We start from the raw sequence: 135678 nt of genomic DNA on the forward strand, positions 1-135678 counted from the left end.
GTACTGGTCTTTGAGAGGAAGCTTGCATGACCACCCATTCAGCAGACCTGTAAACATCCTCAACTTGTAGCTGACGTATGATCAGAAGTCCTAGAAGGGCAGACGGACACAAAGGACGCTTGTAATTAGTACTTATTATGATAAAAATGGCTCCGCAGGATAGGTTTTTCCCTCAGCTTAATTCATGCAAGCTCACAAAGGTAATGATAGTCATGGTTCCAAAGAAGATCGGCTTCAAAGCCATCTTTCTGTCAAACTCTGCTGTCTCTGTGGCCTACGAAGGATTTTCCTTCCATCATGTACCTGAGTGCCTACTCTGCCCACTAATGAATTAGTTATGAAAGGGAATTATCCTATTCCTGACCTCGAGGACATTATGTAAATTAAAAAGAACTTAAGAAAAAAAACTCCAGGCAAGAAAACTAATAACCACTAAACCAGCCTCAAGGGACTTCTTTAAGCTGAAAAGAATGGGTGCTATTAAGTAATAAGAAGACATATGAAAGTATGAATCTCACTAGTAAAGGTAAATATACAATAAAAAGTAATGGGCTAATCATGTGTAAAGTTAGTATGAAGGATAGAAGATAAAGAGTAAAAATAACTATAACCAATAATTACTTAGGGCATACCAAACACATCAAAGGGGGAGTAAAAATGTAGAGGTCTAGCACATGTTCTAACTTGTTGTCACCAACCTAGACTGTTAAAGTTATAAGTTGTTATATGTAAGCCTCAAGGTAATCACAAAGCAAAAACCTACAAGATATCCACAAAAGATAAAGGACTCGAAACATACCCCACCACAAAAAGTCATCAGACCACAGGGGAAGAGCGCAAGAGAAGAAAGGAATAGAGAGGTACTAGAAGACAGCCAGAAAACAATGAACAAAACGGCAATAAGATGTACCTATCAATAATTACTTCAATGGACTGAATTCTCCAATTGAAAGAGTGGCTGAATGGATTAAAAAAAAAAAAAAGACCCATCTATATGATTGCTTCCTGTAAGAGACTCACTTCAGATGTAAGGACACTTACAGACTGAAAGTGAAGGGATAGAAAAAGATATTCCATGCAAACAAGACAAAGAAAGCTATACTTAGACAGACTTTAAAATAAAGACACTGCGGCCCATGGACTGAAGGGTCTCGGGTTCTGTTCTGATCAAGGGCACATATGTTGGCTGCAGGCTTATCTCAGGCCCCGATTGGGACCTGTGTGGAGGCAACCAATCGATGTGTCTCTTACACATCAACGTTTCTCTATCCCTACTCCTCCCTTCCACTCTCTCAAAAAATCAGTGGGAAAAAAAATCCTCAGGTGTGGATTAACAACAACAAAAAAAGACTAATCAGAGAAAAAGGGCATTACATAATGACAAAGAGATCAATCTAACGAGGACATAACATGCATAAATACTTATGCACCCAACAGAGGAATGCCTCAATTTATAAAGCAAGTATTAACAGATTGAAAAAAAAAAAAAGGAGAGAATTTGTCCCAGATATCACTATTTACAGGGCAACTACAGTTTCAGACTAAGAAGGGGAGGCAGGTGCCATTACCATTCAAATGGCTTCTTGTTCCACTTCATGGCCTGGTTGTTGCAAGAGAAATCGAAACAGAATTCTCTTCACACCTCATTTAAGTGCTTCCAGCATGGCTGTGGGAACCCAGTGTCCAAGGTGGCTCCTGGGGATCCAGTGCATCAGCGTGGGTCCGCGCCACCAATAGGACAGTGTGTGGTGGTGTGACTTCTGAGGTTAGATCAGCCGTGGGCAAACTACGGCCCGTGGGCCGGATCCAGCCCGTTTGAAATGAATAAAACTAAAAAAAGAAAAGACCGTACCCTTTTATGTAATGATGTTTACTTTGAATTTATATTAGTTCACACAAACACTCCATCCATGCTTTTGTTCCGGCCCTCCGGTCCAGTTTAAGAACCCATTGTGGCCCTCAAGTCAAAAAGTTTGCCCACCCCTGGGTTAGATCATAAAAGACATGGCCACGCGCGCCTTGTTCTCTCTTGGATACTCTGGGGGGAACCTGCCACCACATGAAGACACCCACACTTCAGCCCTCAGGTGAAGTCTGTGTGGTGCAGATGTGAGAACTACTGCCAATGACCAGCCCCACCATGACACCGTGTGAGGCATCTCAGAAGCAGATGAAGAGTGAAGAGTTCATAGGACAGCGTGCAGCCCCAGCCATCATCTTAACTCGTGAGAGACCGACCACCAAGCCAGAACCACCAGATAACCTGCTCCAGACTACTGACCCACAAAAAGTAAATGATAAAGTATTTTAGGCTGCTGGTTTTGGAGTAATTTGTTACGCAGCACTACATGACTAATATAATGACCAAAGCTAGTTTACCAAGAAAAACTGGAGCAAGCCTTTTGTCAAAACCTATCCAATTGTAGGTACCTGGGCTAGGGAAAGCTGTCTAGTGGTAAAGGCTCAACTTATCCCCAAAGGGGAGGAAGAGTCATGTACATTACATGCTTGAGGAATGTAAACAAACACTGGTTCCCAGCTATTGTTGCTCACACCAAGTAGAGGCTTCCTGGTTGAAACTGTTGTTAAAATGTTCTCGGCACATGTCAGAAGATAGATTTTTTAAAATATATTTTATTGATTTTTTACAGAGAGGAAGGGAGAGGGATAGAGAGTTAGAAACATCAATGAGAGAGAAACATTAATCAGCTGCCTCCTGCACACCTCCTACTGGGGATGTGCCCGCAACCAAGGTACGTGCCCTTGACCGGAATTGAACCTGGCACCCTTCAGTCCGCAGACCGATGCTCTATCCGCTGAGCCAAACCGGTTAGGGCCGGAAGATATTTTAATGGACTCTCTCCCAGGCTCCAGGGGTCCCCATAACTCAGAGACGCCAGTGCGGGGGAGCAGAGCACAGGCCAGAGCAGCCCTTAGCAGCTGCAGCACGTCAGGGTTCGGGCTGGGTTTCTGAGGCACCTGTTGTCCAAATCAAGGTCATCAGTCACTAATCCCTTGCCTTGTCCCAATGCTGGGAAAGTAGCTCAGAAGCACAACAGCTTCTGTTCCTGCTCACATCCCTAAGAAAGAGCCTGCTTTGTGCACTTCTCTTCCCCTGGCCTCCGATCACCCAGAGTAGGAGGGCAGCAACTTTATTAGGTCTGAGATCAACCTGGCGACCTGCATTCCTTTAGCGGCCTGGAAGGAGTGACTACTGACGGAGTCTAACGGGTAGCCTTCAGCCTTGGGCTCTGCTTTTACGGACATGTCCCCAGACAATGAAGCCCAGGGCCAACGGGTGCTCTGCCCAGCAGGGCAGATAAGAACTGGGGCCTCGGTCCTCCTGCCCCTTGCTTCTCCCTGCAGTGCCATGGAGGGCCCCATTAAGAGTTCAGCCAGGCGTGAACACTGACTTCAGGAGCCCTTTCCTGTCTCCAAGGGCCACACAGATGTGCCCTGCAGCTGGGAGAGAGACAAAGTGAGCTGGAAATATGGTCCAGAGATCTGGGGGAGAAGGCACATACATACCTAACAGCACTGAGCAGGCACACGGGAGAAGGCCCCCAGACTGCACCTGCGCACGGCCCTCGGTCCTGGATGTTCCAGCATCGCTCTCCTCACGGCGAAATGACAGCACGGGCATCCCTCAGTCCCAGCTGCTCTGAGCACCTGGCTCTCACTTGTCAGAGAAGAAAGACCACATTCTGCCGCTGTATTTATGGGAGCACAAGGGAAGGTGCTGAATATTCAGTCATCCTAGAATCTTGAGTGTTCTGCTTAGAAAATGTCCCTCTTCGAAACTGCACCCTAAGTGATGCTTCCCGATGAATGTCAGTGTCAGCACCTTGGTCCAAGGGGAGAGCAGCCGTTAACACCACAGCAGGAACAGAAGCTTGGAAGATAAGACCGCCTTGCACTGATCAGGCTTCCGGGGTACACAGTACCTTCACATTCACCATCTTATTGGTCCTCACATCAGCCCTGGGAGGTAAGCAAACACTTTACAGGAAAAAAAGTTGGATTTCACCCACAGCAACTGCTACTGTAAGTTTTAACTCTGCTCTTGCCAAAAACAAACTCATGACCTAGGGAGAATTATTTAGCCCCAGTCAAAGTTCTTTTCTCATAATGGAGCAAAGCAGCAGGTGACGCTCACATAATGTGCTGCCCAAAGACCTCAGAATCCAGCTTCATCGTGTAGGAAATTGCATACAAGCTATGAATTCTGCTTGGTAGTCCGTCTCATCCTTAAGATCGCAGCTCTACATCACTTCTGGGAAGCCGTCTCCAGCCTCCTACACGCTCCTAAGCCTCTTGACTTGATCTTCATGACACTCTCCAGTCTGCGTTACTCATGCACCCTGGTTCCCATGAGGACACGGGTCATGATGTCCTTTCTCAGAGATCTACCCAGCACCTAACATCCTCAGGGTGATTTATAAAGATTCGTCAAATGAAAGAAATGAAAACACTTGGTGTTCTACTCAAGTTTCTTCTTGTGCAATGAACAGAACAAACTAATATAAAGTGAAAGGTTAAAAAAAATAGTTATAAGAATACAGATTTAACAGTAAACCAGATACACCCATTTCTCAAATATGATTATAATTAGTTCCAAGCTTGATGGCTGGGGAAAGGAAAATAAAAAAGAGTAAGGAGAGGGAGGGAGGGGAAGAGTGAGGGAGAAACCATAATAATAAATCTCATTTTAATAAGCATAAACCCTACTACATCTCTAATAATATGAAAGCAACTGAACAATGTTAGAATATTACGGATCCTATGCATTAAAGCTTTATACTGCAGGTAGCTAACCTGTGCGCTCGGGGGAACCAAGGAGTTGGCAGCAGCATGTGTCACCTGGCAAGCTTTTCAGAAGCCAGGCCAAATGAGGACTATACAGGACTCACCTCTCTCGCATAAATTAACAACTTTTTTTAAGGAAATGATTCAACGCAAGGACCTCATTTGGTCTTGCAATCTCTTTCAACAGATCCTAAACACTGCTCTTTCGCGACTACCAGCTTCATAACAAACAACTTTCCCCAAGAGCTACTGGATCAACCACTTTACTTGCAAAAGGACAAAACTCTAAAAAGCAAACTGGAAGAGGGGAGCACGAGGGACAGAAATCGTCCATGGCCTTATCCACACCCCGAAATGCCAGCCAGCTATCTTCCCCGGCACACGCCAACTCCCCTAGAAAGTTTATTTGGAAAAAAGGCACTGAACTTGGACTTTGCAGAAGGCTCGATTTCCACAGCTGCCCTTGTACCATTACTGAAGATCAAAAGGATGTGTCCTCGACCCTGCTATTCTCACTTTGTAGAAAATTTCCCCCAAAAAAACAAAACAAAATGAAACCAAAACTACTAAGAAACAAAACCAAACCAAAAATTCTGCAGTTTTAATCACTGCCCACTTCCCTCTTCCTGTCCCATCCCCCCAATCCTTCCTTACACGAAGCTTTCGTGCACACTTAACACGTTGCAGACGGATCACGAGAATTCTCGCTTCATGTTACACAGTGTTTTACAAAGTATCATACTTTAAAAAGATAGTAGCTTGTAAGAACATGTAATAAATAACTTCAAAATGTAGTGGGTATTTAATTTTAAAGCGGGCCTGTAACATTTATGTAAAACGTTTTTTGTGCTCGTTCAATAGGACCTTATCTGGCCAGTGGGTAAAGCTAGCAATAAAACTACTGCTCCACAACGTGTTAATTAAGCAAGTAGTGATTCACACGAGACAAGGATACACTTTCGGTGCCTAGTTTCCCATGCTCCTTTGAAGAGGAGCATCCTTGATGGGGAGTAAAACTCCAGCTTTGCAAGTGTTTGGGGGATCCTCCGGAACTCGACTCTGAAGCGTTCTCCTGGTGGGTCCAGGAGGCTTTCTGGCTGGTTGCAGTAAGAACACTGGGCTCTGTTACCTGCCCTGCCGGGTTCTCCCCTGCAACAGCACCTGCAGAGGAAAACACAGCAGGTGTTTCACCCTGTCACTTAGTACAATCACTTACACGGATGCTAAAGGAGCACAGAGGGACAAGAAAGCACCGATACCAAGGCTGTGCTTTCACCTCTCAGAATCCCCGGAAGTGCGGTCAGATACTCTGCCCATGAGCGGCCACCAAGAAGGCTTCGAGCAAGTGGCGTAATGGAACAACTGGAATGTGCTCACAGGAAGAGGATGGAGAGGCCGAGCAGCTCGGCTGCCAGGACACGGCCCTGCCTCTCACTGGGGGCCACAGGCAAGCTGCTGGACCTCGACGCACCTGTTTCCTCACCTGCAAAATGGGAATGAGTTAATACGCATTAAGCTTTTTGGAATAGTGCCTGGCACACGTTCAGCACTTTGTTTATCCTACAGAGAATTTCCCTCCTCTTTCAAAAACACAGAACCCCTAATTGGGATCATCTGACAGAGTCCCAAACGCAGCATGTAATTCTTGAGAACTGATTTTGTAACCAGTGACACATTCGGAAGAGAAGCCTCGGGCAGGAGGCTAACTCCCTTTAAGGAATAAAAATCTCAAAACATCTCCCTGCACCTTGGATAATAACCAAGGCTGAAATCCCAAATTAGATTCCTAAGGATAGTTCAGTGAAAAAGAAACCCTGTGTGGAGCCATCATTTTCTATTATATTCTCACTTGTGAAGCAGCTCTAGCTCTTGAAATGTTACCCCCTCAACCAGTGTAGCCTTGCTATGTCATCAGTGCCACTAGGGGGCAGTGCAGTAGGAAGAACACTGATCTGCAGCCAGCTTGGAGGTCTAAGATCAGGAGACAGTGGTACACCAGGTGGGGAGTGGGTGGGGGTTAAAACCAGCCAGTCACCACTGCTGACCACCAATCACTCCCCACCCATGTGAGACAGTCATGTTGACCAAAATTCAAATGTTTTTATGTTGAAAGTGGTCTGTTTCAAGGATGGGAGGCCTCAGGGGTAAGAATGGGGGGCGTGGGGGAGGGAGAAGATATCTAAAGAACCTACAATGTTCTATGTTGGTAGTAGCCACAGGGTGTCCCACTTTATAATAATTCTCTAAACTGTTCCCATGCTTTATACACTTTGCATGCATGCCTATCTCACAATTAAAATAACTGCTTTAGTAATCTTATCTAATAAAAGAGAAACATGCAAATTGACCATACCTCCACTACACTCACAAGCTATGCCCACCAGCCAATCAGGATCAAGTATGCAAATAAACCCAACCAAGATGGCGGTGGCCACGGAGCTGGAGCAAGCAGAAGGCTCGGGTTGCCCCTGGTGATGGGGGAAGCCAAGCTTCCCGCCTGCCCTGGCCTGCTGTGGGCTCCGCTCAAGGTTACAAAGTTTCAATTATAGAAGACAAATAAATCCCAGATACCTGCTTTCAGCTGCTGTGGCCTCCGCTCAAGGAGGGGCTGGGAGCCTGGGTTGCCCAGGGCCGTGGCCAGCCTGCAAACAGCCATCAGCCCCTCACCCAGGCTGGCTAGGCACCCCAGCGGGGACTCCCACCCTGAAGGGGGTGTGGCCAGCCTGCAAACAGCCATCAGCCCCTCACCCAGGATGGCCACATCCTCATGGGGTGAGGGTCCCCGCTGGGGGGCTTAGCCAGCCTGCAGCCATAAGCCCCTCACCAAGGCTGGCCAGGCACCCCAGCGGGACCCCCCATCCTGAAGGGGGTGTGGCCAGCCTGAAAACAGCCTTCAGCCCCTCACCCAGGCTGGCCAGGCACCCCAGTAGGGATCCCCACCCGGAAGGGGTTGTGACCAGCCTGCAAACAGCTATCAGCCCCTCACCCAGGATGGCCAGTGGGGACCCCCCACCCTGAAGGGGGTGTGGCCAGCCTGCAGACAGCCATCAGCCCCTCACCAAGGCTGGCCAGGCACCCCAGTGGGACCCCCCATCCTGAAGGGAGTGTGGCCAGTTTGAAAACAGCCCTCAGCCCCTCACCTAGGCTGGCCACACCCTCATGGGGTGAAGGTCCCTGCTAGGGGGCTTGACCAGCCTGCAAACAGCCATCAGCCCTTCACCCAGGCTGGCCAGGCACCCCAGCAGGGATCCCCACTCTGAAGGGGGTGTGGACAGCTTGAAAACAGCCCTCAGCCCCTCACCCAGGCTGGCCACACCCCCCCACCGGGGACTCTCACCCCATGGGGGCGTGGCCAGCCTGCAAACCACCACAGGCCCCTCGCCCAGGCCACCCCATGCCCCAAGGGAACCTCCACCCTGATCCAGGACACCCTTCAGGGCAAACCAACCAGCCCCCACCCGTGCACCAGGCCTCTATCTATACTAATAAAAGGGTAATATGCTAATTACACTGGGAGACCTTCCAGATGTTCTTCTGGACAAAGCCATGGTGGCGGGGCCGAGGTAGAGGCGGTTAGAGGCCAAGAGGGGAGGGAAGTTGTGGGTGATCAGGCTGGTGGGGGGCAGGGCCGTTGGGGGTAAGCAGACCAGCAGGGGGGCCAGTTGGGGGTAAGCAGGCCATCAGTGGGGGTCAGTTGGAGGTGATCAGGACAGCGGAGGAGGGCAGTTTGGAGTGAGCAGGCCAACAGGGGGACAGTTGGGGGCGAGCAGGCCAGCAGGGGGGGCAGTTTGGGGTGATCAGGCTGGCGGGGGGGGGGGTATTTGGGGGCAAGCAGGCCAGCAGGCAGAGTGGTTAGGGGCAATCAGGCAGGCAGGCAAGTGAGCGGTTAGGAGCCAGCAGTCCCAGATTGTGAGAGGGATGTCTGACTGCCAGTTTAGGCCCGATCTCTGTAAACTGGCAGGACATCCTTCGAGGGGTCCCAGATTGGAGAGGGTGCAGGCTGGGCTGAGGAACACCCCCTCCCCCGTGCATGAATTTTGTGCACCGGGCCACTAGTGTATTATAAGGGCAGACACTCAGCTAGGGTTATTTTCCCCAATAAGACAAAGGAAAAATGACACTTGAGAGAACAGATATGCCCCACTCAAACCTAGTAAAAACTGTCACCCTCTAGCATGTGTCCCCATGTATATGCAAAAGACGTTTCTCCCACTCCTGTGACCTTCTTGTACCTGGTGCAGTACCATAAATAAAAACACACAAACGTCAACTGACAACATCAACTTTTAATAATGGAAACAAATTGCCATTCCAAAAACAATTTAGGGAAGAAAAATGTTCCCTATAAAAATAAACTTACACTCCTCAAAATTATAAATATTATAACTTTTTACGTCTGCAATTTAAAATGCTCCCCTGAAATATTTCCCCCCTTCATTTGACATCATTCCTGTACCATCACATAGTGAAGAGAAAACAGTATTACAGCAAAGCTTAGATAATTTAACGTAAGAATTTGCACAATGATTTTTAAAAATCAGTGGCCTTACTGGCCCTTCTTTTACACATTAACCTCGCTGCAGTAACCAGTGTCTTGGAGAGAGCATCGATCTTCAAGGACAGTAAGAATTTTCCTAATTGCAACTTGTAGTGCACACGACAATAAACAGGGTCTGGATGATACAGGTGAGGGTGCCTATTTTAGACAATCTACTTCAAGTAAAAAAAAAAAAAAAATTCACAGATACCCATCAGCTACTACATTAGGTTCTAACAGTGTCTTAATCTGAGAAACAAATGCTTCACAAAATATAAGCTTACTGGGATGGGTAGAGAAAAGAGCAGGTGGTTGATAACACTATACTCAAACCCAAGCCACAGTCTGAATAGTAAAACCAGTATAAAAACCGTGAAGGCATTCCCTGAACAATAAAGTGTTGGGTGACAATGACACTAAAACCTCATCAATGCTCTAAAAAGAAGTCACATGCAAAATTAAACAAGATGTGCCATACATATTTTATAGCTAGCTCTACTTTTTTTTTCCATCTTTCCTCGAAAAGCTTAGGAAGATACGATTGTCTCAGTAACGTGTGGCACAGCATCGCCAGCACTTCATCTGCCTCCAAGAGGGAGCTCTCTGACAGTCAAAAGAGCCCCCGGGAGGGAAACAAATGAATTAAAAGGCACAGTTCAAGGAGAAGGCAAAGAACTGAAGCACCCTGGAATTTCACAAAGAATCCAGTAGGTGTCACCAAAGCGTTAACAATTCCTTGGGAATTTATAAAAACAAAAAATATCTAGACAAAAAAAATAGACTGTAAATCCCTCTCTAGAACCACAGTACACCTTTCCCATTGTTTTCAGATTAATTGCTGCATAAAATGAGGTTATTTAACTTGCTTTAAGGAAGGCTTCTATTGCACATGCATTTCTTTGGTCGGAAGGAACATGCACTTTTGTTAAAATGTTTCCATAAATTGCCCCTCTGTGGTGCCAGGGGAGGGCCCTTCCCCTTCTTGCTGTCGTCCTCCTCAGTGAAGGCCTCCTCGGAACCGAGGTTCTGGTAGTATTGGGTCTTTCATCCATAGCCCTGTTCTCCACTACACAGAGCGGACTTCCATTGGTAAGAGGAAGGGAGAAGGGAAAGGGAAGGAGGGAAAAGATGGGGAGGGGAAGGGAAAGGGAAACGGAGGAGTGATTGTCACACAGTGTGCAGTGAGCTCTTTCCTGAACAAATCTCCCAGCCAACCATCGGGAGAAACAGGGGCCCTACCCAGACTCCTTTTCAGCTTTGAAAACAACCTCAGGGAAAAGCAATAACTTAGCAGGAGTTACACACAGTCCCTGCTCCACCTGCCCAGGGAAGCTGCACCTTCCACTTGAAAAGGCAGAATCTGGGAAGGCAGGACCGGGAAGGCAGGCTCCCCTCCCGGCTCTGGACCACCACCTGCCGGCTTGCAACAATGTTCCGGTCGGCCTCAGTCACCACCCCCTCTTTGGTCTAGTCTAGCTCCTACTTTCTTTGGTGCTGTTTCCGTATTTTATTCACTAAGAAACCAAGCAGTGCTACAGTGGATCTAACACCTCAAAACTGAATGCTTTTAACTCCTTGACAAACAAATACACCCTTTCTCTCTCCTCCATCAACTCATCACCCAAACCACCCTCACTCAGAGCTCCTCCAACTCCACTCAAGCCTTCTTCCCAACTTGCTCTTTACTTTCCTGAAATGTCAAGCTCCTCCAAAGTCCCTCCCAAATTCCTCAGAGTTCCCAGCTTCCTGTGCCTTTCATTCACATGGATGTTCCCTCTGATATTGAAAAACAAAACAAAACAAAAAAACAGGTAGTTTCAACATAGGACAAGTATTCAGATAAGATTCCTTGTTAAGCTTTTAAAAATCATTTGCACATCCTTAAGCTTAACATCATCATCAAATAATTAAAATAACAAAGACGAGAAAACAAAACCCAGGGTCCATGCTTCCGAGCATCACGTGGCCCAGCTCACCGGAGGGACACGCAGCTGTAACAGACAAGCTCGCGGGATCCCGGACAGAGGTCGCCAGGCGCAGGGGCTGCGGCCCGGGTTTGCAGAGCTAGCTCTAGAGATAAAAGGGGGAAGACCCTCGCATCACAGGGCCAGGAAACAGCCCTCCGAGAAGAGACTCGCTGCTGGTTTGTCCGCAGTCCCTGTGCGCCCTGAGCCTCCGGGAGCCGGCCTTTAACCGGGTTTCCACACCTCGCTGAGGGCTGCCTCCAGCTTCTGTCTGTAGGCTGTGTAGCGCCTCTTCAGGTTATACAGCTGCTCATCCTCTTCCTTGTCCAAGATACGCAAGAAATTCTGCAGTTCTGGAAGGCTGAAGGCTTCCCACTGTGAGAGAAGCAAAAACGAAAAATGCCAGGTGTTTCATCTGTCAGGACCAAGGATGCCGTCCATGAGCGCCCCAAGGTGTGGCGGGCCTCCCGCCTGGGCACTCACAGCCCTGTGCCTCCAGTGCCTCGGTTCCCAAGAGCCTCACTCATGACCAGGCCTGCCAGCCCACCCCACCCTGGCTGCTCCGATGGCCCACATGGTCTCCCCTAAGGCCGGGACCTGCACGGCCCCACATCCATTAGACACGTTCCCTCCTGGCCTGATCCCCGGAGCATAGCAACAACTCCACACGCCCTCCATCCTGCCCTCTCCTTGGAGCCATCGCTGCCACTGTCTTCTTTCTCTCCCCCCACAGTCAATGTGATCACTTCCCAAACAGTCCTCCCATCTGCGTGCTTTCTCCATCTCAACCGCCCCTTGTGCCGGCCACCGTCATCTCCTTCCCTGGCCTCCTCACTCCACTCCTCGCTCGCCAACCTGCTCCCCAAATAGCCAGCCTGAACGCAGAGGTCCCGCCCCTATCCGCGATGCCTGTCCATGGCCTCAGTTACCCCAGTCAACCATGGTCCACAAACATTCGATGGAAATCATTCCCTCCTGGGAATCATTCAATGGCTTCCCTTGGTTGCTTCCGCTCAGTGTGAAAGACCCTAACCTCTCTCACACTGTCCCCCTCACTTACTACCCCAAGTGGCTTGGCACATGTTTTCCCTTCCTCCACTTTGCCTGGGGAACTCCTACTCAACCATCGAGTCTCGGCTTAAATGCCACTTTCTCTAAGAAGCCTTCCATGATTTCCTCCCTCCCTTGATCAAAAAAGATATAAAAATTATTATAATCATTTGCTGAGTATTCCTCTCACCTACACCAAGCTGTCATGCTTCTCACTATTTGGGCTTTGTCTCTTGCCCTCGAGGCTCTGCGTTCTGCTTCCCTAAAAGCACTGGGTACTTAGAAGGCACAAAATAAGTGTTTGTGGGGCTGTTTTTTATTTTTTCAGTAGAACAGTAAATATCAAGAAGGGTATCTGGCATCACCTGGGAGGACTTTTCAAACCGGACATCCTCCCCTCCCAAAAGGGGGCCCTGGGTCCTGGCTGCGATCTCTGCCACAGCCAGGAACAACTCCGATGAGAACTCCCAGGGGTATGGGGCAGGGAAAAGCCTGGAGAGAATCCAATACAGTGAACAGAGGGGGACAAAGTGAAACCACCCAGCAGCTCCATGGCAGAAGGTCCAGGAGATGGAGATTATTATTAAAGAAAATGAGAAGCATGGAACAGGAGAGTAAAACTTTCTACACTAGAATATTCTGTTAAGTTTTAAAAATTAACATTTTACTTTTCCCGCATGTTCTCCAAAATAAAATAAGCTCCTCCCTCTTCCTGACAGCTATGGATTTCTTCCCTCAGTTTAGCTAACCTTAAAACACTGAAATAAGAACACTATTCCGAAGTCTAATAAAGCAATTCAGAGCGTTAAAACAATGTAAATTTCAAAACCATAACTCCCTCCCCGCCAATAAATGTGGCTCTAATTGCACCACTATGTGCAGTATGTCAAGGCCAATAGTCAGGAAAATAAGATACCAGCAAGACGAGGCTGACATGTCCGCTCACAGAGGACACGCTGCCACGTGTCAAACCAAAGCCACACCCAGTTTTCTCCCCAGAATGACAGCGAAGTTTAAAACTTCAGAACATCAGAATCAAAAGAAACTTCAAAAGTGCAAAATAAGTTCCAATTCACATGGACATAAACATACTATTTACAAAGCATATTTACATACGTTTCTAATTTGCAACTTAAAACCACCTTTTAAAGTCCTTAGTCCCACTCCTCAGATGTTAAAACTGAGAACTGAAAAGATCAGACTTATCCAAGGCTGTGCTCCTAATCTAGCAGAGGTAGAGTCCTGGTTCCCTAACTTTTTAACCCAGAAACCCCATTCTCACTGCATTACTAATTGGACAGTTCATACCATTTCCTGTTGCAGACAAAAGACCGGGACCCAGAGCCTGAGGTCCCTGAGAGACTTGCTCAAGTGTCCTTTTAAAGGTGACACTTGATCTAGAAGGACAGTTCAAAGTGCTTTCTCCTTCAACTGACTGGCCTAAATACAATCCTCCCTGGAGAGAAAATGGCAAATGATGGTACATACATAAACATAATTTCTTCATCATCTGGGCCAAGGGGAAAAAAAGATTCTACAAAGTTAAATGTCTTTCCTGGTAAAGAGACTGAATTCCCTTTGGAGTGAATTAGCCTGGAGACTTTGTTAGTAGCGAACATATGGAGAGTGTCAACTTTCAAAGTTGAGCTGGATTAGAGGAATTCAGAGGTGGAGGGGGCGAGAACGACTCTTCGGGTGGGGATCAAGTTAAAACTTTATTTCCTCCACCTCTGAAAACTACAGGCCAATATAACGAGTGTTGTAAAGAAGTATAGTGTAGACTAACTTTGGGTTCATTTCTAACGATTCAAAAACACACAGGAAGCTGCCCTCCGCAGGACACCCCTCCCTCTTCCAATGGTAAACCCACTAGACTAGAGCAATAAAACAGGACCAGCTGGTGTGTACCGTTTAAAGCAGTAATGTACTTACCTCTCCAATTTCATGTTCACGGAGAACAAAACTAAGTGTGTCTGTTCTGGGCCCTGCTGCCAAGCGCAGGTACAGTGGATGCTCCCGGTCTGAGAGTTTGCAGGCGTAGACTGGGTGAGGAAACAGGAGCAAGTCACAACTGAGCACTGCATCATCCCCTGGGCCACACACACCCTCCCCAGCCCTCCCCCAGGTCAGGCAACAGCCCCAAGTCACATCCTCCTCATCCTATTACCAATAGCCCACAGTGGGATGAAAGCTACACTATTTTCTTTGTAGCTGCACAATATAAACTGTGCCTTGATCAAAAAGGAAATAATTTTCAAGAATGAATTTAAATGGGTAATCCTCCCCCAAATGGGCCAATAATTAATTCTGCTCCTCCCTTTAGAAAGCAAGATAAGAAACTTCTTTAAAAAGGATCTGCAACCCCTTTAAAAACAATAAACATATACCATCCAAAGAACATAAAGTCAGAGCTCCAGAAAATCTCTCTGCAGATTAATTTAATCTGCAACCACAAACAGTCGGAATATGAGCTCGGGTGACTTTAAGCACAGCTAGATGCCCTCTCCCTCTCCCTCTCTCTCTCTCTCTCTCTCTCTCTCTCTCTCTCTCTCTCTCTCTCTCACACACACACACACATACACACACACACACACACACACACACACACACAACACACACAGTACTGGCATTGCCTGTAATGTTAAAAGATTTGCAGCCATGAAGGTAATATCTCAACAGGACTGCACAGCTGAAGTCCAGGTGAGCCAGCAAATAAGCTGGCAAGGTAAAAATGCCATCTGAGCTTATCTACATTCCTCTGGCTCTTCGGGTACAACTGCACTGTAGGTGCTCATTTCCCTACAGAAGTGAACTTGCCCCCTCACTGAGCCTGTGGCCTCGAGGATGGGAACCTCAGTCCATTCATACCTGTATTCTGCAGGCCCAGCCCAGACATGGCATGTATTCCAAAAATGTGCACACACTCAGCAGCTAGCCGGGTTCCATCCTCATCCAACTGAGGGCATTCCTATCGTGTTAGTATTATCTTTTTCTAGAGCTGCTTTAGGCTTTTCCCCAGAAAAACTAGAGAACATAAATAGTTGAGTTCTGCCTGACTGGCATGGCTCAGTGGCTGAGCAGTGACCTATGAACCAGGAGGTCACGGTTCGATTCCCAGTCAGGGCACATGCCCGGGTTGTGGGCCCAATCCCCAGTGTGGGGTGTGTAGGAGGCAGGTGATCGATGATTCTCTCTCATCAGTGATGTTTCTATCTCTCTCTCTTCCTCTCCCTTCCTCTCTGAAATCAATAAAAATATATATTAAAAGTCTTCTAAATAAAAATGAATAAGTAGCTGAGTTCTCAGACACCATTTTCAAATTAATTACTTAAGTCAATCACTCAATCACTGTTGTCCACGACTGGTATCAATTTCTGCCCGAGAACCTGACCTGGAATATCTTGTTCCATTTCACACAGAAATTTAATATTCTCCTTCTATCCACTGAATGTGGGTATTAAGTTCAGATTGTAAGTGCCTCTGGGGGACTGGGTGCCAAAATGCCCCAGTGTAATGTCTAGAGAGGCAAGCCAGGGAGAGAAGAGCTCGGCTGGCCATGCACGAGTCTGGATGTGCCGTCAGACACACGGGCCTCCCCAGCCTCAGGGTCTCAGAACACAAGTCCACCAGGCCACTCCCCGTTCAGCTGCGCATCTCACGTGGGATGTGCTATGCAGACTTCAAGCACGGGGCATGCTTTTTGTCCTAAAGAGCATTAAAATCAAAGTTACCAAAGAAAATCAAAGCCATCTCCCTGCACATGAATGCTCATCACACGTGATGCCTGAGCTCTTGAGGTGCACACTGTCCAGCTCAAAACTACGGCCAGCCAGCAAGCATAAGCCCAGGCCGTGACCACCGTCCCCCAGAACCTGCCTGGCTCTGACACAACTGACAGCCGCACCCACTAGCCCTCCTTCTGCCAATCAGCACAGGAGACATAAATAAAAGCAGAGACCACGTTCATCCTACGCGTGGCCATGTACCTTGATCTTCCCGGTAACAACGCTTATAAAGTGCAAACTTGGCAGGGCTCTCGGTCACGAGGAACTTTTTGAGCAGGGCCTCGATCACTTCCCCCACGGTGTTGGTGCTGCTGATGTGAAGAGTGTTCATGCAGCCGCCGTTGCCGGGAGCGGGCCTTCCGGCGCTCGGAGACGCCTGCGGGGGCTTGCAGAGCTCCATCTGCACCTTGATGAAGCCAGTGTAAGTCCCATTCGGATTCTGAAGCGGGAAGAAAAGCGCACTCTTAGCTGCGCGGATGGCGGCACTTGAGGGAAGGGTCGGATCCAAACGAAACAAGGAAGGCGCAACACTCCTGCCCTTGTTCTTGCCCCGTACAGCTCTGTGGCCAGACTTCACTACAGATCACTCCTGTGTGCATGACCCCTGGGGGGGGGCACAACGCCAGCTAAGTGCTTCCAGAGGCAAGGTCTGCAGGGCAGATGTGGCGACAGGAGACGCCTCCTGACACAGCGCCGACTGAAGCCCAGACCCGCGCCTCTGAAGCTGCACGGGGCCCCCCGGCGAGGGTACAGCCCCTGGAGCGGATGCTGGCCAAACCACAGGGCTCCGTAAGGCCCGGGGCACAGGTCTAGGGGCTAACGCACGAAGGAGCGACATCTGTAACCGATGACCAGCTATTACACAGAAAAGGAAGGTCACAAGCAGGGCTTTGAAACACCTAAGTCGACAAGGAGCAGGCAGTAAGGAAACAAGCTCTTCTCCATCCTCCGGGCTGTTAGACATGTACTAGGTTAGCAATTTCACTGAAACTCTTACACAAGTACATCCCGTGGAGCACAGGGTATGCGATGGGCTTCAGGCACCTCAAGCAACAGTATTTTTAAAATAAATCCAAGCTATAGTGTGAACTACAGATATAATATAAGCACTTGTCTTTTTTTTTATTTAACATGGTATTTATGTATCCTTCTATATATACATATATTTTTACTAGCTTTAGTGAGGTTATAACTTTTATACAAAAAAAACCTGCATATGTTTAATATACATAATTTGATAGGAGTTTTAGCACCTATCTTAACTTATGGTAGAATTACTATTTTTTAATTGCCAAAAATGGTAATAACGGTCTTGTTTTCACTTTCTATTTTACATTCAGCATATTTAAAAAAAAAACTTATTGTAATGTTTTATTTAAATAAATTATCAGGTGTTACGTATAAATGACACAGTTAAAGTAGGACATTAAAAAACTCCTTTTTGGCCCACTGGAGGTCTGGTGCACGACATTCATGCACTTGGGGGTGGGGGGGGGGGGGGGGGAGAGGAAGGTTCCCTCAGCCTGGCCTGCAGTGGAGGTGGGAGAGGCTCCTGCCACAGCCACTGCACTCACCAGCCATGAGCCCAGTGTGCTTGTGGGAGCACACTGACCACCAGGGGGCAGCTCCTGTGTTGAGCGTCTGTCCCCTTGTGGTCAGTGTGCATCATAGCAACTAGTCGTTCCACCATTTGGTCGATTTGCATATTAGGGTTTTATTATATAGGATTATTTTCCTTCCTTTCCACAGGATCACTTTACAATACTAATTCACTTGTTCAGTCTTATGGAAAGTAGTATACAACACTCAAAATTTTCATCTTGAAACATGGAAATTTGCATGTTTTAATTAAACTCCACAGAAGGTGGGGGTGGAATTTCTCTACTTGGATGAAAACTGTTTGAAAAAGGAGAACATCACTGTGGGAGTGATGAAGAGTAGCCTTGAGTCCATCTGCCCCTCTCTCCTTTTTGGCAGAGTCCCACTAGGAAGGGATCTTTTATCACAAGGGTTTATATTTAAAAGCTCCTCCCCTGGGGTCACAGAACTCAGCAGGGCCTGTTCTAAACAGGTCACCCTGTCCTTTGCTGAACTCTTGTCAGCTCAGCCAGTAGACTGAGAGGCAGGGGTCCAAGGGCCCTGGAAACTAGCACCAAGGGGTGGCAGGTGCCGCGAGAAAAGTCCCCAAGTGGGGCAGGGGGAGGGGGGAGGAGATAGATGCCAGTCCAAGTTAAAGGAGCAGGAATACTCCAGCTTGGTAGTCAGCGCTCTTTCCTCTCCAGGCCCTGTGCTCCCCTGTGCTCCCCTCCGAGCTCCACAGAGTGAGGGCACACTGTTGCAGAAGCTTGAATCGACAACACACAGGGAGCAGATACTACATACCTCATCTTACTCTTGACAACCAGCTGTGAAAAGTCTGAGCTCAATTAGATTCCAGTCCATTGGCACAAACCCTTTTCCTGAAACTTCCAAATTTATTTACACAAGATAAACGTATGTAGGGCCTCATTAGAACCTGAGTTACCGCCTCTATGTTAAACAGGCAAAGATTACACTCACTGCTATAAGTCCTTTGGAGGGCACAAAATCTTTTAAAATAAAATTTAACTTCATTTAACTGATTTTGAGATAAAGCTACTTCAAAATAATTTGAAAGATGCGGAACATTTTCCTGTTCTACACACCTGGACCATTAACCTTCTGCAACTGTGACTCCGAGACTTTAAAACAGTGGTTCTCAACCTGTGGGTCGTGACCCCTTTGGGGGTCGAACGACCCTTTCACAGGGGTCACCTAAGACCATCGGAAAACACATATATAGTTACATATTGTTTTTGTGATTAATCACTATGCTTTAATTATGTTCAATTTGTAACAATGAAATTGGGAGTCACTATAACATGAGGAACTGTATTAAAGGGTCGCGGCATTAGGAAGGTTGAGAACCACTGCTTTAAAACATACAGATGGACTGTAACAGCAACAACTCATACTTGTTTTTTACCTCTGTCAACCTAAAGTGTATCAGGGGTGCTTACCAAGGTCATCTTCAACTTGTCTGTGACTGCTAAATTGTATTTATGAATTTTCTCTTGGATTTCCTCTTTGCTGAGGTAATTGTGGGTTTCCTTCTCTTTCTCCACATCCTAGAAGAAAAACAAGCCATGCCACACATGAGCAATCAGAGAAAAAAATGCAGGTAAGTCAGAATTCTTGACACATGAGGCCATTATGACCAACTGTGGGGCACTTTACCTTGAAACACTCTCTCTCTCTCTCTCTCTCTCTCTCTCTCTCCCCCTCTCTCTAACACTTTCTCCCCCTCTCACTTTCAAACTCTCACCCACCAACTATGGTTCTCATTCCTTCAGTCTTCCTGAGGGATATATCAAAAACTAATTTGTCAGCAGCTAAAAGCAACACTTCATTAAATATTGTTTTTGCAAAACTGTCTTTGCTAATTTTCCCTTCTGCAAAAACACCATTCCCTAAAAGTACCTGCTAGATTGCCTATTTCAATTTTAAACACTATTTAAAGACATATCAAAATCTTCTCTTTAGCAAGTTTTATGACCTTTATGATCTTACAGCTTTACAATATTGTACAATAGTTAATAAAAGTTGGCATTAATCACCAACCTGTCACATTATATACAATTACCAGAAGGAAATTTATTTTCCAAACAAATCCTTATGTCAAGATACAAGTAGCCAGACTTCCCCTACCCACCCACTCTCATCCCCTACCCTTACCTCCCCACTCACTCTCTGCAGGGACAATACCAGTTAAATACTCCTATCCCTGTTGAAGAATTCACTCGTCGTTTATTGTCTCAAAGAGCTCAGCCAGGGCACTAGTATGACCACGCAAAGGCTTCCATGTGGTCGCAGTTGGCCAAGCTCTTGTGACCCCTTGAAGCAGGTATATCGGGCCTCTGACTTGTTTAACCAAGTAGGTGTTATTATTCCAGTTTCCCAACAAGTTAACCAGGTAGGTGTTATTACTGCAGTTTCCGGATGAGATCAAGTTCTAAGAAGCAAATTAACCTTCCAATAGGAACTTAACTATTCTGTGGAAGTGATGGAACTTATCTGAATCCGGATCCCAGAGTAACTCCAAACGTTTACTGAAACACTAGGTACTTCCACAGGGTGTCCTCATTTGATCCTCCTGACAAAGAACTAATTAGCACCCCCGCGTTACAGACGGGACACTGAGACTCACAGAAGTCAGGTGGCTTGTCTGGGGTAACCCAACTAGTTAAGAGACCGTGCTCAATTTTAATCCAGGTCCTCTGTGCTGTTTCCACGGCCCGAACAGGTGCCCACAGTTCCCACGTGGGTGTTTGAAAACTTAAAGGCTGCATAATCACATCCGAACAGAACCACTCAGACAAGATGAAGGGACCTAGCAATCTCCCAGACAAAAAGAGGAAGAGCACTTAAAATCGAATGATTTATCCCCCCAATTAAACCTTTGAAGAGGGGCCGCTGTCCCAGCCGAATCCACCATACCGTCCTCACGCTGGAGACGACCCTAGCAGGCACTTGTCCCACCGCTCCCTGGGAGCTAGAGTTCCACACACACGGATCACGCACACGGATCACACACGGACGGGCTAGGGCCGAACTTGCACAGATGCTGTTAAGACGTAAAGTGGCTCCTGATCCGTTCAGGTGCTTTGATTCTAGACCAGGGGTGGGCAAACTTTTTGACTCGAGGGCCACAATGGGTTCTTAAACTGGACCGGAGGGCCGGAACAAAAGCATGGATGGAGTGTTTGTGTGAACTAATATAAATTCAAAGTAAACATCATTACATAAAAGGGTACGGTCTTTTTTTTTTTAGTTTTATTCATTTCAAACGGGCCGTAGTTTGCCCACAGCTGTTCTAGACCCTGAGAGGGGTGTGCTGACTATAAATTATCTCAGTAGCTTCTCAGTGTCAGCACTGTCCTGGCGGCCCGCGTTGGCTAACAAATACCAAGGCAGAATGGTCTTCCCTGCGTTTCAGGGGCCGGCCTCTAATTCCCCTGGGAGCACTCTATCTGCCAATGTAAAACCCCAAAGCAATCTTATTTTTTGGTGTCACTGGTTAGGGAAAAAAAGAAAGGGTGTATATTAAAATAACTTTCCAGAAGCTTCAATGAGTATTTCCAAGGAAACTTAAAGCCAGCAGCAGACACTGGTTTCTTTAATGTCAGAACTGGAGAAACTCCTGATTTGGGAAACCTTCAAACTGTTTCCCCCTTAAAGGAAACCCCCTGCCTCTCAGACAAGGAAGACCCCACACATGCCCTCCTCCAAGTGCAATGCGTTTGGGAATGCACCTGTCTTAGCAGGAAGGAGGAGGAACCCCGGAAACCAGCGCGAGAAGGTAGGTTCAGGGGTACCAAGAGTGAAAGCAAGGAGAGGGTTAAGAACAACCTGTGTGGAGGGCGTGCACCAGATAAAACAGTATTAACATTAATCTTTAATTGCGGCAGTGAGGAGAGGAAATGGCATGGGGCGCAGCCGTCTGGGAACCCATCGCTTGTTGTTCTTGGCAGCCGGGAGGTATGATGCCACGCCTGAGGGTGTCCGATTGGGAAGCTGAAGTCGTCTTTTTCATAAGCCACTTTTATATTGCCCAAACCCTCCAGCTTCTCAGAGGGGGAGTTCTTCCATGCAAAATTATAAACCCTAGAGTAGACTCTTCTCTCATGTTTTCATCCAGCAAGCCCTTGAGGGCTGCTCTTGGGTTAGCTTTAGTTCCTGGGTGGGGTCACATGGCTGTTTTTTCCACACACACACACTCCTCTCCTCCCCCGCCCCCCAAACATTCTCAAAAGGACACACCCTGCCTCACAGATACCTGGAAATCCCTATGCAGTGTGGCCCGATCTCATGTTAAAACGGCTCACAAGATTTTCCAAGAATACACCTCTAAGGACATGCGCAAAGGGCCTGAGAATTATTTATACTCATAGCAAACTTCTCTGTAATTCTGAAATTATGTCAAAACTTAAAATTTAAAGTTAACAATATAACCGCAAAAGAAAACAAAAATACAAAGCAACTGGGAGTGACTGTGTTGAAGAGCGCAAGCAAGCGAGCGAGAAGATGAACGTGTCCCTACCACTCCCTCTGTTTTCGACTCCTGAAGGCACGTGGACCGTGGCTTACACATAACGAGGTCTGAGTCACAGGCCTGCCATGTTCCAGCTGTGTGACTAAAGGCAAGTTATTCAACCTCTCTGAGCCTCAGTTTTCTCATCTCATTAAAATGTACAAACCAATACACTCTTTATAGGACTGTTATGAAAATACAATACCATCTGTTACTCAACAAATCTTTATTGAGTGTCTGCTGGAGCCTGGCTCTGTGCCAGGCACGTAAGGCTGGGAAGACAGTTGTGGTCCCTGCCTTTCTTGGCTGACAGCCTACTAAAGTTTGTCCTACTTCCCCCACCCCACCCCCTTTTGGGTTTTCCTCCCCTTTGGTCTTTTGGTTTTTATGGGGGTTTTGTTTGCATCACAGACCTCTTTATGAAATAAAGCTACTGACCTTTCTTTTAAAACTCGAGGCCTGGTGCATGAAATTTGTGCACGAGGGGGTGGGGGTGTCCCTCAGCCTGGCCTGTGCCCTCTCGCAATCCTGGACCCCTCGGGGTAGGGTCCCTAGGCCTGGCCAGTGATCAGGGCCTATGGGGGCTTTCCTTCCCCCACCCTCCGCTGCTGGCAGCTGGCCCCGCCCCCGCCACTGCTTGCCTTTTGTACAGGGCTGCTCCACCCTGCCCCCGTCACCGGTCGCCTCCCTCTGCGGGCGACAGGCGCAGGGTGCAATCACTTGGCTGGCCTGGGCCTCCCTCTGTGGGGTGATCGCTGGCAGGCCCTGCGCACCCGCCACCGCTTCACTGGCCAGTGGCCAGTGGCCTGGGCCTCCCTCTGCAGGGCGATTGTGGGGCGATGACAGGGCCCTTGACCAATCGCATCGCACCCACCTTGGCTGGCCTGACACCAGTGCGTGTCATAGCATGGTCATCTGGAAGGTCATCCAGACGGTCGTTCTACTGGTCGATTTGCATATTATGCTTTTATTATTATAGATATTGAATGCTTCATGAGTTTGTGTGTCATCCTCGCGCAAGGGCCATGCTAATCTTCTCCGTAGCATCCCAATTTTAGTATATGCGCTGCCAAGGAGAGCATTACTGACCCTTTTATAAAAAAATGCAAATAGCCTCAGTTCTCCAATTGAGTGCTTGGTGACGAGGGCGAGGCAGACACTCAGTCAGTGGTGTCTTCATCTCTCCATGGTGGTCCCACAGCTCTCACAGGTGCTGCTCTAACCCTGGCCAGCTATGGGGTCCAGCCCAGGTCAGTGGAGAAGGGCAAATGTACTAGGCCAACAGGTGCTTGCGCTTTATCTAAGGGAGGCTAGATTCCACACTCATGGATTCCTATTTTCCATCTCATTTCCAGTTGGGGAAATAGGCAATCACCTACTGATGTCTCAAACTGGTACCCGGTGCAATACAGACAGGACACGTGCCAGTCTTTATTGTGCACCCTGCATCCTAAGACTGCATTTCCTGGGAGCAGTGGGCCCTCACTGCAAATGGAATTCAGGGACAGCTTGAGCGGAACGGAGTCTCAGTAATGATGTCATTAGAGGGCTTCCTTCCAGGCTCTGTTCCAACAGACACCCTAAAGTAGCAAGGACTGAACCAAAACAGAAAACTCTTCCCCAGGGAGAGACCTCTCCCTCCACTGCAGTCAGGGAGGGGCCTCCGAGCACACAGGGCAGGTCCGCACTGAGCGCAGTATTAAGCCAGTGATTTCCAGGAGCTTGAGAGCAAGCTGTCTGGGGACTCAAAAAGAAACCTCCAACCAGTCAAGTTCAACACTCCTGAATTAGATTTTAAAATATGATTAGCAGGAAAAAAGCTGTCCTGACATGTATTTCAGATGTGGAAACCCTGTGCTGAATACAGGAAGGGCTGTCACACAGAGCTAAACCGGCAAAGCCCTACGAGGGTATTTCAGGCTGGGAGCTCGCTTTGTTCAGCGTTTCATGTATGTGTGTGGGCAGGGCCCTGGCGGACAGGTGTGTATGTTCAGTCATGATGTCTGCCAGACGTTCTTTGCTTTCGGTGCCATAAGATTTTTATTTTATTTTGTTGCATTTAAAATTGTTTTATTTCCACAATTCTGGTACCATGAGACGTTAAATGGGTAGGGGCAATGAGGGGCCCAGAAAGTTCCCGGGGTAAGGCTCTGCATCGCGGTACGCACGGCGCTACCCAGCACTTGTGTGTCTGCAGTGATGGAAACCTGCGCTGTCCCCCATGTGGCGCGAGGTGCTCGACTGGACAGTGTGAACGAGAATGTAGTGTGCACAGGTGTAATGCAGAACGAGGAAGGAGAAACCCAGAAGAAAGCAACATCAAGCACTATGTTAAGTGGAAAGACACTGTTCTAGCCCCAGCCGGGCGGCTCGGTGGGTTGGGGTGTTGTCCCACACACCAAACGGTTCCAGGTTCGATCCCTGGAGAGGGCATGTACAGGGGGCAGCCGATCAATGTTTCTCTTCTCATCAATAAACATACCCTTGGGTGAGGATTAAAAACAACAACAAAAAAACCACAACTGTGCTAGAGCCACAAGATTCTATTCCTCAAGGGAAGAAATCAGAACAGTTGTTTCTGGGGAGCAGGGTGCTGCTGTTCTTGACCTTAAAAGCACATGTGCTGCTGGCTGCTGGGTTCTCACGGTACCAGCACTGACCGCCGGCCGGTGCCATGTCTAGAGACGCTTATCTTGGTGTCCAGCCATGGCAGCTGATTCATCCTGTCCACTCTAGGGTGTTTTGCCCTGACAGAGGGGAAGGGTTTTTTTAAAGGCAGGATGTAGAAAGCTGGGGTTCTATTTCTATTAATGTGAGGAGTCAGAGATTCGTCTTGCCCAAATTCAGCTTGTCAGCAATTCTTCTATGCAGCCATATAAGATGTTTGCTGTTCATATTTCCAACAGCAAAGAAAAAGGAAGGGAGTGTAACAGTCCTCTCATCCTCCTTCAACTAAGAGAGCATCACTGTCATGTCAGGTAGAAAAGGTGGATGGGAAAATGGAGGGCAGTGCACACAACACTGCCAAACAGAAAGCACCACGTTCCCAGAGTGTTCTACAGACAGAAAGGACACGCCCCACCTCCCTTCCCAAAGTTCTTTTTTTTAAAAAAAACATATTTTTATTGATTTCAGAGAGGAAGGGAGGAGAGATAGAAGCATCCGTGATGAGCGAGAATCATTGATCGGTTGCCTCCTGCATGCCCCCTACTGGGGATTGAGCCTGCAACCTGGGCATGTGCCCTTGATCAGAATCGAACCCGGGACCTCTAGTCCACAGGCCGATGCTCTATCCACTGAGCCAAATGGGCTAGGGCCCAAAGTACTTTTTTTAAAAATATATTTTTTTATTGATTTCAGAGAGGAAGGGAGAGGGAGAGAGGAAGGAAGAGAGAGAGGGATGGAAGAAAAGAGAGAGAGAGAGAAAAACATACATCAATGATGAGAGAGAATCATTGATCGGCTGCCTTCTGCATGCCCCACACTGGGGATCGAACCCACAACCTGGGCACATGCCCTGACCGGGAATTGAACTGTGACCTCCTGATTCACAGGTCAATGCTCAACCACTTAGCCACACTGGCCAGGCCCAAAATATGCTAACGGCTCTGACAAGCCCTGCAGGTAAGAAACCTGTGTAAACACACAGCAAGGAAACGTTAAGAGAACAGACTTAATAATGTTACAAGTGTGGTATTTTTTAATTATGAGCAAATGGGTTCATTATACAGGAACAGATATTTCTCTTCTTATTAATTATTCACTTCATGAGCAGTTTCTGTATTCATTAGGGGATATTAGCACACCCAAACCACATCTGTTGAACTTGACAATTTTAAACAACCTCTTTGTCCCCAAGGCTACTTGTTAAACAACAAAGACAGCAGCACAAGGGAGTCTAGGTGGGTATTTTAGATAACTTCTAAAAAAAAATGGACTTCAAAAATAGAACTAGGCAGCAGCCTTATAAGGATGCATCACGGTACTAGCCTTCTCTCACGCATGGTGAGAGGCAGATCAGGGTGCCATCTACTGCCTTTAAATTCTCCCAGCCTTGTCCCCTACCTCATACAAGCCTTCCACTCGGTCACACCAGACTCTCTCCTAAGAGCACCCTGTGCACCCCTCACCCTGCTCTTCACCTTGTGACCCTCCTAGTGAAGGGCAACCCCACCCAGGAAGCAGGCCTAACCACAGCAGCCCTCACTCACCTCTCTATCTTAGGAACACCCATGCTACCCCATCAATGCAGATTTAGCATCCACAGCACCTTCAGTGTTGCTGTTTCTATGTTTACTCTTGCCTCCCAACAAACCAACAGTGTTTTTAAATCTCTCACTTCCAAACACTGGGCTGGAACTCGCTTGATGCTGGGCACAGAGCAGGCGCTGCACGCCTTCTCCACGATTCTGTCTGCTCACAGAGCCCACAGTTACAAGACAGCATTTACGATCAATCCCCTTTTGTACGTCTTATCAATCTGCCTGAAGCTTTTTGCTGGCTTCTCCAAACTGAATGAATCTGCAAGGGCACACAAAAGGCCTTTATAACAGCAGATACAGAGTTTTACACGCTTCTGTTATCCTTCTGCACCATCAAAGAAGAGAGCCCTTCAAAGCATGCCCCTTCAATACCCTCGCACACCCGGGGCAGTGAGAGCAGGCGCGGGCCCAGCATGTTAATAAGATTAATTGCAGTTGTGATACACATTAAAGGAGTTTCATCTGGGCCTTCCATGACCTCACTTTTCAAACCCCCTGGTTGCCAGCCGGCCATACCCTATATGGTTGTACTTTAAAAACTGGGTCGCGTGCCAATAGTCAAACAGCCACTCATTTGTTTGGAGCCAGAAAACAAACTTGGAGGTGGACCAGTCTCCCCAGAGTGCCCCTGCCTGAGGTCCCAACCTCCAGGCTTACCAGATTACACCAGCCTTAGAAATCCCAGTTTGACATGTTTTCAAAGGGAATCAATTAAGATGCTATTCATCTCTGAAAGGTAATACATTTCACAACTGGTTTAACTTTCTTCCAATTCTAGGTGAGCTAGATAACAAAGAAAGCTTATTACAGGCCTCAGAGCCAAGCACATCCCAGTCCAGCCAATCAGCTCTGATCATTAGAGAAAGAATGTGGCCGAAGGCGAGTCAGCACTCTGGCCTCAGCACACCTCTCTCAGGTCTCAGGAGCGACGAATTCTTAGGTTTTCAAAGTCAGGCATGTTCCCCAGAACTCAGTTTCCCTGATTATTAGGAGAGCACTAAGGCCCTGGCCACGCAGCTCAGTTGGTTGGAGCACTGTCCAACCAATATGCCAAGGTTGCAGGATCTATTCCCGGTCACACACAGACAAGTCTAGACCAATAAATGCATAAATAATGGAAAAAAATATTCTCTCTCTCAAATCAATAAACGTTTTTAAATGACAGCATCTGGACATTCAGCAATAAGTTTTCTAATGCTCTATACCATCTACAACACTACCCTAATCAAGTACCTACAAAGTCAGTCCGCTGGGTATTATGAAAATTAACTGGAAAAGTAAGTATAGAGGTTGTGGAGAAGCCAGAAGGGAAGTGAGACTGGCATTCCAATGCTGGGCACGTACACATGCCCACCCTAAACTCTAGACAAAAGCATCTCACAGCCCCAGGTTCTGCAGGCCATCCGGCAGCCGCCCATGTCTTCTGGCTAACAGCAACTACAACTGTGACTTTGCAGCCACAGCCCACTAATTCAGATTAGCTCCGGGATATGAGAGGCTCTGACCAAGGTCAGAGTTTGAAGGTCAGGCCCACCGTATCCTTTATGGAACCTTGGAACCTTTGAACCCGGGCAATAAGGGACTTTCCGGAGAAAGGAAATGAGCGGGCTCATTTGGAGGTGAGCCAGACAGGAAGCGCCAAGGAATGCTGCAGCAGCCAGGAGGAGGCAGGTGGGGCCCATCTGGGCAAACTCAGCAGGCTCCACCGACGGCAGGAATCTGAAAGTCAGGGCAGAGGCTTGCAACAAACTGACGCACCACCTTGCCAGCTGAAACCTAATTTGATCAAAGGACAGTCTCAGGAAACTTAGAAATGGCTGTAGACCAGCACTCCAAGAAAACTGATCAAAAGCAAGCTCCTCTGATTATTTGATGTCTTCTTCCTTGCCAATTATAATATGGAGTCTAAGATGCCACCACATAATAAAAGAGCTAATAGCGCCTTAGGCTCTATATTTTCAGGCAACACAGGGTTTAAAAGTGTAGATGACAACAACTTACTTGTTCAGGATGACAATGTCCAGGGAGACAGTCACATTTAAATTGAGGCCTGGATTTGTAAATCCTCAATCCTCACTCATCACAGCCTTTCCAATGCACTAGTCCAAACACGTGTGTGCCGCTCTCTCCTACCATCTGAAGTCCAAGGACGACACACAGGCGTAGACAGAGAAGAGGCAGCCCTTCTAAACCAAATGTCCAGACCATGAACCTTTTGTTTTTTTCTTTTAAATAGACAAATTTGAAAGTCTGAAGGGGGGCACAAGAAGTTAAACTGTTTTATATCACTCCTGTTCCCATTAATCCAATCTGCTCCCCCTTCCTGAATTCTCCTCCTCTCCGGCCCCACACGCCACTCGAGATGGCTCTTTAGATTAAGTCTATTCCTGGCCTTTAAAAGGCAGAGCTGAAGTACCAAGTGTACAAGGACTCATTCTTCTGCCACAGGCAATACATGCCGAAGAACAAAGGGAGACACCGCCAGCTGCCCTCCAAGACAGATGCAGAGAAAGGTGCAGGGAGAACGCTTGCACCGCCAGCTCTGCCCTAGTGGCCATTTCTTTCCCAGGTGCAGCCCGGGGTGTGGGGTTTATCTGAGGAATCCCGTCCTCCTTCCTACCAAGGTGAAAGCACTCTGGAGTAATTAAAAGATGTTAGGGCAATTCAAATAAAAAATCGGGTGGATTAGGACCTGAAGAGCTACACATAAGCGATTTCTAAAGATCCTCTTTTCTACAGAAAGCCTCTCCTGCCCTCCAGCTTAGCTGTGGATGGAGTGAGAAACACAAAAGTCACCGGGAGGGAGAACATCAGGGGCACATGGTTGCTCACTCAGAGGCTGGGGTGAGTCAGGCGACAAGCAAAGAAAGACCAGCAGGAGAGAGACCCAAGAGGCAGACCTGCTGCTGGCAGAACTGCAAGGGCCTGGCACCCCAGCCCACCTCTCCCACCTCCCTGAACCCAGGTAGGGGCCCGCTCCCCGGCCCAGACCTTGGAGGGTTCAGGCAGTGCCCAAAACAAACACTTGAACTTTATACTCAGAAGAGGGAAAAAATATCTTTCCAGTACACCTCCCCCATTTGGCTTCCCTTTCCTTTCTGGTCTCTCCCACAACCAGGACTGGCAGAACTAGCCAGCCCCGGTCCCTGGGAGGAAGGTGACCGCCGCTGCTCTGAGTGAATCTCCTCGTGGCCAGGTTCCAGACACTGCCACACCCTTCACAACTGACTCACAGTCCTTACAATAACCTGTGGTTGGGTGGTACCATTATCTCCATTTTGCAAATAGGACCATGGAGGCTTAAGAGGACAGATGTGCCCAAGGGCCTGCAGGTGGGTCAGAGGCTGAGTGAGGTGGGTCGGTCTGATTCAAAGCCAATTAAGCCAAGAAAGCAGCAGGAGGAAGAACCTTGGATAAGAACAGTGGAAGCTGCCCAGACCCTCAGGTGCGGGCATGGCTGGCTTTTGGAGGCTAAGTTGTTTTGATATACAGTATTCAACCTGAATTTGAGGGTGAAGTACTAATCACACCAGGACCACAGAGAATTCATGTAACAATTAGAAACTGTATGCCCAGCATTAAGGAAATAAATATTCAGATCTTAAAAGGGCCTGTAGCCCTAGCTGGTTGGGCTCAGTGGGTAGAGCGTCGGGCCTGTGGACTTAAGGATCCTGGGTTCAATTCTGGTCAAGGGCCTGGGTTGTGGGCTCGATCCCCAGTAGGGGGCTTGCAGAAGGCTGCCAATCAATGATTCTCTCTCATCATTGATGTTTCTATCTCCCTCTCCCTAGCTCTCTGAAATCAATAAAAAATATATATATATATTTTTTTAAAAAGGTGGGGCCTGTACAGGAGGCTGTTTATATGAAGCCTACAGAAGAGGTGTTGGTTTTTTTTTTAAGAATATATTTTTATTGATTTCGGAGAGGAAGGGAGAGAGAGTGAGAGATAGAAACATCAATGATGGGAGAGAATAATTGATCGACTGCCTCCTGCAATGCCCCACACTGCGGACTGAACCCGCAATTCAAGCATGTGCCCTGACCAGGAATCGAACCATGACCTCCTGGTTCATAGGTCAACGCTCAACCACTGAGCCACGCTGGCCAGGCCAGAAGAGGTTTTTAACTGGAAAGAAAAATCCAGAGAGAAACTGTATATCCAATATGACAAACTATGTGCCAAAAGACGGGAACTATTCCCAAATGCTAATAGTGTTTATGCCTGATTGGAGAGATCTGAGATGGTGTTTTTCTTTTTTTCTGTACCAAACTTCCCCTATGTCTATATGACTGTGAATCAGAAAAAAGTAAAATCTAGGGAGGGAAGGAAAAAAAAAGACTTTCATGTATAAAAAAATAAAATTAAAACAGCCTTAGAAACAAAAGTAAACACAAAGCAATTCAGCACTTTGCCAGGATAACTGAACACCCTTTGATGTGCCGCCTGTACCTCCCAGGGGGGCCACCCCCACCGATAAACAACGCCAACACTGAGAACAGAAGCATCGAGGTGGCAAAGCTATACCTCTCCTCCACGCTGACAGCCAATGGCACTTAGAGACCAACGGATGGAAGGGCAGGAGAGCAAACCAGAGAGAGAGATCTCCAAGGTAAAAACAGGCCCTTGTCATCTGGGAAATAAAAAAGTCTTTTCTTTTGCTAAAATCATACTGCTATTGCCAACAACTGCCAGAAGGAAAGGTAGGTTTTTAAAATATCGTCTCAGTTCACCAATTTATAGGTAACAGCTACCCTATAGCTGTCCTGGAAATTGATCTGCCAGTCATTTTTTTTGGGGGGGGGGGGGTGACGTACACAATTCACATTTTCTTTGTTGTGCAGGAGTGTTTGTGTTGCTGGTTTAACCTGAGGGTTCACACACCCTCCAGCTCGTTTTCCTCCTGGCGTGCATAGGAAGTCCAAGAGCCGGAGGAAGTGCCCTCTCGCCCCACCTTTCCTCAGTGCTGTGGGTCACCACCCCCACAACCGGGGCCAGGCCAGGAGGTGGCGGGGCATGGACAAGGAGAGGGCAGCTCAGCTGGGAAGTATAAAATTAAAATCTGGTTTGCTTAATGTGTCAAACATGTTAGCACTAAGGGGTCTGCCACCAACATGTGGATCAACATTGTTCACCGTTGTACTTCACTAAACTGAAGATCTGGACGGGAAGCAAGTAGCAAACACTCAAAGAGGAGGGTCAACACACAGTACTCCTCCACACAGGATGTGCGCCTGCTTGGAGCTGCATCCGCAACCCCACGAGGGCGTCGCCTGAAACAACAGTGTCTTGAGGGCTTGGGGTACCATCTATCCAGTTCATCTAAGGCAGCGGTTCTCAACCTGTGGGTCGCGACCCCTTTGGGGGTCGAACGACCCTTTCACAGGGGTCGCCTAAGACCATCGGAAAACACATATATAATTACATGTTGTTTTGTGATTCATCACTATGCTTTAATTATGTTCAATTTGTAACAATGAAAATACATCCTGCATATCAGATATTTACATTATGATTCATAACAGTAGCAAAATTACAGTTATGAAGTAGCAACGAAAATAATTTTATGGTTGGGGGTCACCACAACATGAGGAACTGTATTAAAGGGTCGCAGCATTTGGAAGGTTGGGAACCACTGATCTAAGGAAGCCTGAAGGCAAGGTCCCCATCACATTTTACAAATTCTGGGCGACATCCCTCACACAAAACCGTGAATGTTTAGACCACCAATTCCGCTGCCCAGGACCTTTATCATGAAGTCCTCTAACCTGTATAACAAAACAAAACTTTAAAAATAACCACTTAAAGAATGTCCTAGAAAAGAACTGAAGATATTTCAAATTGAAAGGTATTTATTCCCCAAGATTACGTGGGCCACATTAACTCCCGGTTATACAATCAATTCCAGGTGTAACGCAAGTTTTTCTAGAGTATGTGTGGCATGTAAAATTCTCTCAACTTAGGAAGTTACTTCCTCAGGAACATTTCTTTTTCCTCCCAAAAGATCAAAATTAATCAACTACTAAGTCCCACTCTGCTGAGAACCACCCCAATCACCAAATTTTCTGAGGCCCTGAATTAAGAAGAAAGAACAAAGGGATTGGTAAATGCCAGGTTGGCTGGTGGTATCTGCATTATTGATGAGGAAATGGAGGCCAGATACTGGTCCAGGTCACTCAACAATGGTTAGATCTAATGCAACCGCCCCAAGAGCCCTCGAGATAGAAAGCTTAACCCCACTGTACAGGGGCACAAACCAAGGCTAACATCACAGAAGTAGAATGTGAACATGAGGCCTGGCCCGCTCCAATGCCATGCCCTTTCTACTCATACCTAACAGCCTCTAGAGCCCAGGAGAAAAATCTGTCGTTGCCAACCAGCTGTGTGACCTCGGGGAAGTAGAGAACAGGTGTCATTTATTTTTCCTCTTAATATGGAAGGAAGGCTTCCTCTCTCCACCCATCAGTCTCCCTTCCCTACAAGGATCTGATCAGTAAGGCTGGGAGGAGAAAGAAGGCATGCAGGCACAGCCAGCCCCTCCCTCCGTCCTCACAACATTCGGGCCTGACCCTATAAACGGGCCAGCCCCAAGGCAGCACTGGAGGTTAATCTCAGGAAGGCCACATTCTCTCTACCAGCTTTGTCTGTTATCAGCAATAAAGGTAAATTTTGCTGCCCATGTTCCTTACTCCTGACTTCTCAACGGACTCAAACCCAGACAGGGAAACAGTAAATCTGGTCCTCCTTGAGTACCCCAGCACCTGCAAAATGAAAACATTTCTCAGACAGACTCTATTATCCAAAACAGAAGTCATCGTTAGCGTCGGTACCAGGTATTAATAAAGGAAGGGAGCAGAGGGAATCGGGTACTACTGAGCCTGAGGAGGTAGAGAGCTGAACAGACACGGGGCCTGTTCACTAGGGAAGCTGCATCACCCACAGGCTCCCCAGGAGGCCGCTGTATCGGGACTAATCCCCAGCGGGCAGGAAGAATGTCACCAGTTATTACCAGGGGAGAAATAAAAACAGCAGGAGGAATTCCTCTGCTGGGCGTATGCCCAGTAGGAGCCAAGATGGTGCCGGGAGGTCCTTCTACTATGGGGCATGGGCTGTAGGAACTAACACAGTGACCATAAAGGGTAGAGCCTGAGTGAAGGATTGGATAAGGGACACAGGACCCAGATGATGTAGGAAATGCACTGACTGGGGGAAGTGGATTGGTCAGTTTGAGAAAGCGCCTGGTCCTTCCCAAGTCCAGGATAAGGTAGCGCTTGCCCCGCTGGCTGTTCTCCTCTATAGCAGCCAGGCGACCCCTCGCAGCCGCCTGCCCGAGCACAGGGGGAACAGATGGGAACAGAGGCTGGACAGGACTGAGCTCTGACGCAAGGGCACAGAGTCTCTGGATGGTGGTCCTCCTTCTGGGCTTAATGAAGACAAGACTGGACTTTCACAGCTGGACTGAGCCGTGAGCCATCAGGAACCGGGGCACGGCCTTCCATTCAACCAACATAACCTGGCTGCTAAGCCTCGTCCTCCTATTTGTGGGTCCCTCGAATGCTTTCCTTGCGACTCCGTCAAGGGCCTCATTTCCACCCGCAGCATGACGACTCCCTTCTCTCTCTCAAGGAACTTGTAATAGAAAGAACACACGCACCCACAAAACTGAAAACCATTTTCCGACATTAACAAATGGAAACTGTTAGCGAGTACACCTACTTTCACAAAAATAAATGCTCCCCAACTGAGGCAGGTACACATTCTTGAAAGCACAGATCCTGTTTTAAAAACAAAAAGGTGCCTTAGAAATGTCCAAGGCCGTCTAGGGCTCAGGCAGAGGAAAGGCTGGCGGTGGCTGCCTCCCCCCAACCCCCCCTCGCCCCCCCCGTGGAGACATTCTCATCTGGCTTCTAGGCCAAGGGCTTCTGCATTCACACCTGTCAACACTTCCCAGCCACTCCCATCTCAACCAATGTCTCTCCCACTCCTTTTGTTCCCAATTCCTTAATTTTCTCGAGAAAATATTAAGTCTCTTTGTGTACACCACTAACAAATTATATTTTCCTTCATTCTGCCTAGAAATGGGTCAATTTTGGCATTCAGCAAGTATTTGCACCTAAATATTTGGCACTGGGCTAAGAGCACAGGTTCTGCCCTTCAGGGCAACAGTGGGACAGGAAAAGGTGCTAAATGGAGGATAAAGAGACAGGTGGTAGAGAGGGAGCACAGCAGAGAGAAAGGCACCCTGGACGAGGTGAGAGCTAGGCTGGAACCTGCCTCAGATATCTGTAAATTCTTCTATGAAAGTTAAAGTCATTTCCCCCCTGGCCAGTGTGTTCAGTGGTTAGAGTGTCGGCTGGTGTAACAAAGGGTTGTAGGTTCAATTCCCAGTCAAGGGCACATACCTCGGTTGCAGGTTTAATCCCCAGCCCTGTTCAGGGCACATGCGGGAGGCAACCAATCGATGTGTCTTTCTCACATCGTTTCTCTCTCTCTATCTCCACCTCTCCCCCTCCTTTCCACTCTCTCTAAAAAAATAATCAATGGGGGAAAAAAAAGGTAGTCATTCCCAGTTTGCTTCCCCATCAAACATGTTATCCAGAGCTCATGACAACGTTACTGGAAAGGGGACCAGGCCCTCAGCGGGTCTGCCTGGGCCGGCTGGGAGTGTGTGGGTTCTTGACTTCACGACGAGTCCAGGTGATTTCTGAGGATGATTATTACAGGTGGGGACAGTGACACAAAGAAGAGCCTAGGAGAGAAGCAGCAACAGGAGAGAAACGAGGTGGGTCATGGGCTTAGACGGCTGCTTTGGCTCACTTAGAAGCCAGAGAAAAGGGGACCTTGGGGAGAGCTTCAGGGGGTTTGCCATGGACAAGCAGCCGCTGCCCACTGCTCCCTGGATGCAAGTCGCGCTGTGTCCCTTAGAGCTTGAGATGCATGCCTGTGGGGGAAGAGTACGGGGAGATGGAAAGGACTTTCATGTTGAGGGGTTTTAAAGGCTGGGAATTTAGGGGAGGTCTTAAAGAAGGACTTCAATAGCATATTCATCAGTTTTATGCTGATGTGCCAAAATGAGATTCATTCCCTTAAGTTCATTTGTCCTTGGGTTAGGTTGGCAAATGGCACTAATTGGATTCTGTCATCTAGCTCCCTGAATAGGGAGATTTAAGCTATTTACCCTCCGGATAAGAAGAAATGTAAACTATTTACTCTTAAGTGTCCTTGGTTACAGAATAGAGGGTTTTAGAATTTACTAGAGGGCTGTAAACTGCTTGGTCTTTTACTATCTGTCTGTTTCCCTATTCAGCTTGTCCTGGCTTACTAGCCTGTCTCAAAACTAGAGAGAAGTAGAGCAGCTAATGGAAGGCTTTAGAAAACCAGAGTACACAGCTCAAATCAGCTAATTTTAGACAAAGAGAAAATACCGTAGCATGCTACAAAAGGGTATTTTTAGTCTGTTTCAGTTAACCACTCTTAACTTCTCAGTAGAAAGGAAGAAAAAAAGAAAAAACTATTTCAAATTTATTACAAGGAAAAATGGTTTTCCTCCTTTGCCTCGTTTTTTTCATCCTAAAACAAAAAATAAACAATTGACATTCTATAACAAATTCCACTCTATGCCTAAACACCGTAAGTATTTGCTTTGTACTTAGGGAAGAAAGTGGCCTACAGCTGCTATTCCTCGCTGCATATCTTGAGAAAATATTGAACAATGTGAAACACATACGAGCAATAGGCAATAAGTTAACACAAAACCTGAGTTTCCTTCCCTTCCCAATACCACCCAAGAATTGCTCCAACATTCCCTAGCTTAAGGGGAAACAACCTCAAGACTGCCCCATGACTAGCCCAGCCTGAGACCATGCCACAGCTTGGGGTAGGGGGATCGAGAAGTTCAGGTTTCACTATACACAATGGCACTTACTTATTTTTCTGCAAAAAGCCATCAGTCTTGGAAATCTTGGCTACGCCATCTAGTACCCTGGCACTCCTTTTGCAGATCTGTTACTAACTCAGCCTCATTTTCCTGAAAACACCCCCCAAGAAGCCAGACTCTTCCTCATCCTTGGATTCCTGCCAGTCAGCTCGTCTGCAAGGAAAGCAAACATCCCACTCTCATATGCTCATGCTGTTACACTAGCTGTGCTGTTCACATCTTCCCTGTTCACTCAACAGAGATTAGCGAGTGCCGGGCGCTGTGCAAGGTGCTCTGGGACAGACCTGCCCTTAGAGAGCTCAATGTGTAACAGACTGAAGTGCTGGGTCTCTCAGACTCGGACTCCATCTGGTTCAAGGATGGAACAAGTTCCCTCAGCCTTCAGGCTATAAGCTCCTGCTTTAGAAAGCAGATCATTAAAGGAATTCGGCTAGGGGCTTGAGGTTTCATAAAAACAGCTCCTCCCATTTTCCCTTCTCTTGATATAAAAGCCTGAACCCTGTACTGTCTAAAGATGGATTTGAGAACTAGGGCTCTTTATTCTTGGCTTCTTAATCAGTAAACCTTTACTTACCTCAAACTGACCTTTTGAGTTCTGGCCTTTCAAAGTATCGGCACAGGGACTTTGGACGGGTAGCAAGCACGGAGGAAAGGGCAGGGGTAACAGGCTGGCTGGTTTCTGTCTAATAGCCTTCCACTCAGCAAACCCTCATTGCTACTGTGTGCCAGGCACTAGGGCACATGTGGTTCTTGCCTTCGGGGGGTTTAACCCATCCCTGTATGAGGAGTGAGCTTTACTTACTTTTGCAGAACCATTTCTAAATTGTAGACATAAAACTAACTCTATCCCTAGATCCTTAAGCAAATTTAATTTCTTAATATCATCCAATATCCTTCCCATATTCAGCATTCCCTATCCATCCCGAAAATATATTTCATAGATTTTTGACCCAATCAAGGTTCTTATATTGTTTTAAGTCTTTCTGGTCTTATTTTAAAACACTGAAGTCAGCCCTAGCTGATTTGGCTCAGTGGATAGAGTGTCAGCCTGCAGACCGAAAGGTCCTGGGTTCAATTCCATTCAAAGGCATGTACCTCAGCTGCAGGCTCATCCCCAGCCCCGGCCCTGATCTGGGCGCATTCAAGAGGCAACCAATCAATGTGTTTCTCTCACACAGATGTTTCTATGTCTTTCCCTCTCTCTTCTACTGTCTCTAAAAATCAATGGAAAAATATCCTCGGGTGAGGATTAAAAAAATAAATAAATATTTAAATAAACAAAACACTAAAATCAATATAACCCACACTGAATTCACTAAAAATGTCAACATTCAGAGGAAATAAGCACAAATATAAGGGGGGAGGGGGAGTAATGTTGCATTCTGGAACTTAATTTTTCATTTCCAGCTGACTAGAGTATTGGGTATATCAAAAATTCTAAATTGCTAAGTGTAAGGATGGCCAACTGCTGATTCACCCACCACAAGTTCCCGCTGCCTATAGAGCCTCCCATCAGGAATCCCAAAGGAGAGGTGAACACAATACAAATCTCGCAGCCCACCCAGGGTGTTGATGACCACATTATCCGTTGTGGTTTTCTGGCCTGTTTCCTTCCCTGGAAAACAGAGATTACTGGCTGGACTCTCATTCCTGCAGGAACTAAGAATAATCAATCAGCAGTAAACCAGTTATTTCCCAGGTGAACAGATCAACTTTGAAGAAAGCAAAGTTAGAAACTTCCTGGGAATTTTCAAGAAGGCTATGCAAATACAGTCAAGTGCCTCTTAATGAGGGCTATGTTCTGAGAAGTGCATCATTACGTAATTTCGTTGTTGTGTGAACATCCAATAGCACACTTAAGAAACCGAGATGGTATAGCCGACTTACACACCTAACCTAGATGGTATAGCCCAGTGGTCGGCAAACTACGGCTCGCGAGCCACATGCGGCTCTTTGGCCCCTTGAGTGTGGCTCTTCCACAAAATATCACGTGCGGGCGCACATGTACAGTGCGATCGAAACTTCGTGGCCCATGCGCACAAGTTGATATTTTGTGGAAGAGCCACACTCAAGGGGCCAAAGAGCCGCATGTGGCTCGCGAGCCGCAGTTTGCTGACCACTGGTCTAGCCTATTGCTCCTAGGCTACAAGTCTGTACAAAACACATGATTAAGTCAATCATGAGGCAAAGTGATGCAATCAAGAGACACAGGAAAGCCCTGGTTGCAGGCTCGATCCCCAGTAGGGGCTGTGCAAAAGGCAGCCGACTGATGTTTCTTTCTCATCGATGTTTCTCTCTCCCTCTCCCTTCCTCTTTCTCTCTAAAATCAATAAAAATGTATTTAAAAAGAGAGACACACACACACAGTAAACATGAGATGCAAGAGGCTGCTGCCTGCATAACACAGCATACTGTTTTATAGCAAACTTTTTTCACTAAGTAGAAAGATTACACAACCCTCTAAAATAATGACAAGAAGTATAACACAGTAAATACATAAACCAGGAACACAGTCGCGTATTATAATTACCAACTACTCTGTACAGTACATGATTACATCAGCTATACTTTAAGTTGACCGGCAGTGCAGGTTGTTTACGTCAGCATCACCACAAACACGTGCGTAATGAATGCATTGCTCTAAAAAATGACTAGGAATGCTTCAGCTCCATTATAATATTTTTAGAGGCCTGCTGCACACATACATGCACATTGAAAGGAAATTAATTAGAAGAAATATTTTAATATCACTATTCGCCCTTTCTCTATAATAAAAGTGTCAACCAAATTCACCATCGACATTGACAGAGGGAAACACATGCGGGTGACTGGCACCAGCGAGAGCTTTATATCCTATACAATAAAGAGCTAATTAGACCAAAGAGCAGAGCGAACATCCAGATGACCTTCCGGATGAAGCCGGGGCTGCGAGGGCCAAGCCCCTTGCATGAATTTCATGCATCGGGCCTCGAGTATATAGATAAACTTGCTTAACTAGTCCTGCTTTCTGATTTAGCTGAACTTTTCCCAGCCCAGTGAAGCACCCCAACTTCTCTTTCAGGTAATTGTCAGCAACACAGCAGTAAATATCAACACAAAGCAGGTTATTATTGTAGATCACGCAGGGAGAACAAAGGGTGAAATATTTAACTGCAGCAGTGTTTGACTATATTCTTCGCAATGAGAAAACCTGAAATCATTTTCAAGTTCCACTATTTCTTACTTCTTTTCAGTCGGGTCAAGTTTCTAAACTTTCTAAATCTCCGTTTTCGGCTAATGAAAAGAAAATAGGATTCAACCAAGTCTCCTACCTACCTACTCCAGGACTTCTGTGAGGATCAAATGAGATGAGGTAGTGGAACACTTCAAGACAATTGGTTAAAGTGTGAAATGTTTGCACCTGGCTATAAAGCAAGTCAGGTTCATGGGCTGAAGAAACTGCAAGGAGGCTAGTTGCTAGGGAGAGGAAGCTGGGCGTTGCTACATGATGTCATTACCCAGTGCCCACAGCAACCATTTCCGGGCTGGGCTGTGGGCCACATTTTGCACCATGGGGTCTTGGCAGCATTGGCTGCGATTTGGTGGGGTGTCACTCTGGGGTGGTTGCAGGGCCTGTGTCCCATTTGGGGGAAGCCAAGTGTTGCTTTGTCAGCACCAGGTCTGAGGTGCCATTTCTTTGTAAATAGCTAGTGCGTGTCACAGCAGCTCCTGTGTTGAGCGTCTGCCCCTGGTGGTCTGTGAGCATCATAGGGATCATAGCGGTCAGACGGTCAGAGGGACACTTAGCCTATTAGCCTCTTATATATATATAGATAGGACCACCTTCATAGATGTGGCCCTTCGTTGACAAAATGTCATTATACAGTGCATGACAGGACACCAGAGTTTCAGGATCCTATTCAATCAGCCTTCAAAGGGCCCATTACTGTATTCATGAAACATGGTTGGAGGTAGTCACTGAAGGATGACAGTGTGAAGACTGATAAACAGAAACCTCATTTAAATGAGAGCTGCAAGGGCCAGTTGGGGGAGCTCTCATGACCTACCAATTACCCCAAACAGGAAGAGATGTACTTCCACCTCCGACAGAAAGCTGTTTTCCTTCTTTTCAGGGTTAAGTTTTTCCTTATTTTTTCTTAATCTTTATTGTTGAAAGTATTACAAATGTCAGGAATATGTTCTTCTACTCTATTACTCGGACAGAGGGAGGAGGATCTTTTCCTCACCTGTCAATCACTCAGCCAATGAAAGACTTAAAACTTGACCAATGAAAAGCCACTACACTTCAAACTCCCAGTTGCCTCCAATGGTCTCTTTGTTTACAACAGCTCCTGTGAACTCCCCCTTTCCTCTATAAACAAAGGTTCCTCTCCTTTGCTCTCTGGACTTGGCATGGTTTGCCATGAGACTATATGTGCCCCATTGCAATTCTGTGTTGTTCCCAAATAAACCCGTTTTGCTGGAGAAATACCTGATTGTCCATTTCTTTAAAGTCAATAATAAATGACAGACTTGCTTTCTGTCCTGAAAAACATTGAATTGATTCAAAAGGAAAAGCTCTTACTGCTCTCGTTTATAAGCAACCTCCCATGATTTTCAAATCATGTTATCTTGACCAACAAAAAAGTGATCTTTTTAACATAACATTTTTCTTTCATTACTTTCTAAATCTCGTAATCTCACTCAAGCTTCAGTTTCTAGTCAACAAAATGAACATAATAAAAATACCTGCCCTCAGACAGTCCTTGTTCAGAACAGTCGGGGCCATAGGCAGGCCACCCCAAAATATCTCATAATGGCTTATTGATTATTTTTAATTAAAGTTACTTAAGAATCTGCCAATGCAAGAAGTACACTCTGACCTCTTTCTGACCCTCTGAAAGCAAGAGATAAATCTCCCAAGTGAAAGGTGCCCTCCCTGTACCTAGAAGCTAACAAGAGATATCCTTATCACCACAGTTAGAGAATTCAGGGCCATAAAGCATATATAAACAAAATTCGTGACTCCTTTCGTAATTTAATACCCAAGCCCAAACTCTGCTTAGATTCCTCACTGATGAGCACCCAAACCTGTCAATTATTCACAAATTTATTATTTCTTATGTAAAAGATATCAAAGCTGCCTGCTTGCCCTAACTGGTTTGGCTCAGTGGATAGAGCGTCGGCCTTCGGACTGAAGGATCCTGGGTTCGATTCTGGTCAAGGGCATGTACCTTGGTTGCGGGCTCAATCCCCAGTAAGGGGGCGGGGGGGCGTGAAGGAGGCAGCTGATCGATGTTTCTCATCAATGTTTCTAACTCTCTATCCCTCTCCCTTCCTCTCTGTAAAAATCAAAACATATTTTAAAAAATAAAAGTTGCCTGCTTTGGGCACTCACTAAGCATCATTTTATGTTCTCCCATGTATTAAATTGGTTTTTCCCCTGTCAATCTGTCTTACATCAATTTTATTATTAATCCAGCCAAAAGAACTCAGAGGAGTAAGAGGGGAGTTCTCACACAAGCACATATACATGCACACGCGCACACACACACACAGACACACACACACACACAGTAACCAAGATAACACACATAAAGAACTTTACAATATCTGGCTGGCTATCATCATCATTAATACTACTACTGTTACCAGGTGTTACTGGCAAAGTTGGACCTTGGTTCTTGAGTTTGACAAAGAAAGAATTCACAACCAAGAACTCAAATTACAAGAGAAAGTTTATTTAGAAAGTTAGACATAGTAGAGGTGAGCCAGCTGGCTGTGTAGGCTCAAAAAAACAAGTTATAGAAGCAAAAGAAAGGCCCTTGGAGCTTGGGAGAGAGGCAAAGGTAACACTCCTAGCGGGAAGAGGGGGAAGGGAAAGGTGCAGGCCTGCCCCCGAGAGAGACAGGGAGAGTTTTAAAGGCTGGGAGTTAAGGGAAGGTCTTAGGGAAGGATCGCAATAGAACAGTCATCAGCTTTATGCTGATGAGCCAAAATGAGATTTATTCCCCTGACTTCATCTGTCCTTGGATGTGGTTGGCACAAGTGGCACTAACTGTATTTTTGTTATCAATCTCCTTGAGGAGGGTGATTTAAGCTACTTACCCTCTGGTTGGGGAGATGTGTAAACCATTTACTCTTAAGTGTCCTTAGTTAGGGAAGATAGGATTTTGCAATTTACTGCTTGGCCTTTTAACTATCTGTCTCAGTTTCCCTATTCTACTTGTCCTGGCTTACTAGCCTGTCTTACTACTATCAGTATTATTATTATTAAAGTTGGTGTTTAATAATAACAAACTTAAATTCTAATACTAAAAATTAATGTTTATCAATTGGGCAACCTGACTGAGGGCCCTCAAAATCAATTATTAGGAGTGTACAAGCTATTTCTGACAGAAGCGAAATCAGATTTGATCTTGTGCCAGACACATATATTAATCCATTTAATCATCACAACCCTGTGAGACAATAGTAATTATTTTACATGTGACAAAAACTGACATGGAGAGACATCTATCCAAGTTTTATGTAACTGGTTGAAAAGGCTGACATTCTAACCCAGACCCATGCTAACTTTCCAGTGTACTTCACTGCTTTTCTGATTTAGCTCGTTTAGCTAACAAAATACCATAACCAACAGAAAACTCTGTATCTTTTAATTCTGGACCTCTGGTACTTTTTAGGGAAGGGAGATAATTCTAATATTTTCAATGGAGACCTGCTATTAAAGTGACAGTGACCTCTGTTAAGCAGAGGTACATATACTGTACAGGGAAGTGAAATAACTAACAGTCGCTTCAGTAAAGTTGTCGAAGTATAATTTTTGATGCCAGTAATAAATCCATATTCCTTAAACTAAAAAGCATCACTGGGAAGTAATGAGAAATTTCAGGTGTCAGCCACACAGAATAAGCTTGAATCCCTCAATGAATTTCTATATTTCCCAAAACCCAAACTTAGTCACTAAACAAGATATGGCTAGAATTTAGGAAAGCACTGTATGTTTCCCCCACTAATCAGTATATACCACACTTTTAGTAGATTTCTTACCCTCTCCCCTTTATCCATGCACATTTTTAGAATCCTGACTATCCTGTGAGAATGTGTTTCTTCTTTTTGCTGGAGTCACTAGATAATAACACAAGATGGTTTTTGTTACATACATTTCCCTGGTTCCTGCTGTAAAAACTAGTCTTCCAAAGGGCTCCAGAAGATGAAAGGGGGCAGAGGGAAGGAGATGAGAGATCTGAAGAAAGAAATACCAGTCTGGGAAGATTTGGGGGAGGGTGGTCAACATTTAGTCTATGCTCCAAATTTGGTGCTTATGTAATTAATGCTTCTAGCCCTGGGCACTTTTTCCAAGAAAGTGGCCCCTCCGGTTTCTATTTAAAGCTTTCAGTTTTATAACCTAAGACATATAATAGCTAAACAGTACTAACATATAATCACTAAAATTTATTGAATGCTTGACACTATTCTAAACACTCTCCTTGTATATTCAAAGACCACACACACACACACACACACACACACACACACACACATACACACACGCTCAAACCTGGAGCCCACCTCCTCCCAAAACACCACGCCAGGGACAGCACTCACCAACACAGGGGGATTCTGGCCTCCAGCTGGAGCAGGAAAGACCCATCACGTGTGGAAACTATACGTGGTTACATTGCAGGTTAAATGATTCAATGTTCCATCTCCCCGACACAGACAGACACACAGGTGGGCATACCCCACAGACCCTCCTCCATGCTTTCCTTTTTTCCTCCTTCATACTTACCCCTACTTATTATATCATATATTTGAGGCATTTATTTTGTTTATTTCTGCCTTCCCCACAAAACTCTGAGCTCCCTGGGGGCAGGTATTTTTTTGTTGTTTTGGCGTCCAGCACCAGGCCTGGCACACAGCTGGGGCTCAAGAACACTCCTGAATAAAGGAAACAAGCAGGCGTTTGTGTGCTCAGCATCTATGGAGAGAGCTCTTCCTCAGAGCATGTTCTGCATCAGGTAACTCAGATCATTTTAACGAAGACACGTTATTACCAAGTACACAAGTAAACCAGGTGAACTTGTCACGGCTACAATTTCCTTGAGCCATGGGTCAGAATCTGCACCCCATGCGCCACACAAAAGCGTCTGTCAAGACCCTGACTTAGACACAACCCTGAGCACACATGTCCCCAAGAAAGGGGCTGCCGCAGGCCGTCCTGTTAAGCAGAACTACGGAATTCAATGTTTAACACATTCAAAACCAAACTCAAGTGCCCCGTGAAGACAGAAAGTTCATGGGGTGAGAAGGCCAGGCGACTGACTCCCGAATCCTCCAAATACAAAGACTGAGAGGAGGCAGGGGAAGGTCGGCCTCCACCCTGCCTGACCAGCTCTCCTCAAGTGTCCTCCAAACCAGGGCGGACTGGTACGACGGCTGAAGGCAAGTCACAGGGACAGAGCTGCTCGAAACAGAACCAACATTCATCTCGACAGAGATTTCCTCAAAGGAAGAGGTTTTCCAGAAACGTCTCCATTTTTTCAAATTTCCAAGATTTCCACACTGAGTTTATGTTATTTTAGTCATTGGGAAAAATACAATTTCGAAAGAAATTTCCCTGCTTTTATAAGGAAAAACAAATGACAGTGTCAGCAACTTTTTTTCATGGATCTTGAGATGGGGCGGGGGAGGGGAGGAGAGACACAGACATTGATTTGTTGTTCCACTTATTTATGCATTCATTGGTTGATTCTTATATGTGCCCTGACCAGGGGATCCAACCCGCAACCTTGGTGTATCTAATCAACTAGGCTACCCAGCCAGGGCCACTGACTTTTATTAAAAAAGAAAAATTTGCCCGACCGGCGTGGCTCAGTGGTTGAGTGTCGATTATGAACCAGAAGGTCACTGTTGGATTCCCGGTCAGGTCAGGGCACATGCCCAGGTTGCAGGTTCAATCCACAGTAGGGAAAGTGCAGGAGGCAGCCAATCAATGATTCTCTCTCATCAATGATGTTTCTCTCTCTCTCCCTCTCCTTTCCTCTGAAATCAATAAAAAATATATTAAGAAAAAGAAAAGAGAAAGTCGTGACCTACTCTTTAATGGTCAAGAAATTAGTTTATGGGCAAAATAGTAAGCTTATTTATGAAATGTGAAGTTGTTACTTGTTCTAATATTACCAAGGCAGGTTCAAGCAGTAGTTTTCTCACAAATACTGGCCAACACAAACCCCCAGTATTCAGACCTTTAAATGCAATGAGATAACCCTTCAATAGTTTCCTTTAAAATGCCTATCATAGTGGCTTCTAATTGTCACTGGTTAATGACAATAGAATTATGAATAAGTGGAAAAAATAAGTATCACTTTTAGTGCAATTAATTCCTTTATTTATTTTTAATATTTTTATTCATTTCAGAGAGGGAGAGGGAGGAGAGATAGTAGAAACATCAATGATGAGAATCCTATATAATAAAAGCCTAATATGCAAATAGACTGAACAGCAGAATATCCGGTCACTATGACGCGCACTGACTACCAGGGGACAGACACTCAACACAGGAGCTGCCCCCAGCCCGCAGGCCCCAAGCCAGCCAAGGAGGGTGCAAGCAGGGGGCCCCACAGAAGTGGGCAGTGGCAGAGGGTGGGGCCAGCGAGTGGGTGGTGCCAGGCCAGCCAAGGCAGGTGCCGGCGGGGAGGGGTGGGGTGGGGGGGCAATCGCCCCGCCGGTTGCCCCACAGAGGCAGGCGACTGGTGGCGGCGGCAGGGGGCAGAGCCGGAGATTGGGCAACGCCAGCCTGGCCAAGGCGGATGTGAGCGGGGGACCCCGATCACCCCACAGATGGCCCTGATCACTGGCCAGGCCTCCAGGCCTCTAGTCCTATCTAATAAAAGAGAAACATGGTAATTGGCGTACGACCGCTACCCTTCCCATTGGCTAATCAGGGCAATATGCAAATTAACTGCCAGCCAAGATGGCGGCCAGCAGCCAGGCAGCTTGAAACTAACATGAGGCTTGCTTGCTTCAGTGACGGAGGACTCCAACGTTCCCCGCCTGCCACTGCAGGCCTCTGAGCTGCAACTCTAAGCAACTACGTAACAAATATAGAAGCTAAACAAAACCCCAGAAACCTGCTTTAGTCCGCTGGGCTTCAGCCAGCAGGATCGCAACATTGTAAGCAAAGGCCAGAAACCTACTTTCAGCAGCGGAGGCTTAAGAGCTGGAGCCAAGCCTCAAAGCTAAAGCTGGCCCAGAATAAAAAAAAAAAAAAAAAAAAAAGAAAGCCGAAACCGGTTTGGCTCAGTGGATAGAGCGTCGGCCTGCGGACTGAAAGGTCCCAGGTTCGATTCCGGTCAGGGGCATGTACCTGGGTTGCGGGCACGTCCCCAGTAGGGGATGTGCAGGAGGCAGCTGGTCGATGTTTCTCTCTCATCGATGTTTCTAACTCTCTATCTCTCTCCCTTCCTCTCTGTGGAAAATCAATAAAATATATATAAAAAAAAAAAAAAAAAAGAAAAAAGAAAAAAAGGAGCGGTTGGGAGCTTCAGTCACCCCCAGCCTGAAAACAGCCCTCAGCCTCTCACCCAGACTGGCCAGGCACCCCAGTGGGGCCCACCGCCCTGAAGGGTGTGTGACCAGCTGCAAACAGCCATCATCCCCTCACCCAGGCTGGCCAGGCACCCCCCCAGTGGGGACCTCCACCCTGAAGGATGTGTGACCAGCTGCAAACAGCCATCATCCCCTCACCCAGGCTGGCCAGGCACCCCAGTGGGGACCCCCACCCTGATCCAGGACACCCTTCAGGGCAAACCAGCCGGCACCTACCCGTGCACCAGGCCTCTACCCTATATAGTAAAAAGGTAATATGCCTCCCAGCACCGGGATCAGCGGAGCCACGAGGCCTCCCGGCACTGGGATCAGCGTGACGGGGCAGCGCCCAAACCCCCTGATTGCCCTGCGGCTCTGTGTGTGACAGGGGGCGGGGCCACAACCTCCCAATCGGCCCTGCTCTGTTCCTGACAGGGGAAGGCGCCCCAACCCCCTGATCGGCCCTGCTCTGAGCCCAACCAGGGGCTGCACCTAGGGATTGGGCCTGCCCTCTGCCACCCGGGAGCGGGCCTAAGCCAGCAGGTCGTTATCTCCCGAGGGGTCCCAGACTGCGAGAGGGCACAGGCCAGGCTGAGGGACCCCCCTCCCCCCCTGAGTGCACAAATTTTTGTGCACCGGGCCTCTAGTCTATATAATAAAAGCCTAAGCGACTATTATGGCAGAATGAGCAGAATGACCAGTTGTTATGATGCACACTGACCACCAAGGGGCAGATGCCCAACACAGGAGCTGCCCCCTGGTGATCAGTGTGCTCCCACAGGGGGAGCACCGCTCAGCCAGAAGCCAGATTCACAGCTGGCAAGTGCAGCGGTGGTGGTGGGAGCCTCTCCCGCCTCCTTGGCAGTGCTAAGAAGCAGTGAGCAGGTGGGCAGTAAGGGGCGCGGGGTCCCGGACTGCAGGAGGGCACAGACCAGGCTGAGGGGCCCCCCACCAGTACATGAATTTCGTGTACCGGGCCTCTAGTCATCTATAGCAGCCGTTGCCAACTGGTGGTCGGTAGACTACTAGTGGTCCATGAGGTCCGAAAGGTTGTTGGTCACTGATCTATAGGCTGCCTCCTACATGCCCCCTACCAGGGCACTCAGCATGTGCCCTGACAAGAAATCGAACCCTGACCTCCCGGTTCATGGGTCAATGCCCAAACACTGAGCCACACTGGCCAGGCTAGTGCAAATATTTTCTAGTTTTCCTCTTCAGAAAACAAAAAACAAACAAAAAAACAACAACAGAGGATTTATTTCCAGAAACACTGTTAATAAATCTTAGCATTTGATTTTTCTAAGCTTCCTTTCAAAATCTGCTATATTCTGAACTGGTGCAATCCCCACCCACCCCGCAGGGGAAAAGCGGCAAAAAAGTAAAGGCCCTGACTTGGTTTTATTATGAAATTCACAAACCTCAAATCAAAAAAGGTGCCCCACGAAAACCTGCCCTCCGTATCCTAAAGCCCCCTCTCCCACTGTGCTTCGAGCCCAGCCCGAATTCAGCACAGCAGCTAGAACCCCGCCCCGTCTTTCCAAGCTCGTCCACTTTGCTTTTTTACTTTTTCATTAGTTAGAGAATGTCCACAGCTCAGGTTTAACTCAGGAGAAAATAAATCTTATCAGGAAATTTGCTTTGGATCTCAAACTGTTCCAAAAATATCACAGCCTTGCCCCCACTTCACCTCTACTCCACCTCACCCTCCTCCTCCTCCTCCTCCTCCTCCTCCTCCCAGTAAAGAATTTATTTAACAGAAGACTGCCTCTGAGAATGAGCCTGCTGTTGAAAACATTAACAGCACTGTGACATGTGTTTTGAAAATAGGGTCTCTGAGCTTGTTGTCACTAACTCACCTGACATCACGCTTCTTGTCCTTAATTTATTTAATAAATTAATCCTTCCTTATTTATAGACTGCTCTATGTTACAGAGCAAATGTCTGTGTCCTCCCAAAATTCACACACTGATTCCTAACCCCCAATGGGGTGGGATGAGGGGTAAGGCTACGGGAGGTGATTAGGTTATGGGGGCTTAGTGGCCTCCTGAGAGAGCCCCGTAGACCTTCCACCACGTGAGGACACAGCAAAAAGGCTGCTGTGACCAAGGGATGGGACCCCACCAGACACCGAATCTGCTGGCCCCTCCATCTGTGACTTCAAAACCTCCAGAACAGTGAGGAATACATTTCTGTGGCTTATATGCCACTCAGTATATGGTACTTGGTTATAGCAGCCCAAAGGACTGAGACACTGTAAACATGACATTTCATGTACAAACCAAATACACGTATGTATTTTGTTTTTTCAAATCCTCACCTGAGGATGTTTTTATTGACTTTTAGAGAAAGACTGAAAGGTGGGGGGGAGAGAAACATCAATCAGTTGCCTCCTGTACATGCCCCGACAGGGGATAGAACCCCAAAACCCAGGCACGTGCCGACTGGGAATCAAACCTGTTGCCAACTGAGGCACCCGGCCAGGGCACACATGTCTGTATTTCAGTCTCTCCTCCGCTGACTGGCCCAACAGTTCCTTAGGAACTAGATGTGTCTTCTTTTGCCTCAGGAAACAGGAGCCACTGATTAACCCAGGGGTGGGCAAACTTTTTGACTCGAGGGCCACAATGGGTTCTTAAACTGGACCGGAGGGCCGGAAAAAAAGCATGGATGGAGTGTTTGTGTGAACTAATATAAATTCAAAGTAAACATCATTACATAAAAGGGTACGGTCTTTTTTTTTTTTTAGTTTTATTCATTTCAAACGGGCCGTAGTTTGCCCATGGCTGGATTAACCCCATCCTCATCCTGGCGGCCCCTCACAAAGACAGCACAGTTCCTCTGGCCCCACGAGGAGTTTTTCCATGAAGAATTTTTAGGGTATAGACAAATCTTATTTCTCCAGAGACACTCTGTCTTTCTAAAGAGTACATCTGCTGGCATCCGATTTCAGCCACATGTTGCTTTTACCACTTTAAATTAGGCTTCCAGACATGACACTGTCCCCCACCAAGTTCTACTACCTAAATAGTGCCGCCCACACTTCCTACCACAGATGAGCATAACACAATGTGACAAAAGGTTTTAAGCAAGTGCATCTCTCCCAGCCTTCCTCTGGTTATGAATGCCTTTGGGGGGGGTCACATTTCCTCCTTCGCTAGGGCCAAGCTCAGTTTCTGGAACACAGGACATGCTCCGTGAGTGACTGCTGGAAGGACTAGCACGAGCGGGGGCGGGCAGGGACCTCGATAAGCATCCTGGTTGTCCCTCACACACACTCAGGACGCGAGGCCATCTAAAAAGGAGCCCAGTCTGGCCGAGAATCCAAACAACCTCTCAATGATTTTACTCTTACTTTATTTTTTTGAATTGTAGTTAAATATACATAACATAGAACTTCCCATTCTAACCATTTTGTTTGTGAATCCTCACTCGAGGATATTTTTCCCACTGACTTTTAGAGAGAGAGGAAGAGAGGGAGAATCAGAGAGAGAAACATGGATGTGAGAGAGGGGGGCCAGGGATCGAGCCTGCAACCGAGGTACATGACCTTGACCGGAATCAAACCTGAGGCCCTTCAGTCCACAGGCTGCCGCTCTAACCACTGAACCAAACCAGCTAGGGCAATTCTAACCACTTTTTAAGTGTACAGTTCAGTGGCAGTTAGTGCGACCAGCACCACCATCCATCTCCAGAACTTGATCTTCCTTTATGAAACTACTCCTGAAACAATGGCTCTTCCGCTCCTTTCCTCCCCTTCCCGGCCCCCACCTCACGGCCTCCACCACCACCAACCTACTACTCTCTGTCGATAGATCTGACTACTCTAAGTAGCTCATGTAAGTGGAATCTACAATGTCCATCCTTGTGTGACTGGCTTATTTCACTTAACGAACTGTCTTCAAGGTTCATCCATTTGTAGAATGTGTCAGGATTTTATCCTTAGACTAACTACTGCTTTGTCAACAGCCTAGAACGGTCCATAAATTAGGGACCACAGGAAATCCCAGATTTTCCCACCTCTCTGGTCAGTTTCTGCCTGATGGACCTTGGGCCTGATTTTTCTAATCTCTGGGCTCACAGACTCAGGCCTGTGTAAACAGCTTTCACCTCCGGCCACTCAGCACTTCCCCACCACCAGGAGATTACAGTGCTGGCATATCTTTCATTTCAACTACTTGGGAGATCTGGAGAACAGAAGAGGAACACGGAATCAGAAGCAATTTTGGAATCTTCTCTACAGTGCAGATTCATTAATAAGATCTCTTTTTTACACATCGTTACTGTGCTGTAACTCACATACCATAAAATTCACCCACTTGGAATTGTACAATTCAATGGTTTTAGTCTATTCACAAAGTTGTCCAACTATTACCACCACCAAGTTTACATTCTCATGAATTTAAAAAGAACCCCTGTACACCCATTGGTAGTTACGCCTCTCTCCTTCCCATTAATACCATTCTAAAGTTTACATCTAATTGATAACGTCTTACATTCCTCCTACATGTCCCCAAAATACGTAGCAAGTACTTATTAAAAGCCCAATAACTTGTCCAATACCATAAAATGCAGATATACATGTGCCATAAATAACCTTGAAAATAATTCTTTCCAGTAAACACTGTGTTCAGAAATTTTGTTCTTAGGCATATCCCAAGATCTCGTCCTCCTCCCATACTTCAGATTCCAGTTCGGATTAAAAGAATTTATGATTCTTAAAAAACACACACACACACAAACTAGATGTGTGTTCCTAAACCAGTAACATTCTCCAGAACGGGCCTCCCTTCTCTGTTCCCTGCTTCACCACCACCACAGAAGACTAGATCTGCCCACCTGTTCTACAGAGATTCCTGCCTCTCCCCCATCAAAAACAACATGTACTGCTCCGGCAGGGTGGCTAGGTTGGTTAGAGAGGCGCCCCAATATGCCAGGGCTGCGGTTTGATCCCCAGGCAGGGTACATATAAGAATCAACCAATGAATGCATAAATAAATGGAACAACAAATCTCTTTCTCTTTCTCCCTCTCCCTCTCTCCCCCTCTTTCTATAATCAATAAATTTAAAAAAACCACAAACATGTACTAGCTGTGTGTGTTTTTTAAATTCAGATGCTGTGTCCTCTTATATGAAACAATAGAACATAAATAGAATAATACAACCTTTTTTTTTTTTTGAAAAAAAAAGGGGGGTAAATTATTTATGATTAGAGAGAGCTAAATAGTAAATAAAAACCTTGTGAGCATTATGCCCACTTGAAAACCTCTATGGATGGATCTATACCAGTGTTGCTTAGAAAGGCAGGTGCTTTGTTCAGTTTTGGTTTTTTTATTGAATTTATTGGAGTAACATTATTTAATAAAATTACACAGGCTTTAGGTGTATAATTCTATCATACATCATATGGGTATTGCACATCCAATTTTGAATTACTGATCTCTTTGGAACTGATGTTTCCGGGAACAGGTACTGTTATCATTAGTTCATAATACTCAGTAAATCGTAGCGTAAGTATTGTTTTCATAGCTCTCACAGAAGTTAATGCAATAGCAAAGGAGAGCACTGCTGATGTTGTTACTTGGAAATGAGAGAAGGCTACCTTGGTGACTTTGTTCCAGGTGGAATATAGTGGGGGTTTTTGTTGTGTGTGTGTGTGTGTGTGTGTGTGTGTGTGTGTGTGTGTTAACATTTATTTTAAAACTTTTATTTTATTGTGTGTTCACCATTCCAAGTCAATTCTCCTTCCATCACCATTCACCCCTCTTTACCCTCTTCTACCCTTAAACTGGGTAAGCTGTCAAAGTTCCTGACATTGTCAGCACTTAAAATTTAAAAAAGGGAGGGAGGGGTGCACCAGAGAGGCACAGCCCAGTAAGAGACTGCCTTTTCTATTATTAGACTGAAGTGTCTGAATGCAGTAACATATCCTTACTAAGTTAGCTCTGTATCTGGATATACGGCACTTTCAAACACCAACTTCAAGTCTATTTATATCAAATGCAGCAAAACATAGCAAATGCTGCTTGGAAGCAATTCGATAAGCATATAAGAAAGCAGTGTCAGTGGCCTTAGAGGCAGAAGGCACAGGACAGCCATGCAAACAGCCCAGTCCTGAAGTTTGCAGAACAGTGTGACTAAAAGTGAATACTCCGTGCAGGGACTTTCCAATGAGTGTGATATATTTTAAGTAAAAATTGTGTAAGAATCAATATGAAATGTCCAAACCAACAAGCCTCTTTAGGGCAACTGCTGCTTCAGGTGCAGGAAAAGGCAAGACCCCTAAAATTCCTTTCCCAGTAAACATCTCCTGGGGTGAAAAGGCAAATTTTTACTGTAGCATGCCGAGGACAACTCATCAGCCGGGCACGGATTACACATTAGGACCTGGTCTTATCTGTAAGATCATAACTGAACGCATGAGAGTCGTATGATGGAGACATCCGGGCAGGGCTACCTCAGCCTGGCTTTCAGACACTATTTCCTCTTTGGTTGGACAGGATCAGCTTTGCTTATCAAACTGGCAAAATGCCATCTGAGAGGGTGGGCCAGCTAAGACCCACAGGCTGAAAGAACAGGTTGCATCCAAGAAGAATTAAAGGTACAATTAGGGTCTATACCTGGGGTGCCTCCACTCTCCCTCCAAAACATATGCAGAAGTGTACTCTCTACATCAGAGAGGACGGCACGGTCCTACTCTATATGTGCTGGTCAAATGTCTAAATTTGGAAATTTTTCTTTGAAGGGCAATGGTGGCAAAGAGGAACAGTTTCAAGGAACAGTTTCAAGAATGAAGGCTCTGAAAGCTACACAGAGCACGCTGAGGATGGTTAGTGTGGGAGATGTGAAAACGGTCCTTAGAGGCATAAAGAACAGCATGTAGGGAGGACTAGCCTTGTGTACCCAGTAAGGCCCAGTCTCTGGAAGCCAAACAAGCAGATGGTTGGCTTATTTCACCAAAAAGCTTTCTGATCCTCAAAACTGTCCAAAAATGGCTGCCTAGGAAGTTGGCAAGCTCTTTGTTCTGGAAGGGCTTACGCAGGGACAGCAAGATCACTTTGAAACAAGACCTTCTGGAGCCATTTTATACTGCTCCCCCGGCTATTAAGACAGCAGAGTTTCTGCCTCTGATTATCCAGGCTGAGACATGTCCTGGAGGGGTACCCCGGACTCATTTTCATCTCTGACTCATACCTGCAGGTGGAGAGGAAAGTATGAGAATAAACCAAGGCACTTTTTAAAATCCAGATGGCTGCTGTGAACCACCAATCAGAAGTTCTGAGGTTGGCTCAATCTGGTGTATTTTTCAAGAGTTTTACTAGCAATTCTGACACCCACCCTTGGTTAACCCCATAACTCAAGATCTCTATCCAGGAGCCTCCATTCACTCCCACTGCTCCTACAACCAGTTTTGTGTCTATTTCCTCCATCCCAGATCTCCCTAACCTTTGGTCCCACCTGGCAGATATCCTACCGAATGCCATACCACTGTCCAACTAATCTCCCCAAAGCAAGAAACACCTCAAAGACTACAGGGCCAGACATTCAAGAGTGAGCCTGCTTGACTTGGCGGGAATCTATCTGGGGGACACCTACCAGCCAAGATGATGCCTGTCACACACCTCATGCCTCATCAAACTCAGGGATCTGCAATTTGAGGCAAAGATGTCATCCCCTGCCCCATGGCCCAACCTCCAGTGCCCACTTTTCAAGGCAAAGGTCAGATACCTCCAACACAAAGCCTGGTACCACTTCCTCGGGGCCTTTTTGTCATGGTCGGCTGTCTGCATTTCTAACCTTGGTATTACAGATCGCACTCTGGAAGACTAGATCTCCTTCCCATTCATTGTTTTTATACTCCCCAAACAAACAAACCTGGGAACAAAACAAAACTATAAGCTTCATTTATCTTTGGCAGGATCGGGATGAAGGAGGGGAAAGCTCAGTAAAAGAGAAATTGTGTTAGTAAATCAAAACTATGTGGAGATCTATCATTTAGTTAATTATTGACAACCTAGTAATCAGAGGGAGGGAGTCGAATTCTGTCCTTTGTGATTTTACTTAGATTAAAAATTCCAGCTTCTACACTTACTACTGGATAAATTTGGACAAATTACTTAACCTCTCAGGGCTGTCGGCTGTAAAACAACAAAACAAAACAAAAAAAACCCTACATACTGCATGCTTTCATTTCTATGAAGTTCAAGAAGAGGCTGGTTGATTTACGGTGATCTAAGTTAGAATATTGGTTCTAGCCGAGGGGTAAGAGTACTGATTAGGAATGGACACAAAAGAACCTTCTGGGGTGACAGAAATGTACTGTGTTTTCATCGGTGGTAGTTAGTGGGTAGGGGGGAGAAGGAGAGGAGAAAGAGAAACACATTAAGCTGGATAGTTAATATCTTTGACATAATTATTTATCTATTTCCTCATTCCTTTTCGACTCAAACCCACAAAAACTCTCAACCCAGCAAGGCATTCAATATTTGTTGAATAAATACAGAGAAGCTCTCTCAAGCACACCACCCACCTGAATCCATAATACCCCAGCTGTCCAGGCCTGCTTCTGACACCAGCGTATACACAGACCTCTGGGCACTCCACAGAATACTGGAGGTAAGAATAAATACCGCACATCTATCTGAGGCCAATCTTAAAATTTAGAAGAAAACATGTTTATATTTAAACAGATATTAAGAACACTACATCTGCTAAGATAATACATGATACTGCAGAGAAGTCTTGAGCTTTCAGCTGCCGGTCACTTCAAGCTTTGCTCTCTGGTACCTCCCCCCATACCCACCCATGTCCTCCTTCCTCTCCCCACCCTGATTTCAGGAATAGTTTTAACAGCAAGGACACAGGAAATGTAAAATTCCTGGCTCTCTACCTTATAAAACTCCAACCAAAGTACTGCTGGCTTTCATGCAACTTTAACTGATAACAGTTTAGGCTGTTTCCTTGAATTATAAACACCACTCCATCTGGCTTACTACCCTGCTGAGCAAAATATTTATTCTCAGCAATGTTAAATGCAAAATTGAATGAACAGGAAACCATAGTTAAGAAAAACAAAAATACCACAATAAAATGAACTATATAATATTTTAAGGATGCCCTTAGGAATTTGCATTTGTATGAAAGTGTATTTTTGACCAACGGCATGCATGCCACAATGAATTTTAACTAATTATTTAAATAATTAGTCAAGGAGAACAAATGAAACTCTGAGATAAAGCGAAAAATCAAACTGTTATTTTTAGGATAACCTGCCAATAATGGCTGGGTGCTTTTTGTATGCAAAAAAATTTTTTTTCAATTACAAAAGCAAAACAGGGCAATTATAGGAAAGAAAAGAAACACAGGAACAAAAAGAGATTACCCTATCAACCAGAGGTAGATCCTTCTAGTTTTTTTTCTATTTTTATGTTTAATGATAAACTAAGCATGCTATTTTTAATCTTTTCATTTAAAAATTTCATGAATACCCATGTATTGAATACTTTAACAATAGCTAATGTCTGTGTGGTCAAAGGGTAGAAAGTTGCAGACATGCAGGATGAATAAGTCTAGAGATCTACTGTACAGCATTTTGATTCTAGTTAATAAAACTGAATACTGGAAATATGCTAAGAGTAGATTTCAAGTACACTCATCACAAATAGATGATAACTATATAAAGAGATATGTTAATTACTTGACTGTAGTAATCATTTCACTATGCATACGTATTATCAAACATCATGTATTTTAAATATACATAACTTTTATTTAAATATATATACATATGTACATATCTATATATACACACATATATATATAAAAATCACTAATGTTTATTGAGTATTTACTATCGACCAGGCACATTCTAAGCTTTTAACATGTATTCACTTCTTTGATATTCAAAATAACCCAAAGACGGTTGTAGGTTACAATTACCAATTTTATTAAGACACTTGCTCATACAATATTAATGCATTTAATGCCACTTTAATTATACATTTTAAAGGGGTTAAAATGATAAATTTTATGTTATGTATATTTTACATTAAAAAAAAGCAAAAGAAACTTGCCCAAGATCAGATAGCTCTAAGTGGCAGCACCAGCAATAGAATTCAAACAGTCTGCATCCAGAACCTGTACTTTTAACCTCTGTACTCTCCAAATAATTGTAAACAATTCTATGTCTATATATCTGAGAGGTTTAATGTTGGGCCTGTAAACTGTTTCCAAAACAATACTTTGATGAGCCTTCTTATAAGAGATCTTTTCATGTATCTTGGTTGTTTTTTTCAGGATAAATATTTAGAAACAGAATTGCTAGGTCAGAGGATAAAGCAAACAATTTAACCAGGTGAGCTGTCAACCAGAGCTCATTTTGATCAGCTTACAAGCAAGCCTAATGCAGTAGAAAAGATCATTTGCAACAAATAATTATAATCGTATGGCTTCAAACACAGGGGCAAGAATTACTAGGTACTGCAGAGTCATGCAGGACGCTGGCTACACATGATTAAAGAAATGCTGGTATTTACCAACAGATTAACTGCTTAAACATCCCTTTGGAGTCATTTATTTCTCAAACCCAGTCTCAACAACTGTACAGCTGCACAGGAACCCATATCTATAGGATTTCCCATTTGTTCTCAACTTTAACCATCACCTGCTTTAAAATTCTAAGTCCAAATTAACCTCTCAGGGCTGTCGGCTGTAAAACAACAACAACAAAAAACCCCTACATACTGCATGCTTTCACTTCCACCAAATTAGTGGAAGAGTGAATGGAGAATATGAAAGGCCCTGAGGTGGCTCAGTCAGTGATCTCTATGAAATCCACATAAATGCAAAGTTTACCCCTTATTTCTTCATGACAGATGACAGGGAGATCATCCATGTTGCAGTCCCTCAACAGGTCTGTCAATAATGACACGTTGCAGAACTTGTGGTTAAGCACCATGAGAAGTAGCTCTCTTATTAACGCCTGCCAGTAGGAAATAAATGTTTGGAGAAGCAACTAAACTCTACTAGCAAATGGTTTAGGATCTTAATGAAGAGTTACATAAAAGTTCTGAAAAAAGAGGTGGAGGAAATATGAAGGCACAGCTATTGTCAGCCTAAAGCCAGTCCAACAGGCACCTCGGAAGCCGCACACTAAACCTGGGCAGCCTGAGCAGGAAGACTACGATCGAAAACAGAACCCTCTTTCACCCAAAGGGAACACCCCAATCCTGTTGTGATTTATGCCATTCTTCTTAATTCAGGCACCTGTTCCCTTCTACTTGGTCACCTAGAGTCATAATGAGAGTTTAAAAGAGATTTTCAAATAAATTGCGTACAGAAAATTTAAATGCCACAAAAATATGATCTATTCAAAAATCTCCCCCACCCCACCAAGCCACCCTCACTGTAACTTCAAGTGAGCACTAAGACTCAAAGAAATACAGTTTAGGAATTCCTTTTTTATAGAATCTTTCATTGTGGTTCTAGAAGATACGCAACCATATGTTTTTCAATTAAGTAGAAATGTATGTAAGTCACAAAAGTTACTGTGAACCCTAAGAAAGAAGATACCTACACCAAGAAGGTCTCCTCTCCTGGTGGTTAACTGGGCTCAAATTAAAAACAAAACAAAACAAAACAAAACAGAGCCTCGCAGCCAGTTCTAAACAGGAACCTCTCCCATAAGCCATGCTCCAGGGAGAAGACTGCACCGAACTGCTTGCGTCCTGCACTGTGTTCCTGGTGACTGAGTCAGCTCCTTTATAAACGAGTTCCTGGAATTGTATTTCAGTCAAGACTGAGACTTTCCCCCATTCAATCAGAGCTGTGCAGCTATAGGCCATTAGCATTTTCACCAACCAATCAGAGCGGTTCCACCAATCAGGATAGTTCTTTTGGGACCAATCAAATTGTAGGGATTTGGAGTCCTCATTTACATGAGGACAAACCAGGAACAAGCGGGGATTTCTCTCTACATAAGTCAGCTCCCCTCTTCCCGCCTCGGAGAGCACACTTTCCTTTTCCACTGAAGACTAAAGACTGTATTTCCCTGGCTGGAGATGTTCTGCAGGAGCAGAGGGGGGCAGACCAGATTGGGGCAGAGCAGAGCTGTCTAGCTAGAGGGGCCTTTCCCCTGGGCTGCCTCACAGGCGTGCTGTTCCATAGCTGTGCAGTTTCATAATGGAGCTGTACCACTGCTGCGCTATCCCACAGCCCTGCTGTGTCATAATTGAGCTGTTTGCACTGAGTAGTTTCCTTCCTCACCACACTCTGAATTGGGGATACCTGTTGATACTTAATTGGCACCAATGACCATCAGTTGATATTACAAACCAATAACAGATATATTGCTTATTCTATATTCCATTTTCCCCCAAACCACGTTTTCAGTTAGTTCCATTATAGTTCCAATAAAATATTAGCTTACAAGTTAGAAAGAAATAACCACTTAATCCTCAAGCTTCCCATTTTAAAGATGGCTCTGAGGCACCCAAGGCAGGTGCTACCTAAGGCCAATGAACATGAAGCTAATTCCCTTCCCTATAACCAAGCAACTCCTGGGGTCATAACCTACAGAAAGTCTTACACATGCACCAAAGGAAACACATCAAGATGTTTATTGCAATGTCATTTGTTATAGAGAAAAATGGAAGGAAATAACAATCAAATGTCCATCAACAGCAAAATGGATACACTTTGGTGTGTCAAGCAGTTTAAAAGAATAAACTAGAACAACAAAGATCAAGCTCAAAAACAAGGTTGAGCAACAGAAGTGACCTACAGAAGAAAATATGTTTTAATAGCAGTAAAATAACATTAACTAATGACAACTATTTACACAGACACACAGAGAAGTATAAAATACATGGGTGGCAATGATCAAAAAAGAACTGGGAAGGCCCTAGCTGGTTTAGCTCAATGGATAGAGCATCAGCCTATGGACTGAAGGGTCCCGGGTTCTATTCCGGTCAAGAGCAAATGCCCGGGTTGCGGGCTCGTTCACCAGAAGGGGGCGGGGGGGGGGGGGGGCGGGGGGTGCAGGAGGCAGCCAATCAATGATTCTCATCATTGATGTTTCTCTCTCTCTCTCTCTCTCTCTCTCTCTCTCTCTCCCTCTCTCTCTCTGAAATCAATAAAAAAAAAATTTTTTTTTTAAAGAACTGGGAAGAAAGGGAGGGGGAAAATGGGGCCAGGAAGTGATTCCAGGGGCTTCAACAGTATCTGTAATGTATCTTTTAAACCAGACATAACAAAAAGGGTATTTATAATACCTCTATTTACCAAATATTATTTAATAATTACTATATTCTGAATTACTTTATAATAGTAAACTGAAAAAAAAATTCTTTAACATTTTGACCTGCTTCAAGAAATTCATATTTACTTTGACAATATAGTAGCTCAAAAACAATTCTCTTTAATTTCCTTTTTAATATACTTTTGGACTCTAGCAAAAAATGTCTGATTTGATAACTATAGAAAAAGAGTGGAATGGAACATCCTAAATTAAGAGATATCCCAATCTCATAGACCTACTGTGCAGGGATTCTATAAAGTAACTACTCACACTAACCTGTCCCTGAGATGATCCTTATTAGAGACATATGTGGCATTTCTGAAACTAAGTCTATAAAACTTATTACATTTTTGAGGCGATCTAAACCCTTTCAATATACAAACCAGTGTTTTCTATAGAAAAATAAAAGACACTTGTCATTGTTTGAGCTTCTAGCCTTCCAAAACCCAAAGCCAAGCTTTACCACCTTCAGGAGGTATTCCTAACTAGGTCTGCCTCTTTCTATTCAGTCTCCAGGTACCCACTGCTCAACACTTACACATATATAGATAAATCAAGGGTATTTTTATGGGTCTCCCAAATGTATTTATCTTAATCTCTCTGGGTTGCTCTATGCTTATTACAGAGCTGTCTCAGTTCACAAGTGGCATCATATTACGTTGGTCTCCCCATGTAATCCCAGAGTTCCTTATACGAAAGGAGGAGGTTTCTTTCGTAATAAACCCAACTGTATGCCCGACCAGGCTCTATGCATGGCCCCTGCTCAGTAATACTTACTGCAAACATTCCAGCAATGTCAGTGTGCCAACAAGGGTGTGAGTCACTTATTTTAATTTTGGAACACACCCACGTCCTTTAAATTCTCTTTCTGATCTGAGAGGTAAACAAAAATGCAACAACATACAACCCTCTTCTGGAAATTCCTTCATTTACCACTCCTTAAAACAAATTTCCAAAGCCTACAATTACAGACTACTCTTTAAAATTACAATAAACCACGCAGAAATCCCTAACTTTTTTGGAATTGTGAGCCACTCCCATTATAATTATCATAATTTCCACCCATGTTATACATGCACATTTTTACCATTACAATGAGTGTAATCAGTATGAAAATAAGAATGCTATAAACTGAAAGGTCTTAGGCCTCTTCTGAATGTACACAGTACATATTCAATATATGCAGAACTGTATATTTCTAGGGATTTCATGATGTAAAAGGAGACTGCCCATTTTCATAATCTGGTCCCCATCCCCTTTGCACCATCCACCTCTTGACTTCAGACTAGACCAGTGGTTCTCAACCTTCCTAATGCCGTGACCCTTTAATACAGTTCCTCATGTTGTGGTGACCCCCAACCATAAAATTATTTTCGTTGCTACTTCATAACTGTAATTTTGCTACTGTTATGAACCATAATGTAAATATCTGATATGCAGGATGTATTTTCATTGTTACAAATTGAACATAATTAAAGCATAGTGATTAATCACAAAACAATATGTAATTATATATGTGTTTTCCGATGGTCTTAGGCGACCCCTGTGAAAGGGTCATTCGACCCTAAAAGGGGTCGCGACCCACAGGTTGAGAACTGCTGGACTAGACCATCCCGACTTAATTTAACCTTACTATTTCCCTTCCCACTGTTCCCCAACCCAAAGCCCAAGCTGCATGCACTCAGCAGAGTCCTTATCCTGGTGTTTGCTAATGTGGCAGAGTCACCCTAAATATAGACTGCCACTTCCCCTGCTCTAAAAGTATGGGTTCTCATACCAGACTGCCCAGTTTCTCATCCTGGTTCCTCTATTTAGCAGCTACTATTTAACCTCTCTGTGCCTCTTCTGTGCAAAGAGAATAACCTTGCCTACTTCTCTGAGTTGGTGTGAGTATGAACTGAACCTATAAAGGTAAAATGCCTTGTAAGTGCACCATACACATGAGCCATCATGGCTATCAACAGTCAGTGTGCCTCATCCACTTGTGTTGACAATGGTCTCTTTTTAGCTGAAAATAAAAACAAAACTCCTTTTCTGTACTCTCTGATCTACTACTCACAAAACTTCACTTCTGACATCAGATATATGGAGTTTTGCCCCACACCAAGCAACTCTCTGCAGCTATCACCTGGGTGTCCTACAATTTAATTCAATTCTAACCTTAAATACCTGGGGTTAGCACAGACCCCAGAGGTTCATTAAGGGCTCGGTCTCACAAGACTTCCTTCCCACTTCAGACGCCAATGGCAAGTCCAGACTGTCACCTGTGCTTCTGACTGTCCCAAGTCCCTCAGTTCAGGCTCAGTGATTTGCCAGAATGGCTCAAGAACTTAAGAAAGTGCTTTTTTACTTACTATTACCCCGTTATTACAAAGGACACAACTCAGGAACAGCCAAAGGAAGAGATGCATTGTATGAGGCATATGGGAAGGGGCTGAGTCATATGTTCTTTCCATGGGTGCCCCCTCCCAGCTCCTCCAGGTGTTCACCAACCAGGAAGCTCTCCAAACCCCATCAGTCAGCATTTTTACGGAGGTTTCATGACGTGGGCACGACTGATTAAATCACGGGTATTAGTGACTGAGCTCAATCTCTGGTTCCCAGCAACCAGCCTCCAAATACTTTGAGCAAGCACATCAAACGCAAAGGCTAACACGGGCCAAATAAACAAAGTTTAAGTTTATGTGGGCCGCAAAAAACAAAAGCTTCAATTTTCATAGAAATGTAGGTTTATTTCGATAAGAGACATGCTGAATACAAAGGGCTGAAATAAATGAGTCATCGTTAACATAAAACATAGAACATTTTAATAAAAATTAATATTTTTTCCTGAACATTAACTTACCAGACACTGAATAACTGCACAATTTAATAAGTGTAACGCAAATAAACCTATTTTTCTTGTTCTCTGAAAGCGAAATATTTCCTGTGTGCACACCAAACAAGTCAGTACAAGACTAATGACGTGGCCATCGGCTGCTAAAATATTCGCTGCTAGTATTAGTGGAAAGAATGGTGTGCCTGCACGTAAGGCGCGTAAGGGAAATGAATGCAACACAATTATAGTAATCAGTCATTAGCGAACGTTGTAGTTCATTATTAATAATTATGTATAACAGGATATTGTAAGAATTAAGTTATGAAATTTTTATTAAAATGTTTCTTAGATACCATTATATTTATTGGCTGGGCTGCAAAAATATTCATTGTGGGCCACAAGTTTGACATGCTTGACTTAGAGGTTTTCAAAAGTCACCTTCTTTGCCCAGCCACGTGGTTCAGTGGTTGAGTGGCGACCTATGAACCAGGAGGTCACAGTTCCATTCCCAGTCAGGGCACATGCCCAGGTTGCGGGCTCCATCCCCAGTATGGGGTGTGCAGGGGGCAGCTGATTCTCCCATTATTTTTTTTTTTTAATTGATTTTTTACAGAGAGGAAGGGAGAGAGATAGAGAGTTAGAAACATCGATGAGAGAGAAACATCGATCAGCTGCCTCTTGCACACCCCCTACTGGGGATGTGCCCGCAACCCAGGTACATGCCCTTGACCGGAATCGAACCTGGGACCTTTCAGTCCGCAGGCCGACGCTCTATCCACTGAGCCAAACCGGTTTCGGCGATTCTCCCATTATTGATGTTTCTATCTCTCCTCACCCGTCCTCCCTGAAATCAATAAAAGTATATTTTTTAAAGTCACCTCATTTAACAAACTAAAGTGTGCTTGAAAGGAGCTTGTTATGAATACCAAAAGACACTTTTCTCACTTTTATAGAAATGACCACTTAGGAAATTTCAAGGGTTTTTGAAGTTTTGTTCCAGGAACAAATATATATTTCTTGTTATAAATCACAATATGGTTCTGTATGACTTGCCACCAGACAGCATGCTCTTGAGGGTACTGGCTTATTCCTCTTTGAATCCCTAGAGCCAAGCACTGGGAATAAAGCAGGAAGAGTAATCTGTCTTCTACAGCATTAAATCAAAATGGAAGAAGGCCCAGCCGGTGTGGCTCAGAGGTTGAGCACTGACCTATGGACCAGTAGATCACAGTTCCATTCCCGGTCAAGGCACAAGCCCGGGTTGTGGGTTCGATCCCCAGTGTGGGGCATGCAAGAGGCAGCTGATCAATGATTCTCTCTCATCATTGATGTTTTTACCTCTCTCTCCCTCTCCCTTCCTTTGTGAAATCAATTTAAAAAAAAATTTTTTTAGCCCTGACCGGTTTGGCTCAGCGGATAGAGCGTCGGCCTGCGGACTGAAGGGTCCCAGGTTCGATTCCAGTCGAGGGCATGTGCCTTGGTTGTGGGCATGTCCCCAGTGGGGGGGTGTGCAGGAGGCAGCTGATCGATGTTTCTCTCTCATCGATGTTCCTAACTATCCCTCTCCCTTCCTCTCTGTAAAAAATCAATAAAATATACTTTAAAAAAAATTTTTTTAAATGGAAGTAGTATAGATAGTTCAACAGAGAGTAGCAGGCAGTTAGGACACTTGCCATCACTCACATCCCTACACAAATTCTAGAACACCCAACAAACCGCTGGAAATCCCACAGATTTAAAATACTCATTTCTGTTTTAATTAACATTTCCACAGAATAGCAATATTACCTGCTTATCCATTTTAGGAAGGAAAGCAGAAAAATGAAGATTTTTATGGGAAATCCCAAAGCAAGGTTCTACAAATCAGTACTTAGCTAAATATATATTGTAATCAGCCTATTTTCTGAGAAAAGATAAAATCCACTTTGGGTTTTCTTTTTCATTCCTCTTTGGACATTACATTAAAATACCTAATTATTAGGTATCCTGGTGCCAAAGCCAGGGAATAACATGCAATGATACCACATTCAACACATTATATTTCATCTTCAAAGACTTTTCAAAAATATAACCAGTTACTCCCCACCAGTCTTCTGAAGTCTCTTATCAACAATAATAAACAGAAGAATTGAAGAAACAGATTTTAACCCAAGGAAAAAACCATTAAGATAACAGCATTTCTATTGAAACGTATTGACTTTACTTCCTAACATCTTCTTGCTGTGTTAATTTTCAGCTATTTGGGGGGCATGTCCGCATTCTGGTCATCAAAGACTTTGTTCTAAGAAAGTTAAAAATATACTGAAATGGTTTGAGAAGTTTACTTTTACAATCCACAGCCACATCAAGCTTTATTTTTCTCTCGTTCCTTCAAATAAATCTCAACTACTTCCAATTCAAGGATGATGAGCTCATGCTCCAAATCTTTGTCTCTTGCCATGACCACTCTCCCGAGCTTCAGACCCCTGGGCTCTGGTTGCCAGCTGATTGTTACACACACGTTCTGTAAAGGTGCCCAATACTTAACTGTCCCTCCACCTCACTAGACCTGCTTCTCCTTCTCCTCCGGTGTTCCTCTATTTCCTCAATGGCAATGCCCGCCCAACTTCTAGAATCATCTCTCCCACTGCAGCTGCCCCATTTGTAGCTCTAATGACCTTCACCCAGGTTACTGCAATAGCCTCCCAAACAACATCCCTGACTCACTCTCACTCTGCCATAAACTGCTATCGGTTTCAAAATTATCGATCTAACCACATTACTTCTCCCTAAATGGCTCCTCCTTACCCAGACCACACCCACAGGGTGACATCATTTGCTCCACCCACAACACCAGCTGGTTCTCTAGAAAAAGCAGCCTTCCCTCTTCTGCCTCTGCACCTCTGCAGGTTTCTCTCCACACACACACACACACACACGTATGCATACCCACCTCGCCTATCAATGTCTGCCTGCCACTCATCAAACTCCTAGTCACCTATCACTTATCATGTACATGTGTCAGATTTAACGCCCCCACCGCCCCCCATTCTCCAAATACCATCCCCCTAATGGCTCAACTTCTTGGCTTTTCTGCAGCAGTTTTCTGATGACCAAGCCCTTGTTCTTGAGGTGGGCCTCTACCTCGGCTCTCAGGACACCCACTCTCTCCTGGTTTTCTTCCCATACCCCTACCCACTCACCCTGGTTATCTCCAGGGTCACACCCTTCTTTGCATGCTCGTATCCTCCATGCTTCTGACAACCTCATGGCTTCAATAAATTCCAAGGCTTTCTCCCCAGACCAGGTCTGCCTTCTCTATCTTATGGACAAACCCAGAAAACGTTTATACCTTACAGACGTCTCAATTCACACACCCAGATTCATTCATTCATTATTTACTGACTGCCTGGAATCAATGCATTGTCTGAACTTATCCTCCCTCCCAAACCTGACATTTCTTCCATCTTCCCTTTCCTGGTGAGTGGCAGCATCATCCCTCCTGCCACCCAAGCCAGAAACCCACAATTCATCCCTGACTCCTCTCTCTCATCCCAACACCCACATTCAATGTTACCAAATCCTCCTAATTCCCCAGTATCTCCAGCCTGGCCCCTCCTCCACTTGATCTCCACTCTCACTGCCTTCATTCCCCACCCCAGCGACTAAACAGCCACTGAGGACTGGCTAGAATTTACTCCTGAGGTGGACGCAGTTGGAAATATGTTGATAGCCACAAAGAAAGGCTCAAAACTTCCAAACAGGTTTTTAACTTTATATTTCTATCTCATTTGGTGACAAACTACATGTGGGGAAATCTATTACTTTATAATTAAGCCCACATTCTCCATTCTGTTCACTAAAGTTGTTAAAACCCTTAAGTGCCTAAATGAATAGAATACCTATGTATGACTTCAGAGAGAATTCAAATAATGTTAATAGTTATTACTTTAGAATCTGGACACTCAGTGCTTTGTTTCACACAAAATACTAACATTATACTTTATTTCACCTAAACCATTTTGACACAATACTCATTTTCATATGGCCAACAATTCAAGTTCAAATCAAATGAACACAATGTAAGAAGCTACATATATCAGCCATCTCTTCATATTATCACATCACACATTTTCCAAATCTAAAATGTACCACATTTTTTAGGAATACTACGATGTATTTAATGTAAAGAAACAGAGTCACTAGAAAAATAATTATTTATTATTTCCATGGCTGAAAACATGTCGTATAACTATGCACTTAAGTGTGTTCCATCTAACTAAAAGAACAGCAGAAAACCTCAGACTCTTCAGGTTAAAAGGAGCCATTTCCGCTAATCCATTTCTTTGTAGTTAAAGTTATGTCATTCTAAATTATCAATAATCCTTCCAATGTTTAAAAGTCCAATTTTGAGGAAATATCTTTCCCCTTAGGGTCCTGCTGAAATAGCCCCTGAAATATACAAGAAATTTAAAATAGATGAAAGTTCTAAACAAATGGCTCAGATTAAAAATAATTCTTCTCGGGAAAGATAATGTCTTAATAATGAATCAAATTAATCATCACACTCAAGAATCATTCGACATGGCCTCTATAAAAGCTAAGGTCCCTAGATCTTAAGAGCTTTCATTCGTGTCAGGAGAGCAATTCTAAAATGTAGCAATCAGAGGACAAGACACGATAAGAAATGAGCCTTGAACTGGGTGGGTATTCTGGGATCAAGGAATAGAGAGACGAAGTCACTCTACACAGAGTGTGGGCAAGGGGGCCGCAGCCTCCGGAAGCCTCCCATTTGGATATGTTCTATTAGACAACAGACGCTGGTGTTTTATAACAGAATTTAACTTGCTAAAGAAGTTTTCTAAGAGCATTTACCTGGCAAGGGTTTGTGCAGATCTCTTGGAATAAAGGAGACACTAAAAACAAAAAATTCAATCTTCCAAAGGAAATGAATAATCCTTCACTCCCAAATGCTGCCCCAACCCACAAGCACCCAGCCTTCCAGGAAGCACAGTGACTAAATGCCCTAGCATTCTCAGCAAGCAGACAACTCCCCTACATTCATCCTGCCCTGTCTGAGGAAGGTGGCCTTGCTGGTGGGCTCCTTCTTAAATGCTTCTTGACATTATATCAATAACTCCTGCAATATAAATGTTCAGGACAATTCAGTGTTCCCTTTAGCTTGCATGACGCCCATTCTTGTTGGTACTATACAGGGATGAATTCACTACACCACTCATGCCCCCTTGATTTCTTCCCTAAGACATTCCCTTTTTAGGAAAAGAAATCATTTCACATGTTACACTTATTTCTCAAACACCAATGACTAATCAATTCACTTAAGTTCAACCCCACCCAACCAGATGTGGACTAAGCTAGCTGTTCCCAAACTAATTCATTTGGCATCTTAATACATTTCACGGAATCCCTTTCCAGTCTTATCTCTGTTTCTTTCCCCCCCAATCAGGAATCCAGGTCTAGAATAAACCTGTCACAGTACTGGACAGGGCCTCTGAGAAAGACACAAGTCCAACGTGATTAACCAGTTAACTGCCACGTGTCCAAAATGGAAGCCATCCTTGTGTCTATAGATGCTTACGGCGTACAAAGGGTTCGGTGATTAGAGTTAATTCTCCAAAGTTACCTCTGCTAGTTCACATAGACCAGGCCTAGGACCCAGGTCTCCACACCCCCAGCCCAAAACGCTTTCCATTTCACCTAAATGTCTCACTTTCACAGGATACAGAATCTATTACCATTGTTTGTTTTATTATTACTCCCCCGAAACCAAAAGAAATCTGCTTCACTGCCGTGAGCCATCTTCTTTCTGATTATAATTCTGCTGCACGTTGGATCAAATGGAAATCAGGTGGTCAATTAAATACTGACGGCTCCTCCTGTGCCCTGCACCAGGCACACTAGCAATGAAGAGACCAGGTGAACGGGACAGAAGTGCTCCGTCCTCAGGAAGCTCACAGACAGGATAATCTGGAAGGCTTAAAACCAAATTTGCTCAAGTCCCCTGATGCATCTAACAGTGATGCCATCTTCCTCCAAAGCATCTTAGGGCTTCATGAACATCACAATGGATTCATAAAGTAATTTAAATGTGCTGCTTAGATATAACTGTTCAGGTCCCAAACATAAGTCCCAACTATGCAGATAAAAATAAACACACATGAATGAGATGGGGGATTAAACTCGTTTTTCAACAATTATTTTATCAAATAAGTGTCAGCTCCAATATTACTGTAGACTGAGAATGTATAATCAATTTACAAGAGATGAGATATACACTGAGTGGCCAGATTATTATGACCACCTGACATTTGTAGGCAAATTAGCTATAATTTCGTGCTGAAGTTGCAGATCAGTATAAACGTCTGAATAGCACAACATACCTAAGTATCGTTGCTGATCAGGTTCATCCTATCATGTTGATGGCGTATCCCAATGGAGACGGCTTCTTCCAACAAGACAATGAGCCATGCCACGGTGCTCGTATTGTGCAGGAGTGCTTTCAAGAACATGAGGGAGACTTTATCTTGCTTAGGTGGCCCCCACAATCACCAGATCTCAATCCAATTGAGCATTTGTGGGACTAAGTTAACACATTGTTTGTGGGTAGTTTTTATCGCACGCTAACAGGTGGCGCAGGCCATTTTTGCTAATTTTTTGCGCAAATGACAACGTTCAGTAAAATTACGATAACTTTAGTTTACGTATTTATACATTACCCGCATTCTACCGCTAGTCTATAAAAAATGTATTAATACGTGTCCCACGCTCTACTACACTGGTAGAACGTATAAATACGTGTCCCGCATACAATGTGTTTTAAAAGAGCCATCCGGCAGCTGGTTCCACAACCATCAAATCTCACAGAACTGGACAGTGCTATTCATCAGGCATGATGTCAGATTCCTCACATCACCTTTCAACATCTCGTGGAGTCAATGCCAGGAAGAATCGCCGCAGTATTGAAGGCAAAAGGTGGCCCAACGAAGTAGTGATGGGGTGGTCATAATAATCTGGCCACTTGGTGTATATGAAAAGTAGGAGAAAATGGTATTGTATAGTCTCTGAACACACCTGTGATGCTGTCTCACTGCGTTATGCAACTACTTATAATCTAGGAATCTTTCCACACACATCACCTCATTTAATCCCCCTATATCTGTTCTAAAGATTAAAAAACTGATACTCATCCAGCTGATGTGGCTCAGTGGTGGAGTGTCGACCTATGAACCAGGAAGTAATGGTTTGATTCATGGTCAGGGCACATGCCCAAGTTGCAGACTCGATCCCCAGTGTGGAGTGTGGAGGCAGCTGATCAATGATTCTCTCTCATCACTGATGTTTCTATCTCTCCTTCCCTCTCCCTTCCTCTCTGAAATCAATAAAAATATATTTTTAAAAAACAAAACAAAAAAACCCAATATTCGCCGTAGCCGGTTTGGCTCAGTAGATAGAGCGTCGGCCTGTGGACTGAAGGGTCCCAGGTTTGATTCCGGTCAAGGGCATGTACCCTGATTGTGGGCACATCCCCAGTAGGGGGTGTGCAGAAGGCAGCTAACAGATGTTTCTCACATCGATGTTTCTAACTCTCTATCCCTCTCCCTTCCTCTCTGTAAAAAAAACAATAAAATATATATTTTTTTAAAAAAATGGAAAAAATATGCCCTAACCGGTTTGGCTCAGTGGATAGAGCATCGGCCTGCAGACTGAAAGGTCCCAGGTTTGATTCCGGTCAAGGGCATGTACCTTGGCTGCGGGCACATCCCCAGTAGGGGGTGTGCAGGAAGCAGCTGATTGATGTTTCTCGCTCATCGATGTGTCTGACTCTCTATCCCACTCCATTCCTCTCTGTAAAAAATCAATAAAATATATTTTTTTAAAAAATAGTAAAATAAAAATGAAAAAATAAAAGCTCCTTCCAAACTGATTTTAATTAATAATGCTAACACCACGAGAAATAAAAGTTAACCTATATTGAATATGTACTTGTAATGTGGATTATGTTCTAAATCCTTTATATGAATTAATGATAATCATTTACATAAGAGTGTATCAGTAATACTACAGAGTTCAGTCAAATTCTAAAAAATTTTAAGTGGTTAAAGATATTCACAATGGCATTCAGAATATAAAGCCAGTTTTAGACAACCAATTTACTGTAAGACACACAAGCAAAGGAAAGAGAGGCTGGCAGTGAAGAGGGAGTAGCAAACCCCAGGGGACTCACGTGGCCCAAAGGAAGAGGTTTCCCACCAGATTCCAACCCTCAGACCAGTTTTACAGAGCATAAATGAACTCTGAAGACCTAGCCAAACAGATCACATGACTCACTGAGCTTCTTTAACGCCTGCATTCAAATTTTGCATAAGCAAGCTTGTTTCTGAGCTGTGGATGTGTACAACAAGGCTGGACCCCCTTAGAGAGGAGATAGACACGCTGCGGGTGGGAGGCCAGAGGACTGGGAAGCCAGCCACAGCGTGTGGAGCTGGGCCCTGCCAGCCACAGCATCTCCCTTTGCAGTGCGTTACGCAGTTCACACAAATTACATCATTTGATCTGAACTTACACAAACCAGAAACAAGACAGTGACTAAGTCCCTAAACAATGAGCACAAGGTGATCTAAGCCTCCTGGAGGAAAAAGGAAAGCCCCCAGGAGGAAGCAGAATTTGTCACGGGTCAAGCAAGCAGCCTTGGGAGAAACTGCAGCCAGAATCCTACGGCCAGAGGCAGATAAGAGAGAGAATGCAGAGGAAGTTGAAAAGGAAAAAAGAAAAACTTTCATACAATGTGTTAATTTATACATCAACTATTGGGCAAAAGAACCATACTTTCATATGCCTGCTCATTTGGAAAGTTGGTGAAGACTTTGATGGGTGGCCTCAGGCTTGGTCAGAAGGAAACAGACCTTTTACCAGAAAACAAAGGCACCACAGATACAGAGATGAGAGAGAGACACACAGAGACCAGAGACAGAGAGAGGGGAAATATTAAGTATCCAGGAATGACTGAAGCTCCTTCTTGATCAATTACATTGAGATTCCCAATTCATTGCGGTCACTTAATGAGATACAACCTAATTTCCTTTTATTCTTTGGATGAATTATTAGTTCACCTCAAATCTGTCAACCATCGTCAGTTCTCCATTAAACCTAGCACCCTGAAATGATCGTATAGAGTACAACTTTTTAAATAACAATTACTAATACTTATCACTGCTGATTATTTGACAGGCATGCTGCTACTTTACAGATGAGGAAATTGAGGCTTAAAGGGGTGCCCAAGATAACACAACACTGAGGTAGCTCAAGCCGTCTTATACAGCTACTTATACCGCCGAGACCATCAGGACATCAAGGATCAAAGCCCGCCTCGCACAGCAGCCCTACCCTCCCTCCCACTGCACAGGTCACATGTCGCCACCGCAGGTCATCAGGGAGAGCAGGAGAGCAACCTCAAACTTCACAGGGATCTAACAGGGCAGTGTCTTTCCCCGCAAGGAAAACTGGCAAAAACAAAACAATCCACAACAAACAGAAACAGACCTTACGTGGTCAAAAGTGATATTGTTTCTTTAAACCACCGACATAATATTTACATTTTCATAGCTGGGAAATCACTAACTACAGTCGAGGACCCCTGAATTCACCTCTGCCGTGCCACTGAACCTGGATCTGCTTAAGGCCTAAACCGATAAAACTTCTGTTAGTTTCATTTCTCATCTCAAACCTTCCACTGAAATTAGAGTCCGAGAAATCAACTGAATTCTAATTCCTTTGGAATGTTCTATTAACTGTAAGACACTAGGGAAAATTAATTTCATTTTAGTGCTGGTATTTCCCCTCCTCCCTAATACGTGTAGCTAGGTGGTTTTCTGTTTTCTTAAAATTTTTTTGGTTTTTGTTTGTTATGTTGTTTGAGAACTATATCATATACACATAAATTTCTATGCCTTACCTGGCAAAACAGCAAAAAATAATCCTCAAAACAAGCATCTGTGGGAAATTTTCAGAGTAAGTTTGAGTTGTCTAAGACTAGAATGATTAAGGAAGATTCATAATCTACCTAAAGTCAGAAATAACTTCATATCTTTTTTAAAAGATTCGCTTAATGAAACAACTCCGTATCAAGGAACACACTAAATCAGGGCAAACTAGGAGTTAATCAGATGAGAGATTAAGCAACAATTTTCATCAGAGGCACGCCTTTAAGTAGACAGCGATGCCAGAGTCCATCTACTTGCAAATTTTCAACAAAAGACAATAAGTTTATAAGTAAATAGTATAAATATCCTCTTTGGTAGATGGGGATTTTAGTCATTTGTCCTGCCATCCTAGTCTACTTAGAAGATAATTTAGGTTCCTCCTAATTCTGCTATGGGGTTGGGAAACTTGCACTAAATGGATTGAAATTCAAAGATAAACAGGCACTTCCAGTCACCCTTTTCCTACACGCTTAGTAAGAGACACATCAGCCAGCTCCCCACCCTCTGTATCCCATGGTGTATCTCACAGGACGCTGATGCTTTCTTAGCAATGCCTTTCCTGTGCTGTAATTACAGGAGCAACAAGTACTTTGCTCCTTGTTTCAGTGATGTCAGCCTGAAACACACTCTAAGGTATTTCAAAATGCCAGAATATGTGTCTTTGGTACAAACAGAGTAAGCAACAACAAAAAAATAACCTGAAGTTCAGCTGACCACAAAAAAGGAGAAGCATCTACCGAGCTAAATATGTATGCATAGGACTTAAGAGCAATGCTCTCTCAGGACTTCCGCCTACCTCATGGACACATGGTCAAGGCCATGCAGAACAATGCGCACACCAAGAAGACCCACTCAGAATTAGAAAACATATTACATTCACTATTAATTAAAGGAATGCAAATTAAATAACCTAGAAGTGCCTTTATAAAGTTTTCCCCTCTATTTTAATGACTACATTTCACTGAATATAGTGGAACTGCATGAAACTAATTCAAAATGTTGCCCTAGAACCATAAAAATGGTCACACCCTCATGCTCAGTAAAATTCCATTTTGTACACATTGTCCTAAAAAATTAATCAATAATGGAAAAGATTTCTTACTCAATATGTTTATTACAATAGCAAAAATTAGAAACATCCAAGTTTTCCAATATTTGGGGAATAATGCCTATTGGGAAAATACAATGTGGACCTGAAAATGATAGGAGACATCATGCAGCAACACCTCATGTTCACATTATTCACAACTGCCAAAAATCAAATGTTCACTGATTGACAAATGGATAAACAAAATGTGTTACATGCATACAATGGAATATTAATCACCCTTAATTACAGGAAGGAAATTATGACATCTACTACGACATGGACGAGCCTTGAGTGAAATAAGCCAGTTACAAAAAGACCAATACTGTATGATTTCACTTGTGTTACATGACTAGAACAGTTAAACTCATGGCAACAGAAAGTAGAATGGTAGTTGCCAACAGTAGGGTGGGGGAGAAATGGAGAATTGTTTAATGGGTAGTTTCAAGTTTTTCAAGATGAAAAGATTCTGAAGATTGGATGCACAACCATATAAGTTTACTTAACCCTACTAAACTGTACACTTAAAAATGGTTAAGTGGCAAATTTTGTTTTATATATATTATGTTATGCATATATACCAGTGTATATGTACCAGTACAGTACGATTATATTCATGTAAAACAGACAAAGGAAAAAACCTAGGAAAATTATATTTTGACTAGAGGCCCAGTGCACAAAATTCATGCACAGGGGAGTGGGAGAGGTGGGGAGATGCCCTCAGCCCAGCCTGCACCCTCTCCAATCCGGGACCCCTCAGGGGATGTACGACTGCTGGTTTAGGCCCAATCCTGATCGGGCCTAAACCGGCAGTCGGACATCCCTCTCACAATCCAGGACCGCTGGCTCCTAACTACCTGCCTGCCTGCCTGATCGCCCCTAACTGCCCCCCCTGCTGGCCTGGTCACCCCCAACTGACCCCCCCAACCAGTCTGGTCGTCCCCAACTTCCCCCCCTGCTGGCCTGGTCACCCCACGCAGCCTGCTGTTCGGTCATCCTTCCAGTTGTTTCAGTTGTGACAGCCCCTGGCTTTTCATATATTAGAATTAGGATAGTAAGATATTGGACAATGCCCACCGCTCCCCCCCACCCCCCCCCAGCAAAACTCTGTGATGTGATTTTTATAGCATTCTTGTTATTTTAAAAACTTTTAAGAACATATTTCTCTAACTACCCAAAACCCAAAGCTTAAAGTCCCTCCAGGAAAAAAAAAAGGCATGTTTATGAGAAATTACTCAATTTTTTAGCATATTACTAAAAATTACTCAAATTTTTAGCAAAAAAGACAGATGAGAGATGATCTATATAGACTATTCACTAAGCTCCAAGAGAGCACATTTCAATCTGTTTGGTTCACCAAATCTCTAGCACCAGTCTGAACACTGTGATATTAAATAGACTTGGGAAATGAATTTAAAAACTACCTTCACAATCTTAACACACACACCAACCAGCATTAACTTCATGAAAACACTTTGCTGATTACATTCACAATCTCTAAATCCGAGATCTTCTGAATCTATTCTTCTGATCTCCAATTCCCAAATTCATCCTTTTTCGTCCTCTAATTATCTCACTTTGTTTAGCATCTGGAAAAAGAACTGAGTGCTGCAATATATAATTAGTAAATTATTCTTAGCTGACGGAATCATGTACCAGCAGTAAGCAATTACAGACCATAAAATGCATATTCCTCTTGCTGTTTTAATACTCTACGACATAATGAGCCCTATTCTCTATAAACTGAGGGCAAAGTTGTGGTTTGAATGTAGGATAGTTTTGTCCAACTCAACGTGAAAAAACAGGGAAGTTCCCCACACACGTTTCACAACCCCAAAATGCTGCTATGTGTTATCCAAGATAGGCTGAGAAGACACCCTTCCCAACAGCAAAGGGCAAGTTCCCTTTCACAGAGAAAAACCAACCCTCTCCAGCCAGCCAGCCACCTCCCATCTAGACCAGTGATGGAGAACCTTTTGAGCTCGGCGTGTCAGCATTTTGAAAAACCCTAACTTAACTCTGGTGCCGTGTCACATATAGAAATTTTTTTATCTTTGCAACCATAGTAAAACAAAGATTTATATTTTTGATATTTATTTTATATACTTAAATGCCATTTAACAAAGAAAAATCAACCAAAAAATGAGTTCGCATGTCACCTCTGACACGCGTGTCATAGGTTCGCCATCACTGGTCTAGATGATGGAGATTCAAACCCTAATAGCAAGAGCTGGCAGCTCTGCCTTAGCACACTGATGTCCAACAGAAATATGTTAGCCACCTATACAAGTTCCAATTTTCTAATAGCCACGTTAAAAAATAAACAGGTAAACGTTAATTTTATTTAACTCAATATATCCAAAATATTATAATTTCAACATGTAACCAATACTTGAAAATACTGTGATATGTTGTATATTCTCTTTCCTTTGTCCTGGGAATCCAGTGTGCATTTCAAACTTACAGCACGCTACTCCATTCGGGTCAGCCACACTTCAAGCGTGCAACCGCCACTTATGTCTATTATCTACCATACTGGACAGCATAGCTTTCGCATGATGGTCACTTCTATTTCAGAATCACTTGTAACATTTTTACATGTATTTCACACTTTAATCATTTTTTTTCATTTTTTTTTATTGATTTCAGAGAGGAAGGGAGAGGGAGCGAGAGCTAGAAACATCAATGATGAGAGAGAATCATTGACCGGCTGCCTCCTGCACTCCCCCTGCTGAGGATTGAGGCTGCAACCTGGGCATGTGCCCCAACAGGGAATCCAACTGTGACCTCCTGGTTCAGAGGTTGACGCTCAACCACCGAGCCACGGCAGCCGGGCATTAATCATTTTTTTAATGAACGCTGACATCCTTCTTAGTGCATGTCTATCCCTCTCCACTAAAAAAAAAAAAAAAAGAAAGAAAAAAGAAATATTTTAACAAGAAAAAAACAACAACACTATTTGACTAGCCACTCATAGCCAAACCAGAACTAACTGAACTATTAAGAGAAACCTGGACAGTTAACCTCGTTCAAGAGTTTGGTAAACTCTGCTTAGACTTATTAACTGTTTAATGCATTTTATGACCTTGAGCATGATTGTTTCTGTTGGAGCAGTCATCTACAATTTTAGGCAGGTGTTAGGGAAATGTGACTAGTTTTTCAGGGGTACACTTCTCAGTCAACATTTCCACACCACACTGTACCAATGAGTGTGCTCCTGAAAATTTGTGAACAGTGAAAAGTTTCCTTTCCACTAAAGAAAGAAGCTCTTTAAAAGAAAATTAGAGAGATGTATTGTCGTCTATTTAATAAGCTTTTAAAAAATATTACTAAGCGAGACCAGAACCTCGTTTTGTTCACTGCTCTATTCCCAGAGTCAAGCTTATGTGTGTGGGGCACAGAGAAAGCGCTCAAAAAATTGCTGAATGCACGAATGAGTGATGGTTTTTCTTAAAATAAGGGGGAAGTATACAGTGATTTATGTCTAACTAGTAATAACATCACCAATATCGTCCATTTTTATTTTGTTAATTCTCACCTGAGAATATTTTTCCATTGATTTTTAGAGAGAGTGGAAGGGAGAAGGAGAGACAAACATCAGTGTGAGAGAGACACATCTATTGGTTGCCTCCCACACATGACCCCGCCAGGGCCGGGGATCAAGCCTGCAACCAAGGTACATGTCCTTGATGGGAATCAAACCTGGGACCCATCAGTCCACAGGCCGACATTCTATCCACTGAGCCAAAGTGACTAGGGCTCATCCATTTTTAAATGACTACTACATGTATGGTACTGTGGAGACTTAGGGTCTACTTGGGAGATGACAGAAAATTGTGTACAATTGGGTATAAAGGAAAATTACGAGTACCAAGTATGTACTTTTAATAATGAGTAGGCTTTCATTTGCCTACTAAGGACCAGACATTTATTTTATGTGTTGTTAAACATGCTAGTCTCAAACCTCGTTAAAGAAAATATAACAACAAATTATAATTTTTGCTTTGAAGGAGAAGAGCAGAGGGTGTTACGAAGCAAGAGGTGCTTTGGGCCGGTGGTTCAGGAAGAATTCTCTGAGAAGCACTGTGTAAGTTGATATGCGAAGGTAAAGTCAGAGAAGCAATTTCAGGTCCAGGTTCTGTGATACAGGAATAACATGGATTCAGAAAGTAACTGAGAGAAAGCTAATTTTGAGTAGAGTCCTCATTACATGCTATTACTTAAAACTTGTTGCATCAGAGAGCAAGGCCTTGTAATATAGGCAGTGTTTACTTAGCAAGAATAAATCCTCCTACTAGACAATGTACAGGGATGGCCAAGAAAGTTGTTCATATGGAAAATAATACAATACTTAAATAATAATACAACAATAAACTGTTTCGAGTACTCACAACTGTAAAGCTTCTTCTGCCCACCCCTATACATTAGCTCTTCAATGACACAAGGACGCAAACAGGCTAAGTTAGCTGAGATAAGACATTTACAGTAAATGAGCAGCTCCTCTGCATGCATCTATCATATATCCCATTTGGGTCTTCTCTGCAGAGGGGCCGGCTGGCTAATGGCCTTGGGCCAAATTAGAAAGGTAAGCCTCAGCCCTAGCCGGTTTGGCTCAGTGGACAGAGCGTTGGCCTGCGGACTGAAAGGTCCCGGGTTCAATTCCGGCCAAGGGCACATGCCTGGGTTGCGGGCTTAATCCCCAGTAGGGGCTGTGCAGAAGGCAGTCAATCAATGATTCTCTCTCATCATTGATGTTTCTATCTCTTCCTTCCTCTCCCTTCCTCTCTTAAATCAATAAGGAAATATATATTAAAAAAAAAGAAAAGAAAAAGAAAGGCAAGCCTCAAAATGGGGCCTGTATCAAAAGACAGCCACTTCATGTGGGAAGCTGGGGGCAAGCAAGAGCTGCTGGCTCAAGGCTAAGAAGAGCTGGTGATCAAGCCACAGTACAAAGCATTTGGTCAGCCTCATTTTTTCTCCAAGAAAATGAATGTTTACAGCTATGACATGCACTGACTGCCAAAGGAAGTCTAAAAAGAATAACCACATTATTAGATATTTTTAGCTTTTCTTTTCATAAATATTTTGTGTCACTGCTTTCCAAATAATTCCAAGTCTTTCGAGTTAGCCAGAAGAAAAAAAAAAAAAAATGGAGTAAAGAGTGTGTTGTTCATATATGAGGATATATGCATTGGTGACTAATTTTCTTTTGAAATTCAGTTAAAGGATGAGTCTTTGTGGGTCCTGCTCACACAAACACAAAACTCCAATGGATCAATACTATGTAAGAACAGGATATATCAGACATGAAGACCAGATGTGTAAATCACCATGTACCAGGCAAAGGGCTGTTGGGAATGTTTACATTCAATAATATAGAGATTAACCCACTTCAGATCGAAAGATACAACACAGAGACTAAAAGTAAAAAGATAGAAGAAGATATTTCATGCAAATGGAAACAGGAAAAAAAAAGGCTGGGGTAGCAATACTTATATCAGACTAAACAGACTTTAAAACAAAGGCTAGCTCAGCCAGCATGGCTTGGTGGTTGAGCTTCGACCTATGAACCAGGAGGTCCCGGGTTTGGCTGCAGTCGAAGGCACATGCCTGGGTTGTGGGCTGGGTACCCAGTATGGGGCGTGCAAGAGGTAGCTGGTCAATGATTCCTTCTCATCATTGATGTTTCTCTCTCTCTCCTTCTCCCTTCCTTTCTGAAATCAATAAAAATATACTTAAAAAACAAACAACAACAAAGGCTATATTTAACAAGAGGCAAAGAATGACACTTTATAATGATAAAGGGATCAACCCATAAGAGGCTATAACATTGATGCACCCAACACCCAACGTAGGATTATCTCATATATAAACCAAATATTGACAGACAAAAAGGGAGAGATCGGTAGTAATAGTCATGGTAGGGAACTTTTAACACCCCATTGACATCAATAGGCAGATGATCCAGACAGAAAATCAACAAGGAAACAGTGGCCTTAGATGACACATTAGATCAGATTTAATTTCTATTTTTAGAACATTTCACTCCAAAGCAGCAGAATATACATTCTTTTTAACCGCACATGGAACATTTCCCAGAACAGACCACATGTTAGGCCACAAGACGACAAGTCTCAACTAATTTAAGAGGACTGAAATCGTACCAGGCATCTTCTCCAATCACAATGGTATAAAACTAGAAATCAATTACAAGAAAAAAACCTGAAAAGCACATACACGTGGAGGCTAAATAATATGCTACTATACAATCAACGATTAACAACGAGACCAAGAAAGAAATCAAAACATACCCTGAGACAAAATGAAAATGAAAACACAACAGCCCAAAAATCTGAGACACAGCCAAAGCAGTTCTAAGAGAAAAATTCATTGCCTACCTCAAGAAACAAAAAAAAATCTCAAATAAACAATCTATCCTAAAACCTAAAGGGACTAGAAGAAGAACAAATAAAGCCTAAAGTGTGTATAAGGAAGGAAATAAAGACTAGAGTGAAAATAAAACAATAGAACCTAAAAAGAATATACAAATAAGCGATGAAACCAAAAGCTGGTTCTTTGAAAAGACACACAAAACTGATAAACCTTTAACTAGACTCATTAAGAAAACGAGAGGACCCATGCCAAAACCAGTTTGGCTCAGTGGATAGAGCGTCGGACTGCGGACTGAAGGGTCCCAGGTTCGATTCCGGTCAAGGGCATGTACCTTGGTTGCGGGCACATCCCCAGTAGGAGATGTGCAGGAGGCGGCTGATCAATGTTTCTCACTCTCTATCCTCCCTTTCTCTCTGTAAAAAATCAATAAAATATATTATTAAAAAAATATTTCTCTCTCAAATCAATGTTTCTCTCTGTTTCTCTCTCTCTCCCTCTCTCTCTCTCTCTCTCTCTCTCTCTCTCCTTCCCTCCCTTCCTTCCGCCCTCCCTCTTTTTCTCTCTAAAATCAATAAAAAACTTTTTTTTAAGTGTGAGTGGAAAAATAGATAAATAAAAAGTGTGAGTGGGGCCCTGGCCAGATAGCTCAGTTGGGAGAGCGTCCTGATACACCAAGGTTGTGGGTTTGAACCCCAGTCAGGGCACATACAAGGGCTAACCAATGAATGCATAAATAAGCGGGACAATAAAAATCGATGTTTCTCTCTCTCTCTAATCAATTTTTTAAAAAGTGTGAGCAGTTCAGAAGACTATTTCAAGTTTTTCAAAACCTCTTGGGTAGGGGAGGTGGAAGAGGTTAAAGGGGACAAATGGTGATGAAAGGAAATCTGACTTTGGATAGTCAATACAAAATACTGCTGATGTACTACAGAACTGCATACCTGAAACCTAAATAATTTTATTCAACACATTTTTAAATAAAATATAATTTGGAGACAAATTTTTAATTCAATTACACTGTAAAAAAAAAAAAAAAAAAAAAAAGATCTCTTTACTATTCTACTCCTAAAGCAAAAACAAGTGTCTCATTTCCTTATTCCCATTAACTACCAAAGGCTAGGAAGAGAAGTGATCACCTTAGATATGGAGTAAGATGTGCTCCAACAGATTAACAATTTTGATCAATTTCTACTCTTGGAAGTCTAAATGTGTCCTGTATATAAAGGTAGTTTGATTTTGTTGGAAACTCAGAGAATGATGAATTACAGAACTGCCCACATTCTTGGTTCTGCTTGAAACAACCATAGAGTGTACCCACAAATCTGAATTACCAACACTGTAATGAAGATGCATGCAGAAAAGGAGGGGGTCACCAGCTTAAGAAACACCTAAATTACAGATCTCCATTTTTGCAAAGCGAAAATCAAAAATTTCAAATTATTTTTATAGCCAAGAAGTAACAAAAAGCAAAGTGGAATCTGTGTCAGAAAACATGAGTTCTAGTCTTTCCCCTAAATGTGGCCCCTTAGTCACATCACTTAATGAGGCCTTACCTTTCATTATGTTAATGCTCCAGAGGATCTTTGGGAAAATCTTAAGATAGGATCTTTAAACCCTCGAAGAGCCCATTGTTATCAAACCGGGAAGGCACTCATTCATTCAACTAATACAGCATTCAGTGCCCAACCACTGTGTGCCAGGTACTGACTGGGACCCTGTGAATACAGTAATAAATGTGACATTCAAACTGCCACAAACAGGCTATATGTTCATTCCCTTTACATCCTTCCTACTGGTTTTTAACCCTTTTCCTTTAAAAAAAAAAAAAAAAAAGAGGGCACCAACAAAAAATAAGAAATAAAATGGTAAGCAGTTGCTTTATATCTGTAAAATTTTTGTTATTGTTGGAGACAGAAAAAAGTTGGACTATGTTCCTTTGCCTGGCAAGAGAAGAAAGACATTTTTCACCCTCTCCCCCTTTCTCCCCATCCTGCATTTACCATAAACATCTTGCTTTCTCTGGATATTTTCAGGAGTTCTAAAACTACATGTTCTGGCTTTTACACAAGGTGATTTAACACCAAAAAAAAAAAAAAAAAAAAAAATCATTATTATCAATAATAGATCCCTATAGCAACACGTCTTTCCAACTCTCTAAAGAAAAATTTCATTACTACACTTTATGTCAGAATGCTTACCTTATTCTTATAATCCCAAGTTAGCTAAAATGAAAAAGGCTTATCTAACCTTTATATTGAGTGCCTTGCTTTCTAAAGTTTACTTCCCTAACTTACAAATTTTATCAGGAATTTAACAGACAATCAATTCTTTAAATAAACTAAAATACCTACTAAAATTCAGAGTTTAGAACATTTCTCCACCTGGCAAATAAGTCCTATAACACAGCACACTTTGCATGTGTTATGTTAGAAGGGGAAATACACAGGCAATATAGCTTCAGAATATGCATATTAAACTCTTCAAGCAAAGAATTAGGTCTTATTGTTCTGATTTTCAGCAAAATAAATGTAATGTTGGACTAATTCTAAATGCTAAATAAGTAACACTACATGAGTATAACATATATGCTAGGGGAATAATACATAAATTAATGAGTATAACACAAATATTATATTGGACTTATAAGTCCAGAAAAAAATAGATTTTTTAAAAAATATGTTTTTACTGCTTTTAGGGAAAGAGGAAGGAAGAGGGAGAGATAGAAACACAGATTGGCTGCCTGGTGCACACCCCCTCCTGGGACTCAAGCTCAAAACCCAAGCAGGGACTTCTCAGTGCATGGGACAATGCTCAGCCAACTCAGACATGCCGGCCAGGGCAAGATGTTTTGTTTTTTGTTTTGTTTTTTTTAAATATATTTTATTGATTTTTTTTACAGAGAGGAAGGGAGAAGGATAGAGAGTTAGGAACATCAATGAGAGAGAAACATGGATCAGTTGCCTCTTGCACACCCCCCCTACTGGGGATGTGTCTGCAACCAAGGTACATGCCCTTGACCGGAATCGAACCTGGGACCCTTCAGTCCACAGGCTGATGCTCTATCCACTGAGCCAAATCGGTCAGGGGGCAAGATGTTTTTACTTTTAAAATACCAACGCATCTTCACACCATTCCAACCTAGATACTTTGGCCCTTGTGAAGGAGCACCTCACACCTGCAGAACCCGAGAACCAGCAAGTTTTCTGGAGATTACTAGCTACCTCGGGAATGGACTTGAAACCAGCACCATCTCTGACAAGCTGTAGTCTAAGTGTCAAATGGTGAGAGCAACATAAGTGGGAGGAGAAAATACAAAGTGGAGAATGAAAAGAAAGGGGAGGGCAAGCAAGAAAGAAAAGTGAAAAAAGGCACAAGGAAATGCAATTCTTCCATAACCAATAGGGGGAAGAAGGGGATTTCTGATTTCCAAACTTCACAGCCAACTCTCACCATTAGAATACACTCTACTGAAAACAAGAGATCGTCTGCTGTGGACTGAATGTGTGTGACCCCTCCAATGTCATATGGCGGAGCCCTAATGTGATAGTATTTGGAGAGGGGGCGCTTTGGGAGGTAATTAGGTCATGAGGGTGGCCCCCACGACGGGATTAGTGTCCTCATAAGAGGAAGAGAGAGAGCCCTTTCCCCATGTGAGGACACCGTGAGAAGTCAGCTGTCTACAAGCCAGGAAGTCCAGGAAGGGGTCCTCCCTGGAACCCAACCATGGAGGCACCCAGGTCTCCGACTAGCGGCCTCCACAACTGTGAGAAGCAAATATTTAAGTACCTAGGCCGGGGTATTTGTTACAGCAGCCCGAGAAGACATCACTCAAAGTGACTAGTAAACAGTGCAGCCTTGAACCTTAGAAATGGTCGTCAAGAGGGGAGGACTTCATGCACCAGGCGTCACTCAGGATCACCTGCTACTGAGTAAGGGCACATGACGCCACTCTCCCCCTCCTTCTGGTTTGGAAGTTAAGAGGTCGAAAAGACTAACACTTCCTAACATAAGAAATCTGTCCTCGGAAGGTGGTTAAAGAACCTTAAAAGCTCTGGCAAGGAACCCCTAGCTGCACATGACTCGGTCCTCACCCGTGAACGATTTCCCTCGTTTCTAGTCTCCAGGACTAAGTTTGATAGCAATGCTTGGTGCACGCCTGTCGTTTTAAGAGCAACCCATTTGTTCCATTACAGCCTTCTCTAATCTGATGTGAGCCTGGCTGGGTTGGCAGGGCTTCCTGGTGTGGCTCCAGGACCGGGAGGCTCAAGCGCCAGACTTGGAAGTCCAGCCCAAACGCCCCGTTTGGGGGAAAGCCTCTCTGCAAAACACGGCCTCGGTCGGCGAAACGGGCCCAAGCTCCCCGACCATCTTCTCCCAAGTCCTGCTTCCCACGGCATGCTTCCTCCAAAAAAGGAAGAAACCGGCCTAGGGCTCGGCGCCCGCCCGCTAGTATTTACCTACCACAGGAGCTTGTTTGCAAAACAGATCGGAGGCACCTACCGCTTGACTTTACAGGAAACGCCCAACTCTGACACCCGCCACCAAGGTTTGCGTGAGCGCCTACTACCGTCGGGCCCCGCGTGTCTCTGAGCGCTCCCTCCCCACCCGGGGCGCGGGGGCCCGGCGGCCAGCTCCCCCTGCCAACCCCGAGCGACCACGCGGCCCTCCGAGCCGCCCAGGGGGCCGCAGGCCACGGAGCGGACCGGCACAGAGGCCCCGCGCGAGGACCTGACCGTTGACTCCGCGGGGGCGCGGAGGGCGTCCCGGGTCGCAGGGAAAACTCCGGGAGCGGCCCGGGGACGCCTCCCCGCCGAGAACGGCTCCCCCGCAGCCGGCCGCCGCAGAGGCCATCTGGCGCGGAAGGCTGGAGCCGGCTCGGCCTCCCCGCCCTTCCTCCTTCCCTGGCCCCGGGCGCCCCCGGCGCACGCCGGCACGCCCACGAGCACAAACTCCAGGCAGAAGCCCGGGGTCCGAAAAGGCAGCAGCCACTTGCCCGCGGCCCCCTCCTCGCAGCCGGCGAGCATCCCCGCCCCGCGCACACACGTGGCGTCAGGGGTCCCGCCGCCCGGGGACCCGCCACCCCGGGCGCGACGGGCCGGGGCTGCAGCGCCGCGGCGCGCACTCACTTGCTGGCCGGCGCGGGGCTTGCCCTGGGGCGCTCTCTTGAAGAAGGAGGTCCTGGCGGTGAAGAAGAAGTCCTCGGCGTCCTCCTCCAGGCTGCTGTAGCCGCTGCTCATGCTGCTGGTCCAGGCGCGCGCCGGCCGCCTCCCCGGGGCGCAGGCGGCCAGGCCGGGGGTGCGGCGCCCGCCCGCCCCGCGAGGTTCTCGGCGCGCGGCCCCGAGCCGCCGACGGGCCGTCCTGCTGCAGCTGCGACCGCCGCTCAACCCAACCGCCCGGGCCCCTCGCGCCGCCTCCCCGCCCGGCTGCTGGCCCGGCCCGGCCTCCCGGCGCCCGGCGCCCCCGCCCCCCGGGGCCCCGCCCCGCCCCGCCCCGCCCCCTCCCGGTGAGGCTCCGGACGCTCCCCCGCGCGGCCGCAGGTGGGGACGGGCGGCCGCCCCTTCCCGCCGAGCAGAAGCCGGAAAGCTCTGTTCGATGGCTGCGGGCGGTGGGGCTGGGTTCGGGGTCGTTTGCCCAGCCTCCCGGAAACTGCCTGTTCCTCTGCGATCAGCCCGCCGCCGCCTCCCGGGGTCCCGGGGTCCCGGGTGGCGGTGGGGGTTGCTCGGCCACGGGGCCCCAGACCCTCGGGCGTCCAGCGGCGGTCTCGCCCCGGGCTGACCTCCCGCTGCTCGCCCCTCCTGCAGGGTTGAAAGTTACCCATGTGCGGAGCGGGGAGGTAACGACTGGGTTGAGTTTATTCAAATGAAAACATCCTGTTAGTTCCGTTGAGCTTCGGGTCTTTCTAGCGAGGGTTCATTCCCAGATGAGGACAGCCAAGGTCATTATGATCGCAGAAGCCGCTCGGTGCAAAAGGCGGGGGGGAGCAGGGGGATGAACTAGGTCTGTAATTCGAGTTTATTAATTAAACGTGCTTTTTAAAAGCCCCGCTCCCACAATCCGCTTAAAACCGACGAGGCATGGTTTCAGTGGGGGCGTGGGGAGGGGGTGAAGAGTTGAGGGAATTCTATTCACTGTCCTACAAAAAAGTCCCATATTTTCTGAAATCCTTCCAGTCAGGTAATCCTCTTTTTAAATGCAAATTTTTCCTCCAAGACACCAGTGGTGCGGTGCCTGTCAGATCTCACCTTTCTCTTACTGGGTTGATTTAAATAACACTAGTTTCCTTGCAGGATTCTGATTGAAAGGAGGTTTCTGGAAGCCTCGGCACTGATATGGTAAAACAGGCCTTAGGAGGGGTTTCCTTAGGAGGGAAAGCGGGGTGAGGAAACAAAATTTTCACCTGTTGTAGCCAACCTTTCTTGCATAGCTCTAATCCTAAGAACAACTTTATAAGCTAGAAATTAACTATTTCATGCTCAGTTTACCCCTCGAGCAGCTGAGGCCTAAGAGAGAAAAGTAGCTGCAGGTGGCAGGGCTGGGCCTCTTCTGGCCTGAAGTTCTTCAGATACCCTTCTAGGTCCTCTGCCCTGTCCCTGGTCCGCCGAGGTCCTTTGTGGACTAGTGGGAGGGAGAACTGGTCTGGGGAGAATGGGAAGGGGGGACGCGGCTGGAGAGTCATCCAAGCCCTGGCGGAAAGGAGGCCCGCAACCTGCTCTCCCGCCCTCAGTTCCCCACACATCCGGCTTGTAAACTGGAGTATGGCCCCAGCCGATTCACAGCAACTCCAGCGGGCAGGCCTTGCACTGGCAGCCCATTTTACAGATTCTGCAACATTAAAGGCTCTTCCCAGGGAGAGGAAGCGGAGTTTACCAATCCAAAATGTGACCTTTTTTAGGTATTATTTTAATCTGAAAAACCTTCAACCGTCTTGCACCCATAGTCTATTGGAACATTCATACGTACATACGTAATAAATTTGCTCATTTTCTCCTGTTAATTTGTCTCATGTTAATGTCATTGTGAAGTATGGTAGCAACCATCTCAGGTAGAAACTGTAGTTTAACTCTAACCCTGCTGTTTGGCTTAACAATAGAAAAGTTATTTTGATTTTCTGAATTGTATGCATCATCCCATTCGATTGAATGACCATCCCATTGATTGTTATCTTACTGGTTTTAGAAAGCACTTTGTTCTGTACCTGGGAAACAGGACAGCACAATTATCCTAAATTGTTTTAGTGGCCACAGATAATGCGTTCCAGTTGACTCAGTGGTCCCAAGACCAGGACAGCGCAATTACTCTAAATTACTCGATGGTTCTAGATAATGAGTTCCTGGCAACTCAGTGGTCTCAAGACCTGAGGGCTCTAGATAAGGTGTTTCTGTCAATTCAGTGACCCCGAGACCCAAAACTATAATTAACATGCGTAATTCTGCTTCTGTAAACTGCTTTTTTGCAAACCAGGTTCCTCATTCCAAACCTTGAGATGTAATCAATACCTTTGTGATCTTTGCCTATATAAGTCTGGTTTTGCCACCATCTTATCACTATGAGATTTGGGGAACGGCCCCTCATAGTCCCGGATTGCAATAAATGTGACTCTTTAATTCGACTTCTTGAGGTGTCCTTCTGTGATTCGCGGGGTACATTACAACAATTAGCCCAGTCTAGAAGAACTTAGAAGGATAGAAGGAAAAGTACTTTTTCTCCCCCACACTAGCCACACAGCTACTGAATAATTAGAAACCAGGAATTCTAATTCCACATTGGTTTGCACAGCCTAAGCTGATCCCTGTGTATGCCATGCACATAACCTAGTATAAGGGGATAGGATGATTTACTTATGTAGATTTGGTTTTCATTATTTTATTAAGTAATTCTTATTAAATACCTGAATTTAAGAGTAATGCATAGGTGCCCTGACTGGTCTGGCTCAGTGGATAGAACGTCGGCCTATGGACTGAAGGGTCCAGGGTTCGATTCCAGTCAAGAGCACATGCCCAGGTTGCAGGCTCCATCCCCAGTGGGGGGGGTGTGCAGGAGGCAGCCAATCCATAATTCCCTCTCATCATTGATGTTTCTCTCTCTCTCTCTCCCTTTCCTTTCCTCTCAGAAGTCAATAAAAAAATACTTGTTTTTAAAAAGGCATAAATGATAATGAAGTCGAAGCACTGCTTTTAAACAACATAAAGGAAGAACTGGCATTCTAAAAGCAGCATAATAATCATATTTCTATATTTTTCTGATAGTATTCTTAATTTTAAATATTACAAATTTAAAATTTGGTTCATGAAATTAATACTTGTAAAAATTCAAAATGTCACATTAAACCAGTAGACATGTTTAATATTTAAAATTCAGGGAAGGAGTGGGATAAATAAATGTATGCAACCAAGTTCAGTTTTGAAAGGACTTACTGTCAAACACAGAATAGAATTTATATGTGGGCTCAATTATCATAAATGTTCCAATGACACAAAAGGCTAATGGTTTAGATTCATAGGCTAGTAACCTTTTCTTTGAATGGAGAATATATTTAAAACAATAAATATATGCAAATATTATAAACATAAATGCTTTATAATTTTAATCATCCTGTACACCAAATTATTTTCCTTAAAATAAAAGGGAAGGCCTTAGTAACAGTTTATCCTTCTTGCTTACTAGATAAACCACCCAGGAGAAAAATAATTGTATAAATGTGATTACATATTAACAAGTTTAAATCATCTGCAAATAGAAGAAATTCAAATATAATAAATGTAGGAAAAAATTAGGCACTGCTCACCTTTTGACTAAAAATATTGAGAAGTAAACTTTTTCTTTTGTCAACTTGTCCTTATAAAACACAGTATCAAAAAGAAAACTATTTCTAGATTTGACTGTAAAAGTTTAAGTACTTTTAACACAATGCCTACACACATTGGTAAAAGACAGGAGAAAAAAACTGAGGGGAATATGTGATAAAATTGATATCCTCAAAATATAAAGAGTTTATACAAATCAGTAAAAACTTAGAACACCTAATAAAAAAGTAACCAAAGGATATGATAATTCATTCATAAAAGGAGAACCATAACTTACCAGTCATTTATACATTAAAACAGTCACTCAGTCAACAAATAGTTATTAAGCACACACTATCTACCAGACACTGCTCTCAGCACAAGGGATACATCACTAGTCAAAATACATAAAAATGCTTGGCATATATTGTAGTGTGGGTTGGAGGGGAACAGGCAAAATGAATAAGGGAATTATATAGGATGTTGGAAGGCACTAAATACTCTCACAAAAATCATGGAAAAAAGATAAAGAATGTTTTATATAGATTGGTTATTGAAGCTCTCATTAAGAAGGTAACTTTTCAAAGATGTATAGGAGGTAAGAGAGCTGGCCATGCAGTTGTCCATGGGGAAAGCCTGTCAGGCAGAGAAAACAGCAAGTGCAAAGGCCCTGAGGCAGAGTGTGCTGTTCTGTTCAAATAAAAGCAAAGAAGCCAGTGTGGTCCGGGTCGTGTGGCTAAGTTGGTTGGAGCATCATCCCATGCACCAAAGGGTTGTGGGTTCAATTCCCGGTCAAGGCACATACCTAGGTTGTGGGTTTGATCCCCCATCAGGGCATGTATGGGAGGCAACCCATCGATGTTTCTCTCTACCATCAGTGTTTCTCACTCTCTCCCCTTCCTCTCTCTGAAATCAGTGAACATATCCTAGGGTGAGGGTTAAAGAAGAAGAAGGCAGTGTGTCTGAAGTGGGTGAGTGTAAAAGAGAGTAGTAGGAATTGCTATCAGAGAGGTGACTGTCCCTATAATACTTCAAAAGCAATTATAGGGACTTTGATTTTTATTTTTACTCTGAGATGAGAGAGAAACCACTGGAAATTTTGAGCAAAAGGAAAGACATGATTTGACTTACATTTCTAAAGGACCCCTTTGGTTACGGGATAGAGAATAGATTATTAGGGCTTCTGAAACTCTAGCAGCAAATAAAAAACAAGGTTCATTTTTCACTCCTCAGATTGGCAAGTATTCTTTTTTTAATTTAAAAAAATACATATTTGTATTGATTTCAGAGAGGAAAGAAGAGGGAGAAAGAGATAGAAACATTAATGATGAGAGAGAATCATTGATAGGCTGCCTCCTGCACACCCCACACTGGGGATCAAGCCCACAACCCCAGTCATGAGACATGCCCTAACCAGGAATTGAACCATGACCTCCTGGTTCATAGGTCAACATTCAATTACTGGGCCAAACCAGCCAGGCCCAGGACTATTTTTTAACTATTAATTAATTAATTAATTAATTAATTTGAGAGAGAGAGAGAGAGACATTGATTTGTTGTTCTATGTACTTGTGCATTCATTGGTTGTATCTTATATGCCCTAACCGAAGATCAAACCCACCACCTTGGCGTATAGGGATGATGCTCTAACCAACTGAGCTACCTGGCCAAGGCTAGTAGCAAGTATTCTTTAAAGCAGGTCATAAAACACCATGCATACTGTGATTACATTTGTGTAACATGATCGTAGGTAATAGTCTTACGATGTACTAGGAACTAAGATAATTTATCAGGAAGATTATAAAAAAGGTCATGTTGACAGATAACTACAACTTTGATACCTATGTCATATGGAAAAAGAAATGGCCTTGGAGGTCAGGCAGACGTGAGTTAGAATAATAACGCTGTCACTTACTCTTGAGTGACCTGTAACAATTTAATTAGCTTCTCTGTTCCTCAGGTTCATCATGAGTAAGATGGGAATAACAATGTCCCATTTTATTCTCATTACTTTACTATAAGGGTTAACCAAGAGAATCCATTGTACAAACACAATGTTAGTATTTTTTGCCCCAAATGTTAGACCTTTTGCATACTCAGCATCCATTACCCACTATCTTGTTAACCAAACAAGGACTTTGTTCAGGAATCCTCTCTTTCAGGTAGGGAGTTCCAGTCCCACCAGGAAGGCCTGATTTTTAGGTTCGGGGGTTCCCTCTCCATCGCTTTAGACATGAACAGGTCTCACAGCCCTGGCCACGGAGACGTTGAGACCTAAGGGAAAGAAAGTCTGCTGGGTGGCTTTTGGACAAATTTCTTCACCTTAAAAAAGACTCACAAAAAAAGACTATCTCTTCTCCTACTGGATCTTTTCTTGCCTGAATGTTGTACCTGGGAATTCTGTGGCCATTTTATGGACAAAACTGACAGGCTAAAGACGGCAACGCTTAATAATGTGAGGCACTGGCATGGGTCCTTGAAATAAACAACTCTGAAGCCGTCTTAATTAGGATGCCTTTTTATGTGAGTTAATATATGTGCTTTATTGTTGAAGCCAGATGAGTCAGCCCATATCATCCTAACTGGTATATCTTCATTATTTATTTATTTAGGTAGGTAGGTTAGGTATATAGGTATTTATTTATTTTCTGATGGAAAAGTTCCTCTCATCATATTTCTGCCAACTTCTGTTCTCCTCTGTCAACAGAAGAGAATCAGAAATAAGATTTTCAAAATGATAATTGAATGGGTCTCCTTACAATAATTTAGAAAGGGCATTCTCTCACATTTAAGCAAACAGCACCTGTTCCAAAAGGTGGTAATTAAAATGGCTTTAAAAAAGAAAAAGAGAGTGCTAGCCGATTTGGCTCAGTGGATAGAGTGTCAGCTTGTGGACCAAAGCGTTCCTGGTTTGATTCCGGTTAAGGGCACATACCCAGGTTGCAGCTCAAACCACAGTAGGGGACGTGCAGAAGGCAGTCAATCAATGATTCTCTCTCATCATTGATGTTTCTATCTCTCTCTTCCTCTCTCTTCCTCTCCGAAATCAATAAAAATATATTGAAAAAGAGATGCACTGAAATTTCTCTGAGAAATTCTATGAACTCAAGCTCAGTGACGGAAGTTGGTTGTTTCAGGGCTGTGCTTAGAGGATGTGCAGTGGGGTAGTTACACTAGCACAGTCTGCCTCTCTGTTCCGACAGCAACAGTTCCTGGGCATGGACTGTCACTCTGGTTACTTCCATTTTGTTCATGACAGGAATGGAAATAAATAATAACTGGAAGGCATTATGTTTGGTGGTTACGTTGTGGGCTTGGAAATCAGACTGCCAGTGTTGAAATGCAGGCCAAGATGGTGTGACCCACAGTAAATTGTCTCCCCTGGTTAAGCCTCAGTTCCGCATCTGAAAACTGGGGGCGAATAGTACTTACCTCGAAGAGTTCTTACAGGGATGAAATCAAATTAAGTTATATGATTACATATAAGGATAAGGTTTCCATATTTGGGCACATCCTCCATACCCAAGAAAATGATATGCTTTCTGTGAGCCTGGAGGTTACCCAGGAGTACAAGACAAGGTGGGGAGGAAAATAAATGGTCTGTCCCATAAGTAGATTTGTCAACCCCAATATCTGGGACCTACTAGAATGAGCCAAAATGGTTTATGCAAGGGATGCTACCTAGTGTGAGAACTCCATGAGCCACATAGTTTGATGTCTGTGTCTGGTAGATTTCATCTTCGGCTTCTGCATTTCCTCATTGCTCTCATAAGAACTGGCCACGGGAAAGCACATATCTGATGAAAAAGTCCTTCATCATTATGATACTTAATCATGTTACCTTCTATTTCAGATCCTCAAAGCCCTTGACATTAACACTAACTCTCATCAAGTGATAATTACTTGTCTCCTCTTAAAGATAAAGAACTAAAAAGGAGAGATGGGAAGGCTACCCCCCAAATTTAGGAGAGTGAAGGCAAGAAGAATAGGGAGCAATCTCTAACCATAGCTGTGGCATTCTGTTTCTTTTAAAAGGCTCAGGCAAATACGGCAAAATGTTAATGTGCATTTTAGCTGGGTATTGGAACACAGATATTTTTATTGTCTGTATTTTTGTATGCCTGGAATATTTCTTAATTTTGTAAAATTAAAAGGAAACTAAAGTACAGATGATAACTGCAGTATTTAAAACAATTACATTTTAACACTACAAGGGACTTCATCCATAGATTATAGAATGAGAGTAGGAGGCCTCAGCCCAAAAATATCTGAAACTTAAGTCATGATAGTAAAACAGACTCTACAATTCTGTGAAAAAATATTTTATTTTAAAATGGCATTAACTACTAGCATAGTTCCTTTTTTTAAAAAAAAAATATTTTTTAAATCCTGTAAATTTTTTTTCTTTTTTTAAAAATATATTTTATTGATTTTTTACAGAGAGGAAGGGAGAAGGATAGAAACTTAGAAACTTTGATGAGAGAGAAAGCACTCCCTGCTAGGCATGTGCCCGCAACCCAGGTACATGCCCTTGACCAGAATCGAACCTGGGACCCTTCAGTCTGCAGGTCGACGCTCTATCCACTGAACCCAACTGGCTAGGGTGGCATAGCTTCAATAAAGTCCAAATGGATAAAAATCTAATGTGATTCTTTAGGCACTTCGGGGGTTGCAATGGTATTAACAGAAGATTGTTAAGACAGAAGAAATAAAAGATAGCACTTCATGTCTAAAAATTTCTTTCTCATGGAAATCTAAACAGAAAACAATCAAAAATATTCCAGAGCAAAAATCAATTTAAGAATGAAAAGCTAAAGATAATAACAATAAAACTTTTAAGTTACAGCTTCATCAATTTTAAAAATCCAACAAACACCACACGAACCCACTGGGGTCTAAGATGTTCATTGGTAATTTCCACTTACTGTTAACTACATATAGTCACTTAAAAATTCATATTACAAGCCAAGCTAAAAAGATGGATATACACATGGTGAAGAGAAACTAGAGAACTCTAGCTTCCCTCAAATGAGTTTAAACACACACACAACAACAACACTGAGTCATTTTGGCAAAGATACAGAACTTCCAAAAGGCATTTGAAACTAAAACTTAATTAGATGGGTTGTTCCTCAAATAGCTGGAAATTTTACTGAGTAAACACACTTTGTTTGCCTTCATTAAAGTACTAGTTTATTCATGTCCAGTGAAAGAAATCCTTTGGGGAAAAAAGCTAAAACAACTGGCATTGTGTTTTTTAATTTCTAAGATATTATTCCTAAAGAGGCTCCCTCAAATAAGGGGGGAAAAAATTATTGAACATTTATTGAGTTCTTACTATGTGCGAGGCACTGTTCTGAAGGTTTGGTCTGTATTGGCTCATGTAGTTCTCACAGCAGCCCTAATTTTCCCCCGCTGAAAGAGAAGCGTGGGGTAGCCATTACAATGCCTGGTGGTGAAGTGGGTCCTAAGTCCACCCTCCTATCCACCGAATACACTGCCTTTTGCGTTCCACCAGCCAAGGGTGAGAGTAGAGTCAGACGCCTCAGAGAAAAACCAGGTGTCAGTCTGCCAGAGAAATGGCATCCGTGAATTGATTTGAAATGTGTTATAATCGAGTGTATTCCTGTGAGAGTTATTTGTTATTTGAAGTTTTTAAACGAGAGAAGATTGTTTTTATTCAATTGACCATGACGTTGAACTTCCTACTATTTAGTTTGACCAGTCCTGCCAACTAATTTAAGTCCCCACCCCACCCCCACGCCTCTGCTAAGGGGCTTTTAGCTCTCTGATTCCTATTTTGAATAGGGATGGGGAAAACCTGCATTCATTTTGCCACGGGGTAGTCACCATTATTACAGCCCATTCATTCACATCGCCATTGTCTGTCACGGGGGTCTAAATGCAAAGCTGTGACAGGGAGATACATGCTCAAAGTCAGGAGTCACTACCCACGACTGGGCCCCCTTATCAAGTGGGTCCCCACTGAGGACATGTTTATTGTGTAACCTATGAAGAATGAAAGAGCATTTTTCTGCAAATTTTTCTTGAAATTTAAACAATCCCAGGGAGCTGAGGGGTGGAGGGAGGAATGGAGAAATAGAGAGCATCCTGTGGTTAAATATGACACATTTGCCACCAACACAAGGCAGAGATCTGACGACTGTTTATCAATAGTGCCTGTGCCAAGAGTTCACGGTATCTGACTTTGAAATCTGTGTCTTAAGACACAGCTTAGGGTAAACAGAAATGCTTTCTTGTTCAGGAAAGGTAGGTATTCCAGGGAGACTGGGATTTTTCTAAAAAGGCAGTCCTCGGGTTACACAGAAGTCGAAGTACTTCGCTTCGTGGTTACGTCGCCATCTCCCATTTATTTATTAAAAAAAAAAGTTCCGTCATTTCGATGTATGTACATATGTGCTTTATGTTTTTTATTATTTATTTACCACAAGTAAAGGTCAGGAATTGTTGCCAGGAGCCGGTCCATCCTTGCTGTTTCAAGGGACCTGGCGTATATGGCATACTGTTCTTAACATGTTTGCTCACCTTCTTGGCACTATGTGTTTTAACCAAGGTCACCTCTCTGAGAAAGCTTGTTTCCCCAGGTAGGGATTTTCCCCTGAAGTTAGGGAGGGAATAAAACCCCTTAACTAAGTGCCAGGAGGGTAATTAATCACTTTAACTACAAACAATCATGCTTAAGCTACATAATCTTTACTCCCTGGAATGGAGATAAGAAACGCCCTAACCTTTGGAATAGAGATCGATAGGATTGGAATCAACTGGTATAAATACAGATGTAACAAGACAACAGGAAACAGAACCTAGACACAGAACCTACACAGAACCTAGAGACAGCCGAAACCGGTTTGGCTCAGTGGGTAGAGCGTCGGCCTGCGGACTGAAGGGTCCCAGGTTCGATTCCGGTCAAGGGCATGTACGTGGGTTGCGGGCACATCCCCAGTAGGAGATGTGCGGGAGGCAGCTGATCGATGTTTCTCTCTCATCGATGTTTCTGGCTCTCTATCTCTCTCCCTTCCTCTCTGTAAAAAATCAATAAAAAAAAATATTAAAAAAAAGAACCTAGAGACAGAAGAACTTCGCTGGAGAGAACATGGCAAAAGATCCTGGACAGAAACTGGAGACGGAACCTAGAGACAGAACCTAGGGAGAGAACATGGCAAAAGATCGTGGACAGAACCTGGCTACAGAACTTGGTTGGAGAACCTAGACAGAACCTGGCAACCAAACCTGGCTGGAGAACCTAGCGAGAGAACATGGCTACAGAACCTGGCTGGAGAACCTGGAGAACCTGGCTGGAGAACCTAGCAAGAGAATATGGACACAGAACCTGGCTGGAGATCCTAACCAGAACTTCGCTGGAGATCCTGACCAGAACTTGGCTAGAGATCCTGGCTAGGCTGCTGATCAACTGAACGCTGTCTCCGTGTCGTTCCTTCTTCGCCGACTCCGTCCACACCTTTGGGGACCTCTAGACCTGCTGGGGTTGGACCCCAGCAAATTGTTATCTTTCTTTTAAATTTTTTTTACTGTGTCACTTCATTACTGCTGTGTATGTGCTCCCTGTAAGTGGCGTAGGTGCTTATGTAGGTGGGTTCCGACTTACGGCGAAAATCGCGTTACGTCGAGCTGTAGGAACAGATCTCTGATGTAACCCGAGGGCCTACTGTATATTTTTATTGATTTCAGAGAGGAGGGGCGAGGAAGAGAGAGAGATAGAAACATCAATGATGAGAGGGAATCATTGATTGGCTGTCTCCTGCACGTTGGATCAAGCATGTGCCCTTGACTAGAATCGAATCTGGGACCCTTCAGTGCAGGCTGATGCTCTATCCACTGAGCCAAACCGGCTAGGACGGGGATTTTTCTTAATAAATACAAATAGAAACCTAATGGTGGGTTCAGAATTTCTATGGAGGAGCGCTTAAGGGTAGCTTTAAACCAGGCTGCATACATTGACCATATCTGAGGGGAGAAGGGTTGCTGATGGGGAGATCCCTGGTGCGGTCTGGTGCTCTGCGACCTCCAGGCTGTAGCGAACAGTGAGTGCTCATTAAGGCCTCTCTGCCCTGGAAGCTGGGGAGGGCATAGAGGAAGCGTGAGACAGGGTCCCTCTCCCCAAAGGCTCTCATACAGTCAGCGAGAAAACGCCCCATGGAGCAATCACACAACAGTTACGGACTGTGACGAGGCATTTAACAAGCCTAGGAAGAACGCATCAAAAATGCAAACCCAAGACCAGAACATGTGAAGGGATTTGGTGTGTCCTCAAGGAGAGACACAGGCAGAGAGGAAGACAACAGGCAGTTCAGGGAAGAGGGGAAAGGTGATCAGCAAAAACATAAGCACAGCAAACACCTGAAGTTGTGAAGAAAGGTTGACCGAACAGGTGAGGGCAACGCTGCTGTTAAAACATAAGCTAAGGAGTGAAGACTGTACCTGTCAGAAATGTGGGAACTGCCAGGCATGACATGAAGACAAGAGTGTTGGGGGTGGGGGGCTGTGTTGTAACACAACTGAGAGAAGCAGACAAACAAGCTTGACCATCTCTTGTGAAACTTCCTGTGGTTTTGTGAGGGACTCGAAGTGCAGAGGGTGACTGCTGGTTGGACATTGGGAAACATGACTCCAAATCCTTGAACTCAGTCACTGATTGCTTTTGTCAAAAACAGTCAAGCAGCCTGGCAGAGGGCTCAGTGGTCGAGCATCCACCCATGAACCTGGAGGTCATGGTTCAATTCCCGGGTTGTGGGCTCGATCCCCAGTGATGTTTCTGTCTCTCTCTCACCCTTCCTCACTGAAATTAATAATAATAAAAAAAATGTTAAAAAAAAAAACCAGTCAAGCAAAATTCAATCTCCCACTAAATTGAAAAAATTAAAATAGGAAAAGGGGGGCAAGAGTAATAGAAAGCCTAGAAAATTAAATGGAAAGATAAATTAAGTAGAAAAAAGTGCAAAAGATGAACACTTATCAAGAGAAGAATATTTAATTTTATCACTTATCATAATGTGAATCTTGAATCTTTTATATTAAACTTTTTCCTTTGAAAATGCATTTGCCTATTGTTAATTAAATATTTTTCTACTTTAAAAAATGTTAAATGACGTGGGTAGTAGAGGGGGGGAAGAAACTTCTTCTATCTCCTTGGGTCCTATATCTGGGACCCTACAAATTAATCTGATGAAAGACAGAATAAAGGAGAAAGGGGGTTGTTACATAGGAATATGGGAGTTTCATAGACAAGGAGTAAAAACTCAACGAGGTGGAGAAGGGGGCTTTGGACTTTGGCTGTGGGGAGGTAACTGGGAAGTGAGTGGGGAGTAAGGGCTCCAGTCATCTCAGGAGATGAGTTGTCTCCAGTGTCAGTCTCCTCTTTCTGGTACTGGAGAAAAAGACCCCTCTACAAATGAAAAGTTCCCATACAAAAGGCAAACTTATATCCTCTGGGTTTTTTAAAATGTTTTTATTTATTGCCTAGAGGCCTGGTGCACAAAATTTGTGCACTGGAGTGGGGGGGGGTGTCCCTGAGCCCAGCCTACACCCTCTCCAATCTGGGATCCCTGTGGGATCAGGCCTAAACCGGCAGTCGGACATCCCTCTCATAATCCGGGACTGCTGGCTCCCAACCGCTCGCCTGCCTGCCAGCCTGATCGCCCCCAACTGCCCTCCCCTGCCGGCCACCTTGTGGCAGCCATCTTGTGACTACATGGGGGTGGCCATCTTGTGTGAGGGTGTGATGGTCAATTTGCATATTATCTCTTTATTATATGGGATGTTGCAGACAGAGGAAAGGAGAAAGAAACACTGATGTGTTGTTCCACTTATTTATGCATTCATTGGTGGCTTCTTGTACGTGCCCTGAGCGGGGATTGAACCACAGCCTTGGTGTTTTAATGCAATGCTCTAACCAACTGAGCTACCCAGCCAGGGCCTATACTCTGGTTTTAGCGCTTTTTCTAAGTCAGCTGTTCCTCAGTTACCTTCAGCTCAAGATAATCCTTATGTCAAAGCGCATGTTTGGGGGCCCAGGAGAGGGGTGGGTATATCCTGGCCCCTGCAGTTACATGTTGAAATAGCAAAACGACCAAAAGTCATTTTAGAGGCTGTCACACTCCTTTTTGCTTCTTCAACCACTGCTTACCCACAGCCCCTCAAATTAAAAAGAGCAATTCTATTCAGCATTGTTAAAGGAACTCCTAAACTCCGAACTTCTAAATTTAGCAATTCCTTTAACAGAACAGAAAAAGTATTTTATTAGTTACATGTGTTTTCATCTCCCCAGGTAGAATGTACATTCAGGCTATATAATCTGTTTGTTTAAAACACAGCAGAGAATTATGAGCTATTTGTTGAAAGAATCTGTTTACATTAAATCATGGCTGTAGCTCAGTGGATAGAGTGTCGGCCTGCAGACTGAAGGGTCGAGGGTTTAATTCTGGTCAAGGGCATATGCCTGGTTTGTGGGCTCAATCCCCAGTAGGAGGCATGTAGGAGGCAGTCGATCAATGATTCTCTCTCATCAATGATGTTTCTATCTCTCTCTCCCTCTTCCTTCCTCTCTGAAATCAATAAAAATATATTTTTAAAAAAATCATGGCTGTAGTAGCTTTAAAAAGTACAAAATCATGGCAAAATAGAAAACAATAGGCAAGGTCAAAGGCAAATGACAGGACCTGTTGGTCTAAATCTTGATATTGGTCATGGTGAGTTACACAGTTGTATACATTTCTCAAAACTCCTTGCACTGTGCTCTAAAAAGGGTGACTTCTACTGTACATAAATATTCCCTGATTTCTAAAATAAGGGGAAAGGCATTTAACAAACCAAGAAAGGGTGTTTGCAAATTTTGTCACAAACTGCAAATATCTATAATCCATAAAGCACTCCTAAACTTCAAGAAGAGCAATAACCCCCAAGGAAATGGACAAAAGATAAGATCACAGAAAAGTCAATGAAAATAGCCCTTAAACATAGAAAAAAGATGCTCAATCTCATGCAAATTAAAATTACTGCAAGATACCACTGTTTTCCATCAAATTGGCAAAAATTGAAAAGTTAGATCCTTTGTTACTGAGGTGGCAGGGAAACAGGCATTCTTGCTTATGGTTGTTTGAATGCAAAATGGTCTAAATCCAGAGGATAATCTAGCAATATCTAGTAAAATTACACATGCATTTCTTCTTGTTGGAAACAATTTCAAAGATACACTGGCAAAATTATAAAACATCTTATGGCAAAGGTTAAGACTGTACATTATTTATAATAATTTTTTAAAAAAATGAAAACAAACCAAATATCTATCAACTGGGCAATTGGTTATATGGAATACTATGTAGCCATAAAAAAAATGAGAACAACCTTAGCCAGTTTGGCTCAGTAGATAGAGCATCAGCCTGCGGACCAAAGGGTCCAGGGTTTTAATCCAGTCAAGGGCATGAACCTTGGTTGCAGGCTCCTCCCTAGCCCAGGCCCTGGTGCAGGAGGCAACCAATAGATGTGTTTCTCTCACATCGATGTTTCTCTCTGTCTTTCCCTCTCCCTGAAAATCAATGGAAAAATATCCTCTGGTGAAGATTAACAACAACAACAAAAAAAATGAGAACAGTCTCAACACACTGATCTACAATGATCTCTAGGGTCAATCATTATAAAAGAACTAGAGGCCTGGTGCACGAATTCATGCACAGGTGGGGGGTCCCTCGGCCTGGCCGGCGATTGAGGCCTATTGGGGGGCTGGCCATGGGGAGGGACCTAGGAGGTTGGCCGGCTGGCTGGGGGAAGGGGCCACAGGAGATTGGCTGGCAATGGGGCCAACTAGGGGAGGAGGGGGATGGCCAGCCAGGGTGAGGGGCCGAGGGAGGTTGGCTGGCCAGGGGGAGGGGCTGCCGGAGGTTGTCTGGGGATCAGAGCTGATGTGGGGGGGAGGGCCGGCCAGGGGAAGGGGCCACGGGAGGTTGGCTGTGGGAGCGCACTAACCATCAGCTCCTGCGTTAAGTGTCTGCCCCCTGGTGATCAGTGAGTGTCATAGCAACTGGTTGACCGGTCGTTCTGGTCATTTGGTTGTAATGGTTGCTTAGGCTTTTATATATGTAGATAGTTCAGAACAGTGTTTGTAGTAAGCTATTTGGAAAATATTTTTAAAAGAAGCCACAGAACAATAAACCAAGGAATAATAGCAATTAGTTACTTCTAGGGGGGATGGAGGAAACCAGGTGAGGGCACAGGGAATAGAAGCACAACTTATGTGAAAATACCTTGTTCTATAGTTTTGACTTTGAAACTATGTGAATATTTTACATAGTTAAAATCTAAGTTAAGTCAAAAGGGGGGGAAAGCAACCACTACAAATTGAAAACACATTTTTAAAAAATGAAACTAACTAAATTTTTAGTATTAGAGACACACAAGAAAATAATTGTTCTGAATGTCTTTAAGATAGTATTTTGATGGTATGTCCATTAATGTATATATTCTCAGTATAAAATAATAACCAAGTACTCTTGACTGCAATTGTGTTTATTGGTATTGTTAGTTTGAAATTATTATAGGTATATTGTAGGATAAAGTAATTCAGTGATACTAATGGCATTTTTTTATGTTCATATTTTTTATAAATAAATTTTAAAGTACGGATGGATGGGAGGACATACTGTCTGGGAGTTGTTTGATCAAAAGAAAATAAAAAGGAATGAAATCTTGACAACTGTTGGATATTAGTGATGGATTTATGGGGATGTATTCTCATGTTACATTTTATAATTAAAAATGTTTCTTAAATGTTTTAAAAAGCATAAGATCTCTATTTTTAGTGACTCCACTGGAACACAATCACCACCCTTTACACTAAAACACAGTCAGCTGGGACCAGATCTGAACTCCTGGGAAGAAACCTCTTAGCATCCTTTCATCTCCAAAGCTCTTTAAAAATCTTAAAGATAGATCTTCACTGTGTCATTGAGTGGTATTTCAGTTAATAGCTGCATTTCTACCTGGGGAAATTAATAACAGGAATATAGTAATAATAGCCTGATGTGTCTTGGGAATGCTTTTTAAATACTCATGACACTTTCTCACGTAGTTATCTCAGCTTCACCTAAGGGCTTTGTAATTACTGCCACTTCACAGATGGGAAACTGAGTCTTGAAGAAGTTAAGCAATGTGTCCGCAATCACGGTTGAACTGACATTGGGACTTAGGTTTCCTATCAGTCTGTTCCACTAGTTAATTCAGATTACAGAGGGAATTGACAACAAGAGATGAATTAGATTCACAATACTTTATCTTTTACTTCAGACCTCTGGTTAAATAGTATAAATATTAGAAAGATCACCTTAATACCTCAAATTTCATTATGGAATGGATAGTTTAGAATGAGTGAAAATTTTTACTATGCATTTGGGCTCTTACTGCATGTGTGTGTGCGTGTGTGTGTGTTTATCCACCTGTCTCTCTTGTCAACACTACTATGAAGCCAAGGGTGTCCCTTCCTCTATTTGAAAGTCCGTCATCATGGTAGTACACATGGTTATTGAACGTGTTTATGCTGTCTTGGCCCCATTCCTTCCTATAGAGAAGAATTAAGCTAATAAGTTCATCAAATAGTCACAGAATGCATTGTTCCAGGGCAAGCCTCAGTCTTGAACACCGTTTCTTCATTGGAAAAAAAATTGTTGACTTAAAATAGCACCTTTAAATATTTTTAAATTATGCTTGCCCTGGCTGGTGTGCTCAGCGGTTAGAACATTGGCCCACACAACAAAGGGTCTCGAGTTCGATTCCTGGTCAAGGGCATGTACCTAGGTTGCAGGTTCCACCCTGGCCCTGGTTGGGTCCCGTGCGGAGGCAACCAATCCATGTGTCTCTCTCACACTGATGTTCATTCAAAGTTCCTCTCTCTCTCTCTCTCCCCGCCCCTTCCTCTTTTTCCCTCCCTCCCCACGGGTGTGTTCATTTAATACAATGAAACAACCAAACATTATGATCTTAAAACAATACTGGATTGTCTATGTTGACCCATGGTGAAATATTTTTTTAAAATATATTTTTATTGATTTCACAGAGGAAGGGAGAGGGAGAGAGAGAGAGAAACATCAATGATGAAAGAGAATCATTGATCAGCTGCCTCCTGCATGCCCCCTACTGGGGATCAAGCCCGCAACCCAGGTTTGTGCCCTTGACTGGAATCAAACCTGGGATCCTTCAGTCTGCAGGCCGAATCCACTGAGCTGAACCAGCTAGGGGATGGTGAAGTATTTTTAACTGGAATAAAAATAGAACTGTTACAGTTTCCATTTTTTTCAGTTGCATGTTGTAAGTGGTTGGAATGATAAAAACCAACCAGGACTTGGTATCTTAGTATAGAAGCTACAACTGTAGCCAGCCACCTGACAAATACCAGCAGAATGCCACCCCCTTCACTAGAAGCATCTGTCATTACCCCACAAGTGAAGGGGGAGGGGGACTGTGATACTACCAGGCTTCAGACATATTCATCCTATGGATGGTGATCCACTTATCAAAACCCAGGCCTTTCAAATTAAATTATAGATTTTTAAAAAAATATTCTTATTGATTTTTAGAGAGAGAGAGGAAGGGAGAGGGAGAAAGAGAGAAACATCGACGCAGGAGCGAGATATCCATGGGCTGCTGCCTCCTGCATGCCCCCCACCAGGGATGGAGCCTGAAATCTGAGCATGTGCCTGCTGGGGAATTGAACCAGCAACATTTCAGTGTACTGGGCGACACCCAACCAACTGAACCACACTGGCCAGGCACTTTCTAATGCTTTTTCTTTGAGAATGGAAAGGCCTATTTCATAATGTTTTAAAGAGGATTAAGTGAGACAATGACTGTAAAGTTTTTGTAGACACCAATGCTCTACTATGATTACTGTTAAAGACACATCTAGCAAAACTCAGTAAGAGTGTTGACTAAATATAAGGGAAAGAAATGTTTCATTTCCCCCCCTTCCTCTCTTATTGGTATCTGTTAGGAGCTGTTCTGTCACATGTTAGTGCCTGAGAAAAAACTCTACATCCCCAGAGTTCTCTCCCCAGCCTGGTGCCCAGCCAGAAAAAGACATCTTTATGATCTTGAATTTTTCAATGGTCACCCACGCAATCCTTACTGGTGTCCTCGACTGAGGCTGGCGGCCTCCATTCTGCAGGGGAACCCGAGTCAAAGAACCCTTTTGCATTTGTCCAGAGAGCTGGTGCAGAATAACATTGCAGGAGGTAGAGTGTGGCTACCTGGCTCCAGCCAGCCACACCCCCTCGCCCCAAGGATGCCATGGATTGGATGCTTTCCATTGGGAATCGATTCCCTGCAAGGACTTGAACTCACCACTCCTCACCTCTGTCTCCTGAGGGCAACAGTGTGCCCTTGGCCACTTTGGTGGAATGTATTTACTGTGTGCATTTCCTCTGTGATTCATAGGCAAGGTCACAATCATAATGATGTGGGAATTTTTTAAAATATATTTTATTGATTTTTTACAGAGAGGAAGGGAGAGGGATAGAGAGTTAGTAACATCGATGAGAGAGAAACATCCATCAGCTGCCTCCTGCACACCCCCCACTGGGAATGTGCCAGCAACCAAGGTACATGCCCTTGACCGGAATTGAACCTGGGACCCTTCAGTCTGCAGGCCAATGCTCTATCCACTGAGCCAAACAGGTCAGGGCGAAATTTTAAAAAATATATATATATTTTATTGATTTCAGAAAGGGAGAGGAAGAGGGAGATAGAAACATCAATGATGACAGAGAATCACTGATGGCTGCCTCCTGCACGCCCCCTACTGGGGATCCAGCCCACAACCCAGGCATGTGCCCTGACTGGGAATCAAACCTTGCTTGACCTTCTGGTTCATAGGTCGACACTCACCACTGAACCACGCCACCCAGGCAGCGATGTAGGAATTTTGAGGGGAGAGAAAAGAGGTAAGGAATGCAACACTGACTTTCTTTCCCTTTGTTTGTTTGTGCCTGTTTAGTAAAAGGCAGCAAGACCTGTGCGGTATGGAAAGCAGACCGAGAGGCGGAAAGGACGATGTGGAAAACAGGGGAGACAGGAGATCTCCGGAACAAACTTCACCTCATAATTTTCCTCACTCTGGCTCCATAAACAAGAGGTCCCCCTGCCCTCTGGGCAAGCAGAGTAATTAAAAGTTCAGCGTTTGTTAGATGTTAAGTACCTGGCTTTCAGCTGAGAAAAAAGGCTGTCGGTAAAGCGGGGTTTCTCTGTTAGAACTGCCCTGCAGAAATCAAGCTGCCACAAAGCCTGCTCTGTTTCCCTTCGAGTGTGGCTGCGACCCCTACGTTATAATCAGAGGAAGGAAGCGCCTGAGAGATCTGAAGGTTTTAATTGTCGTCAAGTGCAGATGGCTTGGATTAGCGCACAGCAGCGGAGCTCACGGCCAGGGCCCCGTGTAAACAGCCGCCTGGGTGGACGCTTGGCGTGGACGGCACCCCTTCTGGCAAGAGCTGTGCGGCCCCCGTGCAGCCGGGGTAGAGCCTGGACACTGGCCACAGAAGCCAAGGCGTCGATGTATCGGAAAGTGAGAGCTGATAAACCCACCGCGTTTTTCATGCAGAATCGGACCTCGCAGGCGAGCCTCCAAGCGAAACAGGAAGTGGTTGTGACTGGGGACAAGCAGGCCGCACACCCCACCCAGGAGCTGGGGTTCCTCTGGGCCGGTGAGGCGGCGGCTGTGCCCAGGGCCGCAGAGACCCGTGGACGGCCGAGCCGTTGGTTTTGTCTGAAACGCAAATCTGATTCCCCTACTTGACACACAACGCTTGAGCTTTTCACCCTCTTAACGGAAACTTAAACGGGGCATTCCTTTTCTTTTTTCTTAGTTTCAGAGAGAGCCCAAACAAAACGTGGGCATTCCCTGCGCCAGAGGGTGGAGCCCGTTTCGTGCCAGGACCTCCGTGGCCTTGGGTAGAGAGAGCGGGTGGAGTGGGAAGAGGAGATGTCGGAGGGTGAGGCCGCTTGCTTTGCAAATGGGCAAAAGGAACGGGGCTCCTTGAGAAATGTGGGCGCAGAGGCCCAGGGTGGGAGCCACTGTGGGCTCGCCGTGATCCGGCACTTCACAGTGAGCAGCGGCTCCTTCCACTCGCGGCCTCCCCGTGGGAGAGGTGGGGAGAGGGCCGTACAAGCTGCTCAACATCTTAGGGACACGGGGAGCAGAACCCGGGTGGTGCGAAGCCCCAAGCCCGGCGGGGAGCCCCAGAGGGCCCAGCCTGGTGTCTCCCTCGCAGGAGCAGGTGAGGGCGTGCTCATTGAGGGTGGGTGCTAGGGGGAGGTTGTTTCAGAATGAGAACTTTTCAAACTCCATGCCTTCTTCCCTCTCATTCTAGGACACCCCCAAGGTCCCACCCCCCGAGAATCCCTGCACCGTAATGAGTTGTCGTTGGTAGCACCGGTTCCAACCTGAAAGTCATGAAGACAAGGAAAAAGGGGGCCGCCTGGCGCAGTCCGTGCGGCGCAGGGGTGGAGTGTCGCCTATGAACCAGGAGGTCTCCGTTCGCCTCCCAGTCAGGGCACCTGCCTGGGTTGCGGGCTCGATCCCCAGCGGGGTTCATGCAGGAGGCAGCCAATCAATGATCCTCTCTCCTCATTGATGTTTCTCTCTCTCTCCCTCTCCCTTCCTCTCTGAAATCAATAAAGAAATATATTTTTAAAAAAGAATCAAATTGAGCTAAAGTTAAAAAAAAAAGTCTACCTTCAAACTCAAAAAATTATCTTCTGTGAATAAAATAGTCAAGTGTTTCAATGTAAAAGCAGGCATACTCATTTATTTAGGAATTACCTAAGGAAAGGTCAGTCTAGTAACCTTTTCGGGGGAAAGGCGTTTCTACTGGGGGGGCAGGCTGGTGCTTGCAGCAATGTGTCTGAGTGAACGTGGCAAATTTCAGAGAGGTGGGCAGACGGCAGGCCACATGCTGGGACACGTGGAACCGTAAGGCTTCCCCATTTTACAGCAGATCCTGATCGATTATTGGTTTGGGGGAACTTTGACCTAGTTCATTCTTCTGTCTTCTAAAAAAAGCAAAAAAAAACCCCCAAAAGCCCTAATTTCTTTCGAAAGGCTTTCAGGGGCCCAAGTCCTTCTGATCAACCCCTCCGTGCCCCTTTCCCTGAAAAAAATAAAATAAAATAAAAAGGAGAGAGAAAAGAAAGGCTTTCAGAATTTTTTAAAAAATGCATCCTTCATGAGGCTTTGGCAATGAGGTCTTCCAAATCCTTATCCTCTCCATCACTATGAGTACTTTCAAGTCATATGATACTTTGCTCCAAAGAGCACTTTACCTACACCCACTGCAACTAAAAGCGGTCTCTGTTAGGTCTCTTGTGGGCTATGTCTACAGTCCCACAAATTCTTCCCTGATGAAAGCCCTGCCAACAACCAGCGTTGTCCACAGAGCCAAGGGGTGTCTCCTGAGATGATCAGCCCCATGTCGGTGGGCTCAGTGTAGCCCCAAGTACCATTGTCAGGTCATTACAGAAAGATCAAGAAGTGGATGAGTCGTATTATTTACCAAGTTAAAAAAAATCACAACTGAGGGCAGTAGTGTGGGCCCTAATCCAGTATGACAGGTGTCCTTAGAAGAAGAAGGAAGTGTGGACACAGACACACAGAAAAAGGGAATGCCATGTGAAAACAGAGGCAGAGGTTGGAGGGATGCAGCTACAGGCTGAGGAAAGCCAAGGATTCCTGGCCACCACCAGAGCTGGAGGAGGAAAGGAAGAATTCCACCCAGAGTTCCAGAGGGAGCGTAGCCTCGGTGACGTCTTGAGTTTGGACTTCTTTTTTAAAAATATATCTTATTGATTTTTTACAGAGGGAGGGAGAGGAATAGAGAGCTAGAAACATCGATGAGAGAGAAACATCGGTCAGCTGCCTCCTGCACACCCCCTACTGGGGATGTGCCCACAACCAAGGTACATGCCCTTTACCAGAATTGAACCTGGGACCCTTCAGTCCGCAGGCCGATGATCTATCCACTGAGCCAAACCGGTCAGGGCGAGTTTGGACTTCTTGATCTGAAACTGTGAGAGAATACATTTCGGTTGCTTTTAAGGCACCAGTTTGGGGCACTTTGTTATGGCAGCCCTTTGCAACTAAGACAATACATAAAAGTTTCTTGAATGATATTTACCTTTACCAGGTGCAACTTTATCTTTTGAAAATGCTTACCATAATCAGTTCATTGATTTCACAACCCACTAACAGGTTGTGATCTACAGTGTGAAAAATACTGAACTAGAAATGCACTTTAAGGTTCTTTCCAAACTTGAGAGTCTGTGACCCTTTGGGGCATAAGTGGGACATAGAGCAGAAGAACCAGACACAAAAAAGACCTGGCTTTGTATCCTATTCTCAGCATAGCCAATCTTTACCCTGAACTCCCTATAGATTCTGGAAAAAGACAAATATTTTGACATTAGACAACACAAAGTTATAACATTAAGATTGTTTTTTAACAACAGTTCCCTTTCCCCAAACAACACCTAATTGTAACCTAAAAACATCCTATATTACCTGACAATTACAGAAACGCTGGTCAAAGGGTACAAACTTGCTGTTAGAAGAGGACCTAGGGCACACCATGGGGATTATCGTTAACAATACTGTACAACAGCCTTGAAAGTTGCTGAGAGACTAGATCCTAAATGTTCTTACCACAAAAAATTAATGATAATTATGTGATCTGATGGAGGTATTAGTTAACGCTACAGTGGGAATCACATTTCAGTATATACCTGTATCAAATCAACACGCTGTACATCTGAAACTTACACAATGTTATGTCAATTATATCTCCATTTTTTTTTAAACTGACAATTCCAGCCCAATACAAATGCCTCTGAAGTGAGAAGGGTACAGACTTTCCAACCTGGTTATTTGGCCAGTAGATTTGACTCATCCTCCATCCAAAAGGCTTTATTTTGTGGATCGGAACCTACCTCAGGGTAATGGATTGCAAGCCGGCTGAGACAGACAGCTGCTCCCACCGTGGCTCGTGCTTGGGAGACAGTACAGGAGAGTGACCGACAGGCATTGATTTAGGGTCACAGCTTTGTGTTCTTACTTAGTCTCTCAGCTTCAGTTTACTGATCTCTCTCTTTTTTTTTTTAATATATTTTATTGATTTTTTACAGAGAGGAAGGGAGAGAGACAGAGAGTTAGAAACATCGATGAGAGAGAAACATCGATCAGCTGCCTCCTGCACATCCCCCACTGGGGAAGTGCCCGCAACCCAGGTACATGCCCTTGACCGGAATTGAACCCGGGACCTTTCAGTCCGCAGGCCGACGCTCCATCCACTGAGCCAAACCGGTTTCGGCCAGTTTACTGATCTCTTAAAATGATGATAATAACCCCCATCTCACCGGGTTGTTGTTGGGATTAAATTCATTACATAGTAATTAATACATAATATTAATTACAAGTAATAATTACATAGTACAGAATCCATAAAGGGTCGTGCCTATCACATTATAAACCCTGAGTAATTCTTAGATATTTTTATCACCATAAGACTGTAAGCTCCTGGAAAGCAGGATGGCAGTTTAGTCATCTTTGTGTATATATATATATATATATATATATATATATATATATATATATACTTCCTAATTCTGAGCATAGCGCCTTACACACTGGAGTTGCACAATTATATTGGTTGAGGGAATGCACTTCTAACAACACAATAGCTCTCCCACTGTTTCTTTCTTCTTTGTAAACACTACCTATTTCTCAAAGGAAGGCTATAATCTCAAATTGCACAATGAACTTCATGGCATTAAATGCAGCTCATTAATCTAAATGGTAGCAGCAAGTGGAACTGTTCTCTGCTTCAAAGATGGGAAAAGTTAAAGGACCTGTGTGAGTTCCATCTTCAGTCTGTCAGCCAGGCTGCAAACAGAAGCCAGCATCCCCACAGCACAGCCCTGTGGGGGGACTAGTCCTTTGAAAAGAATCTCATCCAAGAGGAGCTTAACAAACTATGGTACAATTCTGGGGCAAATGGGATTTCTCAAAAGGCAGAAAGGCTTTTTAATTTTCTCATTCATGGGAAAACCATGCAACAAAATTATAGGGATCATGGGAGGAAAGAAAAAACTCTTTGGTTTTTATTTTTATACTAGAGGCCCGGTGCATGACATTCGTGCACGGAGGGGGGGATCCCTCAGCCCAGCCTATGCCCTCTTGCAGTCTGGGACCCCGTGGGGGATGTCTGACTGCCAGCTTAGGCCCACTCCTTGTCACCCACTCCCGCCACCGCTGCTGCGCTCACCAGCCGTGAGCCTGGCTTCTGGCTGAGTGGCAGTCCCCCTGTGGGAGCACACTGATCACCAGGGGGCAGCCCCTGGTGATCAGTGTGTGTCATAGCGACTTGTTCTGCTGTTTGGTCTATTTGCATATTAGCCTTTTATTATATAGGACTAGAGGCCCGATGCATGAAAATTCATGCAAGAGTAGGCCTTCCTTCCCCCAGCTGCCAGCACTGGCTTCACTTCAGCACCTGGGACCTGGGCTGCTTCCCTCTGGCCGCCACCAGCAGGTGCCCCGAACATGGGCTGCTTCCCTCCGACCCCAGCTTCGTCCGAAAGAACATCCGGAATGACACCCAGAAGGATGTTTGGTCTAATTAGCATATTACCCTTTTATTATTATAGATTTTTCTAGAGCCCAGCTGACATGGCTCAGCAGTTGAGCATTGACCTATGAACCAGGAGGTCACAATTCAATTCCTGGTCAGGGCACATGCCCCAGTTCATCCCCATGTGGGGAGTGCAGGAGGCAGCTGATCAATGAATTGATGTTTCTATCTCTCTCTCTCCATCTCCCTTTCCCTTTGAAATCAATAAAAAGATATTTAAAAATAAATAAATAAAATATTCTAGAGATAATTTTTAAATGAAAGACATTTTCACAGAGTAAATTTTCATTTCTTAAAGCATCAAACTGGGATATTGAAACGCTGGTGTTCCCAGGAATAGTCTTAGAGGTATAGGAAATTCTTTTAAATTGATTTCAGAGAAGGGGGGGGAGAGGGGGAGAGAGAGAGAGAAACATCAATGATGAGAGAGAATCATTGATCAGCTGCCTCCTGCATGCCCCCTACTAGGAATTGAGCCTGAAACCCAGGCATGTGTCCTGACCCAGAATCGAATCGTGACCTCCTGGTTCATAGGTCGATGCTCAACCATTGAACCACGTCAGCCAGGCCCAACTCTTTGTTTTTGCAAAACACCCTTTAGTCCTTGGTCAGAGGCACTTACATTTTACATACAGGGTATCCCAAAAAGTGCATACATACTTTTAACAGCTGATAGCTCAATTTTGAAAATGAAATGCATTTTAATAAACACTGCCTTTATAATTATTCAACATGTGTGTATACATTTTGGGGGGACACCTTATATTTGCCATCAGAGTGTGTGTGCCTCTGTGCACCCTGCATCCTGTACTTTGCACAATATCATTGATCCTTTCCCACATTCCTACACTTCAACCTAAGGACCATTTTTTAAAATTATGAGTAATTTTTTACAAAATATATTTGTATTGATTTCAGAGAGAGAAAGGGAGAGGGAGAAACATCCATCATCTGCCTCCTACACACCCTGTACTGGGATTGGTCCGGCAACCTGGTCCTGTGCCCTGTTCGGGAATTGAACCGTGACCTCCTGGTTCATGGGATGATGCTCAACCAACTGAGCCACACCAGCCGAGCAAGATAATTTTTAATGGCTGCATCTAAGACCGCTGTGTGGGTGAGCTACCCTCTACCGAACCAGTCCTCTATTGTCTGGTCATTTAAGTCAGTTCTCAGGAAGTAAGTGCACATTCTCAACAGCATGTGTGTCAAACAGACTTGTTTCTTTGTGTGAGCAGAAGCACGTTTACAGACATTTAAGATATTAGACTAACTTGCAAATAAGGAAAGGCTTACCAGCTCACCAGTTACTTTTCATTTACCTACTTCTCACACTGAAAACAATCACATCGGTATTTTCCTAACTGCACACACACTACCTCCCTCAGAAAACCGAATCCGCCCTAAGTAATGAGAAACAAGGGTGCAGACTGAGGGGGTGAGTGATTTTTCCTTCCCAGTTTTTCATGGGTGTGCAATGGCCTTTGTCCTTTTCTCCCCAAAGCCATTCCACCCTCCCTTATTGTATATCAGCTGGTGGCTTTGGTGGGATAGACTGCACTCCAAAAGTTGGTCCTGATTAGTCTAAAGCAGCGGTTCTCAACCTGTGGGTCGCGACCCCTTTGGGGGTCAAACGACCCTTTCACAGGGGTTGCCTAAGACCATCGGAAAACACATATATAATTACATATTGTTTTTGTGATTAATCACTATGCTTTAGTTATGTTCAATTTGTAATAATGAAAATAAATCCTGCATATCAGATATTTACATTATGATTCATAACAGTAGCAAAATTACAGTTATAAAGTAGCAACGAAAATAATTTTATGGTTGGGGGTCACCACAACATGAGGAACTGTATTAAAGGGTCGCGGCATTAGGAAGGTTGAGAACCACTGGTCTAAAGGGATTGCTTTCAAACAAAGCAGAATGTGTCCCTCCTCTAGCAAATTGGGAAATGGGGGGAGGGGTGATGTGTCTACTGGCATTTAGTGTTTAGGGAGCCAGGGATGCAAAAGGGAACCATGCAGAACTATCTGCTCTAAATGCCAGCAGCACCCCTGTAGGAAAACACAGTCTACAATCCATCCAGACAGTCTCATCATCCCTTCCACAGTGATTGGTTCAGGTACCTAGTCTTCAGCCAATCAAACCTTGCCATTCCTCTATACCAGGAGTGGGCAAACTTTTTGACTCGAGGGCCACAATGGGTTCTTAAACTGGACCAGAGGGATGGAACAAAAGAATGGATGGAGTGTTTGTGTGAACTAATATAAATCCAAAGTAAACATCATTACATAAAAGAGTACAGTCTTTTTTTTTTTTTTTAGTTTTATTCATTTCAAATGGGCCGGATCCGGCCTGCGGGCCGTAGTTTGCCCACGACTGCTCTATACTCAGTCCTGGCAACTCAAAACTGACACTTTCTAATTGAAGTGTAATCCTATCTAATAAAAGAGAAACATGGTAATTAGCGTACATCTGCTACCCTTCCCATTGGCTAATCAGGGCGATATGCAAATTAACTGCCAGCCAAGATGGCGGTCAGCAGCCAGGCAGCTTGAAACTAACATGAGGCTTGCTTGTTTCAGTGACGGAGGAAACCAACGTTCCCCGCCTGCCTTGCCGGCCTCTGAGCCTGCAGTTTGAAACATTGTAACAAATATAGAAGCTAAACAAAACCCCAGAAACCTGCTTTCAGCGAGCCGGGATCTCAGAGCTGGTGTTATACATTGTTTCGATTATAGAACCCAAACAAATCAGATACCTGCTTTCAGCAGCGAGGCCTAAGAGCTGGAGCCAGAGCTAAAGCTGACCCAGAATAAAAAAGAAAAGAAAAAAAGGAGCAGTTGGGAGCTTCAGTCACCCGCCTGCCTGAAAACAGCCCTCAGCCCCTCACCCAGACTGGCCAGGCACCCCAGTGGGGACCCCCACCCTGAAGGGTGTGTGACCAGCTGCAAACAGTCATCAGCTCCTCACCCAGGCTGGCCAGGCACCTCAGTTGGGACCCCCACCCTGATCCAGGACACCCTTCAGGGCAAACCAGCCAGCCCCACCCATGCACCAGGCCTCCATCCTATATAGTAAAAGGGTAATATGCCTCCCGGCACCGGGATCAGCGTGACAGGGGGCAGCGCCCAAACCCCCTGATTGCCCTGTGGCTCTGTGTGTGACGGGGGTGGGGCCACAACCTCCTGATCAGCCCTGCTCTGTGCCTGATACGGGGGAGCTCCCCAACCCCTTGATCGCCCTGTGGCTCTGTGTGTGACAGGGTGCAGCGCCCCAACCAGCCCCCCCACCCCCTCCACAGGCCCTGCTCTGTGTGTGACAGGGTAGAGCCATAACCTCCCCATCAGCCCTGCCCTGAGTGTGAGAGTGGCAGCGCCCTAACCCCCTGATTGGCCCTGCTCTGAGCCCAACCAGGGGCTGCACCTAGGGATTGGGCCTGCCCTCTGCCACCCGGGAGCGGGCCTAAGCCAGCAGGTTGTTATCTCCCGAGGGGTCCCAGACTGCGAGAGGGCACAGGCTGGGCTGAGGGACCCCCCTCCCCCCCGAGTGCACAAATTTTTGTGCACCGGGCCTCTAGTCTATAATAATAAAAGTGTAATATGCAAATTGACCGAGTGACTGAACAGCAGTACGGATGACCTTCCGGACGACCATGCTATGACACGCACTGGCGCCAGGCCAGCCAAGGCGGGTGCAATGTGATTGGTTGGGGGGGCACTGACCTTTTACAATATAGATGTTAGCAACATCTTGTACGTGAATTTTGGTGAACATATGCTTATTATTCAGTACATATCTAGTAGTAGAGATAATGTTCTCCTTTAGTAGATACTGCTAAATGGTTTTTCAAAGTAGTTGTGCTAATCTTCACCACCACCAGCAGCAAATGGGAGTTCCTATCGCTCCATATTCTTGTCATCTCTTGTTATTTTTGGTCTTTTTAATTTTGTCATTCAGGTGAGTGCATAGTGATATCTCATTATGGTTTTAACTAGCAATTTTTTAATATATATTTTATTGATTTTTTACAGAAAGGAAGGGAGAGAGATAGAGAGTTAGAAACATCGATCAGCTGCCTCCTGCACATCTCCCACTGGGGATGTGCCCGCAACCCAGGTACCTGCCCTTGACCGGAATCGAACCTGGGACCTTTCAGTCCGCAGGCCGAGGCTCTATCCACTGAGCCAAACCGGTTTCGGCAATTAGCAATTTTCTGAGCTGCATTTCCTGGCTAGTGATGTCAAGCACATCTTAATGTTTTCTTGGTCACTCCTCTTTTGTGACATGAGTACCTATTCATGTCTTTTCCCTATTTTTCTACTGAGTTTTTTTTTTCTTATTAATTTATAAGAGTTTATTACATATTTGGGATAAAAGACCTTTGTCAATTATATGTTTTTCCCACTCTGATATGCCTTTTCACTCTCTCTCTCTCTTTTTTTTTAAAGTTTATAGTTTATTAATCCTCTCATGAAAAATCTGCACAACCATCACAGATAAAGTCACCGAAGAATCTTTACTCCTTCTGTAGTTCAATCTCCAGCTCACTTTTTGCCAGCACCAACATTGGCCTTTGCAGTCCCCCTGACTTTCTTCATTCTGTTCTTGCGTTCCTTTCTCTGTTTTCTTGAGGTCTTCTTCTTCTCATATAGGCCATGTCTTGCAATTCTGTGTTTGGGTTCATTTTTCTTTGTGTAATCCAAGGAATCATAAATCATGCCAAAGCCAGTGGTCTTGCCACCACCAAAGTGGGCTCTGAATCCAAACACAAAGATGACATCAGGTGTGGTCTTACACATTTTGGCTAGTTTTTCCCGGATTTCTGTCTTGGGTACTGTTGCCTTCCCAGGGTGAAGGACATCAATGACCATTTGCTTCCGCTGAAGTAGTCTGTTGGTCATGAACTTCCTGGTCCGGATGGTTACTGTGTCATTCATGATGAAAGTTGGTCTTCAAGCAGCCAGGGAGGAAAAGAGCACCTTTTCACTCTCTTAATGGTGCCATTTGATGACCTGAAATTCCCAATTTTAAGTTAGTCTAATTCAGGGGTTGGCACCATTCTGAAAATGGCCAGATAGTAACTATTTTAGGTTTTGCTAGCCATAAGATCTCTGACACAACTACTCAACTCTGCCACTGAGGTGTGAAAGCAACCATAGGTAATATGTAAACTACTGGGCTTGGCTGCCTTCTGGTAAAACTTTATTTACAAGAACCAAATGGCCAGATTTGGCTTCTGGGCTGTGGTTTGCCAGCCCTTAGTCTGTCAATCCTTCATGGTTAGTGCTTTTTGTATCCTATTTAATAAATTTTTTTCTGCCCATAAATCATGGGGACATCTTACAATAGCCTCTAGAACAGCGGTTCTCAACCTGTGGGTCACGACCCTTTTGGCGGTCGAAGGACCCTTTCACAGGGGTCACCTAAGACCATCGGAAAACACATATATAATTACATATTGTTTCTGTGATTAATCATTATGCTTTAATTATGTTCAATTTGTAACAATGAAAATACATCCTGCATATCAGATATTTACATTACGATTCATAACAGTAGCAAAATTACAGTTATGAAGTAGCAACGAAAATAATTTTATGGTTGGGGGTCACCACAACATGAGGAACTGTATTAAAGGGTCGCGGCATTAGGAAGGTTGAGAACCACTGCTCTAGAATCTTTTAGCTTAGTTTAGGAAGTGAGGCCATCAATACACTCCATCACATGTCTTTATCTGAACAAGATCAATCCCTTTGAGTTCTAGTTTAAGGGTTTTTATCATCAATGGATGTCACATTTTATCAAATACTTCTTTTTGCATCTATTGAGGTGCATGTATTTTTCTTCTTTCTCTTATTAATATGCTGAATTACACTGAATGATTTTGGATTTAACTGACCTTATTGTTGTAGGCAGCCTTTGGGATGACCTAGGATCCCTGCCTCAAGTGTTCATAACCTTGTGTAACACCCTCCCATGAGTATGGGCTGGGCCGTGCTGTTCACTTCTTTGTTTTTTTTTTTTCCCCTTTTCATTGACTTAATTGGGGTGATGCTGGTTAACAAGATTATACAGGTCCCAGGTGCACAATTCCACAACACATCACCAGTGCACCACATTGTGTGTTCACCACCCCAATTTCTATTCACTTTATAATGAATAAAAAATGACAACAATGATGTGATGGGAGGTCACTTCTGAGATTAAGTCATAAAGACTTTAACTCCAATCTATTTGTCTCTCTCTCAGCCCTTGCTCTGGGAAAAGCTCAATACCGTGTAGCAATATTATCTCTGAGCTTACTTTTCCATATCTGTTAAATGGTAATAATAAGACCTATTTCATAGGACTGTTGTGAGCATTAAGTGAAATAATCACTAGTAAGCACTTCATGAATCACTATTGTTATCTTAAGAGTTTAACGCTGTTTTTTTTTTTTTTAATAAATTTTATTGATTTTTTACAGAGAGGAAGGGAGAGAGATAGAGAGTTAGAAACATCGATGAGAGAGAAACATCGATCAGCTGCCTCCTGCACATCTACTGGGGATGTGCCCGCAACCCAGGTACATGCCCTTGACCGGAATCGAACCTGGGACCTTTCAGTCCGCAGGCCGACGCTCTATCCACTGAGCCAAACCGGTTTCGGCTTAACGCTGTTTTTTTAAAGTAGGAATTGAGTTTTATTCATCTTTGAATTCTCTAATACTTATGAAAGGAGTTTTTAGGAGTAAAGAAAGGCAGGTTTAGGGAGTTTTAGGACTTAAGGGGTTCATGGGGGAGAACGGCGGGGCTGCAAAGCTAGGAGCTGCCAAAGGTACACATTCACAGCTTAAAGGGAGAGGAATAAAGAGGAAGGCCACAGGGAATAGAAGAAGAGGGAGCCCCACCCGGGGTTTGAGCTCCGAAGCTGCTCTAGTGACCAATCAGAGGGGATATCAGGACACAAAAAACTGCAGCCTTTATACACCTTAGGAAAGAGGGACTTGGTGGGTCTCTCTCTTTCCCTCCCCATGTGGGATTCTGTGCTTGTTTCCCAATAAATTCCCACCTTTTCCTGTACCACCTTTTGTCTGTGGCTTCATTCTTCGAATCTACCTGGACAAGAACTTGGAAAATCACCTTTGCATCCTGCCCAGAGGAAAAACCACGTGTCCCGGTTTAATTTCTGTGTTTTACTTACAACAAATTACTACTTTGGAATTGACAAATTCAATCTATCTTCATACATGTAAAAAAAACTTCATTGTCTCGGACAAGTCATTTAACTTCTATATCTTCATCTATTAAGTGAAGGCACTAGACTCAGTCTCTGGTATCTTCAAACTCCATTCATTCATTCACTTATCCATTCATTCAACAACTATTTACTGGACTCCAACTACATGTCAGTCTCTGGGATGCAGACATGAGCAGAAGTAATGTGGTCAATGGGAGGAAGACATAAAGTAAATAATCACACAGACAAATCTACAATGACAAACTCGGATGTGAGTCATGAAAGAAAGACTCAGGGAGCCATGAGAGAAAGGGAAGGGGAAACTCGGCCTGATCCAAGGTAAGAGGAAGTTTATAGATGTCATAACCTATGAACTCGGAGCCTGGTGGGAGGACCTTTGCCCTCTAGCTGTCAGACTGAAGTGAGGGATGCCTGCACCAGCAGAATCTCAGAAATCACTCGGCTTGCCCCACCGTCCCTGCCAGCTCCTTGGGTTGTGTGTTCATCCATTTATGACTGGGCAGGGCCAGCATAAGGAGTCCAAGGAGAAGAGAGGACAGACCATCTAAACAGATTTCATCTCCTGATTTTAACGTATGCATTGGAACCACGCAAAGCAAGGCCCCAGATCTCTGCCCAGCACATCTACGATGGGGAGATAATTGCTGGGAATGACTAGTGTGATGTTGTTAATGCCAGATCAGAGGAGGCTGCCAACGCTTGGCTCTTTTCCCCGCATGGCAGCCAAAAACCACAGGTGTCTTAAAGAAAAGAAAGCACAGAGGAGGGTGCTGAATGATCAGGAAGCGTATTAATGCTGAAACCTCAGTCCCTCCCGGCAGATCTCCAGACAGTCAGATCGCCAGCTTTTCCCACTGTTGCCAGGTAATAATGAGGCTCCACGGCTGCACCAGGCTTGGCGGAGGGGGCTCTTATTTCCTGTTGCCCAGTGGCCCCACAGCCCTCTGAAGCCCTTGTCTTGAAAATCTCACGGCTTGCCTTCTCCGTGCTGCCATGTCTGGGCCCAGCATCTGCAGTGCGTCTGCACAAAGCCCAGCGCAGGACAAGCTGGGAGACAAATGATGATTCTCAAGGGCATTTCCTGGTGCCACTTCCACGGGTGAGTTCCCATCTGGAAGCCTGACTTTCAGGCACTGCCTGTTCCCACAGACCTTTCCTGCTACGGAAGGGTTACTCCTGTCCCCGGAATTCACAGTTCTCTCATGGGTGACATAGACCTTGGTCTCTCCTCAGAGTGTCCTGTGGGTGTTGCTTAACCTCCACAGAGCGCACACTGGTATAAACCTTCCTGGAGTCGGACAGTCCCCTGAAGTACAAATATTTACATGTTTCAGGAAAATGCTTCCAGATGAAGTTGCTGCCAATTTCCTGAAACCATCCTGATTGGCTCCTAAGAAGCTGGGAAGCAGGCAGAATTACAAGGACATCCAATGCCCAGCCGGTGTGGCTCAGTGGTTGAGCATCGACCTATGAACCATGAGGTCACGGTTCAATTCCAGTCAGGGCACATGCCTGGGTTGCGGGCTCTGATCGGGCAGGAAACAGCTGATCAATGATTCTCTCTCATCATTGATGCTTCTCTCTCTCTTCCCCTCTCCCTTCCTCTCTGAAATCAATAATATATATATTGATTAAAGGACATACATTGAGCAAGGTTTTTAGACACCTCTTAACCCAGAATCTTCCTTGCCAGCTGGCTTGAGGCCCCTCAAGTCCCTCCAGTGGCCGCACAGAGCCCTTGGCTGGGCTGTGAGGAACCACGCTGAACCTGCAGAACCCTCGTTTCTTCAACGCTAAACACACCCTGAGAGAAACGTCATGGCTGACGTTAATACAAAAGCAGCTCAGATTTTTGTGGGGGTTGTTCATATAAGCAAGGCAGTGTTGGGGGTGGGCAGTGTTGGTGGGGGTGAATGCAGGCAGCTAAATGGCTCTTCAGACAATTTTTCCCTTTGTTTCTGGCTGCCGGCTAGAAGTATGTTTCAATTTTCTCGTCAGCAAGTTAAGCCAGATGCACACATGGAGGATGACAAAGAGGTTAGTACAAAAAGATATTGAAATTAAAAACACGCTTCAGAGATGGCCTTCTGCTCAAATTGCATGGTCGCAGGGAGAATTATAAATCAGAAATGAGGTCAAGTGATGGTGTTGAGTTCAGCTTTGTTTGTCCCTTGATATTATTATGATGCCCAGATGAGAACTATCAGGGGGAAAAGTCTGACCTAAAACATCTGTGCTCCTAACCCATCAGCCACTAAACATCAGTTTTAGGACGGCACCAAAATAAACATCTGGAGGGGAGTAATGCATATACGCAGCGTCTGTCCACTTTTTAATTACATCAATCATTTGCAAAGAAACAGCCTATGCTTGGGGTTCAAGTTTCAAAGAAATGACTACATGCAGAAACCTATTCTCCAAAGCTTGTGCAACTTGTAGGGCAAAGTCTGAGAACCAAGGTTGAATTGGAGCCAGCTAAGACCAAAGTTAGAGCAAGTGACAGACATCCACAGGCCTGCAGGTGAGAGGAAGGCAGTCAGTGATAGGCAGGCCCTGTGCTTTTAATGGGCAGATTGTCCCCCAAATGGTTTTTTAAAAATCCTCACCCAAGATACGTGTGGTTTTTTCCCTATTGATTTAGAGAGAGAGGAAAGGGGTGGGGGGAGCATCGATGTGAGAGAGAAACATCAATTGGTTGCCTCCCATATGTGCCCCAACTGGGGACCAAACCCGCAAGCTCGGCATGTGCCTTGCCCAGAAATCGACGCGCAACCTTTTTGGTGCACAGGACCATGCCCCAACCCTCCAGGGCTAAAGGCTTGTTGTTAAGTTGGTTGTTTAGAAAAACCGAGGAACACATTTCCCCACAGGAACACTGATCTGAAGATAGTTGTGTTCTCATATCTGCCCACAGAATTGTATTTGGCTCAGTGTAACTAAAGTCACCTCCAGTCACCTTAAGATCCTCAAGTTTGGCCTTTGAGCCCCTGGAGTGACAATGATGAGCTGAAGGGGGAAGGCTGGCTATGACTAACGGGAACATTGGGGGGGGGGGGGCGGGGGGGAGAGGAGGAGACTGCAGCAGCCAGGTAAGCGGCTGCCCTGCACGTGTGCAGGTCGTGCTCTGCACAAGCACACGCTGGAGGCCAGCCTGCCCCCCCACCAGCCAGGCCGGGGCTCCGGGTGGCGCTATGGCTGCCAGAGGAGGAGACTTCTTCTAATTTGTCTAGAAAACTATATCTCCAAAGGAACTCTGCAATAGCAACAGTGAAAGATGACTTTTCTAGAAGGGGGTATGGCTTTTCTGGAAAGGGCTTCTCTAAAAGAGGGGGACGTAATTTTGGCAGAAGAGGATATTATTGGGGGAGAGGCGAGAGAAGCAGCCATCCACATACACATTCTGCTTCTGGGTCACTGAACACTCAAGTAGTTATAAACAAAGCTGTCCCGACCGAAACTTCTGGAACAAACCTGGGTCCTCCTCACCCACCGTTCTCGCGGTCCACGTGGAGACCCTTGGTTGACCTGGCTACTTCGGGGAGGGGACCACAGTCAGCTCACTGAGGGTCTGTGACACCTTAGGGCTGGTACAAGTAGGTGAACGAAAATGAGATAGCTTTTGAGATGTTTCTGTCAAGTGGGTCCCCCAAACAGGTGAGGAAGTGCCAACCTGCTCTGGCGGAGCCCAGAGACTATTCTGGAAACTGAGGGAGAGAGGCATGGCCACCATGTGCTGTGTGGGTGTGTGGCAAAGTAGGCCCATCCCAAACTGAAGGTCGACTGGTGACTCTCACCAAGGCCCAGAGCCCTCTGTTGTAACAGAAGAAAAACAGTGTCCAGTGGCTGAGTATCTACCTATGAACCAGGAGGTCATGTTGGATTCATGGTCAGGGGCACATGCCCGGGTTTCAGGCTCAATCCCTGGTGTGGGGTGTGCAGGAGGCAGCTGATCAATGATTCTCTCTCATCATGGATGTTTCTATCTCTCTCTCCCTCTCCCTTCCTCTCTGAAATCAATAAAAATATATTTTAAAAAATAAAAATATATTTAAGAAATGAATATATTCCCTAAGTTGTCTCCATTCAGCCAGTGGGTGAGGAGAGAGAGGGATGGTTGTGCACTCGTTTCTTCAGGGGAAACTTAGTCACATGACCACACTTAACGCAAGGGAGCCTGGGAAACGTAGCTGTGAGCCTGGCAAGAGGCGAGCATGGAGACGTGAGAGCTGCCAGCTGCTGCGCTCCACAGAGAGGAAGTGCTGGTGTGGCCACTGGGAGGGGTTTCCTTCCTTCTCTCTGTACCTGTGCTCGCTCAGGCAGAGCTGCTGCGCGCTGGGACTGATAAGGCCGCACCGAGAACCAGGGTGTGGCTGTCACCCTCTCAGTTCAGGTGCACCCACCCGGGTTCCTCCCCCCCGGCGTGGCTGTGCACCACGCCTTTGTCTCAGCCCAGCTCGGCAGCAGGCTTCTTCTCACCAGGCCGCTTGAAATCGATCTGCCACAACAGTTGCAAACCCCAGCTGCTCCTCCACTCCTCTGCCAGCAGAGAGAGAATCAATTATCCCTGCCCTCGTGCACTGTGCGGTGTGCTGATCTGCCCGGGATAGGATTCAGGGCCTCAGCCCCAGCCCTGAGGCTCTACTTAATCTGGACCTAATCACCTCAACAACTGCTTTCTGCCCTGGGTCCCCACCTGGCGACGGCACCTCAGACTCCCAAGAGTCTAGAAACCCTAGCCCTCGGGGGAGACAGGGACAGGCATGCACCGTCATCTCCATTTCACAGATGTCCGGGACACGGAGTGGTTAGAGAAGTAAAATGTCTATCTGCCGTGAACTTGTTCGCCATCCTTAATAAGCCTCAGCATGAGCTTCTGGTAGGAACAGCCTGTGGTCCACCGGCCGCTGCCGTAGAGAATTCGTGAGTGGCTGCATGTGGATTCCTCAGTTTGTATTTGTTCTAGAGCTCTCAGCGTCGCCATTTTAGGATTTATTTGTTGCCACCTCAGCCCCCCACCTTTACTTGCACCTGGGTGATATGGGCAATGAGCCTCCTGCCACAGCCATTGGGAACTGGGGCTCTGTCTCCTTTCAGGACCCTGTCAGGGCCTGGGGCTGGTTAACACACCAGCAGCAGGGAGGCTCATGAGGAGCGAGTGAGTGAGGCTGGGCACTGAGGTTGGAGGCCAAGGGCCTGACTGCCAATGAGTTCTGCTTTGGAATGTTTTTCAGATGCTTTGCAACAGTGCCCTGCAAATGGATTAGATGATAAAATAAAAAATGTAAAACATGATGGTTCACATTCCTTGGAGGGGAAAAAAGCAGACGTGTCTAGGATGGTGAGCATTCTTAGAGATGTTTCCCTCCTCTCCTATTCGGGATAGGGTTCCATCAGCAAGACTCTTCAGTCTTCGGGGATCGGTGCAAAAGGACGCACGCAGTGCCCTCCTAACACACACCCCAAATGGAAGCAAGAGATGTTTCTCTGCTCCTGGACCAGCCTTTCGTGTCTTTTTACAAACATCACATAATTTAAATCAAGTTAACAGTAAGCAATAAAAGTGCAATGACATGAAAAGCCCCATGTTACATGTTTAAATATTTTTTTATGAAATATATTTTTTTTGAGAAAGAGAGAGAGAGAGAGAGAGAAACATCGATGGGTTGCCTCCTGCACTCACCCCAACCAGGGACCGAACCTGCAACCTGGGCATGTTCTCTGACTGGGAATCAAACCAGCAACTTTTGGTCACTGGACGACACCCTACCAACTGAGCCACACTGGCCAGGGCTAAATTGTTTTTCATTGTCTTTACTTGTAAGGTGTTGAAGGTGGGAGCCATCCTGAATCCTCTTCCTAGTGGTGGAGTAAGGTGCACACTGTTCTGGAGTGCCACTCGTCTTGAATTTATGTTTTGTCCAAATGCATTCATGAGCAGTACGTGGTTTTGGGGCTGGCGGATCATCAGTCATACAGCGAAGCCAACAACACCGTTCATTTCCGTGGTAGATATAACCCATCAGTGACGGACAAAAAAGTGTTATTGTCTTCATAGTATTTATTTCCATATTTGTCTCCCCCACTAATGTACCGACCGACCTCTCATCATTTGCCCTGACGAGAATTCGTAGGTAGCGCTTCCAGACCCGCAGGTACTCCGTCTTGCCCCCGACCTCCGACCCCCGACCCCGGCCTTTCAGGTGCACCGGCCTTTCACATTCAAAATGCCAGCCTTTCATTTGTTTGTTTGTTTTTATTTTTTAAATCTTTATTGTTGAAAGTATTACATATGTCCCCCTTTATCCCCATTGACCCCTTCTAGCCTGCCCTGCCCCCCACCCCGGGCCTCCACTACCCTATTGTCTGTGTCCATGGGTTATGCATACATGCATACAGGTTCTTTGGTTGATCCCTTCAACCTTTCATTTCTTGCTCATGGGATATTTGTAGTTTACCTTCCTCTACTACTTATGGATGCAGAAGTTAGTTTTGAGGGTGCTAAAAATACATGGAAAATTTTTGAGATGTAACTGAATTGTCTTCTCAAAGAACATGATTGGCTCTGTTGAAGATGGCCGCTCGCAGAAATGTGACAAATGGCATTTATTAAATTTAGGGACTAACAACGAATTATCAGCCCCAGTCCAATAAAATTAGAATGGTAGTTACCGGAGGACATGCGGCCTCTCACTTGTTTGTTTATAAAAAAAAGTCCTGTTTTGAAGTTACACATGTTCCATTGTCAAACAGCAAATACTGTCTATCAGCAGAGAGCTGAAGTCAATACCGACAATGGATAGTATTTAAGATAACGAACCCCAGGATTTAGGATCGTGTGTATTGAAAGCCAAAGGATCTAAGTCGGTGATCAAAACACACAATGACATTAGCTATGCAGAGACCATGTGTATCAGCTTTCAACACATATTTCTGAGAGCCCAATCTGACAGGCTGGGGTGCAGCTGTGAACCAACAGACACGCCCCACCCCTTCTCCGATGAAAATTACACTCTAGAGCAGTGGTTCTCAACCTTCCTAATGCCGTGACCCTTTAATACAGTTCCTCATGTTGTGGTGACCCCCAACCATAAAATTATTTTCGTTGCTATTTCATAACTGTAATTTTGCTACTGTTATGAATCATAATGTAAATATCTGATATGCAGGATGTATTTTCATTGTTACAAATTGAACATAATTAAAGCATAGTGATGAATCAATCACAAAAACAATATGTAATTATATATGGTCATAGGCGACCCCTGTGAAAGGGTCGTTTGACCCCCAAAGGGGTCGCGACCCACAGGTTGAGAACCGCTGCTCTAGATGGACAAGATAAGAAATAAACAAAATCAAGTCAGATGATTGTAAATGGTGTGCAGAGGACAGAACAGGGTGATAGGTGAGAGGACAACGGTGGTTTGGGGGTTCCCTTCATTTGGGTGGTCAGAGAACACCTCGCTGAGAAGGTGACACTTGAACTGAGACCTGAATTAAAGAGCCAGCTGAGAGGCTCGGGGGGGATAGTCTAGGCTGGTGAAGAGCAAAGGAGCTCAAGTCTGAGCTTGGCATCTGTAAGGGACAGAGCAAGAGCCCGCCGAGCCGAGCCGGTGCACAGCGACTGCATGGGCAGTGGTAGGACCAAGCTCGGCGGGCAGCAAGGGCCAGATCACGAGGGGCCTCGTCAGGCACGGCAAAGAGTGCAGATTTTATTGAGGGGCTTAAATAGGTGTGTGATATAACCAGATTTGTGTGTTTAAAATATTCTCTACCTGTTGTGTGTAAAAGAAGCAGGAAACACGACAGGAGGTTGTCCTAGTGGGTGCTGGGGAGAGAAGATGGGGGCTTGGACAAGGGTGGCAGCGTGGACATGGGGGAAAGACATTGGTTACAGTATTTTGAAGACGGAGCCCAATGCATTTGTTCTTTGTATGTACGGAGAAAGAGAAAGGAAGAATGGAGGAAGGTTCCTGGGTTTAAGCTTCAGAAAGGTGTCATATATTCAGAAGGGAAAGCTCGGTAGAGGCGAGAGGAGAGGTAGCGGAAAGGATGGAGAAGCGACAGCTTGGTTTTGAGGTACCTTTCCCCCACTCAGGTGGAGGTGCCCAGCGGCAAGCTGAACTAGCACAGAATTGCCTGCTGGTTCCTCCTCACCAGGCTGGCTAAGGAGCATCTGCATGCAAGATGCATGCTGGGCGATGCAGACCCTCCCTGAAGCAGCATGGGCGGGGCTCCCTGGGGCATGTGCCCCGGAAGTTAAGCAGGTGCATAGTACAGAGGTCACATCTGCAGGGAGCTTTGTTCAGTGGTACTTGGGACTCCTGCCTGCAGGAGTGCTCACAGAGGGAGAGGGCAGTTTTTCTCATCACCAGGTGGGGGAAGGAGGCCACTGCATCTAGTCCTGGGGCCAGGAATGCTAAGTGTGCTGCAATGTGGGAAACAGGTCCAGTGCAAAATTCCCGTGCCTTGGGAAAGCTTATTTAAAACTTAGGAGTCTCGCCTAGCCTGCGTGGCTCAGTGTTTGAGCGTTGACCCATGAACCAGGAGGTCACATTTCAATTCCCGATCAGGGCACATGCCCAGGTTGTGGGCTCAATCCCCAGTGTGGGGCGTGCAGGAGGCAGCTGATCAATGGTTCTCTCTCATCATTGATGTTTCTATCTCTCTCTCCTTCTCTCTTCCTCTCTCTGAAATCAGTAAAAACATACAAATAAAAATTTAGGAATCTTTCCTCATCCTTAAAATGATGACATTAAGATGAAATCATCTCTGATGTTAGCTCCAACCACCTTTTTGTATGACTCACAAGATATACAAACAACAGTGGCGTAAGCAGGGGAGCTGGGGGAGGTTGTGGTGGCCACGAAAACACACCACTCAGATCTCCTGCTGTGGGGAGTGCGGATGACTGATGGCTCCAGCTGCTGATATTCTGGACCCACTCCCACACTTACTTGGAGCACAGTTTCCCAGGCAGCGCCCAGCCAATGGCTGAGCAAGGAGGGAGGGGCACTAATACAGGCCTCGTCCTGCAACACGCAGGACTCTTTTAGGGAGTGACTCGAGTGACATGGACTCCCCGTCAGCTTGGCTGAACGATTCTTGCCACTGCAGCCCAGGACTCTCCCACCTGATCCCGCTGCCTTCCCCCTCTCCCTCACGGCTCCCCCTGCTGATTCTGGTTCCCTCCCCTTTATCCTTAGCAAGTGTCCTCCTAATAAATTTCTTACACATCTAATTCCATCTTGGCTTCTGCTTCTCAGAGAACCCACACTGACTCCTTTGGTGCCAGCTGTGGCACAAGGACGGTCCCTGGAAAAGGCGGTGGCACAATTCCTAAAGGTTTCTCCAGGCGCGACTGGGGAGAATGTCCCTGTGGAGGGGAAGGCTGTGGCAGGTGCAGACACCCAGGCATTTGAAAGACAGGAGGGGGACAGGACCTTCTAGAACAGCAGCGGTGGCTGGTTATTGCTAAGTTGCCCTGATGCCCTGCAAAGGGCTAAGGAACAAGACAGACGCGTGTGAGCGCCAGAGAACCTCCTCAGAAACTGACAGAGTTGAGCAGCTGACGGGTGGGGGGGAGAGGGGGGGCTACAGAGACGTCTGAATGCTCAGCTAAGGTGAGTCTGTTACGCTGCTATCAGGAGCCTGACTGGAGAGAGCTGGGACTCTGAAACGTGGGGTGGGGATCTGGATGGCTGCCCCTTGGGCTGTGGGCTGGGCAGAGGCCCTGAACCCTGCAAGGCTGCAGAGCTGGCCCACATTTCACAGGAGCACTAGCGCTGCCACCCTCTCCTGCAAGGTAGCCAGTGCAGTCTCAGGAGCTGCCTCTACTAGCTACCAAGCTGTAGGGTGAAACTCCAGCAGGACCTAGAATGCCCCGGGCTTAGTATGGTGGAAAGAGATTGCACATCAAAGGAGCTGTGAGAAGAAGCCAGGATGTATCAACCGGAAACTGGGAGTAACCTTGGGATTGTAATTGGAGGGTATTTGATCAAGGAAGCCAGAAGATAAGACTAGTAAAGCAAGAATTCACTGACTTGGGGGCACTTTCTTGGGACACAGGATGTGACTCTGATAATGACCCCAGAGGATGAGGCAAACTGCTAGCCTGGCTCTCGGAAACCTAGAGACATGATAGCCAACCCGAGCGAAGTGGAAATGCTTGGTTACCCTGACGAATGGGAGAGGAAAGACTAAAGTGCTGAGGAAAATGGACCCACAAGGACCTTGAGGACCCGCCATTCACCAAGGCCTTGAGAGGGGCACCAGCATGGCTGAGGAGTTTGGTGGCGGCTCCCCGGCAGGTCAGGGCCAGTGGTAGAAGTGGCAGCTAGGCACTAATAAGAGTGGGGCTTGTTACTCTCCGTGGAACTCTGAGGCTCCAGAGTGACAGAGGCCAGGTGGTCACACTTACAGGACAAGAACCAGGAGGCCACAGGTACTGGGATAACCAGCAAGGTCAGAGGGGCAGCCAAAGAGGCTTGCCCTGCATGGACCTATGAGATGGTTAAGGGAGCACGGTGTCCCCAGCACCAAGAGGTGCTGCATAGCATCTACACCGGGCAAGGCCAGCCTGGAGGAGCGGGACACGGAGGAAGGTCACTCCAATAAAATGTCACAACCTCTCACACAGTGCCCATACCTGAGCTAGTTTTCAGATCTGAAACCCACTGACTGAAGAGGTGTCAGGTTCCTAGGGGGAAGGACCCGGCAGCGCTGCAGAAATATATATTGTAGCCCTAGCTGGTTTGGCTCAGTGGATAGTGCGTCAGCCTATGGACCGAAGGGTCCCGGGCTTGATTCTAGTCAAGGGCATGTACCTTGGTTGCAGGCTTCTCCCCGGCCAGAGCCCTGGTTGGGGCAGTGAAGGAGGCAACTAATCGATGTGTTTCTCTCACATCGATATTTCTCTGTCTTTCCCTCTCTCTAAAAATCAATGGGAAAATATCCTTGGGTGAGGATTAAAATATATATATCAAAACTTTTTGCAGTCACTCCCCAAAGACACACTTGGTCATTGACTATAAACAAGGGGCAGGGGATATCTAGTCATTTCCAGGACTCTTCGACAGGCGTCTAAATTGACTTGGTTCTCAGAGTCATCCAGCCCTCCTTGGGCATCTGACTGGGCTCTGGCAGAGAGAATGCTGACCACGGTGCACCCAGGAGCCCCTCCTCTCAGACGGCCCGGCCACAGTTAGTTGTAGGATGGAAATGGCACATCCAGGACTGAGTCCCAGCTGGCCCACAGGGTATCAGTGTGCTGCATGAGCAAGTAGCCCGTCGGCCTGCAGACCTAACGGTCCCGGGTTCGATTCTAGTCAGGGGCATGTACCAGAGCCCCTGCCACCCAGCAGTTTCACTTGGACACGTGGCTATGGAGGACGGGGTGGCCTCTCGTACAAGCAGCTGAAGAAGGAGGAGAGAAAAGGCTGAGCTTGATTCAGAGATGGGTTGGCTCCGTGCATGGGTGTAAGTGAAAATGGATGATGGCTGCATTACAGCCACATTAGGGAGACGGCGAGGGGAGAGTATTCCTCTGGGCAGTACTGCGGGCAGGGCACCTGCTCACTCACTCTGTGGAAGAAGTGGCCTGAACGTACACAAGTGCCTGACGAGTCAAGGGCTTGTGAAGGTATGTGCATGGGCACACGGGAGTGGGCATGGAGTACATCTCTGTGCCATGTGTTAACAACCACCAGAAAGCATCTCTCATGGAAGAGGTACTGATCAACAGATTAGATAAAGTGACATTAGTCAGGTGACATTAGTCAGCCTTCACGATCAGCCAGCCCCCAAATGGTGCATTGGGCCCATGGACAGCATGGCATGGTGGCAGACATGAGTCTGTGTGGGCCCAGCAGCACTAACTCCCGTCTGTCAAGGCTGACCCAGCTACGGATGCCTCTGAATGTCCAACAATCAGCGAAAGAGTGGAGGGGAGGGGCAAGTAGGAGGAAGGGGAGAGAGGGAGAGGGAGAGAGAGAGAGAGAGAGAGAGAGAGAGAGAGAGAGAGAGAGATTGGTTGCCTCCCACACCACATGTGCCCTAACTGGAGGCAGGCATCAAACTCGCAACCCAGGTATCTACCCTTGATAGAGAATCGAACCCATGACCCTCTAGTGCGCAGACAAACGCTCTAACCACTGAGAAACACTGACCAGGACTTTTATACTTTTATTCTCCTTTTTTTAAAAAAATATATTTTTTTTATTGATTTCAGAGAGGAAAGGAGAGGGAGAGAGAGAGAGAAACATCAATGATGAGAGAGAATCATTGATTGCCTGCCTCCTGCACACGATCAAGCCTGCAACCCAGGCATATACTCTGACTGGGAATTGAACCATCACTTCCTAGTTCATAGTCAGTGTTCAACCACTGAAATATGCTGGCCGGGCGTGGGCCCATATACTGTTAAACATAATCAAAGCATAAAGAAAATGTTAATTGCTTGTAGAGTCACATTACAGTATTTAAACAAAATCAACTTTAAGGCTTCCCTAAATGTGGGGTGGGGGTGTGACACCCTGATTGTTGATTCCCTGAGTGACCAACACCCGGTGGTTCTGATGGTGGATGGAAGGCCCGTAGCACTTGTGTGAGGTGGGCTGACAGTGCTGCCTGCATCTTGTAATTGATTTGAAAATAATATGTTAGTGCGCCTAGCAAAAAGCTGAAACACTTCTGAAAATATTTTGTATTGTAATACTAGACGTGGGCATTTGGCAAGTCTCTTGGCCTCTCTGGAACCCAAGTCTCCCCCTCTGGAGCACTCAACAAATCAGGGTCGAGGCCAGAGTCTATGCCAAATGCCTACCTTATATGGTTGTTGGGAGAATTAAAGAATATAGTCATATAGCTAACCCTAAGTGAATAGTTTCCTGAGAAGCACTGGGCTAAGCACTTTTCTATGCATCATCTAATCAAATCCACAATAACCCTAAGAATAAGATATTACATTTGTGCCCGGGCAGTGTGGCTCAGTGACTGAATGTCAAAACCATGAACCAGGAGGTCCCCAGTTCAATTCCCAGTCAAGGCACATGGCCGAGTTGCAGGCTTGATCCCCAGTAGGGGGCGTGCAGGAGGCAGCAGATTGATGTCTCTCTCTCTCTTGTTGATGTTTCTATCTCTCTCTTCCTCTCTCTCTAAAATCAATAAAAAAATAAAATTTTTTTAAAAAGGTATTACATTTGCTACATACACTCTATGGATGAAGTTAGATGATTGAACTCAGGCCACCCAGCTAGTGTGGCTATGTGCCTGTAGTTCTTTGCTCTTACTTGCTGGGTGTGGGTAGTTTGGGTCTATACTGTAAAGTGCTATAGAAGTGTAGCTGTCATCTTCAAGGAGTTGTGGAAATTCCTGACCTTCTCCTCTTGTCTGCCCTCACCCCTTTAAATTTGAATACAGATGAAACCAAGATCATATAGTCATCTAGGGCGCTTGAGGGGGGGGGAGGAGTGGCAGTAGACTGAGAAATGCTGGGAGCAGGGCGGGGGGGTGGGGGGAGGGGGCAAGTGGGGGAAGGGCAGGACATGGTATTGCCTTAGGACCAGGAGGCAGGACTGAAAAGTGTACTGACTTTATGACATTAGCTTCAGTTCTTTTTCTTTTTAAGCAAGGGCATATCTCCTTTTGATTCCTAGTAGAAAAAAGAAAAAAGAGGGAGGGAAGGAAAGAGAACTTTAGTGGAGGGATGAGTCTGTAGATAACTTTTATTCTTCTCATTTGTAGAATCACTTAACCTCTGTAAGTCTCAAATCTCCTCATCTGTAAAAATAAAAAATAATATCTTGCTGATCGAACTGTGGAAAACATAAAATGAAATATGTGGTAAACACACAGAAAGTTTAATTAATATTAACAATAAAAATGTTAATGGTTATGTGCCAAATGTGTGTGTTAATGGTTATGTGTCAAAACTTTAGTTCTGTCGAGAAGGTACTCAATAAATAGTAACAATCTTTATATATTTATTTACTGGTTTTTATTTATTTTTTTCTTTATCTTTTTTATTTTATTCTTATTCTTTTTTTCTTGTTTTCTTTTTCTATTTACTGGTTTCTAATTGGAATCTGTGGCGCCAATACTGGTATGCAATAGTCAATGCTAGAGCGCCCTCTGGTGGCTTTCCGGTTACAAACAAAAACCAATGATCCTGAAAGGCCCAATATCCCAACCGGTCTCCCTGCTGTTGAAAGCCCAGTGGGCCACACAAAGAAGCGGAGCCCGTGCTACAGCTGCTCTCATCAGAAAACGTTAACATGAACCCATAACGATTAAGAATAATTCCCTAAGTATGTTTGAGTTTGATCCTTATAAAATTAGCTGGTGTTGAACCATTTCTGACCTACAAAAATGGAAATTTCCTGCGGTCGGACCTAATGATTGCTGCTGGATGGGGAGCAATTAAGAGTCTGAGTGTGTAGCTTAAAGCTCTAAACCAAAGCAAACAAAACGCACAGTGACTGTAAGCATGATGTTGTGGCTTGTGGGATCTGCTGGGAAAGGACAATCCCTCCTCACAGTTAGTCAAACCCTTCAGATTTTATAATTGGGGCTGTTTTCCTAAATCTCTTCTAACAGCTTTCACCCTTATAGCCCGCCCTTCCCTCAACCAGAAAAAGGTGGCCGTGGGCTCTTGTGCTCCCTGCACTGCTAGTTCACTCCTAGCCATTTCTTTCCCCACTTTGGAGAAGACCCCCTCTCTGAGTCTCGCGAGGACAGTGGATTGTGAAGCCCACACCCTCTGCATAGCCCTCCGAGAAAGACCAGATTGAGGGGGGGCGGGGGGGGAGGTGGAGAGGTCACAAAATCAACAACTAATCAGAATTTTCAAACATTGGAGTAGACCAAATTACTCAATTATTTCCCCACCTCACCACCAAGTCTTAAAGAACTAAGCGTTTAAGAAAAGAAAAAGAATTTTTAAATGGAATACATTATGCAGGTGCCTACAGGAGAATTTATACTGCTCAGGGACTGCTGGGTAGGGTGTAAACTCATACAAACTTACTGTTAAAGGATTTCACAATATGTATTAAGAGCCATTAAAGCTCTTGACCAAGTAATTCTTCAGGAATCTGTATTAAGGAAATAAGCAGGAATGTGGGAAAAGATTTTCATACACAACTGTTATTGCAGTTTTATTTACAATAGTCAGAAAGAGCACCAACCGAAACAGGATGGTTAAATCAAGTATGAAATATCCGTAAGATGAACTGTCATAGCTTAGAGGTTGTTTTCAAAGAATATGGAGTGACAGGGAAAATGGTCCCATTGTAATGAAGAATGAAGATAGAGCTCTCTCTCTCCATCTGTATATCTATGTATCTAATTATTCCAGTTTCACAAAGAAATACATATAGACAGTAGACACTGAGAAAAAGAATGCAAGACACTAAAATGTTAAGAGTGATTATCTGAGTAGGGGATTATAGGCAATTTTAATGCTTTCCTAAAAATGTTTTACATTCCCCAAAATTTCTATAATAGTTATGATTTACTTTCATAATCACAAAACTATATACAATACACAAGCAATTTGACTTGAAAAGGCAGTCGAATTTGAGTTTTATAATCTCCCTGGTATTGAATTTAGAAACTGAATACCAGGTTTCCTTAAAATCTAAAGTTGATAAATAACTAAATATGTTTTAAAATACATGTTATAGTTGAAAAGTGCTCTCCAGCAATCTTTCAAAGTCCTCATCATACCACAATGCAGCAGCAAGACGGGTCTGTGAGGATTATTTTCTTAGTCAAATTCTGCAGCTTCTAGGAAATTCTGTTTGAACTGGGTTTTTTTTCAAGGTTCTCCACTGAGTTGAAACCATTCTGAAGTTAATTCTCTATCAGTGGTGAAGCCAGTAGCATTGGGGATTATAATTACACAGAGAGCTCTTGTGACGTAATCAGCTGGTGCACACTTCCAAAAAGTTCATATCCCGGACCCGGGATATTGCCAAGACTCAGAATTCTATTAATGATGCTAGAGCCATTGCACTTATCTTTATTTATTTTTTTAAAAAATATATGTCTTTATTGATTTCAGAGAGAGGAAAGAAGAGGGAGAGAGAGAAATATGGATGTGAGAGAGAAACATCGATTGGCTGCCTCCTGTATGCACCCCAATCGAGGCCAGAACCCACAACCTGGGCATGTACCCTGACCAGGCATTGAACTGGTGACCTTTCGATGCATGGGATGATGCTCCACCCACTGGGCACACCAGCCAGGATACATTTAGTAAATTTAAGGCCAATAACAGAAAAGCACGGTATCAAAGCCGAATTCACAAGAATAGATCATCAGTAAAATATTAAAACACTGTAGTATCGCACCGCATTTTGGGTATGCCTCATGAAAAGAAAGTATTCAAAATCTAATTTAATTATCGTCGCTCCTGTGAGGTGCCTCTCATAATCTCCTAGATGCACATACAGGAGATGACCCGCTGGAGTGGCATTCCCAATTGAGAACATTCCCAACCTCACCCGGAAGAACTGCATGTTGGGAATGCTTTCTTCACGTGTCCTGCATGGCTCTGTCTGGGAAACCAAACCTGGGGCTCCCCCAAACATCAACTTCTAAATCTGAAATTCTACAATTTAAAAATAATTGAACTAAAATATTTAAATATCGAACTGCTTTATTATTCTTTAAAACTTTTAAGAGTCACATGGGAGAGCTCAGTATTACTTTTTAAAATTCTCTATAAAAAATGTAAAGTATTCAAGCATCGGTAGCGCAGGTGCCTTTTGAGAAACTTCCACTTGTGTAAACCTTACACTTGAACTCTGTATTTGTTCAAGCCAAACAAGCACAGGTCTGTTCTCCCGAGCGCCTCTCATGATACTTCCATTATGGTCTGCTCGCTCCGGAGTCATCCTGTTAAATTACAAACTGCATCCCTCGCCCAGGCTTTTCTCCCTGGGTTAGCTGTGAGGCGGCACAACTTTGCAGGAGCTCTGATAGGCTCCAGTTGAGAAATTCACATCAGTTGCCACTTGACACGAAGTCCTCAGTCGGCCATAAAAGCGGTCTCTCTGCCCTCACAGACCCCCCACTCTCCTCCTGAGCCCCTGCCCAGCGTCTCCACATTGAATGGGACCCACACGCCAGAGACACTCTGCAACAGCCCTTTCCTGTCCTGGTCACAGCTCCCTTTGTTAGAGGAAAACAGGCAGCACCAGCAGGCATCTGGGCCTTAGCACTCGCACTGTCGGGGAGCAGCGGGCAGCCAGCCTCCTGGCCCAGAAGGAATAGCATTTCACTCGCGTATGAAGGGAAGGTGGCTGTTGCTGCCTGGTTTCCGTAATCCTGGTCCCACACACCAGGGAGCGC

The 135678-nt window shown here is 44.9% G+C and overlaps 2 protein-coding genes and 1 non-coding gene across 4 annotated transcripts; all 3 read right to left on the reverse strand.

Moving 5' to 3' along the window:
- Positions 1–9072: 9072 nt before the first annotated feature.
- Positions 9073–86026, reverse strand: RASSF3 (Ras association domain family member 3). Of its 2 annotated transcripts, XM_036301785.1 has the most exons (5): positions 85721–86025; positions 19181–19288; positions 16344–16581; positions 14290–14399; positions 9073–11682 (listed from the first exon to the last, which is right to left on the reverse strand). In XM_036301785.1, the coding sequence occupies exons 1-5, from the start codon at positions 85829–85831 to the stop codon at positions 11533–11535; spliced, it is 717 nt and encodes a 238-aa protein (XP_036157678.1). In that variant the 5' UTR covers positions 85832–86025; the 3' UTR covers positions 9073–11532. The 2 variants fall into 2 exon arrangements, with proteins under 2 accessions (XP_036157678.1, XP_036157679.1); XM_036301786.1 differs by lacking the exon at positions 19181–19288 and having other exon boundaries at positions 85721–86026.
- LOC118652248 lies at positions 23227–23331 on the reverse strand. The gene has a single exon (XR_004966515.1). It is a non-coding gene; the product is annotated as a U6 spliceosomal RNA (small nuclear RNA).
- A 29511-nt stretch (positions 86027–115537) lies between the features above and the next one.
- On the reverse strand, positions 115538–116062 carry LOC118650958 (40S ribosomal protein S24-like). Its single transcript, XM_036299587.1, has one exon. It carries the CDS (start codon positions 116022–116024, stop codon positions 115632–115634), a length of 393 nt encoding a protein of 130 aa, XP_036155480.1. The 5' UTR covers positions 116025–116062; the 3' UTR covers positions 115538–115631.
- Between the last annotated feature and the right edge of the window lie 19616 nt (positions 116063–135678).

The sequence above is a fragment of the Myotis myotis genome, unplaced genomic scaffold (genome assembly GCF_014108235.1).
Source record: "Myotis myotis isolate mMyoMyo1 unplaced genomic scaffold, mMyoMyo1.p scaffold_m19_p_3, whole genome shotgun sequence".
NCBI lineage: Eukaryota > Metazoa > Chordata > Mammalia > Chiroptera > Vespertilionidae > Myotis > Myotis myotis.

Bases quoted from the DNA above. Each gene is read 5' to 3' on its own strand.
- LOC118650958 (XM_036299587.1), bottom strand. From the start codon at position 116,024: ATGAATGACACAGTAACCATCCGGACCAGGAAGTTCATGACCAACAGA.
- RASSF3 (XM_036301785.1), bottom strand. From the start codon at position 85,831: ATGAGCAGCGGCTACAGCAGCCTGGAGGAGGACGCCGAGGACTTCTTC. The intron at 14,400-16,343 runs GTACATGGCCAC...TTCCTCACCCAG, and splicing joins TTGTTACCGGGAAGATCAAG to TCTACGCCTGCAAACTCTCA. The intron at 11,683-14,289 runs GTAAGTACATTA...CTTCTCTCACAG, and splicing joins GTGAACATGAAATTGGAGAG to TGGGAAGCCTTCAGCCTTCC.